This window comes from Podarcis gaigeae (genome assembly GCF_964106915.1).
Source record: "Podarcis gaigeae genome assembly, chromosome: 3".
NCBI classification, from domain to species: domain Eukaryota; kingdom Metazoa; phylum Chordata; class Lepidosauria; order Squamata; family Lacertidae; genus Podarcis; species Podarcis gaigeae.
Window position 1 is genome coordinate 90,547,611 of NC_139680.1, and position 109,571 is coordinate 90,657,181.

At 44.3% G+C, this 109,571-nt stretch overlaps 1 protein-coding gene across 1 annotated transcript; it reads left to right on the top strand.

Annotated features, from left to right (window-relative positions):
• Positions 1-9,940: 9,940 nt before the first annotated feature.
• On the top strand, positions 9,941-96,541 carry ITPKB (inositol-trisphosphate 3-kinase B). The gene is made up of 8 exons (XM_083732268.1): positions 9,941-10,889; positions 17,676-19,573; positions 80,711-80,810; positions 81,696-81,909; positions 85,499-85,703; positions 87,569-87,670; positions 93,010-93,081; positions 94,196-96,541. Exons 2-8 carry the CDS (start codon positions 17,873-17,875, stop codon positions 94,409-94,411), a joined length of 2,610 nt encoding a protein of 869 aa, XP_083588394.1. The 5' UTR covers positions 9,941-10,889; positions 17,676-17,872; the 3' UTR covers positions 94,412-96,541.
• The last annotated feature ends 13,030 nt before the right edge of the window (positions 96,542-109,571 follow it).

Genomic DNA, 109,571 nt, shown 5'->3' on the forward strand with positions numbered 1-109,571 from the left:
AGGGGAATCAGGTGGAATATCTGGTAGAATGGGAGGGGGAAGTAGAGTCGGAAAACACTTGGGTACCAGCAGAGGTAGTCAATGACGAGGTCTTAATAGAAACATTTCATCAGCGTTTCCCAAGAAAACCGCAACCCGTAGCACGATTTAGAAGGGAACACTTTGGGACCACCGATGAGGAAGGAGAGTTTGAAGGGTTCCCAGAGTCAGGGGTGGGTGAGGAAGCCGACTCCGACGAAGAAGAGGAAGACGGGGAGAGAGACGGTACGCCGTGGCTAGAAGTGTTTGAATCCTCGGATGACGAGGAGAGTTCCTTCAGGGGCTTTCCGCCCTCACCGCCAGTGGGAGAGGAGGCGGGAGGGGGTGAAGGGGGCCCTGGGGGGGAGGTGGATGTCAGGGAACTGCCATCGGAGGGACAGGTGGTGGACAGGCTCCAGGAGAATAGGAGAGAATCTGCAGCAGAGGAAGGAACCAGCAGGGGGAGTGCAGGAGTCACAGCGGAGGGGAGGCTCTGGGATACTTCTAGTGAGAATAGCGAAGAGGTAACAAAACCCCCATTAGGAACTCCCACCCTTCGCCGGAAACTGTCACGCAGAGAGTCACGAAGGCGCATGTCCGTCAAACAGCTTTTATGTTGGCGTAAATTCCGTAGACGCCCACTGTCAGATTCTACCAGCGACTGACGGAGTCATGCTTTGGGGGCTCCGTTAGTGCCTCGGTTTGGATGACCAGCCAAACCCCAGAGGGATCAAGCTTTTACGCACAAGCAGCTCACTATCCCATCATAGGTACACAAAACATTCTTCTCATCAAAATGCCAGCCGATACTTTTTCAACATTTAATCTGAATTTCTCCTTCCTGTGGAAAATCTGATTAGTTAAAACAACCTATCTAAACCATTACTGGTGTGGAAGCTTGTTAATGCATTTTCGTGGTACCTTGGTTGTTGAATTTAATCCATTCTGAGAGTTGGTTCGACTGCCGGAACTGTTCGAAAACCAAGGCGCCGCTTCCGATGGCTGCAGGAGCTTCCTGCACTCAATTGGAAGCTGTGGAGGTCACGTCGGACGTTTGGCTTCCAAAGAATGTTTTAAAACCACAGCACTTACTTCTGGGTTTTCAAAGTTTGGAAGCCAAAACGTACGAGTACCAAGGCATTTGAGAACCAAGGTAAGACTATACACCATTTGTCATGTGGAACTCTCCCCACAGAGTCCGGCATCTTCATTATACAGCTTCTGGTGAATGCTGAAGGTGCACCTCTTTACAATGGTACCTCAGGTTACAGATGCTTCAGGTTACATACGCTTCAGGTTACAGACTCCGCTAACCCAGAAATAGTACCTCGGGTTAAGAACTTTGCTTCAGGATGAGAACAGAAATCGTGCTCCAGCGCGCGGCAGCAGCAAGAGCTAAAGTGGTGCTTCAGGTTAAGAACAGTTTCAGGTTAAGAATGGAATTCCGGAACGAATTAAGTACTTAATCTGAGGTACCCACTGTACTTGGCTTTTGAGATGAGCCGTATATTTTTAGGACCCACTTTATTTCTGTGATTTAAACTGTTTTTAATACTGTGTTTTAATGTTGTAACCCACCCTGGGTTGGCATCCATCTGTCTTGTGAGAGTGTGCCTTTGGGGGCGAGGTCAAGCTGTTGGACAGTTGCAGCACCTGCTGTGGCTGTAGAGACTGATGCAGGAGAGACATGTTTTGTTGCAGCTGGGGCAGATGAAGGCGTCCAGTTGTGCGGCTACAGATACACCCTGGCGTTTCTTCTCTTTGCTCTCCTTGGAGCAGTCATTCCTCCTCTGGTCACTGCTGTGGATACACAACCTGACTGCGTGCTTCAGGCATTGTGATCATCTGCAAGGGATTCCCACGCGGCAGGGTTGAGGTTGCCAGGCTTCATGTCATGGTTGCAGACATCTTTGTGACACAGACTTGATCTGCCAATTGGCCTGGTGCCAGCAGGCAACCCACTGTAGAGCACTTCCTTGGGGATCCTGCCAGTTTCCATTATGTGTGCATGACCAAGCCAGCGTTGATGTCACTGAGACAGGAGTGAGAACATGCTGGAACTTAGAATAAAGGATAGGTACTGTAAATATTGGGATGCGGGTGGCGCTGTGGGTTAAACCACAGAGCCTAGGACTTGCTGATCAGAAGGTCGGTGGTTCAAATCCCCACGACAGGGTAAGCTCCCGTTGCTCGGTCCCTGCTCCTGCCAACCTAGCAGTTCGAAAGCATGTCAAAGTGCAAGTAGATAAATAGCTACCGCTCTGGCGGGAAGGTAAACGGTGTTTCTGTGTGCTGCTCTGGTTCTCCAGAAGCGGCTTAGTCATGCTGGCCACATGACCCGGAAGCTGTACGCCGGCTCCCTCAGCCAATAAAGCGAGATGAGCGTCGCATCCCCAGAGTCAGTCACGACTGGACCTAATGGTCAGGGGTTGTTACTGTAAATATTATGTTTAAGATTATGATTATTGCATGTGGAGATGTTTTGGTGGGTGATTTCTATTGCCACGCCCCTACTTCTGTTTGCTCCCCACCTGAGCAGAAACTTGCCCATTTGGTTCCAGTAGCCCCACATTAAATTAAAGACTATTCCCACCAATTGTCACATGCTGAAGGCACATCAGAATTTCAGTAACCAAGTATGAGGCAGCTATTCTCTCAAAATCTCCACACACTAAATGTGGGGGATAATATCAAGAGATTGTAATCACAATACATAGATCAAACTTTTAAATAATAATAATGCAGAGGTATTGCTCAATACCTCTATCATAATTTTGGAATTTTGTTGCTGCTGCATTTCGGGTGGAGGTTGTGGTCAGGTTGTTAATGGCTATGGGGACCTATTGGACATTAGTAATTTGCTGGAATATTGCCACCCACTACCACCAAATAAAAGAGCCGATTGATATGGCTAAATATGATGCTTGTGCAAAAGCTCGTAATTCATTTCTTTAAAAACCCAATAGAAACTGATATTGTTCCCTCCCACATCAAATGTACACACCTTCATTTTGCCCATTGTGAAGCACAGGAACTAAGATTGGGTTACATTTGCTCTGGTGACATTTTTCTTAAACGATGCATGCACACACAGGTACAGAAATATCTGTACACACTGCATGTTGGTGCGGACCGTAAATGATGGAATAGCAACAAATATTCATCCCAGGGGACAGGCCAAGAATGTGTGAAGGCTAACTTGCCAATCATGTGCACAGAATTACTCCTTTGTGATATGAAGATCCCATATGGAAGCTGCTTTACTGTTATTTCATTCTCTCTGTTCCTTGTAAGGAAGGGAAGCCAGGGCATAGCTTTGCACTAGTCATATTCATAAATGCACAATCCAGTCAAAGTCAAGCACTTTTTAAGTCCTGCTGATTTCAATGCAACTTAACAGTCCTGTTTAAACCACAACTTAAAAAGCAGGTACAGTGGTACCTTGGGTTACAGATGCTTCAGGTTACAGACGCTTCAGGTTACAGACTCCGCTAACCCAGAAATAGTACCTCGGGTTAAGAACTTTGCTTCAGGATGAGAACAGAAATTGTGCTTTGGCGGCGCAGCGGCAGCAGGAGACCCCATTAGCTAAAGTGGTGCTTCAGGTTAAGAACAGTTTCAGGTTAAGAATGGACCTCCAGAACGAATTAAGTTCTTTTTTTTTTAATATGATATTTATTAAGAATTTCAAGATTACAAAAAAGAGAAGGAAAAAAGAAAGAAAAAGATACATAAAAACCAATACAACACAACAACAAAAAAGAAAAAAAGGAAAATACAAATCCCATATTACATATCTTATCTTTCATTTGCTTGTTTCCTTGACCTCCTCACACCTCCCTTTTTGTATTCTAGCTTAATTAATTATTTCAGCAAATTCTTTCCATCTATTTCAATTATTATTGAATAATTTATCTTGACAGTCTAACCTATTAATTAACTCAGCAAATCCTTTCCATCTTTCACATATTCTGTTATTCAATTTGCCTTACTTTATTTAACCTTATCTTACCGTAAAATACCTTAAAACTTAATGCTTATTTATACATAACTCCTTATATCATTTCTACTAAAGCCAGACAGTTTCATTCCAACATTTTCCCTAATATTCATTAATTTTACACTAATTCCCAAAATAAAAGTTTTTCTTTATAGACTTTCTAGAACGAATTAAGTTCTTAACCTGAGGTACCACTGAACCATTGAGAGCAACTGGACATATTAATGAGTGTGTCATTAGTAATGAAAATGAATGAAAAATACTGATTCATTACATGCAATCCACATTCTGAAATAGGCTTCAATACCTAGGTCTTCTGGATCAGGTGTGCAAAAGTCTCTTGCGTGAGGGTGGAGGGTTACATCCAGGAACTGACCTGTGCTGTGCCGTCATGGGGATTCTTACATGGCAGCCTCTGCACTTGTTTGCAAACCAGGCAAGTCTGAACTGTGGGCGTGGCAACATGTGCACAGTTTTTCACTTTGTTTGCTACTACTCCCTTCTTTTATTGATTGGCACAGATAGGCTTTCTCACCATCTGATTAAACTGTTGCCAAACGACAGAAAGTTCAAGCTAAGGGACAGATTAGATGCCCTGGCAGCAAACCTGCATGTTCAAACGTGGAACAATTCCAGTCATGTAGAAAGAAGCGCTGGAGTGTCAGTTTGAGCAGCAGAGGGATGTGCAAGCAGTGACAGGTTCTCTTAGACACATGTAGAAAACCACACATGAAATAGCAACATGATAAATTAAGGTGTATTGTTATTCAGCCCTGGATTCTGTCATAACATCTTTTGCTTCAATCCTATGTATACTTTTGTGGGAGCAGGCCCCACAGAAAACAGTGAGGCATCTGAGTGATTGTGCTTAGAACTGTCCTGTTAAACCAGTGAATGTGTGCTTTTATGTACGTAATATTAGGACTATTTGAAGTTGAAAGTTAGTCCTGGGACACATAAGAATAACACCCTGCTGAAAATATGTATGTCTGGATTTGAGAAGTCAGTGCTTGGATTGCATGTGAGCCAGATGTACTCTGCCTTCAGTTCCCTGATGAAAGAAAGGTGGGATTTAAATGCAGGAAAACAATTTGTTTTATTTACAGTCATTGGTAGCTCACCCTCCCTATATAGTTCAGGCAGGGTAGGTGTTATGTACTGAGTTGAATAGGATCCAAAATGCAGCAGTCTGATTGGTCCTAGAACAATAAGATTCAGAATGCAGCAGTCTAATTGGTCCGCAGGAGCCACCCAATCCAACTCCAGGTGGAAGTTAATCCACAACCTGATTGGCCTACAGGAGAATCCCGGAATTAGCCAATCACGTGGGGCCCATTGTGTAAATAATGTATATAATCAGACATTTCGGGGGAACTTGCATTCCTCACTATTATGAGCTGAATAAAGAGCATGAAATCCACACTCGACTCTGAGTATATTTCAGTAGGTAACAGCTATAATACAAGAATGTGATGGGTAGCTCAAAGCGCGCCAAGGAAAGTCTGCTTGGCAGTTGTCTGTGCTCCTGCTTAGTTGCTCTGACACACTGCAATAGAGGTGCACAACATCTTTACAAAGGAATGGCAGGTTGGGATGGAGGATAAATCTCTTTTTGTCTGCATTTTAACGAGAAACACCCTAATTTGCACTTCTGAACCAGGACACAAAGTGGAACACAACTATCTTTTGAAATTTACTCTTTTCTGAATTTTGCAAAGCAGCTCTTCAGCTAGACAATATGCATAGCTAAGGCATTTATTAGTGTGAAATTTGCACAAAACACACACATCGTGGTGAAAACAACACAAAAAAAGCTTCCTTGGATTTATTATTTTTAAATGCTGATTGCTGCAGAAATTGGAGAACTGAATGTAAGATTGGAAGAATGAGACTCTAAGAGAAACCGAAATTGGCACATTCTTCCATCCCTAATGGCAGTGACCATTTCTTTCGCTGTGGCCTCATATCACTAGGAAAATGTCAGCCATGTCAAGGAGCAATACATTACTGTGGGTTTGAACTTGGCAATGCAGAGATCAGATGTGCTGCGTTAATGTGACTGGTCCCTTAAGTGCTGACATTTAGGTAAAACATACCACATTCTCCAAGACCTTAGTAATTTAGGCAAGTACCCTTGCCAGCCAGCCAATAACCTTTAAAATAGACAAAGCAGTAATTAAAGCAGAAAAATGCTACGTACTTGACCCCAGCCAAGCCTAAGCAAGAAGCTCTCACAGTTATTCTTCAAAATGCTTGAGCGCAGACTTTGTTCCATGGGTGTGGGACGACAGCTTTGGATGTTACAAAAAAGCAGTGACAGAGCAAGTGTGAGTGATTTGCACTTCCTGTTTTCATGTTTCCAGTATAATGCGCTGCCTTTAGGTTATGTATTGTTAAGGGCTCTGCCGATCAAAGGGCACACGAAAAAGGAGAGGAACCAAAAATGGGAACAAAGCAACAGGATGCAATTAAGAAACCTATATGTTTATTTTTATATTTTTTAACACAGCCTTCCTCCAATGAGTTTAAAGCACACAAGGTTCTCCCCTGCCACTGCTATCTTCACAGCTGTTTTGTGAGGTAAATTATAGATTAAGGGATGGGGACTGGAAAGAGGACAACTCTATGGCTGAATTGAGGACCTGAACCAGGTTCTACCATGTCTTAACTGGACACTGTAACTAATCACACTAGTTCTTCTAGTATAAAAATAAAATGAGTAAGAAATCTCACCCCCACTTTATTCATTCCTTGTCCTAATGCTTATTCTCCTTGTACCCTCCTTCTTACCCAGTCTCCTACATTACTTTCCCCCCTCTATGCAGTACCTACATCTGCTCAACGGAAGCAAAAGAAACCTAATTTGCTATAATTTCAGCCATCCATCATGGAGTCTGCACTGAGGACAAGATTAAGAGGAATTGGGAGGATGTTGATTACTTTGAGCTTTGTGTTTCTGTACAACATATTTATTTTTTCATGCTGTCATTTCTAAATTCTGTTTTTTTTTAAAGAGTGTTGTGATTGTGACTGCTGTGATTCTTGAGCGCTGTCTTTTACTGCTGCAAGCTGTTTTACAGCATTTTATGGCCTATTGTAAATGTAAATTACGTTGGAAACTTTGAGTTGAAGGGCATTATTTAAGTGTTTCCGTTAAATTATATTATAAACCACCCTGTGATCCTCAGATAAAGGGTGGTATAGAAATTCAATAAATAAAAATAAAACCACAATGTGCTAAGGGCTCAGAGCAATTCTGAAATTACTGGTCCCCAAACAGTATCTTGGTATCAGTAGTGCATCATATTTCAGAAGAAAAGTCATGTTAGATAGACATAGCAACAACAATGAGTGATGTGGCAATTCATATTTTGGGGCATTAGCTTTCATAGGCTGCAACCCTCTTTATCAAATGCATGACCCTGAGACCTCAGACTGCTTATAGTCTTCCAGATTGGGGACAACAAATGAGTTGTTCCTGAATGGAGACAAAATTTCAGCAGAAATTTTACCAAACAACAGCAGAATCTTATGCATATCCAGTGGGACTTGCTTCTGGGTAAGGGAGTTTAGGATTGCAGACTAAGTAGAGTAATCTCAATATATTTTGGAATCCAGTGCAGACAATAGAAATGGAGTCCCCATAATAAATTGTATACATCTAGTTGCCAATCATGGGTGTAGCCAGAATTATTATTTTTTGGTGGGGGGAGGACTTTTTTTGGGAGCAGACTTTTGTTAGGGGGGGCAGAACTGATGTAATTGGTTGGTTAGTTAAGTATTTCTATTGTTTTATTGGACTGCGCGGGGGGGGGGGGAGCTGCCCCCATGCCCCCCTTGGCTACGCCCATGTTGTCAATAGCATATTTTGATATGCTTCCTATTTGCATCCTTTTAAAAAAGGATAACATTAAAAAGAATAGACAGGAATAATGCAGAAGAGTCAAATGTCTGTAGGGCTGCGAGATACAACCGAATAAGTTTGTATTAATAACTAAAGCATGTTATTTGGCATCCTTCAGCGGTGCTCAAAAGCTGTTGCAAGACAACTTCCATACTCTTATTTATTTATGAAGAGACGGTCATTTTTGTACAAAAATTTAAAAATTACACTGACCTAAGACTTACAATCTAAAAGACACAATACAAAAGGGAAAAGGTATGAGGAGGGAAGAGGAAAACAAGCAAACACAGGTACCAGAACTTACGACAACACGGTTCCAGGAAAAGAGGAGCCAAAAGGTAGCTGGTCTGATTCATATTTCTCCTGTAGTAGCAAAGTACTCTAGAGGCGTTACTCAAAAGCAGTTGTAGCACCAGAAAAAGCAATGTAGGGAGACCAGGGCAACATATCTTACATGTTAGATTTCTGAATGAGAACATACATTGATGTTCCCATCCTAAAAATATTTCCTTAGAAGTACTGTACATCCTATTGGTTGTGACCAGTGCTATTATTTCTAGAAAAAGAGATGCTGGAACTCACCATGAACGCCTCCCTCATTCTCTTAGAATGGCAATGGCGCCTACCTAAGAGGTGCCAAAACCCACCTGAGTGGTGCTGGAACTGAGTTCCGGCAAGTTCCGGCTGAAAAAAGAGTCATGGTTGTGAAAGAGTTGATTTTTAGGTGGGCTTATGATTGCAGCCTTATTTCAATCTCCTGTTATTAATTCAATGATCATGTGTAGGTGAAAACCTTATTTTCTTCATGTCACTGTGGGAGTCCAGCAATGGGCGGCTGGGGTGGGGTGGGGTGGGGGTTTAAGAAGCAACTACTTGATGGGACATTTGCATCCCTGGCTCTCCCTTTGGCAACACCTGTGCACATGGCTGCTTCTCACAGTGCATAGTTAAACTACGGAGTTTGATGCCGCAAGAAGTCAAGATGGCCACTAACTCGAATGACTCTAAAGGACAAATTAATGGAGGATAAGACTATCGGTGGCAACTACTCAATGTGACTATGCTGTACCTACACTTTCGGAGGCAGTATGCTTTTGAATACCAGTGTCTCTGGGAATCGCAGGTGCGGGGAGTGCTGTTGTGCTCAGTTTTGGGCTGACCATAGGCATCTGGCTGACCATGGTGAGAATAATAATAATAATAATAATAATAATAATAATAATGATAATAATAATAATAATAATAATAATAATAATAATAATAATAATAATAATTTATTTATACCCTGCCCATCTGGCTGGGTTTCCCCAGCCACTCTGGGCAGCTCCCAACAGAATATTAAAAACACGATAAAACATCAAACATTAAAAAATTCCCTAAACAGGGCAGGTTTCAGATGTCTTCTAAAAGTCAGATACAGTGGTACCTCAGGTTACATATGCTTCAGGTTACATACGCTTCAGGTTACAGACTCCGCTAACCCAGAAATAGTGCTTCAGGTTAAGAACTTTGCTTCAGGATGAGAACAGAAATCATGCTCCGGCGGCGCAGCAGCAGCAGCAGGCCCCATTAGCTAAAGTGGTGCTTCAGGTTAAGAACAGTTTCAGGTTAAGAACGGACCTTCGGAACGAATTAAGTACTTAACCCGAGGTACCACTGTAGTTGTTTATTTCCTTGACATCTGATGGGAGGGTGTTCCACAGGGCGGGTGCCACTACCAAGAAGGCCCTCTGCCTGGTTCCCTGTAACCTCACTTTTCGAAGTGAGGGAACTGGTAGAAGGCCCTCGGCGCTGGACCTCAGCGTCCGGGGAGAACGATGGGGGTGGAGACGCTCCTTTAGGTATACTGGGCCAAGGCCATTTAGGGCTTTAAAGGTCAGCACCAACACTTTGAAATGTGCTTGGAGACCTACTGGGAGCCAATGTAGGTCTTTCAGGACTGGTTTTATATGGTCTCGGCAGCCACTCCCAGTCAGGATGCTGGACTAGATGGGCCCTTGGCCAGATGCAGCAGGACTCTTCTTATGCTTGGTCTGGTCCTGTGTATAAAAATACACTTCAGGCCTCAAGACTTGGGTTAATCTTGCCAGAGCACATTCCCAAAGGACCGTTTCCCCTTTTCAGTGAGCAAAGTCAAGGCCGCACCTCCCTGCACGAAATTAAGACTGAAAAAGGAAACGGGCTCCAGGGAGGGTTTGGTGGGGGGAAGCAACTGCTGTTCCTGCATGCATGCACGCTCCTACGTGGGCACATTGCATTATTATTGCCTGGCGGGTGGCTTTGAATGGAGACCCGGGCTGCAACGCTGCAGCAGCCCCAGCTTGGGATCTCGTTCTGCCAAAAGGAGCTGAAAAGGTTTTTAAATAGCTGCAGCAAGTTATACATAGTAAGAGCGAGCGAGGGGTGGAAAAACGGATGCTGTATCTTTAACCCACAACGGCTGGAGCAGATTTTGTTCTGAGCTAGTTAACAATGGAAACTTTTTTTTTTAAGTGTTTCCCTCCATCGGTCCTGCCAAGCACCAGAGAGAGAGAAAAAAAAATGAAAAGAAACTTGTTCCGCTGAGTTCAACCCCAGACAGGCTCACAACTTCCTTCCTGCTTTCCGACCCCCTCCCCTCCCTACTCTCTCTCTCTCTCTCTCTCTCTCTCTCTCTCTCTCTCTCTCTCTCCGCACATTCAACAAACGTTGAAGAAGCAGCCAATGACAAGGGCGGTGTTGCAAAAGTCGAGCGCTGAGCACGGCGGCAGATCGTCCAACAAAACAAAAGTTCTCGATTCTGCCGACCGAACCATTCACTCGCTCTTTTGCAGCTCGGCTGCGGGGAGAGAGAGGAGGGGCAGTGAACGGACGCCGAAAAAAGCTGCGATCTGACTGTTGGAAATAATTTCTGGGGGGTTTGGAAGCCTGCGCGCCTTGATGCTAGGAGATGTGAACTAAAGGTGCAACAGTCTCTCTGCGGAACAGGTAAGGCCAACCTCTCCTATTTCGCTCTGTGCATACCGACACCTCCCCCCCCCCCAGCTCGGCCGAGGGGATCGCTCCTTTCGCAGACCCTGTAGGAGCAGAAGAGATTTTTAGGCTCAGTGCGCGGGCGGGCAACGGCGCACACATTTCACAATGGCTATTTCTCAAGAGGTTGCCGAACTGCGCTCTGCTCAACTGGCAATGGGGCTCCGAGTCCTTGCAGGTTCCTTTGCCAGGGGGAGCCTCCGACAAGCTGCCTTTTTCGGACAAGATCCGCTTGGAGTACAAAACCCCCAAAAGTTATGCGGAGACTTCCAGAGAAGCGAATTGTATCCGTTACGATGAGAGGCGGTTCAGCCAACGGAGTTAAATCTGCGATGGGGGTGGAGGGCGTTGAGATGCTGATCTGCAATTACTCACCTTTGTTTGTTTGTTTGTTTGGATAGACATCGCCAACATTTGTTTGCCCTGTGTAGCGTGACGGTAAGGCATCCATCACGGGGTTTAGACTGCGCATAAACACACATGGCCACGTCCAGCATGTTTACCCATTATCTAATGCACATCGCCTCCTTTCCTCCCCTTCGGCATTTGGACGCACTCAGAGTTTCCATAAAGGGAGCTGTAATTTTAATGAGCCGTTCAGGTAGCACAGAGAGCCAGCTAGTACGCCACGGTTGACTCCTGCCCCCCCCCCCCATGCAACACTGGAGAAAAGTGTGCCTTGTACTTAACCGAGTCACCAGAGGTATTTGCAGTACTGCTTGTACAAAAACAGTGTATGCAAGAATTCTGCAAAGCAAGGTATATGTAAACACAGAGATGCACAGGGAGTCCCCACAGGGGTGCATTCAGGTCCACAGCTGTGGGTTTTGTTTTGCTATACAAGCGTCGTTTTACATGGAGCAGCTCGGAAATGTGGAATTGCAAGAAAAGTGCTTAAAAGCAGAATTGCAAATATGCATACATTATGTATAAAAGCAGAGCCACAAGGCATGTCATTTGCGGTGTTCTGAGAAGCCATAGGCAACAAGGGGAGGGGGAGAGGTAGCATATGTGCATAGCAATGTCAAGGAAAAAACAGGGAACATAAGCATAGCCTTGGTCCAGAGGGTTACACAATCCTAAGAACAAACTCATGCTAATATGTGTAGCTATGCACAGTGGGTTTAGTAAAGCAATTAATTGTGCTCACAAAAGCAGTACTGCTAATACTAAACATGGCGCTCAGCTTTAGGAGTCCATATCTAGTTTAGTTGTGATATTTGGGGGACTTGAACAAGCCACTTTTAACCTTAGAAATCTTGTAGCAACAACATGGGCTTTGCCTTCCTTGCGAGGGTGGAGTTAGAATGCAAGGAATCACAAGTGGGGGGGAGTGCTCTGGCAGAAAGGTCCAGCTTGTGAGATTTCCTTTGGCATCTGGCTGGCCATGATGAGAACAGAATGCTGGACTAAGTGGGCATTTGACTGACCCTTCAGGGCCCTTCTTACGTCATTATGATTTGCAGCTACGGAGTGTTAAAAAATAGTGTGAAAAATTAAAATTCAGCAGCCAGGTTGCTCACTGGGACAAGATGGTTTAAGCTAGCGGTTTTCAACCAGGGTGCTGTGGAATCCAGCAGTGCCTTGAATGACGTTCAGGGATGCCGCAGGCAACACTGGCCTCTGTCCCTCTTTCCTTCCTTCCTTCCTTCCTTCCTTGATGCCTTCTTGCATCTCTGCCTCCCCAAAGACTTGTACAGCTGTTGGTTGCAGCAGTCCTGGCTACAAGCTCCACAGGCAAATTGGTGCCTCTGGGGCTCGTCAGGGAGTGCTGGTTGCTGGGAGCTGAGACGGCCTTTGAGTAAGCAAGCAAGCAGCCCAGCCAGCCAGTCCGCCAGCCCTTGCTGTTGGGAATGGACAGACAAGTCCTAGGCCCCTGTGTGGCAGTGTGAGGAGGCATCTGTCTTTGGGGTGGGGCAGCTCAGAGACCAGGGGCAGCAGCAGCGACTGCCCGGAGGACTCTCAAGGAAAGGAGGCTAAGTGAGCACTCCACAAGGGAGGGTATTCAATAAGGGGTGAGAGGCCGCCAGCTCTACAAACAAGGGGTGACATAATCTGGCTCCTGAGCTCCACAAGGGTGCCGCAGAAAGAACGTAGTTGGTCAAGGGAGCCGTGGACTCAGAAAAGTTGAAAATCTCTGGTTTAAGCATATAACACCAAAAGTGGTCCAGTTGCACTGGCTATTAGTTTCCAGGTCCAATTCAAAGTGCTGGCTTTGACCTACAAATCCTTAAATAGCTCAGGACTTCGATATGTTTAGAGCCACCTCTTCACATATGAACTGATCGGGACCCTGCTATCATCATATGAGGCCCTTCTTTGTGTGCTTCCTCTGTGACAGGTCTGGAGGGTGGCCACACAAGAATAGGCCTTTTCGGTGGTGGCTTACCACTTGTGGTATTCTCTCCTCAATAGGCCTTCCTGGTGCCTGCGTTACATATATTTAAGTGCCAGGCAAAAACATTCATCTTCTCCTAGGCCTTTGGTTAATTGAACGATCTATGGCCTTTTAAACTGGGGAGGGAGGTATTGTTTTTGTTTGTTATTATGGTGTGTATTTCTGTGTTTTATATTTTAATCCGCCCTGTGATCCTTGAATGAAGGGCAGTGTAGAAATTCAATTAATTAATTGAATAAAATACAATTAAAATACAATTAATTGAATAAAATTCAATTAATTAATTGAATAAAAAGGTATTGGTGAAGAACTAGGAAAACAATGCAAAGGGATAGGAGGATAAAATACTCTTCTATCACCATAATTCAGATTAATTTGCCCATGGCTGCTTTTTAAAACCATGGCCAGTCTAGTTCATAGTTCTCTCTAGTTTGTGCCTTCAGAGGGTGGAAATGTACAGTTAATTAATTAATTAATTAATAACAATCATAATATTGTTGCAATTTCCAGAGTTTTGTGGCACTTGAAATGAACAAATTTATTGTGGGTTTTGGGGAAGAGTCCACTTAATCAGTTACGTAAAGTGTTGCTCTTGGGACTAAACTAGACAAGGCAAAGGAGATCTATGAATAGGAACTCCTACATTTTTTTAAAAATGCTATTAATAGCTGTGGGGTGGGGGAAAGGAATTCCGATCTGGACCTCAGTGATGAGGGAGAGGATGTGAGCCCTTTCGCCTGTGCAATTTTCCTGATTAAAATTGCTTCTCCAGCTGTTATTAGCACCATGTGGCAAAGCATACAGGTATTGGTGAAGAACTAGGAAAACAATGCAAAGGGATAGGAGGATAAAATACTCTTCTATCACCATAATTCAGATTATATTTGCCCATGGCTGCTTTTTAAAACCATGGCCAGTCTAGTTCATAGTTCTCTCTAGTTTGTGCCTTCAGAGGGTGGAAATGTACAGTGCCCACCAAGGCTAACACTTTCGTGCATTTGATGCAGGGTACTTGAACCACTAAAGGTTGTGCCAAAATAAATGTGTTGATCTTTAAGGTGATACAAGGCTCATTGTTGATAACATTAACTCTTGACTATTTACAGGGACGCAGGTGGCGCTGTGGGTTAAAGCCTCAGCGCCTAGGACTTGCCGATCGAAAGGTCGGCGGTTCGAATCCCTGCGGCGTGGTGCGCTCCCGCTGCTCGGTCCCAGCGCCTGCCAACCTAGCAGTTCGAAAGCACCTCCGGGTGCAAGCAGATAAATAGGGACCGCTTACCAGCGGGAAGGTAAACGGCGTTTCCGTGTGTGGCTCTGGCTCGCCAGATGCAGCTTTGTCACGCTGGCCACGTGACCCGGAAGTGTCTCCGGACAGCGCTGGCCCCCGGCCTCTTGAGTGAGATGGGCGCACAACCCCAGAGTCTGGCAAGACTGGCCTGTACGGGCAGGGGTACCTTTACCTTTACCTTATTTACAGGGTGGGACATATATGTTCAGGGACCAGAAGCCTATAGTGTAACACCACACAGGGATAAGATGTTCTTTTTACTGATAACCACTAGCATCATAATAATCTTCAAAGGTTTGCACTGAAAGATGAGAGAAATTCCACCATCTTAATGATTCTTTAGCCACTTTGTTTTTAAATACAAAAGGAAGTGCATCAAGGAATAACTATTCTGTTTTAGATTATCTTGAAAGGGCATCACAAAAATTGGTGCACACAGCAACACTGCCCTAGAATACTTCAATTGCATGTGCTTATTGAAATATATAGGCATCAATAATAATAGTCACATCTTTTCCTCTAATGTAGGGATAGAAGCATTTGCCAAGTGGCACTGGTATGGGATTCTGGTAACTGCATTTGCAGCCAAACCCTATGCATATTTACTAAGGAGTGATTCCCATGAAATTCAGTGGGGTTTATTCTCAGAAAAGTGTGTAAGACTAGATTCCCTCCATGAAGTAACTTCACTCAGGTTTCAGCATGCTGTCCAGCATCTCACAAATTCAGAATAGTAAACTACTGAGCAAAGCTATGTAGCAACTACAAATGTGCTTAGGTGCAGTGGTACATAGTAGCATGGTTTGGTAACTGCTCATCTAAAATTTGTGTCTTATGAGATCTTGTAAGTAAAGTTAAAGGTAAAGGGACCCCTGACCTTTAGGTCCAGTCGTGACCGACTCTGGGGTTGCGGCGCTCATCTTGCTTTATTGGCCAAGGGAGCTGGACTACAGCTTCTGGGTCATGTGGCCAACATGACTAAGCCGCTTCTGGCGAACCAGAGCAGCGCACGGAAACGCCGTTTACCTTCCCTATTTATCTACTTGCACTTTGACGTGCTTTCGAACTGCTAGGTTGGCAGGAGCAGGGACCGAGCAACGGGAGCTCACCCCGTCGCCGGGATTCAAACCGCTGACCTTCTGATCAGCAAGTCCTAGGCTCTGTGGTTTAACCCACAGCGCCACCCGCGTCCCATCTTGTAAGTAGACTGATGCAAAAACCAAATGCTTATTCATGCAGCCAGGCACATAAAATTGCCTCTTAGAAGTTTTATTTACAGTTAAGCAGCATACAAATTTTGTAAAATAAATAAATGGGCAGCTGAATTCACAGAGGTAGTCACAATGTAAAAGACATTAAATGCACACAATAAAGGTCTGCATCACATAATTTATCATTGCTGAATTGGGACTAGAGCAAACCACACAGATGCGTATAAGACTTAAAAGCTGTAAGTGTTTCTACGTCCAAAGATTTAGTGGCATTATAAGTTACAAACACAACAGTACACCCATACATAATAATATATGCACCCGTACCAACTCTGGTATAGGAGGAAGTAACTGTGTATTGTGTGACCCTATGCATATTTAGTCATAAATAAATCCCAGTAAATTCAGTTGGTGCTTATTCTCACAAAAGTTCATAGGACTGCAATCTTGGGTAGGTCATTTATACATGAAGTAACTCTGCCTAGGTTTCAGCAAGATGCCCACAAATTCAAAGAATATGCCAAGGTATATAGCAACTGACAGTGTGCACAGGTACAGTATAAGGTAGTACGGTATAAAATAAAGGAATCGTGTGAAGTAGGATAGCTCACATCCAAAGAGACATGTCAGTAGCTCTATTTCCCTCAGTCTTGTCATGCATTTTGTCTTTACAGCTCAATTTTCCACTTCAAGTAGGCCTTCACACGATTAGCCCCATGGCCATGGGCGGCTGCCCCCAATCAAGTAAATAATAAAAAATGCTTAACTAACTGACCAATTGTGTCACCAGTAGCTTGGTTCGCCCCCCCCCCTTATAAATCCTGCCCTCCTAACATAAATCCTGATTACGCCCATGATTAGGCCCATTAGATTTGTGAGTCTCTTGGCATCCCCACCACAGTCTCTCAGTCCTACATCTAGGGCTGCCCATTACACATTCCCCCACAACTTTTGCCTCCAAGTCTAAGACTTTTATTTGCCCAAACTTTAATGTCAGAGTTAAGATCTGGGGGCTAATAAGGAGATTTGCCCATGGCCCCCCACTGTGCCCCAATCTTCTTGATCTCTTCCAATAGCATCCTCCCTGGACTGCGCTGCTCTGGGGGGGCTATTGGGTTGTTTTTTAAATTTTTTATTATTTATTTTGTGATTTTATATCTTGATTTTATTCTGTGTACTGCCTGGTCCAGAGGCACTCGTGTCTGCAGATCTCACTTCTCTCAATATGCCCGTGACTGCTTACTTTAGGGAAAGTTACTCATCCAGCCGATATAAGTGCTTCCTTTCCTTTCCATTCTATTCCATTCCATTATTTATATATCCCCGAGGCTGTGCCATGGCATTGAAATCCGAGTGGCTATGATTTTGGACTAGTATGGTCTCCGTAGGTACGGTTTAATATTGGGTTTAATGGATGAAATGCTGGATTTGACCACAATACGGTATGTTCATAGGTTTCCCCTCTCCGCCTTACATTAAATACAGTGCATTAAACACTGAGGCGGTGGTGGGAAATAATGGGTCGGTTGTTCGCCGTTGAGGGTTTTTGGTCCCCCCCCCAGTCGTATTTGAAATAAGGTTCCGTTTGATATCTCCGCTGTCTGTGGAAAGGCACATTAAATTTAGTCCTGGTTTGCCGTGCGGGCATTTAAACGCTCTCCATAGTTTTAAGAGGAGAGCCTGAACCGCCGCTACCCCCTCACGGCCGCCAGCCCGGCCCATGATCCGCGAGCTTCGCCGCCATTGGCCGAGGCGCGCACGTCGCGGCCAATCAGGGCGCGCGGCTAAAGACGCCTGGGTTTTCCCGCGCTCACTGTCCCTCTTCTCTCTCCCTCTCTCCTCAGTTGTTTATGGAGCGGCGGGCCGGGACCAGCACACCGCCTCTGCGCTTCTTCGGCTGCTCCCTGGGCGATGCTGCAGCCGCCACTACTACTGCCGCCGCCACCGCCGGCCCTGAGAGGACGTGGTCTGTTCGGCAGAGGCTGACCTGGGAGGAGGAGAAGGTGGCGGAGGAGGAGGAGGAAGAAGCGGACCCTTTACTATGGCCGTGTCCTACTATACGCTCAACAGCCTAGTGGTCATGAAGAGCGGCGAGGAAGACGAGGAGAAGGGCGGCTGCGGAGGCGGCAGGAGCAAGACGCCCCCCGTCACGCGCAGGCAGGTGCTGCCTGCTCTGGTCCCGGGAACCGAGAGGCACAGCAGCTACTGCCCGCTGCCCGGGCGCTCCAGCGCTCCAGTCGCCACCCCAGCTTTTCTGTTCCCGCCGGCGGAGCCGCTGCTGCTGCAGCAGGCAGGGGGCGAGGAGGAGGCTGCGCCCCGCGGGCCCCGCCGCCGGCTTAGCAGCCCCAGCTGGGCGAGCCCCCCTGGCCGCTCGCCTTCGCCCGGCTTGGAAGAGGCGCGCAGGACGGCGCGGCTCCTGCAGCGGCAGAACGTGCAAGTGACTCAGAAAGTGGGGCTCTTCGAGGCGCACATCCAGGCGCAGAGCTCCGCGGGCGCCTTCCTCCTCAAGAGTCCCAGCACGGGCAGGAGGAGGAGGTCGCCTTCGCCCAGCCCGGCTCGGGGCGCGCAAGTGCTTGGGCGCGCACCGGAGGCCGGGTCCAAGCAGCAGCGGCGGCGGCGGCAGGAGGAGGAGGCGACCGTCGAGGGGCCGGAGAGCCCCCTGGCCCGGCTAGAGAACACGGCGGGGACGCCGGAGCAGGAGGCGGAGAAGAGAGACACGGGCTCTCCGGTTGCGCAAGGCGCGATGGAGACGGAGAACGGGCCCCTTCTCAGAGCCCAGCGCCCGGAGGAGGAGATGGGCGGCGGGAGAACTGGAGCGCAGGAGTCCAAAGAGTTGGAGAGCAAGTCGCCTCCGGCGCGCGTCTCCGAGGAGAAGGAGAAAGGGGACCCCTCGCCAAAGGCGCACCCTTGGGGCGCGATGGACAGGGCGAATGGGGCTTCCAGGACGCAGGAGGAGAGGAGGCCGGGGTCCGGTGGGGGGCAGGACTTGGAGAAGAGAAGCGGCTCCTCTGAATGCCAGGACTCCAGAGGCGTGGTGAGCGCGAGGAGATGTCAAGGGGCGTCAGGGGTGACGGGGAACGGGAGGCAGCTCCTGGAAGACGATGCGCGGCGTGCCCGGGGGCCGCCCAAGGTGAGCGGGTCCTCCAAGGCTCCAGATTTCTTAGAAGGCGCGCAGGGGAGGAGCGGCTTTCGTGGAGGGCAGGGCTCCGACGCGACGGAGAAGCCCCTTGGAGAGCCGCTCCCGGCAGGAGACCCGCCTTGTGTTGCCAAGACTGACGGCGAGGAGGGTAGCAGCAGCAGCAGCAGCTGCTTGCTAGTTGTCGAGTGCTCGGCGAAGAAGCTGCCGCCGGCACCCGAGCCTTCCCCAGACATTATGGCTGAAGCTAACGGAGCTGGGCTGCAAGAGCAGCAGCATCCTGGGGGGCAGCAGCCTCTGCCTGGGACCTCGGCAGCCCTAGAGCAGCAGGAGCAGGGAAAGCCCCTGATGGAAGCTGAGAGTTGCTGCGGAGGAGGAAGCAGCATCCCTGCTGTCATAGTGACTGACCTGGGTGCTCAGGAGGAGGAAGAGGCAGGAGGAAGCCCCCGAAAGAACATGCCTGTCAGGAAGTTGTCTTCCTCCTCAGCCTCTTCCACTGGCTTTTCCTCATCCTGGGAAGAGTCTGAGGAAGACATCTCCAGCGATCCCGAGAGATCCTTGGACCAGAGCCCAGCCTTCCTGCAAACCCTGGATAAACCAAGAGTGGTAAGTTCTGAGCAAAGCAAGTGTCAGACAATAAGAGAGATTACCAGCAGGTTTCTCAATAGCTTGCCTCTGCAGGTGATGGGCGTCTCCTCTGCCCGTTTCGGAAGGGAATCCTCTTAAAGAGGAATAAGTTGTTCACTCACTTTTCGATCTGTTTCTGTTCTGGTGCTTATGATCACTTTACTTTTACTTTTGCCTTCCCTTAATATTTCGTGTGTTTGGCTCATTTCATCAAGTTTCATTCTTCTAAGAGTGAAATGAGATAAGCCGCAGCTTCACGCTAAGGAGTCACACAACTGATGTTTCCATTAGGTGTGTTCATCATTATGTTGTGCGGGAAATCTGGAAAATGGAAACAGAGTTCGGTGGGGGAAAGGAACCAGAACAGGGTGGTAACACCTCACCTTGAGGGTAAATCCAGGGGTGCCAGAGGGCAATGGGCACCAGGGCTTCTTGCGGTATGACAGAGACCACCATACACTCAGAGTGGTTTGATTTAAACAAAGGTGATTTAAATTGTTTGAATTGTTAAGGAAAACGAACAAATTAAAATGATTGATTTAAATGCAGTTTCTTATTTTGAAATTCCTGTAAATTTGCACAGGCATGCTTACTAACTGGTTACTATAATAATTTAAATGTATTAGCTTTTAATTAAATAGAGCCTTTATGCATAGCTGAGTCAAGACACACATTTCTCTTTGGCACTCTCTTTACACATTCAAGAATATTAAACAATATCTCTTACTTGATGGCTAAGTAAGAGTATATTTATTTGGAAGGAAGCCCCACTGAAGAAAGCGGAACTTCTGAAAAAATATTGCACAGAATTTCACTTTGAAGTATTGAGACCATAAGGGCTATTATCTATTGAGCAAAATAGTGTTTATTAATGTGATTGAGAGAAATGTCCATGGCATTTGGTTAGTAGGCTCATAAATATTCATAACATGAGAACTGAACATATTGCAGAACTCAGGAAGTTGAAGGGTTTAATTAGGAGTACATGATCACCCATATGGGCTCTGTGGATGATCCTGGCAGTATACAAGATGGCATCTTTTGGATCCTAGTACCAGTGACGGCTTGCTAGACTCTGGGTCCAGGAGGAAATCAGCAATAATAAATTCAATACATGCTTCCCTTGTGTCATTTATAATGCTTAGCATTATAACTGAAATAGTTTCACCCAGTGCTATTTTTTACACAAACCTTTCATTAACTCTGTTTGATAGATGGCCATAATTAGGTTTTAAGATATTTTAAGATACTTTAACATGTTTGTTTATATAGGAGAGACAACTATAATTAATTACTTCTGAAATAAAAAAACCCCTATTGTTTGAATTTTCAAAAATAGGAGTTTCATTTAAAAAGACATACATATCTTCCATTTAAATCTCCCAGCACACACAGGACACTTACTTCAGTATGATCAAATTAGTTTCATATCAATCCCACAACAGTGACTGTAGTTGTTGACTGGAAACGGGGTGTTGGTGGGGATGCATTTTTTTGCACCCGTCCTGATGGTTTTCAGATTCTTGTGGGCCTCTGAGTCCAAGTGTCCAGCTGCCCATAATTGAATTCCATATGGATTTTCAACCTAAGATGAGGGCAGAAAGTCATCTCATAGTGGGAAAAATAGTTCAGGGCATTTGTTAGAGCTGAGAGAGCTTCAGCTGTTAACACTTGTCCCAGATGATTAGGAAAAAAATCATTATTTGTCATCTTCTTAAAAAGCCAAACTTGCTAGCTTGCCAGGCTCTTCTGTTTCATTGCTAAGACCCCTTCAGCTGTTATTAATCAGGAATGCTTCATGCTTTTATTCTCAAGTAAAAGACAAAGCAAGTACCATGCTCCCTCTGTTTGACTTAGCTGTTTGCACAGAAGTCATAGCCACTAATAACCTGAAAATTGTTTGACTATAAGAGAAGTTCCATACAGACTTCAAGAAGTATCTGAAAGGGAGAAAATAATGTTTTTGACACATTTACCTAACTGAACTAATGTCTTCATCTTCAAATGTGTTCAAGGGCAATATCCACAAGCTTAGCAAATGTATGGTAGTCTGTTGATTATAATGATTCTATTAGAATATTTTAGCAAACCTATCATTTAACTATATTAAATCATACTTGTGTCCATTTTTATAGACATGCATAAGATGAGCAGGTTGTTCATAAATCATTATTATTATTGTTGTTATTATTTAAACTTAGTACTTGCTTGTCACCCAAACAGTCCCCAAGTGAATTACATTTTTAAAAAATACATAAATACATTATATCATAGAAAAGGTGGGGGAATCATATAACACATTCATATTCCATACAACATTTTGGAAAAAAGGAAAAAACTAAAACCACCCACTTCCCATAACAGTGATGGAAAACATTGGTAACACCTTAGCAATAAACAAACAAACAAACAAAAATCCCACCCACCAGCATAAAAAAATTAAAGCTCAACATGGACCAAAAACCTAGTCCAAAAATCATTCATGTCAACATTGTGATTTTTAAATCTACCCACTGTACCCAGAATTCTAGGGTCAAGGCCAGCTGCTGTATGTCAGTGCAGGGTGGGTCCTCCAGGAATGGTCTTCATCAAGTTTCTTGATCATTGTCAATTGAGGCTCAGGTGGCCCCTGTGTCTAGGAGTGCCTTTTATCAGCACTGACAGGTACGTTACCTATGGCCATTCCTGAACAGGGATAACCTGACTACTATAGTTCATGCATTGGTAACCTCAAGACTGGACTATTGCAGTGTGCTCCATATGGTGCTGCCTTTGGTAGCCTCTGTTGGTCCAGAAGCTTCAAGTAGTGCAGAATGCTGTGGCTAGACTAGTGACAGGCATACATGATACCAATGTTAAAAGGCCCATACTACTTTCCCATCCACTACTGAGCCAGGTTCAAGATTCTTCTACTAGTGTAGAATAACTTAGACGCAGGATACCTTAAGGATTACATCACACCCCAAGTCAATCGCTGAGATCGTTGGGGAGAGCAGTGTTAGTGGTTTCCCATGGATCAGAAGCCCGAATCGTATAAATGAGCAATTGGGCCTTCAATGTTGTGGAACTCCCTCCTACAAGAAGTTAGACAGGGACCGTCTCTGCTGAGTTTCAGATACCTAGCCAAGATTTTTATTTCAAGAGGCCATTGCACCCTGAATGCTTCTTAGATGTTTTTCTTTGTTTTAAAAAATATTTTAGATTTTTAACTTCTCGTGGTTTAAGTTATGCTTTAAATTTTGTATGTTGTATATTTTATTGTTGTAAGCCCCTTTGGGACCTAGATGGTGAAAAAGCGGGATATAGTTTCTTAATTAAAATAGATATAAACAAAATATCAATGGAAAATGGACAGTTTAGTGTTGGTGTGATGCAAAGGAGCAAATGGCAATAATTGTTAGGCTTATGACCTCCTAGGTTAAAGACTAACAACTGTATTGTGGTGCAAGATTTCATGGGCTAAAGCCCACTTCGTTAGAGCAGACTTCAGTATGTGACAGCTCATAACAAAATATGTTTGTTAATTATTAAGGGGCCACAATACTTGGTTTTTGTTGCAACTAATTTTACTGTAATTTACCTCTTAGCTTAGCTGCAGTTGTTGGGTAGTAAATTGCCTAATATGTGCTTATTGTAAAATATGAATACATGCTGTGTGAGATTTCTCCAAATATTGAGGAAAGATTCCCCTGGACCCCCTTGATCTTGTCAAGTGTTGGGATAATTTCAGAAATGCATTGTGGCACAATAACTTTTGTGTGTGGGAATTTGTGATTATAGCAGCATTAAGGTATTCAATTCTCTTCCTTTCTTCGTGCTTTAATTATTGGTCCAGCCACATTGTGCAAGATTGGCTGATTATCTGATATTTTTCTGATAAACAACAAGGACTAACTGCCAGTACTTGAACAACAGCAAGAAGAAGGCTATCTTTTTATCAAGTGTCAGAAGGTAGGATTTCTCACCCTTATATTCTGGGCAAGGCAAGGACATAAGGAAGATTAGTCTAGTAAAATGGTAAAGGTAAAGGACCCCTGACAGTTAAGTCCAGTCGCAGACGACTCTGGGGTTGTGGCGCTCATCTCGTTTTACAGGCTGAGGGAGCTGGCGTTTGTCCGCAGACAGTTTTTCCGCGTCATGTGGCCAGCACGACTAAGCCACTTCTGGTGCAACAGAACACCCAAACCAGAACACCCAAACCATTTACCTTCCTGCCGGAGCGGTAGCTGTTTATCTACTTGCACTTTTTGGCGTGCTTTCAAACTGCTAGGTTGGCAGGAACTGGGACAGAGCAACGGGGCTCACACTGTCACAGGGATTCGAACCACCAACCTTCTGATCGGCAAGCCCAAGAGGCTCAGTGGTTTAGACCGCAGCGCCACCCGTGTCCCTATTAGTGTAGTACCTTGACTATTTTGTCCTTAGAGAGTGGGATCCCCCCCCCCCCATGGTGCATGGGATGGGCAGAGAGATTGTTGGTAAGGAGACACTGGGAAGGGGCACGTTAACACTAGGGAGTAAGCTGGTTTGCAGGGTTCCTTCGTTCAAGAACAAGGTTTCACTAGATTAACCCACCTCATCTAGCATCTTCTTCAGCTTCCTGATTAGTCAAAAGAGCAGCAGGACTCATTCATGAAATAAAGAATTCATGGACATCTTGACCTTGCTCCTGCCCATTGAAAATGTATAAGGGAGTGAGTATCTGAATACAGGTAACTTGCAACTTAAGCACGTTTAACATGTGTTATTTCAGTTGTACATGGTTCACAGCTAGCCAGTTGAAATCACAGAAATCGAATGTATGGAAAGTGAAGAGTTTAAAAGTTATCTTTGTTCAGGGTTTTCCCAGCCTGGAAAGAGCTTTTAATAAGCTCTCTTGCCTTGCTTGGGCTGCTGCTGGTAAGACCCATTCAACGTGCCAGCTCCGAAAGGTAGGACTGCTCATGTGGAGACAGTTTTGTGTCCTCCAGGGAGTGGTTTGAGTATACACAATTTTGCATATATGCAGCACCCTGAGAGCATAACCCCCACATATGGGGCAAGTTACCTGTATGTGCAAATGCAATCCTGCAGGCCTCTCCTGTGACAGTCTGAATGCAAGTGTGGGCACATATTTATTGGCATATGCATGTACACACACACACACACACACTTTATGAGCTCTCTTAATGTTAGATTTGGTTGAAGTGAGTACAACAGGAGAGAAATCATAAAATCTGACTGCAAGCCAAACTGACAATATATGACAAAATGCATCTTGAGGATACAGCTCTGTATACAATTGACAGCAAACAATGTTTCAGTAGTTCAAACCTGGCAGCCCAAATAAAAGGTAAAGGTAAAGGTACCCCTACCCGTACGGGCCAGTCTTGACAGACTCTGGGGTTGTGCGCCCATCTCACTTAAGAGGCCAGGGGCCAGCGCTGTCCGGAGACACTTCCGGGTCACGTGGCCAGCGTGACATCGCTGCTCTGGCCAGAGCCAGAGCCAGAGCCGCACACGGAAACGCCGTTTACCTTCCCGCTGGTAAGCGGTCCCTATTTATCTACTTGCACCCGGGGGTGCTTTCGAACTTCTAGGTTGGCAGGCGCTGGGACCGAACGACAGGAGCGCACCCCGCCGCAGGGATTCGAACCGCCGACCTTTTGATCGGCAAGTCCTAGGCGCTGAGGCTTTAACCCACAGCGCCACCTGCGTCCCGACAGCCCAAATGCAGCCTACTAATTCCATGTAATCCTGCTACCTTGAATGACCAAACTGACCCCATCCTTACAATATGTTCTGCCCCCTCCAGGGACCTTGTGCATTCCCAATAGTTCTGAAGTTGCAAACATGTCTTATTTGCGTTTGTGTTATTTCCAAAGGGAACATACATATATTTAATACAGCACTTCTGTCCTGAAAGGGCCTTTATGTAACTTGAAACCTTACCATCACGGTCTGCTTGTAATCTAGTTAAGTATCTGCTTCAGCTAACTTCGTGCATCTTGATCCTGAAAGGTTGAAGACATGGCAGCATGGACAACATTTGCAAAGCAGCAACCTATTTTTTATCAGTTTCCGGCTTGTGGCTCGGAAGTTTGTTGCCAGCCTTTTAACAACTCTTTTGTCAAAATGTGTTTATATTTTATTTTATTCTGTGAGATCTTTTAGTCTACTAAAACCTTGGAAATCACACTGCTCTCCATTCTAACCCTGGAGGAAAATTTGTTTGTTATTCTACTTTGGGTTAGGCTACTACCTACACAGAAGAGGTGGTGATATGCATTAGGAAAATACCTTTCTGGGATGTACACTTAAGTGCTCAGTCAACAGAAGACTCGCTCTGACCTTTTTCTGAGGCCGTACACTGCCTGATTAAGGAACCTTTCAGGAACATCCGGTTGTCTATACTAACTCCTGAATGTTCTCTGTGGGGAAGACCTTGTGTTGACATTTCAACACAGTATCACCTAAAGCTATTTTGTTTTCCACAGCACCAAGTGTCTTAGCTAGGCAAGTATCTCGGATAAAAGGCGATGTATGGTTGATCTCCCTGCCCCCAACTTTAGCTTGATATCCTCCAGCCCTGAAGAAGATGCCATTTTTGCTGCTGTACTGTGAGAGACAATACATGATTAAATCAGTCTAGTATTTCGTAGCCACCTCTGAAGTTGTTCAGCCCAACCCTACTCGTATACAAACTGGTATGCAGCTCCTACGTTACTCCTGCATAACAATCCTGTAGCGTCAACTGTAGTTATTCTCATTTTGTTGAAATGGAGAAGGAACACAGGAAGCTGTCTTATGCTGAATCAGTCCATTGGCCCTTCAAGTTTAGCATTGTCTACACTGGCTGGCAGTGGCTTTCCACAAGGTTTCAGACAGGGGATATTCCTTGCCCCTCCTTGGAGATGCCAGGGATTTAACCTGGAGCTATTTGCATGGAAGGGAAACCTGTTGAGCTCAGATGTTTGTGTTGCACACCGCTTTGTTTCAATAGGGAAGCAGTCTAGAGATCTAAAAGTGGGTGGAAGGATACACAAATGGCAATCCAGCATTGTGGAAAGTCACAGCGTCATCTTGTTGTGGAAACTTGAAATATGCTCCAAAGCACATAAGCATAGGAAAGGGCATGTTGTAACAGTTATTCCAAAGGAAGAGGAGGCGAATCAGAGTGATGAGCTTGACATGTTTGACAGGCTTGGCTGCTTATACCGTCTGGCCAGAGTGTGGGGCTTTACTAAATCTGTGTTTTGCAAGTTGGAGAGGAATATATTCAGCTCCAAAAGGATGGAGGACAGAGTGATCCATGAATGTAATATATCAGTGGTGTTGCTTAGTGCAATTGTCTGGAGGAAGCCCTTGAGGCTGACTACATGGTGTACCTGTCATGCATGAGTCATCATAAATGTGTTCTAATATTATAATGTTGTATGCCCAGGCATGGAGAACCCTTTTAGAGCCAAAGGCCCCATTACTCCTCTGGAACACTGTCAGGGTTACATTCCAGAACCACAAAGAATCAACAGAGAGAGACAGAATCACACATGTTAACCCTTTACTCCACCCAGCCTTTCCACCCTGCTCAGCTGTCTCTGGATCAGGCACTTCCAAATTCCTCGAACTATCAATTGTACCACATTCGTTGCCAACACTGGAAGTTAATTCCTATTATATGGTGCTTTATGAATATCTGTCCCATCTTTTCTAGGTATTGTAGGAAAGCTCACTTCTATTTCATTGCTATAAGACCTGATCGGATTGTTATTGTTTCTTTAGCTTTTTGCATTTCTGCTGCTTTTTGCCTTGTAGCATTGAATCCAGTTCTCATCCCCTTACTGATTAGATGTTTTATGTTTTGTGGAGGCTGCCATGTTATAGGCAGTGACACAGCAAGCATTATATGGAGTAGGGCTCGGACAACAATGCAGATTTATAGTGATGAAGGTAATAGGTTTTTTATTTAGTTAGCATGTATTTTTTTTACCTTGCTCGTCAGCTGAAAAGCTTGCAGATCAATAAAAAGAAAACAAGATCATCCCTGGCCTTGGAGTTACGATTTAAAAGGCAAGACACTAAAAGAACAAGGGGTTCAGAGGGAGGAAAAAGCAAACTGAGTCACTAGTTTTGAAGTTCTAAGGATGACTAATTTAGATGGAAACAGTTCAGGTAGTCTGATGGAAGAACAACTATTGCTAGGTGATAGATGAGGGAGAAAAAGAACCAAAGGCAGCTGGTGACTCCTCAGCAGAGCCGATGAAATAGCTCTGCTTCTTACCCCTCCCTCTTCTGCAGCCTGATGGAATGGCTCTTAGGGCACAGGCATTAGATCCACAAGGTACTAAGTTCTGTTTGGTGTATTGTAAGCATTCCTGTGCACTAGAAGTTGGGGTTCACCCTATAAAGTCGATTGCCTGTAGGTTCAGGACAGAGAAGTACTTTTTCTACATAGCACATGGTTAGACAAATGATGGAACTCCCTGGCACAAGATATGTTGATGTAGTGTAGCTTAGAGCAAGCAGTAGGCAAGGAGAATAGGCCTATCTATCTATCTATCCATCCATAGCTGTTGCCTATTACAGCTAAGGGTGAAGTCTCTCATGTTCAGAGGCCGTGCATATCTGAGCACAGGGTGTCCAGGACAAGCAGAAAATGACCATCCCTTTAATGCCCTGCTTACAACCCTGCAGAAGTATTTTCCTAGGCTATGTTGGAGACAGAATTCTGGACTATATGAGCCCTTGGTCTTACCCAGCAAGGCAGCTCTTGTGTTCCCATCCCACGCAAAATGGAATTTGCAGAATGTAGTGTCCCTCTGAGAATATCAGCTTTCATTTTTTGGGGGGGGAAAGAGAGCAGATTTTTCACTTCACACAGCTGCAGCATTTGATAAGGTATGGACACTGTCTGCTGAAGGCTTATGGCATGTCTAAAGCTATTAATATAGCTGAAAACAGTGCACAAGGAATTCTTACAAAACAGTGAAAGAGGTAGTGTGCTTCAGGGAAAGTTTTCTGTTGAATGAGAACAATTATAGATATCATGGCCCTTCTATGAAAAACTTTCCCTGAGGCACACTGCCTCTTTCACTGTTTTTGCAAGTATTCCTTGTGCACTGTTTTCAGCTACATTAGTGGCTTTAGACATGCCATAAGCCTTCAGCAGACAGTGTCCATACCTTATTAAATGTTACAGCAGTGTGAAGTGAAAAATTTGCTCTCTCTTTTTTTCCCCTTCCAAAAATGAAAACTTATTTATTTTGAAGACCAGGGCTTTTTTTTCAGCCGGCACTGGCTGGAACATAGTTCCAGAACCTCTCAGGTGGGCACAATTGCCATTCTTAAGAGAGCGAGGCAGGCGTTCATGGTGAGTTCCTGCACCTATTTTTTCCTGAAAAATAGCACTGATGATGACGATAATTTATATCCTACCTTTCCCTTCCCCCTAACAATATAACATTCTAATGGTAACTTTGTAAAATCAATTTGAAAAATGCAACGAAACAGCAATGACAAGATTATCAAAACAAAAATGGACAGTGCATCATATTATAAATTAAGACACTGGAGTTGGCATAATACCATGAAGCTAATTGAATGGGGCCATCTTAAGATTTGGTTATTTTTACAGATCAACTGTCGAATAATGAGGAACATTTCAGTTTGGATTAAAATTCTCACACCTGGGACTTTTACTCCCAAGTCTTCTGCTTATAGTTGTTCTCTGGAGTTTATCCATGTCAACCAGACATATCCTCAAGTCATTAATAAGCTGCATTCTAAATAGCATGTGATACAAAATGCCCTTTATTTTTTCCTTGTGGTGCTACTTGGTTTCATTGGTGTTGGCATGGCGATATTATCACTTCACCCATATACAGGTCCTATCCTTCTTAGAGAATTGGAACTCATTTGGCACATAGAAATAGTTTAAAGCAGACATTGGAATAAAAATCTATGCTCCAGGATTTGGTATCGTGAACTTCCTTCAGCTTTCATGCGAGAGCAATAAATACAAATTCGGTATTTGGCAAAGAGTTTTGAATGCTTAGGTTGCTTGCTTTTTTTTGAAGAGCAGGTTACCACTGGCCTGGCCTTTGCTAATTTTTGCAATTTGTTTGCCTGACACTTTCCAGCCAGAGGAAAGTGCCACCAAAATCATTTGGAGTTGCTCCTGCCCTGAAACAGGTCAGTCCTTGATGGTTGAGCAATACTTTATTGTGGCCCAAAAGGTAAGATAATTGCTACAGCACTTTAATCCTCCATTCTCACTCATTGCTAGCAGATTCCTGCTATGAAAGCTTTATTGGGGCTCTGTATCTGTGGCTTCCAGAGCATCCCAGCAGCTGGGGAATGTGGAACTATGTGCTAGGCATTCAAAACATTTCATAAAAGTGAAGGCCTTCTAGCTGGAAATGCCATGTGATATGCAAGCTGCTGTTAAGATTTACTGTTCCAGCATCTCCTTTGCTAAGTGCAGATAACTGTGAAAGGCTTTTAGCACTCATGTGCAACAATCAATAATGGCAACCTGCACGCACCACCTGCAGTGTCTCTGGGAGAGCTGGCTATTCACCACTTCACTCCTGATCTTCCTGGGCTGAGTAGCAAAGGCTTAAGGGGGATTCAAAGTGTATTCAGCTAAACACATTTAAAAGGCTCCTCATGATCAGGACCCCTGATAACTCAGTGAGGGATCTTGCATGGAGCACACAGGAATATTGGGGTGGGGCTTGGATGCTCAGCCCCCAAACTCTTCTTCAAGTTGCCATTTGGTTTCAGACATCTGCGTCTCCACATACAATGCAAGGATCCTAAGATCGCTGCCTGCTTTTAAGTGCAAGCCTCTATTAACATTAGCAAAGCAGCATGACTGTTTGGGAAGCCAGTGTATAAGAGTGTGTAATGTTTGCTAGCTATTGAAAGCGAAAGCTTATTCATTCCTTTGACTGGCAGTGACTGTGAAATAAAGTTGAAGTGAGCTTTGTTTATATATGACATGTTGTAGCCAAGTGCAAGTCAGACCCTTTGCTTCTGTTTTTCCTGTTCTACGCAGTCAAAAAACCAACACACCCACCCACCATTAATTTGCCATATTTAAAAAAAAAAACATTTTTTCTCTGGGTGCAATTGTATTTGAGTAATGAGAAGTGAGAGAAACTCCGTTTGTGGGAGATATGTTTTGTGAAAGAGTAATGCTAGAACTGAGATTATTCCAGACACTCTTGGGTGACTGGGACTGTGTGTTCTTGGTCCAGTTCAGCAGGAGCTTTCAGGATCAGGAAACAGAGTTAGTAACTGTGGCACAGATGGGGTAGTTTCACATTATTAACCATAAGTTGGGTGCAGACCAGGTTTCTTGAAATTAATGAATCCTAAATGTTTTATTTAGGTAAAGTAAAGGGACCCCTGACCGTTAAGTCTAGTCGTGGCCGACTCTGGGGTTGCTGCGCTCATCTCACTTTATTGGCCGAGGGAGCCGGCATACAGCCAGCATGGCTAAGCCTCTTTTGGCAAACCAGAGCAGCGCACGGAAACTCCGTTTACCTTCCCACCGCAGCGGTACCTATTTATCTACTTGCACTGGCATGCTTTCGAACTGCTAGGTTGGCAGGAGCAGGGAACGAGCAACGGAAGCTCACCCCGTTGTGGGGATTCGAACTGCCGACCTTTTGATCGGCAAGTCCTAGGCTCTGTGGTTTAACCCACAGCGCCACCCGCGTCCCTTCACAGATGGGGTAGTTTCATATTATTTACCACAGGTTGGGTGCAGACCAGGTTTCTTGAAATTAATGAATCCTAAATGTTTCATTTAGGGTATATGAAGCTTAGTATATGTTGCCTTCTGAGCCTAGGGAAGCTGAGCTTGGCTTCAAGATAAGGGTTTGCAAGCCTTTTTCATGCAAGTTTGGGAGAATGGTGGGGCAGGCTGTCATAGCAATCTAGATCATATGGGGGGAGATACCAGAATAAAAATAGGAGAAAAAATGCATATGCCCCCAGAATTGGGTTAGAGGACATATCCAGAATATTTCCTTGAAGGCTTTGGAGGGAAGGTTCAGAAAAGGGATCGGCAGGAGGCTGGGTAGAAGCAAGAGTGAAACATGTGTGTATGCTTGTGTGTTTACTGATGCAGTTTTCCAGCCTGAGCATTCAAATCAATGCACACAGAAATATTTTAAAATAACATAAAATTCCATTATAATAGCAGACTGCTAGAACCACTTAACAGCAAATTAAAAAGACGGTTGTCAGCAAAAAAAAAAAAAAAAAAAAAAGTTTCAGAAATTCCCAAAGAGTAAATCAACACTTACCATTAAAGGTTTTAGAAAATAAAAGTGCACTGAGCTGCTGATGAAAGCTGTGCGAAAGAAATTCTAGTTGCAAAAGGTTCCAGAGGGAGGGAACCACAGCCAAAAAAGCTGTTCATGAGTCAGGTGCTGCCCGTTTAACTCTGAAATCATAAGAAAATGCTGAGGATAAGCAATGAACAGCATCTATTTCTCTTGGCTGTTTGGTTTGAAGACAGCCAGTGCTAGACAGGAGGTTGCCAACCTTTTTAAGCCTGTGTAGTGCATTTAGAAGGGACGCGGGTGGTGCTGTGGGTTAAACCACAGAGCCTAGGACTTGCCGATCAGAAGGTCAGCGGTTCGAATCCCCACGACAGGGTGAGCTCCCATTGCTCGGTCCCTGCTCCTGCCAACCTAGCAGTTCGAAAGCACGTCAAAGTGCAAGTAGCTAAATAGGTACCGCTCCAGCGGGAAGGTAAACGGTGTTTCCGTGCGCTGCTCTGGTTTGCCAGAAGCGGCTTAGTCATGCTGGCCACATGACCCGGAAGCTGTATGCCGGCTCCCTCGGCCAATAAAGCGAGATGAGTGCCGCAACCCCAGAGTTGGTTACGACTGGACCTAATGGTCAGGGGTCCCTTTACCTTTACCTAGTGCATTTGGATTGCTGTGTGAGCATCTCCTCTGGCCACTTATTTTTAACATATCTTTATATAGTGCCATAAGTGTACATTGCTCTGTACACAATTCAGATAAGGAATTCTACCCCAAAGAGCATACAGTCTAAAACAATGGAAATGGTTTAACTTCCCTGGATCAAACGCCCTATCCCTGAATGACACACACACAGAGAGTGGATGCAAACAGTTTGCTTTTCCAAGAGATCTGCTTCCAGTAGAAAGAGAGAGTTATTCAGTATACCCCCCCCCCTTCTCAACAAAATAAGGGCTGCAACTGTCTCTCCTCAAAAGCTCTGCTGTGTCAAGGCAAGACTTTTGTGGTCTGCGAAAAAGTGACAGCAGATTGATTGGGGCAGGCAGACTGCTGTCCAGCTCAGTAAAAGTAGCCAAAGGAAGAGAGTCCACATTGTCCTCCCATCGAAAAGTCTTGAACCCGCTCACCTTAATGGCCTGGCAGAATTTTAGGACCTGATAGATGACAGCCAAGGCAGCTAACAAAAAAAGGACAGAAAGGAGATTGAAAACCCAATAGTGAGTTACAAATGTACCTACAGTCACAGAGGCATATGAGAGAAGATGTCAGAAGGATGTCAGCCAGTGGGGGCCATTTTTCAATTTCCACTATTGCTAGGCTAACTTTAAAGTATATGCAGCGTTCCTTAATCCGGCACTCTCCAGATGTTTTGGATTCCCAGCTCCCATCAGCTCCAGCAGCAGGGCCAGTGAGCAAGGATAGTGAAAAGTGCAGCTCAAAACCTCTGGAGGGCACCAGATTGGGGAGGTTTGGGCCACTGCCTGCCTCTGCTTCCTGCCTCTCTACTCCAGATAAAAATAACAATGTTTTGAAATAAGGTTGTGGTGATATATCCCAGAAAGAACCCAGTGCAACTTTGAGGATGGTCATCAATGTGTATCTCGGGGAAAATGGAGTTGGAGGAAGCTCTGACTGACTGAGAGAAGACTTCCTAAGTTTGCATTTTGAAAACACATCTAGGGTGGTGGCTCAGTATAAAGGGTGGAACTCATTTGGGTCAGGATGTTGATCTTTGGCAGCCAGTGTTTCCATTCATAATGCGCATTGTTGTTATGCCCCTGAAAAAGAGTTATCTCTTTCTAAATTACCGTTTTAATCCCCCCCCAACATTTTAAAGTAAGTAACACAAGTTGCTAGGAATTCATTAAAGGAATCACCATAAAGAAAACATTTCTTTAAAATAGAGACCAGCTGTTATTAGTTGGCAACTTAGAAACTTCAGAGAATTAAAATACACAGTAGCTGAAATTACAGTCTCAATCTTTCTTTTGTATACTAGAATAAGTGAAGACATAAAACACCACTGAGCACTGGTGCCATAATTTCCATGCCTGCCAGTTTGCTATCTTGTTTTAGAACAGGTTTATGTTCTAAATGTTTAGTGAAAACATTAGCTCAGTACTAATGTTTAGTCATTGTGTGGCAGTGAAGTCACACTCTTGATTATTTTGGCACCTGGATGTGCTATAAAATGCCACAGTGGCCTAACTCAGCCTTGCATAATTCTCAAAGTTCATGTTTATGTTCTGGTGGCTGAATACATCTAGTTATTCTCACTAGTTTTAGATGGATGGAGCCCAAACAAGATTCCACACACACGTGTTAGAATTCAGCAGTCGCTGTCGGGAAGTTAACTGTTTTCTGGAAATTACTTTGTAAGCCTTTGCCTTCCTGTAGGAGAGCCAACATGTTGAGGGTGAGATGTTAAAAGGAAGGCCCAAACATTACCAAAACCACATCATGAAAAATATAGTTAACTATGACATTGCAACAGGCCCAAGATATTTTTGCTGCCTGAGGTAACTGTGAAGATGCCCCCTCCCATTCAATGTAGAACAGAGACTGGCAACTGAGTCTTACTTCAACACTAGTGAGGGAATGGTGGCTTCCGCTCCACCTGAGGGTAGTAGGTTGGCTTAGGGAGTGGTGGACAGACCACATGGCTGGAAATCTGTTGACCAGCGTCTTGCTTTTGCTCCCTGCCACTTCAGCATCTGCCGCCTGAGTCGGCCACCTCACTCTGCCTAACAGTAGGGCCAGCTCTGCTTGATTGCCATGAACACAAGTGCAATAGCACCCTGCCTGCCACCCGCCATCTCATTAAAGCCAATTACTACAGCATATATCAGGTGCAGTAATGAATGTGTAGGCCACTGGCTGTGATTGCTTCATGTTGGCAGAAATGGCCATAAACGTCAGCTATAAAGCTGAGCCTTCAGAGTGGATGCAAGCTAACAGGGCCTTGTGGGAGCAGTGCATAAAACGGTTCACGGCTAATGTGAAAATCTGGCTGTGTAGAGGTTTCTGCATTTCTTCAAAGAATACTAGGAAAAATCCAAAACAATTACAGATGTGTGCGTTTTAGTGGGATTGGCACAGGGTCTTTTGGGACAGTGCCCATAACAAGTGGTGTATTTATGCTTCCTTGCCACCGCAATAGTTTTTGTAATTTAAAAAAGCACATAACATGTAGATGAATACATATGTCCACATATGTAGCCAGCTGTGTTAAGAACAACCCATCCTCCCAGCATGTGCGATGAGACCGCTCCATCTCAGCAAGATCCTACCCAGGAAGAAATTTTTATCAGTGCAGCTGAATTGCCTCGGACACCCTTCCTTTTTTAAAGCTCTTTGCATTTGTTGCACTCTAGAAACAGGAATCAGCCTTATACCGATCATGAGATTGGTCTCCCTTCTCAGTGTTGTGGCTCTCCCTCCAGCGTTTCATACAGGCGTCTTCCCTGATTCTACCTGGAGATGCAGAGAATTTAATAGGAAGTGCATGCTCCACCACTCAGAATGTGCACAAGTCCTCTAACTTAAAGAAGAAGAGGCTACCTCCATCATGCCTGCAGAGAAGCTGCTTTCCCATTTATTATGGCCTATAATGCTTCTGATGATAACCAGGAGAATAAAACACTGTTTGTTAGTTGGAAAGGCAACAACAAATAGCGCTCTGATCAACATTTGCCAAATAGGAACTAAAGTAAAGTTTGGTCATATTTACTAAGTGTTGTGCTTGGAGTCAAATCCTTACATTTTAAATGGGTTAATTTCAGTGGCAGCTGGTTCCTATAAAAGCTAATGGGGTAAAGAAAGAGACCCTGTTCTGTGCTCAGTAACTCCTTGCCTAGACAAAGGATGTGTGCAAATGAGTTCATAACTGCTCATTCTGGAATCAGTGCAGTTCACTCAGGCAGGGTTTGTTTGTTGTTGGGTTTCTTTGCAGTGCCCATCAATATGCCGCCATCCCCATTTGGCTTGGATTTACCTTTTCCATTTAACATTTGATAAGTTAAAAAGACCCCTGTCCAGAACCACCAAACCTGTTCTTTGCAAAGCTATGCACAATTGCCATGCCACCACACTAAACAAAATGGTTGGTTTTGGTTGCCAAAAACGTCTTGAAAATCTTGTGTGCCCCAATATAACTATTGCTTGAACACGGCCAATGTAGCAGCCATCCCCACAATCACCAAGGGAAGACTCTTCCTATAGCAACACATTACTCTGCTGACACGGTGCTGAGTCTTCCAGTCAGTTTGATAAGTGCCAGCAGCCTTGAGGAAAGGGACACATTCCTTCTGCAGTTCTCTGTTTACCCTTTTGCAAGCGCTCTGTGATGCTGTCGGGCAGTTTCTTTCTCCTTCAGTTCTCCTTGTCCCCCCATTCACAGCTGGTGACTTTTGCCATATTAAGAAATTGCCCTGTGAATTGGGTGTCTTGTTTTCTGGAAACGGAACACCACTGAGATAGCGTAAGAAGCAATTTTACTGCATGGTTGTATTGCTCCAAAATGGTTATGTACCGTATTTTTCGCTCTATAAGACGCACCAGACCACAAGACGCACCTAGTTTTTGGAGGAGGAAAACAAGAAAAAAAAAAATTCTGAATCCCAGAAGCCAGAATAGCAAGAGGGATCGCTGCACAGTGAAAGCAACAATCCCTTTTGCTGTTCTGGCTTCTGGGATAGCTGCACAGCCTGCATTCGCTCCATAAGACGCACACACATTTCCCCTTACTTTTTAGGAGGGAAAAAGTGAGTCTTATAGAGCAAAAAATACGGCACATCATAAGAAAATGTCTTCCTGTTCTAGCAAGTGCAGCTTGTTTGACAAGTTGCAAATGGAAATCCATGATCTATCATTGTGATTCAGACATGCTCCTACCACCTATGCAAATATATAACTACCACTTACTAATGGTAACAGCTGGTTAAGTTTCAGTTGTACTTTCTATAGTTTATCATTGCCAGAAGCTTTTTTTGTGGTAAGGGGGGCAATGAATAAACTTATTATGCTGCTTTCTTCTTCCATGAAGCCGTAATAGCACAATTTATACAATAGTTTCTATAGGGCACATTGGCAGAAGTGCTTGACCCTATGGAACTGGGAAGGCAAATCTCAGAGGAGGAAAGAAAGAAGGGAAGCTATGCTTTCCTGGAGATCCAGAAACTAAAAAGCTAAGTCTGCAATCCTTTTGGTATGCTTTGTGCTGCGGGATTTTCTTAAGTTACAGTGTGGTGTTATTGTACCCGTAGGCTACTCATATTAAATGTTTTTCCAATTTTAGCAGCATTCTTTCCAGGCTCAACTACATTTGTTTTTATCTTCTCTATGGCAATTGATGACCTCAGTCTGAAAATGCCTAATTCCGTAGGATTTCTTGTTATGTATTTCTTCCACATCTGGAGCTGAATCAGGGCTGCTTAATCCAATGACATGTTGTAGCATTTTATGCTTTCTGTAATAAATCTCAGATTCAAAGAGTCAGCAGCGTTTACAGATTGCAAGCAATAATTTTAAACAGTCTTTAATGATAATACAGAAAGGAGCTTGAATAACGATTCTCCTTCCCGTCCCATCAGAGCCTACCAGTAGGAAACCAAACAGGGAGAGATAAATGATAAGATAAACAATCTGATCCTTTAATAATTTCACATGGAAAATCAAACAGCAATTTGGCATGGAAATGGAACAAGAAACAATAACCATGACTTTAGAAGGGATTACAAGAGAAGTCTGCAAATAATAAGTAAGATATATAAATGAAGAGGAGTCTCGTGTTGCTTCAACACCAGCACCTGTTATTGCTGGAGCATTGCTTTTCCTCAGTTGGAAGCAGAATATCTATATATATCTATATGAGAGAAAATTAGTAAAACTAATTTTAGTAATTAATTAGTAAAGCTAACATCAAGCTCTTGGGAGTGAGCCAAATTGAATTTGGTAGGACTTACCTCTGAGAGGAAACACTTAGGGTTGCTTTGTAAGAGGAACTGTTCAAGGGGCAATTAGCAGGCTATTCCACAGTAATCCTACTCCTGACCTTAACAGGAAGCAATAAAAGGACTGAAATTGCAAGAAGGAAGCTTTTACTTAAAGATACAGGAGCCCTTTGCCTTGTTACGCTGTGTAGGTTTGTGCTCCCATTTTTAAAATGTCAAAAGAAGGTCTGGAAAATACATGAGGAAAACTCACAAAACTCTGGCTTGCAGTGGGCAATAATAAAACCATATTAAATAACCTGAAGTTAGTCCTGTTGGATTCTATGAGTTTTATTCCCAGCTAAGTGGTGTTATGATTGCAGTCCAAGCTGCTTCTGAAAGCAACTTTTTTTTTTTTTACAGAAATGTATGCAGAACCATATGAAATGTTGCCTCAGTCTGTAACTGTATGTACAGGTGTCTATGAGAAAGCCCCAGTTTAGACTGTGGGACTTACTCTGGAGTGAATATCCATGGGTTTGGGCTTCTTTTGATTTATTTCAGCCCAGGTGGTCCTTTTCTGCCATTCCAAAGGCCTGTGCAGTCAACATCAACTGCGGATAATGATTTCAAAGCAAGTTTAAAAGATTCTAAAATGAAACAACTTTTTAAAAAGCCAAATGAAAAAGTACAGTAGTTTAAACAATTCCAATGCTTTTACACTTTGTCCAGAATGTTGCAGCTAGTATTAGATTTGGCGATCTGTTGCCACACCATTACGTGTCAGATTTTGTAAGCATGTCACACGTTTGCCTGTGTGCTTGCTGAAATCTTATCATGTGTATGCCAGTGCAAAAGGGGAAAAGTTTGGCATTCTTCTTAAGCTTTCATGTCAACACCCCAATATAGGAACCAAAGTGAATCCTTTCGTCAACATCTGAAAAGGATGTTCGTGGTTAAAAACAACAACAGACCTGTCAGTGCTTGCTCTAAATATTTGACATAGCAGCCTTTCTGTGCAGTATGCTGGAACCAGGCATAGTACAGCTTCCCCTTTGCATATATATGATCCTGTTGTGTAATTGGAGAAATAGTCATAGGCACAGAGACAAGTTGTACTTCACCAGATGATTGACATATTGTATATACGTTGATTTTTCAAGCAGAAACGGTACCCTTTTCTTACAAATTGCTGGACAGAAGCAGTGGAAAGGACTCCCTCCGGAGGTTGTGGACTCTCCTTCATTGGAGGCTTTGAAGCAGAGGTTGGATGGCCATCTGCAATAGATGCTTCAATTGAGATTCCAGCATTGCAGCGGGTTGGGCTAGATGACCCTCAGAATCCTTTCCGACTCTATGATTCTATAATTCTGTGATTCTATTGGAGGCAGACAGTGGTAGGTTGGCAGTTCAGGTTCAGTACTTTTGGGTTGGAATGGATTTACCCTGTGCCTGTTATAGCCCTGAGCTTATTTTTATAGTCTAAAAGCTCCTGCTGTTTGAGATGGTATATGTGCACACATAAAGTCCTTTTAGCATCTCTCTCTCTCTGTATGTAGATAGATAGATATAGATAGATAGATAGATAGGCATAAGAAAGTGTTAAGTTGTGGGTGAACATATCAGACGACACAGTGATTCTTCAAACAGCTCTTGTTTATTCACAGGCCAGAACAGAACTGAACTGAAGGGTTCAGCCAGCCTGCTTATATAGAGCTCCACTAGAACGCAACAGTAACCATTTCCTGTAACTATCCAATCACTGAACGTCACTTTCAATCCCTTATTTGCATATGTGGACCTGAGTGAAAACTATCTACAGTATCCCCCTGCTGGCCCAGGGTGAGAACTTCAGTACATAACATAAAGGCCACTGCAAAAGGCAGTAAATTTCTGGCCTACTGGCAGGGTTTGTTTGGTACCTGTTCTCTCTTCCTTCCCTGCTGAAATTGGTCTTGAAAGAAAAGTGTGTGTGTATGTATGTTGTGTCCCGAGCAGTTTTTCCAGTTTGCAAAGGTACCCACAGGACCAATAAGGTTGTCAACCTTTAGGATGCAACATAAAAGGCTGTTCAGTGCATACTTCTGATCTAATGCCATCCTGTTATTATTTAGAAGACATCTGAAGGCAGCCCTGTTTAGGGAAGTTTTTAATGTTTGATGTTTTATTGTGTTTTTAATATTCTGTTGGAAGCTGCCCAGAGAGGCTGGGGAGGCCTGGCCAGATGGGTGTGGTATAAGCAATAAATTATTATTAAATTATTATTACTGAAGGGCTGCAGCTTAAACTGAGGACAACAAAGCTTGACTACCATTGAAACTGAATCACGTTGTGGCATGAAGTAATAAATAGTTGTGGATGCAGGGTGTTGGATGACTTTAACAGCTCCTTAAGAAGTGGAACTACACATGTACATTTAGAGAAAATAATTGCCCTAACTGACAGCAGCCAGACATCAGTTTTGGAAATCTGCAGGAAGGTCTGAATTTTGCATGTGGCCAGGAGGCAAGCCATTCATTCCTTCAGACACTAACAGTAGGGCTATTCAACTGATTTGCTAGATGGACATTCAATACCAGGCAGTGAGCTAGTGCTTTGTCATAACTTGAGCAAACAACATACTTTCCAGTTAGAGAGAGGGAGGAAGAGAGGGAGAGGAAATTGAAAGTATTTGCTGTTCTGTTCAGCTTTGCTGAGGACCTGTTCCAACATACAGATTTGTATCCATGGGTGGCTTTTTGGATTGACTCCTATGGAAAGACTTGTGGAAAATGTTACAGAATGTAGCTTGTCCAAAAAGTGTTCCCCTGAGATGCATCTAACTAAACTTAAGAATCAGACTCAACAGGCTTATCCTTGAACTAATTAGAATTGGCCTGAAAGTGTTTCTTGACACCTATTTGTCCTCCTTATGCTTTGGAATGGAATTAAAATATAATTAAAATTATATGCTAAGTGGCCTTTTATGGAAATTATGAATTTTGTTGATTGAGAAGGAGAGACAGGACATACACATATTAAGCAGATTTTGCTTTGCTCTTTCAGGGCCCAGGGAGGAAACAGGTGACAAAAAAAGTAGAGCTCAACGATGAACAAAACAAACTTTGCCTTCCTGTTTGCTCACTTGAAGGGGAGGGTTGGCCATATCATCTAGGCTCTGGTGATAACTATATGGGGGGAGGGGGGAAATTTACAGAGCATTTTCTCAATGAAACATGGTGAGAGGTTCATAACTAAGGAAAATATAGGAGGGCTGGGACAGACTGGCTATGCTTATGTGTTTGTTTCCCCTCACCAAAAGAATCCTGCTGTGAGGGAAAAGAATTCCAAAATTACTACAGTGATACCTCGGGTTACAGACGCTTCAGGTTACAGATGCTTTAGGTTACAGACTCTGCTAACCCAGAAATAGTACCTCAGGTTAGGAACTTTGCTTCAGGATGAGAACAGAAATTGTGCGACGGCGGCAGCGGGAGGCCCCATTAGCTAAAGTGGTGTCTCAGGTTAAGAACAGTTTCAGGTTAAGAATGGACCTCCAGAACGAATTAAGTTCTTAACCTGAGATACCACTGTATTTTAAAATAAAGAGTGAGTGGCAGACCAGCTCTGTTTATATTACCTCTGATTAAGGTTAAACAGGAAAACACTGTCCTTGGGGCTACTACCCAGTGCCTCTTTCTGGGGGGTAGGTGATAAGATATTTGCAGAAGTCCTGATCTTGAGACTAAACAGCTAGCATGATGACCTATGAAGACCAAGTGGCAATTCATTTTTAAAGGCAATATTAGACTTGGAAAGCTCTGGAAAACCACTATAGGGTAGGATTATGAATAGTTGGTAGAGCATGAGTCTCTTAATCTCTGGGTCATGGGTTTGAGCCCCACATTGGGCAAAAGATTCCTGCATTGCAGGTGGTAGGACTAGATGACCCTTGTGGTCCCTTCCAACTGTGCCATTCTATGGATTTCAGGCAGGGGTCTTCCCTAGGCCTATCCAAGACCTCCCGCATAAAAACCATGTACTCTGCCTACGAAGCTACAGCCCTTCTAGTCATCTGACTCTTTCATCCCAAGGTAACCGCTCTTCTGCATCCTTCACTTCTGCTTTCAGTAGCACTGCCACAGGCTAAACTTGCCATGTGAACCTAATGAACTCAGCACCAATTGACCTTTGGAAATTGCTTGGTCTGTGCTGAGTTCAGCACACGTTGTCTGCAGTTGCCCAACAAAACAAAACACCGGTCACACCAAGACATTAAGAGGTCCTAGAGTTCATTAGTTTTGAAGATATTGGGCATAGAGCAAGGTATATAGATCTTCTTTTCAACCAGCCTACGACAAAGAGTGGAAGCCCTGTGCAGGTGTCTCCGTTACAGCCTACTGTGTCACTCTGCAGCCTGGTAGCATTCAGTGCAGGCAGTAGGAGCCTATAATACTCCTTCCAATGTGATCCTGAATATGTTTCCCCAGAAATAAATCCTGTTTTGCCCAATGATGTTACTCCCAAGTTGGCATGTGTAGAATGGAATTTAAGGTTGCCACCCACTGGATACCCTTTTACTGAAATGCAAAACGCTATGCTAGCAGCTTCATAAAATGAGAAACACTTGATTAAATAGCTCAGATATTATTCTGAATTATAACGACTGATGATGCTGATCCGGAATAGATAGTGTTTTCCTAAGAGCCAGAGAGAGATGTGCACACATATAGCACTGCCTACAACAAATTGTAGTTCAAAAGCACACCAAAAAAAGTAGATAAATAGGTACCGCTCCAGCGGAAAGGTAAACGGCTATTTCTGTGTGCTGCTCTGGTTTGCAAGAAGTGGCTTAGTCTTGCAGGCCACATGACCTGGAAGCTGTCTGTGGACAAACGCCGGCTCCCTCGGCCAGTAAAGCGAGATGAGCGCTGCAACCCCAGAGTCGTCCGTGACTGGACTTAACCGTCAGGGGTCCTTTACCTTTACAACAAATCTAATTAGCACATTTAGAACATTTGCTTCCTAAACATTAGGAAGAACTTCCTGACAGTAAGAGCTGTTCGACAGTGGAATTTGCTGCCAAGGAGTGTGGTGGAGTCTCCTTCTTTGGAGGTCTTTAAGCAGAGGCTTGACAACCATATGTCAGGAGTGCTCTGATGGTGTTTCCTGCTTGGCAGGGGGTTGGACTCGATGGCCCTTGTGGTCTCTTCCAACTCTATGATTCTATGATTCTATGATTCTATAATTAACTGGATAAATAATATTACGCAATAATATCAATAATATTTTCCATGCTAGATTTTCCACGCTAGATTTCCATGCTAGTAGTAGTCACATATTTTAATCTGGAAAGTGTCTGGATTGGGGCCAGGGTCCCCACCACTAGACTTCCTGCTGTGGTCTTAGACCAAGAAGAAGAAGAAGAAGAAGAGTTTGGATTTGATATCCCGCCTTTCACTCCCTTTAAGGAGTCTCAAAGCGGCTAACATTCTCCTTTCCCTTCCTCCCGCGCAACAAACACTCTGTGAGGTGAGTGGGGCTGAGAGACTTCAAGGAAGTGTGACTGGCCCAAGGTCACCCAGCAGCTGCATGTGGAGGAGCGGAGACGCGAACCCGGTTACCCAGGATTACGAGACTACCGCTCTTAACCACTACACCACACTGTGGTCTTAGACCAAAGGGGAAAGGCCACCACCCATCCTTTTGCTCCTCGTGAATTGCTTTCCAATAGTCCTTGGAGCTACAGGGGAAACCTCTTTGGCCTCTTGCCCTTGCACTCATGCAGTTGTTTGTCATGAGCATGCCACACATGCTCATGACAGACAACTGCATGAAGAGAAAGGGCAGGCTGTGCAAACATGTGTAATGATGGGATCTACATGTTTGCACAGTGGAAATGAACCACAACAATGCACGTATTGTACTCTAGTCTGGATCTGGCAATCCCTTTGCCTCGCTGCAGTTCAGGTTGTGGGTATGTTCTGGTATGCCTCCCAAATTCATGTGCAGGCATAATTTTAAGGACATAAATAAAAACAGTCTCTCTAAGATATTTCTGTCTTTCTAAAAAAAGCTTTGAATTCATTCGTAATTGCTCCTCTTGTTTCTGGAACAGGAAGTAGTTTAAGAAACCATCTAGCATGACACTTAGTGGGAAAAAATGGTTTCAGGGCATTTCAAAACAACATAGCCGTAGTATGATATTTCAAAATTACTGCACTTTCAAGTATACAGCCCAAAGATTGACTTTTTGGGGGGAGAGAGGGCTGTCTTATACTGTCTAGTGTAGAGCACCTTTTGTAGTGATGAACTCCAGACGTCAGCCCCTGCTTTTACACTTCTGGTGCTCAGAAACAGTAAAGCTACAGGATGGAGAAAAGACAAAAAAATTCCTTCCAGTAGCACCTTAAAGACCAACTAAGTCAGTTCTTGGTATGAGCTTTCGTGTGCATGCACACTTCTTCAGATACCAAGAAGAAAAGACTTATTGTTAATGGGAGACAAGGGATCCCAGTGGGGTGATTGGAGCGGGGAGAGGTGAGGATGGGTGAACAGCAGCCCTTCTGCGTGTCAAATTGAGGGCAGAGTGTAACTTAAAGTATTGAAGAGGCTGAGCCTGGGACTTGAGCATCCTAATTCTTTCTGGGACTAAGTTCTGGTGAAGAGTTCTGAATAAAGGAAAGCACTTGGAACTTGGCTAGCTATTGTATCCCAGAAGCAAAGATCCATGATCCTGTGGTGCCAGAACAGTGGGATGCTCTCTCTTTTTGCAATGAGAAAGGAACAAAATTTCTGTTGCTGGGATCTTCCTTAAGCGTACAGGAAAATGGTTTGAGGCACTTACCTCTCTCCACGATTTACAGGCTTGTTTTTAGTTCCATTCCAGAGAGGTTACTTTGCTCCAGAGGAAAGGACCACACCTTATTGTCAAAACAGCACACAATACAAATAGAAAGCAGCCAGGTGAAATTTCAGATAATAATCAGCCTCCAGACTTTTAACAAGCCGCAGTGAATAAAGCTGCTTTTCCAAGGCTCTGAAGCGTTGGCCATGACAGTTACTTCCACAAGCTCAGGACCTTACATACCCAGTAGCTTACTGTGTTGCGTGCCAGAGTTCTTCTTTGAAGTTAGCTAAAACAATCAGAGGCACACTCCACGCCAACGCAGAGCAGGGCTTTCAGTGTGACTGTCCCTGTTCTGTGGCACAGCATCCCTGCTGTGGACAGGCACCTAATATTTGTCCTTTACAGAAACAATTGAAGACATTTCAGTCCGGTGAGCTTTTTCCGCGGGATGAAAAGGTCTCTCTATAGGAAATTTTTATTTTGCACTGTTAAAAAAAACCTACCTTTAGTTGTTTTGCTGTTTTGTACAGGTGCTGCTGTTGTATGTTTGTAAATTGCCTTGAGACTCGTATGAAAGGTGATTCATAAATGAATAAAATAAATAAGAAGGGTGTTAAGAGAAGAAAGGGGTGGGGAAGAATCTGCTTTTTGGGGCTGCACAACACAACTCAAAAGACAAGAGGCTCATAGCAGGCTTCCTCTGTTGATAACTGTGGAAGTTAACAGAGGCCAAGGCATTCCTTATGGGGAAAAAAACCCTGCAGCCCTTTCTTGCAGCCCTGTCAGTTCCTCAGATATGCTTTCCTCCAATTTTGGGATGCTATGGAATACAGTCACAAAGTTCCCCTGTGGACCAAGAGTCTTATTGAGTTCAGAAACTTTATTTGCGGGAGGGGAGTCTGAAAGGTGTACTTTGCAGCCCCTCCGAACAAGTATAGGAAGGCTTGATGTGAGTATAGCTGGCCTGATATGCCTTGACCATTTCCGTGTCTCTGCCAAATACAGTTTGGTCTGAGCAGAAGCAGCCCGCCGTGCTTGTGCTTCAATTGAGCAACGGCATTTTTCTTACAATCACTTCTTTTTCCTGCTTAGTCATTTGTCCTTACAAGCTCCCTTGCTTCGTTGCAATGTGAGAAAGCATCACACCCAGTCCCGTGCTCCAACTTGGATGTCTCTGTCTACATTTATAATGGTTTGAAAACAGGATTGTGTTCTGAAGTCTTGTGTGACAAAACCCCTGGTTTGGCTTTTTTTAAAAAAAAAAATTTAAAGCTTCTTTAAGGAATGAGTGGTATTGTGAAATGAAGGAGTGCCAACACATTATCGGTGTTTGATCGAAGAGGGATTTCTGGCATTTTCTGATTCCGCATTAGCACTTCTTGTGGTTGGGAATAGTCTAAAAGAACACCATGTTAGTAAACTACCAGCCTTTAAATTTCCATTCATCACATGGTACATGTGCATACCGGGTGGGGGGCGGGGGGGGGGCGAGAGAGGAAGATGGAGCGTGCGGCATGTGGGTAGGTGCACAAGATTATAGCTGAAGGAAGGGAAGTGTGTGGGTGCGTTTGGTTTGGAGCTAGTGTGCATGCTCGGTTGGCCCCTTTGGATGTGTGGGTGTACATTTAAGTCAGTGTGCTAGTAAAAGGTTTGGATAGCAAAGAATGAGAAGAAAACAGAGAGGGAGGTGAGGACTGTCCAGGAATTTAGCATTTATTACAATGATTTGTATTGTGTTCATCTGCAAAGTCACTTCTGGTGCTCAGAAAGTAGAAAGTCAAAAGTTTAGAACTTCTGATTAAACCTCTTTGGCAAATGAACAGCTGCTGTAAACAAAAGCAGTTCTTGCACTGGTGGGGGTAGTCCAGGTGGATCATGGCTGAAGAAAAAGTGAGATTGTGATTGGGCCAGGGGGAGAGAGAGAGAGAGAGCACTCACTGAAAAGACAAAGGAAGAAAGACAAATTCAAGGAATGACAAGTACAAATAACGTATAGGGAAGATAGAATATAGTATGAAAAACTGAAATATGGTTCTCCATGGAACAAGAACAGAAGAAACATCAGTAGACAAAAGGTGAAGCAAGATTATAAAACTTTTAAAAAGCTTTGTAAAACTAGTGTTCTAGTACATCTCTTTGCTGGGCATCATCTACTATGCATTCATTGGATCTTATTTTTAGAAAGTTGACATACACAAATATTTTCATAATATTTCCCTGATTTCCATATGAAAATATCTGAGAAGGGAAGACCAATCTGGTGGGTGTTTGCATATGGCACCTGCCTTGACCCACCTTGACCTCATTGTGTGATTTGGATTTATAAAAGGTTAAGTCACTTGCAATGTTGTAAAGTTATCCCTTAGGTCGAGTGGTATTTATTGCATGGCAGCTTGGGCTTCCAGAGAGTACCAAGATTCTTTTTCTGGACTGTTGCACAGGGTCTGCAGAAGAAGTGTTTTCAAGTGGCTGAAAAACAGCTGTTGAGGAAGCTCTTGAGCTGGGATGGCATGTGTGCATTGATCCACCCTCCCAGGTGAGGGTCGCCACATCAGTTTATATCTCAGGATATGTTAAGAGTGTTCCAGGCATAACATTATCAGTTGCCTTCTGTTAATGAAAACACCCCTGAAACAGAAGTTGCAGCTCCTTGTTGAGATCTCTCATTGGCCATGGACCTTTCCTTAAGCATTTGCAATGGAACCTAAGCATGCTTGGAGCTGTGGGAAATGTAGTTCTCGTGGTTCCCAACATTCCTGAATGATATGTGCACATTTGAGGACACCGAGAAGCATGGGAGCTATGATTCTGATTCTACATGGATCTGAGAACCCCATGTTTGAACTCCGCATTGTCAGACTGCACTGGTCATTAATGACCATCAAGCTGTACCAAGTAATTTCCCTCAGTCTGCTTTCCCTGGCCTCACTCCTAGCACTGACCCCTTCTGTTCCATTCATCTTGCATTTACAGTCCAGCTTTAGTAAATGTAACACTACTAATATATACACTATTAAAATCTCTGTTGATTTTCTCTGGGAACAGCCTGCTTTTCATTTAAAGTTCATGGTACGGTAAAGCGGTACCATGGTTCTTTTATAAGGAATTTTAATTAAATGCCATCCATTAAATGGAGAAAATGCATTTGCAAACACTTTCAGTCTAGCATTACTGTGGGCATAGATCATGAAGCTTTTCACTCTTCAGTGCCTCACTTATTATATAAGTGGAAAATGATTCGTTTCAGATGTAGGAGCTATGATCTTGCCAATTCCATATAATGTGCTGGTTCAGCTATGTGCAATATATTATTCTCAAGTTAATTCTTTTTTTCCAACTTACCTCATTCTCTCACTCTTCATTTCCTCTACTTTTAAGAGCTTTCACACTGGGAAGTCAATAGCATTAAATAATTTCTTCTGTGCATTGACTACATTTAGTGACTCCATTTGAGGGAGGATCAAGGATAGAGTTCTTCTATCTTACAGTGTTTGCAAATTCCTCCTCACTAATAAAGATGTTCCAAGCAAATTTTACTATAATGCATTAGCTTACGGTACTTACTGTGTGCATCTGGCTGAGGCACCGATCACACTATCCTATGCATATTTACTTGGGAGTAATCTGCTGTGTACAATGGGGCTAACTTCCAAGTAAGTGTGCATTGAGTTATCTGGTTATTATTGCACCCTGCCCAAAACCTCTGCCAAACGGGGAGGGTCCACCATGAATACTTGTGCAGGAAGAATGTAGAGATGATACAGAGGTCTATCCAGATTGGTGGATGGGAACAGTGCATCTTTGAGGGCAGGATGGTGGTGTGTACACCAGGATCTTTTCCCCTAGGCTGACACCACATTAGATGTATAGTGTGAAACTGCCCCACCTTAGTTAAACCACAGAAAACCTGCCTTGTTTGAAGAGGGGAAATGGAACGCCAGTGCACTCTCAACTAATATGCATGACCCTTAGTGCTATTTTTGTGTCTTTTCAGGAGATGTGGTTTTCATGTGTGAAACTGGCCACTTTTTTGGTGGACACCATTCTATCAGCCTTTTTATTTTTTAAAAAAATTAGCACTAAATATCCGCACTCCGGCAATGTCTTCTTTAAAAATATTAAAATAATAGTGCTTAAACTGAAGAGTGTTATCCTGCTAATTAAATAAAGGATTAGAAAACTGGGAGTTTTCCCCCTATTTAAAAAATAGCTATTTTTTCCAATCTAAAAACTTGTTGATTGATTTCAGTGAGTCTACCCTCAGTATGATTTATTCGGGTCCAAACCAACACTTTGTTTTGCAGCTAATAATAATAATAATTTAAAAAACTCATCATGTCAGTTGTTAGACAACTGTGGCTGCAACAAGTAAGCACTATAGCAAAAAGGAAAAAAAAAACACACACCAAACCAATAGGACCATGGGAAGCTGCCTTTGGTCCATCTACCTCAGTATTGTCTACACGGACTGGCAGCATTTTTCCAGGATTTCACGTAGGAGCCTCTCCCAACCTGACCTGGAGATGCCTGGGATTGAACTTGCAACCTTCTGCTTGCAAGGCACACACTCTGCCACTGAGGTAGGCCCCCCCCCCAAAAAAAAATGATTCCCTGACCGGGCAGTGAGCACAGCAGATCCTAACCATTAGAGCACCAAAGAGAAGAATTGAAATAGATTATTTAAAGAATGGCTGCTCAGGTTACTTATACCTTCTCTGTCTATACAGCTATGTCAATCCCACTAGAGTAGACAGAACGCTGAAAATATAATGCCCTCACTAGTGCAAGAAGCTAATTTCATTTCCTCTTGCAGTTTACAGGCAGAAGAGAGTAGCCATGATCTGGAAGCACCTCTAGTGAGTTTGTGCTGAGGTGACATTTGAACTTTCCTTGGGACTTTCCTTCCTTTACACCTCACATTCTTGGCTGCTGCACACTTGAATCATTAGCATGGAAGGAATTGAGGTTGTGATTACTTTTCTTCCTTTTTTAAAAATTAAAAAATAATAATCCCAAACTGTCAGAATGACTCAAACTTGAAATCTCCAGTCAACTGTTTTAATTGCAGTTTCTATCTCAGGAGCAGCTCAACAGGAAATGTTGACCTGGGACTGGTCACACTCACATGGGCCATTGCTACTACTGAGTGTTAGTTGTTTTTGCCTGCTGATTTTGACTAATCATCAGCCTGACATTCTAACAAAGCTGAACTGAGTGGCAGCAGTAAGAAACGATGGGGCTTTTAAAAACCAGTAGATTGGTTTCACGTATATGACTAACTTGATGTTAAAAACAAAGAAAGAAAGAGATTGGCTGGTGGGAATGGCTGCATAGGATTACTTTTAAAGGTCAGAGAGAAGGAAAGTTGTAGTCAAAGGTCATGTGAGCAAAAGCACGGGTCAGTGGCAACAATTTGTAATTTCAATTCTGTATATAGCTTTTTCATGCCAAGATAACCCGTTTCAAAAGCTTTGCTGCATTATTCCTCCTGAACAGCTTGTTTCTGTTGAAGGTCAAATGTTGTTATCTCTTAAATGCAAAGGAACGTTGAGAGCTGCCTTATACCATGCCCGAGTAACTGTCCATCTAGCCTAGCATTGTCTACTCTGACTCGCAGCAGCTCTCTAGGGTGGGAACTGGGAGCCTTTGGCCCTCCAGATGTTGCTGGACTCCAGCTCCAGCCAGCAGGACCAATGGTCAGGGATGATGAGAGTTGTAGTTCCAACATCTGGAGAACCACTGGTTCTTGAAAAATGCTGCAGGGTCTCAGGTAGAGATGTTATCTGCTACTCTGTTTTAAAACAAACAGACAAACACCTGGAGAAGTCGGGGATTGAACCTCAGAGTTCCTGCATGCAAAGCACTGCACTAAGCTGTGGATCCTGTAATCAAATGTGAACTTTCCATACTTTTTTTTTTTTTTTTGCATTTGTCCTGCCACTTCCTCGAGTGTCATACATGAATCTCCTACTCTCTCCTCACAGTAACTCCTTGAAATAGGTTAGATTGAGACCTAGTGAGCGGCCTACGATCACCCAAAAGCCCTGTGGCTGAGCAAGGATTTGAACTTTGGTCTCCCCAGTCTGTGACCCATGCAATAGCTAGCGCATCACAGGAGCTCTGATAGAAACCAAGCTCCTTAATTCTTGTTGTAATTCACAGTAGAATGTAGATTCTTATCCTATGTAACAAAAGCAAATGTGTGAGGGGGATAGGAAACCAACTGTTCATGAGTCCTTAATTTTATATCAGAACCATCCGGCGTCACAGCTGGCAGATAGGAGAGCATCAGGACAGAAGCAATAGATGGGTTCGACCTGACTTAGAGGCTTTAGAAGGCATGATAAGAAGTGTTTTTATCTGGAGGAAGATAGTTTGCTTTTCTGTTATAAATTTTCCATTGGAGCAGGCCCAGGATTTCAGTTTCTCAATTAGGGGCTGTTCAGCTGCCATTGTGCTGTTCCTTCTTGGCATCCACATTTCTGGTTTCCATTTTCATGGAATGTACCACTGCCATTCATTCATCACTGTGGAGTTTGGGGGCCGTCTTCCATCCTAACGTACTTAACATGTAGCCCAGACTTGTCGGGTTTTGTAAAATGTGTCCTGATAGCTGTAGAAATTAAACTGAGTCGGACGTTTACTGCGGAAGGTGCAGGATTTTTATCCTGTTTAATATGGAAGAAAACTGTTCCTCCCAGCCAGAAATCTGAAGGTATGAAAGCAGTGCTGAACTGGCTTATCCTCTGCACATGAACATGGTGTCGGTATTCCAGCAGGTGTAATCTCTCAAAATCCAGAGGTAGAAAGGAAAAGGAGAGCGAGAAAAGGTTAATTTGCCATATCCATGATCATCAAAACAGCTGTGTTGTGCCACGAATTACTTGATCCTGGCCTTACATCACCCATGTGGTGTCTAGTTTGGTCCCTAAGGGAAGCAAGTGTTGTGCTACCATATAATGCCTGCGAGGGAGCATTTCCACCGCTTTGCATACATGGGAGGTGATTTCCTCTTACGAAAGAAAAGCCAGGGATGCACCGTGTGTTTCCTTTTTCTGGTGGCAGCAAGCCAAGCCAAACACGTCAACACAGATAAAGCCATTTTTATGCAATCCCCCTAGCAATGGCATACGTTACGGGTTTCCTTTTCAGATTTGCATTAGTCTCGAAGCCCTTTGAACTGACCCAAATTGCAAGCAAGGAAGCCTCCTACCCACACGGTTAACTGTAAGCGGCATGAAGAGGAGGCATTAGAAAACCAAAAGTGGATGTTGTTTTTCTGCAGCTGCACATGCTTTTGCTGAGTAGTTTCTCTTTGAATAGAGAACAACATAAGGATCTGTACAGATAGCAGCAGGAGAATTAGAAATCTGCATGTGCACAAATGACACACAGTCTTGCGTGAATGCCTATGGACAGTATATTAAGATGCAACCTCTGTTTTTGTCAGGGAGCATATGTGCATTATCCATTATGTGAAAATGGCATTTATGTGCCCAGTTTTCATTTGACCTTTGCAGAAGTGCGTCAGGTCAGGCTTTGTTGGATTGAAAAAATTATGCTCCCGTTCACTCGTATATAAGTGTAGCAATTGAATGGTGGGATATTCAGGACAGACAGGGAAGTGCTTCTTTAAAAAGCGCATAATTGAAATATGACACTACGACAAGATGTCCTTCATCTTAGATGGCTTTAAAAGGTAGTTAACAGAGTAATGGAGGATAAAATGATAATTGGTCATGTCATGATTGTTATATGTTCCTACCATGATCAGAAGCAGAGGGAGTGCAACAGGGAGAGGGGGCTGTTGTCCCGCACCCCACCCTGGGCCTGCTTCTGGGCTTCCCATAAGCATCTGGTTGGTTACAGTGGGAAATAGGAGTCTGGACCTGATAAGGCTAATCCAGCAGGGCTCTTCTTATCTTCTTAACTGAATGCATGGAGTGTGGACCTGGGCCACACCTGCTAGCCTTTCCTTTGACTTGCCTGTGTTCAAGATTCCTGCTTGCACAGAGTCTCTGTGTGTTCACTCATCCATGATGCACATAGTTTCTGCTCACACAGTTTCCTTGCATTTGTAGGAGCATGACCCCAATTGCCTTTCCATGTGCTCATTTAGACAGTCATTTTGTTCCATAGAACAATGCAAACCCAGGATTCAAATCACCCCACTTGGGTGATTTGATTTCATAATCACTCACAAACATCTGACTCATGGATGCCTTGTGGAATGTACCAACGTCTTGAATATAAATTTTGCAACTGGGTAGTTGTATTTATTCTAAGGATGCACCCCCAGGTGAACTTACATGGAAGTAAGTTGCAAAATCAAGGGGTGCATATATTTATTTAGGATTGTTGAGCTCCTGTGGATCCAAGCTTATAAATTACCATCTTTTTCCGTCTATAAGCCCCCTATTTTGGGGGACTCAGATTTAAGAAAATGGGGGAGATGTATCTATGTATAAGACACCTCCTAATTTTTGACATTATTTTTTAGGGGGGAAAACCTAGTCTTATACACAGATAAATACGGTATTTTATTTTCTGCAACTGCATAATGGATGGAAACATGAAGGAAATGGTTTGTGCTTTACTGAAAAACACTGTTTCATTGTGTTCTTCTCACAATGGCGAAATTCAAAGAAGACAATACTGAAAAAACATGGAATTGTGCTGTGCTAGTTTATCTGTACCAAGGTAGACCAATGCCAAACATCTGTTAGCTGTTTTTAGTCTTTAAAAGTTTTTTCTTACCATTAAAAGCCTATTGTAGTTTTCACAGATTTAAATTGTTTTCCTTTGTTCTTTGAAGTTCCATTATAAGAAGACAAAGCATTAACCATCAGAGAAGTGCTTCTCCATGCCTTTTATCTTTTTCATGTGTGGTAGCCCAAATATTTATAATGGGCAACGCACATCCCTTGGTGCAACTCCACCAATTTGCTACTGCTTTATTAGGAACGTATGAAGATGCCTTATACTAAACTGCTGATGACTGAAGATGAACCCATTGCTCCTTTTTCATGGTTTTATGTTGAACAACTCAGTTGTAATCACTCGTGCCAGTGTGCCTGTCAGGGAACTGCCATCAGTGCCGGAGGGGGAGAGCAAAAGCCAGAGGGATTCCAGAGAGCGTCCAGGGATCGGGAGGAGCAGCCCATCTTCTGGGGAAGAGAATCAGCGTAGCACCAGTGGAGAAGGGGGGCAGATGGGGGAAGCGGCGAGGCGGTCCCATGACTCCTTGCCTGGGACCAGCGGGGAGAGTAGGGGTCCTCCGCTGCCCACGCCCTCCTTGCGCAGAAGGCTTTCGCGCAGTGAGAGTAGGAGGAGACTAGGCGTCAAAGAGCTTCTTTGCTGGAAGAAGTTTAAGAAACTGCCCACTGACGGATTCTGCCAGCGATTGAGTCAGCCATGGGTGAGTGGCTGCCCAGACAGAAAAGGTTCACTTAGGCAACCCAGCCAGGTGTTTGCACCCAGCCAGGGAGATAAGCACCGGCTTACGCACAAGCAACTCCTAGAACCATTACAACGCCTCTGACTGGTATGTAGTTGCTAAAGTTCCAGTATAATGTCATGCTTTGTGAGGTGGCGGTGGCACAGCTACTGATATGCCCTCCAAAGCTGGTTGTAAGGTCAGGCTAAAAGGAGGAAGAGTGGGTGTGTTCTTCTTGAACCAGCCCACTGCTTTTGGCTTCCCGGGAAATTTTCTCTTGTATCAAAAGGCATCCAGTAATCTGAAGACGTCACGTAATCAAAACAAAAGCAGTTTTCTAACAAAATGTCACTTTGCACTGTGATAACACGCTCTTTTGAGTTCCTTTATTGTCCAGAGAATGTTCAGAAACATAATTACACTAGCGCCTGTTGGATAAATGTCTCTATTTAGTTTGGGACTTTCTCCAGATGTTTGCAAGGTTTCATCATCCCCTTGCTGCTGTCAGCAGTCTCCATATCTTCGTCATTTCACCATATCATTTGTACAACTTTAAGCTTGTTGCTTTCGTCCAGAAAGAGAGGGAAGGATTCGATTTGAAATGGAGCAACTAGTTTACAGGAACCAACTTCTAACTGGTACAGCATGTGCTGTGAAGTGAAGTAATAGTTCCAACTTGGCACAGGTTGGAGTGACAGAGGTGACTAAGCAGCAGAACTGATGAGTCGCAGTAACCAATCACCTTCCAGCAGATGTGGGAAACCTTCATGAAAGCCTGGATAGATTGCTACTCAAAAAGCCCAAAATTTGCACTGCATTTTCTGCACTGCTTCTTGAAGTGTTAATAGAAGAGAGGGGGCAACGTGGAGCTGGCAGTGTTTTCCCCAGGGTGTGCATTATATTCTGGGCAAAGAAAAAGACTGTCCACGAAGGCTGCATGGCAGTGCCAGAGGCGCCAAGGTGGGACAGCAACAATGGACAGAAGCAATCCCCAAGAGGCATTTTATCCAAGGTAAGGGAGTTATCCTCAGTTACTGGGCATGGTAAGTCCTGACCAGCACCCGAGACGGATATATGAATGGGGTAAATGGCAACATGTGACAAAAAGGGCTTTGAATAGAAAAGGACAACACTCAAAAAAGAGGATGCTGTCTGGGTTTGAAAAGTGTCTGAGCACCTGACAGCACCCACTTTCATTAAGAAGTTTTTCCACTATGTGGTGTCCATTCCTTGTTTTCTCAGGCAAACCATGTGTGCAATAAAATCTGTAATATGAAAGACTTTCCAACTGGTTATAAGTTTTAGTATTGAGCGCAAAGTTGTTTGTAATAAGGACGTATTGCGGTGTGCGAATGAACCATGTGCTTTCAAGCTGATGGTGAAAGTAAAGTTTTTTTCAGTGGTAAGAGAGGATTCAAGTTCGCTTAGACTCTATTCTGTGCTATAATTAGTGAAGATATTTCCGAAGCTATGACTCTCACAATCACCTTAAAAATATAATTTAACTGTGAGCCTCTGCGGTACTGTGTGAAGAACAGCCCTGCAGCTACTTTTTCTGTGACTGCTAATTTTTTAGCATTTGCACTATTGTCAGATTTAGGTATTGGGCAGACATCATCGGCTGCGGAAAGGTTTGACTTTAAGCTTCTGGCATCAAAGTAGAATATATTTTTTTGATTTTTTTCTTGATTATGTTTGAGATTAGCAATCCAGTCCTATGAACTGCCTTGTCAGTGATTACATGCTATAAATTATTTCATTATTTACTCATTAAATTTGCGTACCACCCTTTGCGTACCACCCTTTGCGTACCACCCTTCACCCGAAGATTTTGGGGCAATTCACAGCATCAGAATACAAAATAAAAACACAAAAAACACAATAAGGTCACAAACAGCACTGTTGTGCTTGTGTTGCGAACATAACCATTGCAGGAAGGTGGGCTGTAGCTGCTACAGAGCCACACTGCCAGAACTGGGCAGCTAGGTATGGTCACATTGGGCTTGGGTTCTGGAGACATCACACGTAACCCTCTGCTCTTCCATTTGACTTTGGTACTGCAAGCTATATTGGCACAGCTGCATGCATTTGAGGACCTGTCTGCAGATTGGGTCATCCTAAAAATGACAACCTTGGAGTCACTTGATCAAAAGTTGAAGAGATGTTGATTCAGTGACCTCTTTAACACCCTCTCTTTCACTCTGGGAGAAATAACCATGTAGACAATAACAGGCTGAGGTGAGTTAGGCCAAGAGACTTGGTTGGCCCAGTGACCTGTGGTGGTGGAGTTCGCAGTTCCGCAGAGAAAAACATCAGGTGAGATTTAATGGGTGCAGGTGTACCTTCTTCCATTCCTCTATTGGTTTACCTGCTCACCCTCCTCCTCCAGCATGTGGTGTAAAAAGCAGAACTCCAGTCCTGCCCCACACCAGATAGGGGAGGAAATCAAGAATATAGGAAGCCCAATTGACAATCATTCTGCAGCCCTAAAGGAGATCAGTTACACCAGGGTAATGGCTAAAAGTTAACTGGCAAAGCTGCAGTTTATGTTATTTGTTGTTGTTGTTTAGTTGTTTAGTCGTGTCCAACTCTTCGTGACCCCATGGACCAGAGCATACCAGGCACTCCTGTCTTCCACTGCCTCCCACAGTTTGGTCAGACTCATGTTTGTAGCTTCGAGAACACTGTCCAACCATCTCATCTTCCGTCGTCCCCTTCTCCTTGTGCCCTCCATCTTTCCCAACAGGGTCTTTTCCAGGGAGTCTTCTCTTCTCATGAGGTGGCCAAAGTATTGGAGCCTCAGCTTCAGGATCTGTCCTTCCAGTGAGCACTCAGGGCTGATTTCCTTAAGAATAGATAGGTTTGATCTTCTTGCAGTCCAGGGGACTCTCACAGTACACATACTGGTGGTAAATAATTTATTCTTTTTAAAATATGTATACTGTGTGTGTGTATATAGTATGTTTGATTATTACTTTTTGTATTGGAGAAAGATAGTCCTAACACTGGCTGGTTGCAATTGTGTGAGAATGATGATAACTCTTTTTTTACTTCATTCACTGTAGCATCAATCTGAAACTCCCGTTAATGTAAAACAGATTGTAGTGTGATAATTGGGGGGTGGGGAGAATGTGAGGAAGATATCCACATTATGTGTACCTCTAATATACATTGTACTGTTGGCTTGTATGGCTACAATCAGATCTGAATTGTTCTTAATGTGAATACGCATCATTTTTCACAGGCTTGGTTCCCATTCTTTTCATGCTATCCCAGAACCACATGAGCAAAGAAGGCACAATACATCTCAGTACAGAGCAGAACATGGTGTACAGTTTATTTCCTATCCAGTTTTGCCTTTTCCCTGTGTGAACTGTTCTACCTCACCTTCTGCATTGGTCCTTTGCTACAGACAGATTTTTGCAGTGCAGTTAGGCTATAAGTGCTTGCTGAGCACTAGACACTGTGTGTGGTAGAAAAAATTCTGTGCATTCGTATTCTAAAGCAGCTTGAGGGCAGGGGTGAGATTACAGCTATAGACAATTGCTTTACTTGGCACCATGAAACTCATCTCAACATTTTTCTTCAAATGGACCTCTGCTGACCACTGTTTATAGATGAAGGAGTTGTTCTGCTCACCACAGTCGTGAATCTACTGCTTCACTAGTCGTGCTTCTGGAACTTTTCAGTGCAGAAGGAGAGGTGCAGAGGGTCCCACCCAATACAGCAGCAAAGCAAATGATTAGGACTGGGCGATAACTGTTTTGCGACATAGTCATATACTTGCATCTAGGCACCACAACATGGCAGTATATCACAATGTCGGAAAGGAGCCCATGTCAAAGCAGTGGCAGACGAGGCAGGCCCATCCACTGCCTTGAAACGAGCGGGGTGGGGTGAGTGGCCTGCTTCTCCCGCTCGCACTTTCCACCACCCGTCCCAAGGCAGTGGCAACAGAGGCAGTATCCACTGTTGCCTTGAGATGGGCAAGGGAGACTGGAGAGTCTCAGCTGATGGGTGGGTAGATGGGCTTCTTTGAGCCTTCTCGCCCCCCGGCTGAGCAAGCCCCACATCCCACTGGTGTGTGTGTGTGTGTGTGTGTGTGCCAGAGGGACAGGGGGCTTGTTGAAGCAGAGGGAGGAATAAGCTGTATCACACCTCACTGATGTAGCTTGTTTCTCCCTCTGCACCAGTATGAAGGCAGATCGCTGGTGAAACTGGCACCACTCCTGAGTCCCTCTGCCTTCAGCGCCAGCTGCAGTTTGTTTCTCTCTCTGCTGGGCGCTGGAGGTAGAGGGACTCAGGAGGCAGTGGTTTCCCCAGCAATATACCGCTCTTTGAAGCCGTCATCGCGATCAGCCCCTAATACCGGCCCTGGGCAATATATGGATATATTGCCCAGGCCTAGTTACGATGTCTATCGAAGTGGAATTGGCAAAATGCAAAGCATAGACACAGGGCAGTTTCCTGCTGGTGATGGAATGATGCTGCATTGGTTTGCATTGAGAGATTTTTGGGCAATGATCAGACATGGTAGATAAAACTCCGCCCCCTCCATACCCCGTTTATGGATACCCAGGAGTTTCTTTCATAGAAAAGACAGTGAATAATAAACAGGCTTCTAAAAACTTGCTGACATGTCCAGAAGGAGGCCATAACACTTCTACTAATGAAGTCCCCAGGAATCACTGCTGTATGAAACTGCCTTCTTAAGCTCCTTTTTACCCAGGAGTCTGGAAAATCTGTTTCCAGTACTGCAGTCTCATGCTGACCTGGTTACAATGTGGAATTCAATTCTCCCTATAAAAGGGTAAACAACTGGGACACTGGCAAGGGTCGTGATAATGTTGAAAGCAAGCCATGCTGTAACAATTGGCTCCCATGCTTCTGGCAGAGCCAGCGAGGGAAGGCTTCTTAGAATACGAGTAAAGGCACCCTGCTTGGATCCAAGCGCAGGAGACCTATGACGATCACTAGGCATGGTTGACAAACATGGCGCAAATTAATCTTGGCTAGGAATGCAGCAGCAGATGGTTTGCTGCTTAAGTGAATTGAACTTGCTTTAGTTTAGGATTCTTGACAGCAGCTTCGCAACGTAACATCACCACTGTTGGAAGTACTTTGTGACATTTGTGTATAGCCAGATGTTCTAGAAATACGGAGTACATGCCTCGTTTACTCGCTGAAGGCCTGAGGGCTAGAAGATGCCTTTTGTGTCTGGAAGATGCAACCTGCAAGAGCTTGAGCTGATACAACATCTGCCTTTCAGTGGGCTAACTTTAATTATTGCTTAACAACACCCCCCCCCCCCTCAGTACATTTTCAACATAAACATTCGCAGTGCAAATTAATATGAAATATAAGAATGATCTAATTCTTTTAGCTTTATTGTGCTTTGTCTGGAAGGACACTGGCTACTGATGGCAATGAGCTGAAACCTAACACTTTGGGCTTTTCCCTCCATTTGTGGGATGTGGCCATCTCTCTTTGAAAGTCAGTGTAAGATGTTCTGAACTACTTTTCTGGTGTTTCTAACAGTTTGGGAAATGTGATAGTTTGTGCCTTGTGGCTCCTGTCTTCCTAATCACAAATTAACACGTTGGATGTACCGTTCTAAAATGAAGATTTTCAGTTAGTACCTTCAGCAAAATGTCTCAGCTTTATTTCCCTGTTCTCCTGATGAGGAATGAATTAACTGGGGTATGCAAGGTGAAAATGGACTGCTTTTGCCTTGCATGTTTCAGACATTGCTGGGAGATAGAGCTGGGCCTAATGATGGTTCACTTTTGTTCACGATACTGCAGATTGGTAAAAGACCAAAGATCAAGGTCAGGAAGGTCAGGACCACTCCAGACCTTGCAAATTTCTACCCTCTGAGTACTTCTGCAACCTTATCCTCATTTCCTCCTCTGTGCACAGTCTTGAATCATAGTCATGCTGAGCAGCACTTTCTTCATACAGTGTTCCAGGGCTTATATTGCCTGAAAGGCTCAAATTCTTATTTAGAAAGTTTATTCCCAGATGCTTGTGGGCTGGTATGGTTACTCAACAGAGAGGAGAAGGCATTCTGCACATAATCAGAGGCATTTTTCATTATGTTGCATTTCTTGGAGCTGAGCTATGTGTTTCCAAAACAGATGAGGCAAAGAGCTGAGCCTGAACTAAAATTAAACATTGCTTTCAGCATGAACTTAATTGTGCTTGCAATCTTTCATCTACCAAATAACCTTAGCTAATTGCATGCAACAGAAGTGGCCCTGAGCTGCTATTGTGAAATAAGCCCCACATAAATTGAGCATGCCCATAACGATGTACAGAACTGCTCATCAAGTGTTCTGCTTGATACTATTTTATAAAACATAAAATTCTAACATTTTCTTTCTAATACTGTAGTTACATCTTGATGTTGCTGTAAAAATATCTATGTTTAATGCCCCCAATGTATCAGGTGCTAGGGGAGGGGTAGAACCTCTCTTGGGAGACATGACTTGCTCCTTCTGGGGTAGTTTGTCCACTTTTGGTCCCCACTCTGCACTCAGCTCTTACCTGTGGCCCCTAGTAGCTGCCAGCATACAACAGCAGCCACACCCTGAGAAATGGGCTTTGATTGACCAGCTAAACCAGGTGAGGCTAGCCAATGGGTCTCAAACCCTTGGTGAGTTAGGGACTTCTTCTGCATGTGAGGATAGGCTCTGATGGATTGAATGGACAAGACCAGTAGTGGGTCAAGAAGGCTGGTACTGCATGTACTGCAGAGGGCAATATGGGGCAGGTGAGGCTTGTCAACCTGGGAAGGTAGCCCATCTAAGAGAAGGAAAGAGAAGGAAGACTCTGATCCTAAATCTCTGCTGCCTATACTCATTCATGAGAAAGGCTTTGGGAGTAAACCAGAAAAATCCACACCTGCTGCCTTGCGGAACATCTTAGCCCTTAAAAGGGCTAAGGAGTAAACCCCAAACAAATGTGGAGTTGAGTCCCTAAGATGGTAGGATGGCTTCTCGAATGCCTCCTTCCGGCAACTCATGCAACCAAGCTGGTGCCAAATTGCTCTGCTTTCCTCTGGACTAGATCAGTGAGGCTGAGAGGAGGGTCTTGTCATCTGGGCAACCCAGGACCTCCATGCACACAGCCCAGACTTGTGCCCCGAGGAGGTCACTTCAGTACTGCCAACGCAGCAAAAACAGCTCAGGAGGCAGCAGTTGCAAGTTACCAGTCTCTGCAGACACTGTGATTCTCCAGCGGTTTGACTTCATCCCCAGAGGCACACTCCATTGACTCTTGAGACAGACAAATGCCAACAAACACCACAGCTGATTAATGTAACAACCCAGGAAACTCTTGAGCCTCCTCACTACTTCTCACTCGGGTCCATGTTACCTAAGGGATCACCTTGCCCCATATATCCCTGTTTGGCAACTGTGCTCCTCAGATGAGGAACTGCTGAGAGTACCGCATGTCCCAGAGGGTACTTAAGCTGTACAGTGGTACCTCTAGTTACGAACTTAATTTGTTCCAGAGGTCTGTTCTTAACCTGAAACTGTTCTTAACTAGAGGTGTGCTTTCGCTAATGGGGCCTCTTGCTGCCGCTGTGCCGCTGGCACACGATTTCCGTTCTTATCCTGGGGCAAGTTTTCAACTTGAGGTAACTCTTTGAGGTTAGCGGAGTTTGTAACCTGAAGCGTTTGTAACCTGAGGCGTTTGTAACTCGAGGTACCACTGTACTAGAAACAAGGCTTTGCGAATTGCAGATCCATCCAGACTTCTGAGGTTTTCTCTGAGGTGTGGCCCAGTCATTTAAGGAATATTAACTGTGCACCTGTAGAAATTGTTTTATTGTTTTTACAGTTTGTAGGAATGGTTTTAATTGTCATTTTAACTTGTACACTACTTTGATGACTTTAGGTTGTGAAGCCATTTATAAATTTGTAAAATAATAATAATAAAAAATCAAGTACAGTGGTACCTCGGATTACATACGCGTCAGGTTACACACTCCCCTAACCCAGAAATATTACCTCGGGTTAAGAACTTTGCGTCAGGATGAGAACAGAAATTGTGCCGTGGCGGTGCAGCGGCAGCAGGAGGCCCCATTAGCTAAAGTGGTGCTTCAGGTTAAGAACAGTTTCAGGTGAAGAACAGACCTCCGGAACGAATTAAGTACTTAACGAGAGGTACCACTGTATTTAATGACTATTGTATTTCTGAAAGTCATACTGAAGTGTAGCTTTCCATTGTAGTCTCTGAAGTGACAAAATGGGTGATTTGCTTCCAGGTGTCTGATTGTTGGAGTTAACTTGCAAATAAACTTACACCAGTTTCAGTTGCAAATGTATGCCGTCAGTTCATTTGTGTATATTGATTTATTCATCTGTAGAAGGCAAATGCTTTAGTGGATTAGCAGTGGTCCCTGTGGGCCTTTACTAAGGCTGCTTCAACTGCCTAAAAATGATACTGTTCCATGACAAGCTGACTCTTTTTCTACTGGAAATACATTGGTGGATGTGTTGATATTGTAGCATGAAAAATCTAGGAAGTCTAAAGCAAATGAAAAGTACATTTTGTTGAAACAGGTAGCTGTGAAAATACAGGTAACTCACAACTTAAAAGGACCCCTGATCATTAGGTCCAATCGTGGCCGACTCTGGGGTTGTGGCGTTCATCTAGCTTTATTGGCCGAGGGAGCTGGTGTACAGCTTCCGGGTCATGTGGCCAGCATGAGTAAGCCGCTTCTGAGCAGAGCACGGAAACACCATTTACCTTCCCACTGGAGTGGTACCTATTTATCTACTTGCACTTTGACATGCTTTCGAACTGCTAGGTTGGCAGGAGCAGGGACCGAGCAACGGGAGCTCACCCCGTCGCTGGGATTCGAACCACCGACCTTTTGATCAGCAAGTCCTATGCTCTGTGGTTCAACCCACAGTGCCACCCGCATCCCTAACTCACAACTTACATGCGTTTAACTTGTGCACATTCAGTTTTACGTACTTGGCAATTAAAACATAATAAATGAAAAGGGAGTGCGAGGTTCCAGAAAAATTGACTTTGGCAATCCCACCTGCTATTGAATCCAATGTGTTTTGACTGTATGAACCTTTATCACAAGGACAAATTACAAAGTGAGGGATATGCAGCAAGCAAGAGAGAGTGTCATGTTTGAAGTGCTGACTTCCAAAGAAGTGACCTGGCTGAATAAATGCAGTATTCAATTCAACCATTTCTATTCCATCCCTTTACTTAAACAGCCCCCAGTCCCTGCCCCCCTTTCTGACATTGGCATGTACTTCTGATTACTGGGGGCAGGGCATATCTACAGTGTGCCATGCTTGGGAGCTTCCCACTGATAGTGGGGTGGAGGCCAGTGAGGGAAGAACCGACCCTTTGTCTGAGTCAGCAAGACAATCCTCATAACATTGTGGTTGTAGCTAAAGGATTTTATTTGGAGAGAGAGGCACTGTTGCCTGCTTTACAATTCCTAAGCAATATTGCCTACTCTTTAATAGGAATATTTGTAATTCATATTGCTGCAGTAGTATTTATAATTCAAATACCTCTTGCTATAATCTCTCTCCATTCAGAAGATATACATCCTATCTTACAGGTATATGAGCAGCCGGACAGGGGAAGGCTTTCTGGCCTTGGTGTTTACACAGCTGGACAAACAGCATATTCAAATCTGTGTTTTGGGGGAAAGCTATGCAAATGTAGCTTTTAATTTCCAGCTTTTAAAAATGTACTGCTTTACATATGAGAGGCAGAACAGCTTTTCCTCTGCAGATCTTCACTCAAATTTCCAAGTATGTCTGGGCATTCAGAACCACGTATTTATTTTAATACATGAGTTGTGTGGATGCCGTGCATTTCGATGTAGACACCATTTGCCCTCATCCCAGATGTGAACAGCTGTTGAGGGAAGTGTATTGTGCATGACTTCAAAGGGACTTGCTGCTTTACTTCCTCCTCTCCCACCTGTCAGAAGGGCACTTCTTAAGTTTTACTGAGCTCTGGCGAGCTATACTGGACCAGTCCATATAAAATGGAAGAACTTGAGTTCTTTCGTCCAAACCAGATTGTAACATCCCTTTGTTTTGTCTGTACACAATGTATGCCAAAGATGCTTTAGAATCTAAGTATGTCCTCAAAAGCTTCCCCTCCCCCCTAAAAAAACCACTGATCACATTTTTCTAGGGACGGGTGGCAACCCTACCCTCATCCCTTGTTGTGAGCTCCATACTAGGAGAACTTGTACTTCTGAAATCCCAACAATATGTTTTCCTTCCGCTTCTGTTAACACTGGAGCCACAGTATGACCCCCATCGTTCCACTTACTACACGTTTGGAAACAGAAGTTGGGTACAACGCAACAAGTGCATTGTCTGTCACGCTGTGCCCACAAGTCATACTCCTAAGCTTAAATTCATGTGATCAGGCAGCTAATGCCCTGCAGGGCTTTTGTAATCTCTTGCTGATCTCTGTAGAGAGCTAACTTGTTTGAGGGACTCCTCCTGTTCAGGCTAGCTAGCTTGACTGAGGACAATGTAATGGAAAAATGTAGAAACGGGGCCTGCCTGGACGTCATGCGGTAGCTTAGCAACCAGTCACTGCACAGAACTTCTTAATAGGCAAGTTTGCCTGTCAGTTTTTGCACAGGCCTGATGGTGCGATTTCGTGTCCCCCTCGAAAGATGCCAGAGAACAGGGAAATACCAGGGCTTCCTGATGTCGCTGTGGCCAGCTCTGTGCCAGCAGAGGATCACTTTACAAGCTATGCCAAGAATTTAACTGGCTTTTCAAACAAAGCAGAAAATGTTCAACAGCCGATTGTTGGTGCAGGGGTTAAGCCTCTTTTAAAAAAACAACAACCGGCAGTAGCATTTCCTGTTGCTAGCTTAACAATGCAGATGAAGAGTTGTTTAAATTGTTTTGTAGTAAATCTCCAGTAACAGGAAGCTGGAAACAATTGGGGAGTTCAGTAGTTTGTGACTTTCTATTTTTGTAAAAACAGACATCTCCACATACAATGCTTTGACCGTAACTGCAGAGTTGCTTGCATTTGACATCCATCTCTAGCTCCCTTTTGAAAGAAAGAGTGTAGAATGCAGATTCCTTTCATTCTGATTTTTTAGTGGATAAAGTGCTTTGGTTACCCTTAGCCTCACAAAAATGAGAGACTACGATGAGACAGTGACTGGTGAGCAGAACATCTTTTTTTTAACATCCAAACTTGATGCTGTGTCCATTACACCATGCAACCCATCCCATTCTTATCCTGCTACCATAATCCATACACAATATAGTGTCCAGTGAAGTATAGTGTCCATATCAAGGGACATAATAGTCCTGTTCTATTCTGCCTTGGTCAGACCACACCTGGTGTACTGTGGCCAGTTGTGGACACCACAATTTAAGAAGGATATTGAGAAGCTAGAACATGTGCAAAGAAGGGTGACCAAGATGACCAAAGGTCTAGAAACCAAGCCTTATGAGCAACAGTTGAGGGAGTTATGTTAAACCTGGATAAGAGGAGACTGAGAGGAGATATGATAGCCATCTTCAAATATCGAAAGGTCTGCCACATGGAAGGTGGAGCAAGCTTGTTTTCTCCTGCTCCAGTGGGTGGGACTCGAGTCAGTGGATTCATGTTACAAGAAAAGAGATTTCAACTCAACATCAGGAAGAACTTTCTGTTGGTAAGAGCTGTTTGATGGTGGAACAGTCCCCCTCAGATAATGGTGGACTCTCCTTCCTTGGTCGTTTTTAAGCTGAGGTTGGATGACCACCTGTTTTAGTTGAGATTGCAGAAGTTGGGCTAGATTGCCCTTGGGGTCCCTTCCAACAGTTTTATGATTCACTAATAACTGAGCAGTCATATGCTGGAGTTTCCAAAATACTGCCCCAATAAAGCTATGAGGGCATAATGCAGACAGGATGTTTTCTGTAAGTAGCTAAGACCTAAGGCTGTATCCTTTTGATAATCATCTTCCTCCATATGTCTTCACAAATGTACAGCCTTAGTATGATAGAAAGGAATTGCTCCACTACTTTGAAAGTGCCATGTCACTATATGCAGACACATTGCTCTCTTTCCATTTGCCCAAGTTACGCTGCATCAGGTTGGCAGATTACATATGGAAGCATTAAAAAGTTTTAAGAATTCTCCACAAGTAGAAAATAATACACCAGGAAAGAGGCTCAGATGGGCCTTTCCTCCTGGTGAGCTGTCTTTCAGCTTTTAATGAGGTGAATTTATTCTCATTATTAATAGTGATTAGATGGGGGAACATTAAGAAATTTAACTGGCTACCTGCTGCATGTTTAAATTGACCAAATATGGAAGTGAGGCTCAGATGTTCTGTTGTGCTTTTGATGTATTAGTCTATTGGGAGAACTGTGTTCACATTTTTGTTCAGCCATAAAGCTCTCTTGGTAGGTTTGGGCAAGTCATTGTTTCTCAGCAATAACCTACCTCACAGGGTTGCTGAGATGATAAAATGGGAAAATTCCATGTTACTTTCCTTAAACTCTGTAGCGGAAGGCCCAGATATTAATGGATAAATAAATAACAATGGGCACACCCTACGCAGAATAATAGATTGTGCAAGAATGGTTCCTGGACTGTTATCTCAGCATTGTTTTGCGACTCTGCAGGCATCTGCACGTCTTTTGAATGCTTTTCTATTATTAATGCTAAAACATTCCACTTTCCTGTTTCCAGTGACTGTTTCCTCTCTAGGTTAGAGAATAATTTCTTTACCACATCTAATGGGTCGGCATAAGATCTACTAAAGCTGAAAAATGTACTCTTGTCCCCCTTGTAAATGCCTTGGGGGAGATCCTGAATATACAAAAGTGTAAATGATTTCCTTGTTTCAGGTTTACAACATGAACAGCTTCATATTTTTAAAACTACAATTTCCAGTTGTATGCAAAAACATTTAGTTTTTTCCCAATATTTTGGGTAGATATTTGGCATATGATGACTTCCCAGAAGTCTTGATTAAGACTCCAGAAATCAAATCAAATTGCTTTCTGCTGAGGATTTCTGAACATGATTTGTTTACTTTCAAGAGATGGATGACTCAAAGGGGCAAAGTAAAGGCAGCTTTCCTTGTTATGGATTTACCATACAACCATACTGCGTGCCTGCAGGTGTTTCATAATTAGCTGTGGTTTCTCAGCTTACCATCCATGTTGATATACTACTGATATGACTTGAGCATAATTTGTTGGTGGTGGTGGTGATGATATGCTCCTAGACCTAGCATTACATCTGGATGCTCAAGTGGCATCTGTTGCCAGGACTGTCTTTAGCTAGCTTTGTTTTTCCAGCTCTGTCTTCTCCTACAGTACAGGTGGAAAACATAGGGCCTTTCATGTTGTACTACGGCTCCCATCGTCCCTGACCAATGGCCATGTTGGCTGGGGCTGATGGGGGTTGTAGTCTGACAACATCTGGAGAGCACCATGTTGACTACCCTTGTCCTAAGATGGTCTGACCACAATTATACATCAACTGGACAACTGGCTATAAATGTGGCACCCTGGCTGTTGGCCAGGACTAACTTCTACATTCACTTCATTCCAGTTCCAAAGGAATTTTATTGGGTGTCACTTAGCTTTTCAGCCACAATATAAGGTACTGGTTCTGATACATTAAGCCCTAAAAATATAGGATGAAGTTAACCCAAGGAGTGCGCAGAAATGAGAGCACCACACCTGAGTCCCACACCTGAGTCCCAAGCTTGTGGTTTTGAACCAGGCCAAAAGATGGGATATACACTGATGAATAATAGCTTCTTTTGTTTTTACTCGAGTTCTTCTGTATGTAAAGTTAACTAGAAATATTCCATGCAAGTCATAGTTCTGTCAGTTCTCCTAAGACAACTTGCACCACTTCTGAAACAGAAATGTTTTAACTTCTCCTGTGCTATTTGTGATCAACTGAGCAGGAACTTTCTATTACAATACTGGTTCTATTTGCACCACATTATGGGTAGGGTTGCAAGATTTTTGTTCCTCTTTTCTGTACACTAGTGTAAAGCTTGCTAGAACAACTTTGTTTCATACTTGATGGACTGTTCCTAAACCAGGGAGTCTGGGAAAGCTTGTTAGTGCCCAGCCAATGATAGTTCAGTGCCAAAAGGGACTGATGTAATAGGGTGGAATTCAGCATTGTGTTTTTCCAGTAGTTCTGTGTGCAAGCATTGCAGCTTGCCAGATGGAATGAGCCCTTCTCTCCTCCCCTGCTGTTCTGGGGTTTCTCCTGGCACCCCTTTGAGCCAATTTGGGGGCACACAGGGAGAGGAGAGCGAGGAAAACTTTTTAAAAAAACACTCATTAGAGTTTGACACTTTGCAACATGGCATAGAATCGTAGAACTGTAGAGTTGGAATGAACCCTGAGTGTCATATAATTCAACTCCTTGCAATGCAGGAATCTCAGCTAGATTATACATATGGGGGGGGGGGAGATTGTGCTGTCTTCCATTCAACAGCCCTTTAGATATTTGAAGATGCCTATCATGTCTAGATGCAGCCTAGATAAGAAGCAGCCTAGAATAGCATTAGTTATTTTTGCTGCTGCACCACAGAACCCTGCAGTACCCCTCTTGTCACTTTTTTGCAGGATGACAAGGAACCATTAATGAGGTTGGTCATTCTCTGGGGTTGGTCAGTCAACCAGCTACAAATCCACCTAACAGTTATCTTGTCCAGTCCACATTTTACCAACTTCACAAGTATATCATAGAGGACTTTGTCAAAAGCCTTACTGAAATAAAGATACACTATGCCCACAGCAGGGACGCAGGTGGCGCTGTGGGTTAAAGCCTCAGCGCCTAGGACTTGCCGATCGAAAGGTCGGCGGTTCGAATCCCTGCGGCGGGGTGCGCTCCTGCTGCTCGGTCCCAGCGCCTGCCAACCTAGCAGTTCGAAAGCACCTCCGGGTGCAAGTAGATAAATAGGGACCGCTTACCAGCGGGAAGGTAAACGGCGTTTCCGTGTGCGGCTCTGGCTCGCCAGAGCAGCGATGTCACGCTGGCCACGTGACCCGGAAGTGTCTCCGGACAGCGCTGGCCCCTGGCCTCTTAAGTGAGATGGGCGCACAACCCCAGAGTCTGGCAAGACTGGCCCGTACGGGCAGGGGTACCTTTACCTTTACCTTTATGCCCACAGCATTCCCCTGATGGTCCACCAAGCTTTTAAATCTATCAAAAAAGGAAATATTGTAGCATGTTGAACATATGATAGGATCAGGGTTTGGCACTGGACTGATTTTGTGTTGCTTTTTTTTTTTAAAGCAAGCACATAAGGTCATCAGCAGAGAGACTTGCTCTGTCTCATGGCCGATGTAACAGGTGGGACAGAATCAAATTGTGTCACCTATGCTTTAATGTCTATAAGAAGCTGCAATAAGAGATTGTCCGTACATTTGAGATTTGATGTAATTAATATAATAAAATCCACCTTTCTGTTTCTTTTAGCAAAGCAGCTGGCAGCAGCTGTATCTTTTGTGAATTAGTAACTGGAGCTTGTGGTTGGATAGATGTGCCTTAACAAGTTTAACTTCAATCCAGGCAAGATGGAAATGATAATAGTTGTGGCTAGAGATTCTGGAACCATGCAATCTGCTTGCAGTAGAAGGTGTGTGTTTGCATTACTCTTATCGTAGCAGGTATGCAGCTTAAGTGCCCTCTTGAATCCACTGCAGTATTTGGAAAAGTGTGTGACAGCAATGGCCAGAAATTATTTTTCATTATATGTTATATCTAATGCATCAGCTGTGTCCCTTTGTGGAGAACCCAGACCTCCACAGCACCTTTGTGACCTCATGGACTATATGAGGACTTCCTTTGAATGTTGGCTTGTAGCTGTGGCCAGTAAAGAATGCTGGCTGGTTTGTTCTGATAGTATTTGAAAGCAAGAATATATTAGTTTTGTGCTGATACAGTGGTTCCTCAGGTTAAGAACTTAATTCGTTCCGGAGGTCCATTCTTAACCTGAAACTGTTCTTAACTAGAGGTGTTCTTTCGCTAATGGGGCCTCTTGCTACTGCTCTGCCGCTGGCACACGATTTCTGTTCTCATCCTGGGGCAAAGTTCTCAACTTGAGGTACTATTTCTCGGTTAGCGGAGTCTGCTGGCTGGAGCTGATGGGATCTGGGAATCGAAAACATCTGGAGAGTACCGGATTAAGGAACACTGCATATACAGTGGTACCTCGGGTTAAGTACTTAATTCGTTCCGGAGGTCCATTCTTAACCTGAAACTGTTCTTAACCTGAAGCACCACTTTAGCTAATGGGGCCTCCTGCTGCTGCTGCGCCACCGGAACACGATTTCTGTTCTCATCCTGAAGCAAAGTTCTTAACCCAAGGTACTATTTCTGGGTTAGCGGAGTCTGTAACCCGAAGCGTCTGTGATCCAAGGTACCACTGTACCAGGGTCCTCTTGAGGTGCTTCTCCTTACCTTTTCAAAGGCTGTTAGATTAGTACTAGGTCACCATCTTTAAAGACCATTTCTTCCTCTTATGAGTCTAGTTGGCTGTAAAACCTTGAGAGCCTTCTTCAGAGTATTCTTCTTTAGGAGGATGAACTGCCAATGATAAGGAGAAGTAGTGCAACCGCTGGTTTTCTGTGCGTCCTCCAGCCAGCCCGAGAGTTCAACTCTAGTTGTAGGTACTTTTGGATATAGTGTTTTTTTATATGGATTGGAGAAAGAGTGGCAGAGAGGTTGCTTAATGGGGGTTTAGAGCGTGCTCTGCACTTAACGTGATATTTGCTTATGCACGTAGGGGCCCAGAACACAACTGCTGCATAAATGGGGAGTCGCTTGTATTTACACATGGTACCTGCAGCAAAACTCTGAGATGGATGTTAAGAGAAACATGTTTGTGCACCCCTCCACTGTGTTTATATAAAAAAATGTTGTATAAGTCTTTCAACTCATGATCTGGATGGAAATGAAGAAAATAAATGGGGTTCTCTTCCCTTGCCCATATACAGCAGGGATGGGCAACCTGTGGTCCTCCAGAGGCTGATGGGAAACCCAAGAGGGATGGCAGGAGCTGTAGACCAGCAATATCTGGAGCTAGATCCCTGTTAGAAGCTCAGCAGACAATCTGTTTGACTTAACAGAAGCTCCAGTGGCCATGACGAGCTCTTTAGCACACTTACCAGCATTTGCAGTTTCCATTCCTGAAGTTTGCAAAACAATAAAACTTCAAATAGCACTTTAAATCATTAAAGTGCTGTCCAAACACTAACGTAGCTAATGTCAAATATAAACCACAGGGAATTAAAAGGCCTTGAAAGGAATTAAAAGGTCAAGGTTGCTCAGCAGTACTTGGTTTTAAGAGTCTCTTTTATTTGTAAAAAAATTAATACAGACATATTTCTAAAACCGGTTGTTATAATCTGTATGGGTACGTACTGAGAAGTGTTTTGGAACTGTTCTTTCTGGGGGAATGTGAGAGAGCAAACACTGATACTCCTTGAATTATTTAAAATATAAACTCTTAAAATACTAATTGACTTTTACAGCGGAGATAGTATCAGTTTCACAAGTCTGTAGCTTAGTTCAAGATATAAGTCAGTAAAGTGGAATGCCTCAGTTTTAAGACCGGATAGGCTATTAGCTGCACAAAAGTTATTGCTCGCACTAAAATGTAGAATCTCCTTTGTTACTAATGTAGTACCTAGTGCAAATCTGAAAACTTAACCATTTGAAATAAAGACCCACATAATTAGAAAGGTAATGCATATGAATTATGGTGCTGGAGGAGACCCTTGAGAGTCCCATGGACTGCAAGAAGATCAAACCTATCCATTCTTAAGGAAATCAGCCCTGAGTGCGCACTGGAAGGACAGATCGTGAAGCTGAGGCTCCAATACTTTGGCCACCTCATGAGAAGAGAAGACTCCCTGGAAAAGACCCTGATGTTGAGAAAGATTGAGGGCACAAGGAGAAGGGGAAAACAGAGGACTAGATGGTTGGACAGTGTTCTCAAAGCTACTAACATGAGTTTGACCAGACTGCGGGAGGCAGTGGAAGACAGGAGTGCCTGACGTGCTCTGGTCCATGGGGTCACAAAGAGTCGGACACGACTAAACGACTAAACAGCAACAATACCCCAATTGCTACGCATCATCTCAAATTAACCCAAGAATGTGACTCAGTACTTTGGAGGTGGTAGAATGTGCAAACTTCTGACTTTTTAAATAGGCTAGAATTAGGTGTTGCTAGATTACAAATCCCATTATCCTAACTATGGGCAGGCTGGCTGGGGCTGATGGGGTTTGGGAGTCCCAACAACACCTGAAAGGCACTGGACAAATTCAAGAGCCTTGTTAGATTATGACATTAGCCCCTTTTCACTGGGTAAGGGGGGGTGGCGCATACATGACAGAAGTGGTACAACCCCACACACTTCTTCTGTACAGTGGTACCTTGGGTTAAGTACTTAATTTGTTCCGGAGGTCCGTTCTTAACATGAAACTGTTCTTAACCTGAAGCACCACTTTAGCTAATGGGACCTCCTGCTGCTGCCGCGCTGCCAGAGCACGATTTCTGTTCTCATCTTGAAGCAAAGTTTTCAACCCGAGGTACTATTTCTGGGTTAGCGGAGTCTGTAACCTGAAGCATATGTAACCTGAAGCGTATGTAACCCAAGGTACCATTGTACTTGTAGATCAGCTTTTATTTTATGGAAGCCTGCTAGGAAGAGTTGAGTGGATCCCATATATTAAATAAGATGTACAAGAGCTCCCTGTTTACACACACACACACACACACACAGAGAGAGAGAGAGAGAGAGAGAGAGAGAGAGAGAGAGAGAGAGAGAGAGAGAAGCATGCTGTCTGTGTTTAAATATTTGGCAGAAAGTGTAGTGGTACACTTGCACTCTTTCCCTGCATCCCTTGTACACATAAATCTTGCGTGAAGGATAGCTCACTTGGTAGAGTATGAGGCTCTCAATCTCAGGGTTGTGGGTTTGAGCCCCGTGTTGGGTGAAAGATTCCTGCACTGCAGAGGGTTGGACCAGATGATCCTCATGGTCCCTTCCAATTCTATGAAATTTTTGGGTGCATTATTTGTCACTTTCTGCTACTCCCCTTTACACACCCACTACTTCCTCGGTGCTTTCGTTTATTTTCTGTCGGTCCTTTTAACTATTTCTGGTGCCTTCCTGAATGGGGGAGCATGGTTATAAATATCGACACACACACACGCGCGCGCACACACACACACACACACACACACGTATATAACTTTCTTTTGATCATCCCAGAAAACTCCACAAGCAAACCACATTAAAAATTTCTATAGCACTTGTTGCAACAATCCAAAAAAGTGTTTGCTGAGAATTTACAATTCCTTTCTTTTCTCTTCTGGCCAGACTCTTAACCAGAAAACTACACAAGCAAATTTATAATTGCCTGTGTGTTTTTGAGCATTTCCTGGGTTGGATTTTTATTTTTTTGAAAATTATACAAAGCGTGCATACAACTGCCTCCGCACATGCGCTGTTGGTACTTAATTGGCATAGCAGAGTCAGCAGGTAGAGATTTTTGCACATGGAGACAGTCCTTATTACCTACTAATGCCTTCAGATCAAGGAGCTCTTAGGTGGCTTTAAAAGAGAATTGGACAAATTCATGGAGGAGAAGATTGTCAGAGGTTGCAGCTGGAGGCAGTAATGGTTCCATATACCAGTTGCCGGAGACCGCAGGTGGGGAGAATGTTCTTGTGTTCAGATCCTGCCTGTGGGTTTCCCACAAGCTTCTGGTTGGCTACTATGAGAACAGGATGCTGAACTAAATGGTCCAGGCTCTTCTTATGTTCTTCAGTCATCTTCTCTTGCAGGAGCAAGGCCAGGTGAAAGAACCAGCAAGTTAAGTTGGACACATCACATCTTATGAGCTTGTAAAGCATCCTTATCTGTGTGGATTTAACTTCAGTCCAGGCTTTATGGCTTGCAGCTGCATGTTTTCACCAGCTGGAAGTAGCTTTGGAGGGTGGTGGAGGAATGGCAACATAGGGCATAGTTATGCTTGCTTTTCCTGTCCCTCAAAGGCATATGTGAGATGCAAGTGAGGTGCTAAAATTCCACCTCCCTTCCCTCCCCCCCCTTTTTTACAAGGAAATGTGTGCCAGGAGGTGAACTTTTGAAGCCTTGGCATCTTGTTCAGTCCTGGCAGTTCAGACAGCTGTGAGGCCTTTCTGCTGTGTTGAAGGAAAGATTGTGGGTTGCTCCACAGCACGGTCAAATTCATCCTGACGCTTGAAGTCCATATGGTGGTGGTTCTTCCTCTCTTTGGTATGGGGACTCCCAGACATCGGGTAACTGTGTGTGCATTCTGGCACACATGGACTGATTGTTAGGGCTGCCCCCAAGACATTTTGCTGCTTGGGGCAAGGCAGCAAATCCGTCTCATGTCCCGCAATCAGCCGCTTGAAGTGCTCACTCAGATGAAAAATAGGACTGGACTTGCTGGTTGTGTTATCATTTACCAAAATCTTCTAAGTTTCATTTTGGAAAGCTAGAGCAGAGCTTTCTTTCCTGATTTATGGAGGAATGATGGCTAGTCTGGGGCCCAAAATTGGGACAATGGGAAAACAAAACTTTGCTGTAAGAGAGCAATTGTCAACTGGAGCTCACACCCTTGGGGTCATGTACCACTATTCTGTATGTGCCAGAACGAGAGCATTCCTAAGGACTGGAGCCAGGCTTGAAGCTGTGCTTCCAGCAATGAGCTGTTCAGCCAGATGTTTCTACCTGCCAAGGCTTGTTAATGGGCAGAGTAGCCTGCTGTTCCATGTCCTTAGCCAATAAACAAAACTTATTGCTTAGTGGGGAAGAGAAGATGTTTTGCTTTTTTAATTTTTTTTTGGGGGGGGGGAGAAAGAGGATGCTATCATTGCAGAAACCTCAACTCATTCCTAAAAAGCCCCCACCTTCATTAATAAGCATGGAATGGTCTTGCTCCTCACTCCCCCATTCGCCATGACTGCTGGCACCATGTCGTCTCACAAAAATAGGTCAACTCATTTCTAGGCAAACATTCTGTCTCCTCCTTTAGGACTCTCTTGGATGCTCTTAGATCTCTTCGCTTTACACAATAGGGCAAAGTGTTTGCACAGCAAACTGCTGCTTCCAACCTTAGAGGTTCATATATCATGGCCGACAGATAGAACTTTTTGATAGCTTACAAAGTTACGGGCTCTCTGTAAATTCTTCTGGAAAGACAAGGAGAAATGAGGTGTTACCTCTATCAGGCAGGCACAATATTTCTTTCATGGGGCTTTTGAATGAAAGGTTCTTCTTGTATAAATTGTGAAATGAAACGGGGGGGGGGGAACCATTCAAAATTTGGCTACATTTTGCCCTCTCAAAAGACACCAGTTGAGCGAGTGATGAGTCCTTGTTTTAATCTAACAAATGAAGCTGTTGAGGACAATGGGCTGATGTAGGGCTTTTTCCCCCTGAGAACTAATGGCCCCCTAAAGCTTCCATAGCCAGTAAATGTCCATGGTGAATTCCCAAGCACACTGCTCCCTTATGTATGAACTTAACCTCTCTGTAATAGAGAATTGCTTCCTTGTGGCTTTCCAGCATAGCTGAAGATGACATGAGAAGCTCAGCCGCAACATAAGGAGATTATAGCATTACAAGAGAAGCAAGTCATAAACTCCTTGGAGCTGTTCCAGGAACAAAACTAGCTAATTTGGAATCCCCAAATCCAAGCAAAAATTCAGAAGGGAGAAAGTTCATAAGCTTCCTTGTTTATGAATGAGGAACACACAGGGATAGCAAACGTGTGTTTTAGTTCACAATCTTGTTGTATTGATTTGGTTGAAATGCACAGTTCCCTTTTATAGGGATGCGATAGATGAATTCTGCATGAAGCCGCAGTAGCCCAACAGCTTCGTGATGGAGGGCTGTATGAAAGGCTGACCTAGAGGCTCCCTCCAGGTACCTTTTTTAATGTGCATTCATGATCATTTGCAATTATGATGGTATTGGGGTAGCTGCACATGGCCCTGTATTCGACAGTGTTTTGCACCTGTGGTGGACATGCAACCATTTCCAGTCAGAGTGTGTGCCCCATGCTGTCCTGCTGAAATCCTGCATGCTTTTTTTATGCCACAGACGTTCCATGGGGGGAGGGGTCATCTGCCCTGCTTTTGTTGAATTACGATACAAGAGCACCCCTCCAGACAGCAATAATTGGCGAAGTGTTGCAGAACAACTAATAAAGCAGAATTGTGTGTGGATAGTCCAGTATAAATACACTACTAATGCACTATTATTGCATCAATGACATGTTGCAGAATGCACCTGCAAAAAATGCCCAGGGCAGGATTCAACTAATGAGTCACATCGGTGCAAGCCTGTACAAAATGCTTTATCTCCTTCCCCCTCCCTCCCTCCCCATGCCCCCGAAATTGGTTCGGGGTGTCAGGAAAATTCCCAGAACCCCCCAGAAGAGTGCACAGGTAGAGGAGAAGGGGGATTGTTCTGTCTGACAAGCTGAAATGCCTTACACGGATGCAACAATCAGAAAAGCATGGCACTGAATTCTTCCCCTGGAGGCAGCCCGTAAGAACTCAGACTTAAGAAAACCCAGCACAATTCGTTGGTTGGTGAAGCAAAACACCCTATTCTTGCTAGAGAACTGTGTCAACTGCCATGTAAGCCTGAGCCTTGAAGAAGCAAAAGTTTCATCCTATTGTTGTTCATAATATCCCCCGATGGAAAGCCCCTAAGTTCAAAATCCATTAAGATCTGGTCTTTTCTTTTGAGGAAACTTGATAGCCACTCATTGAATCTGGCCCTGTTTGATAATATGGGTGTACCCTTTTGGCTCATCACAACCATTATATAAAAGTCGACCTTTCTTGTGTGCAGGCCACTGCCTTAAAAATCCTTCAGTGTGGCAGCAGCATATGCTGAAATGTTAACATTTAAGGACTCCTTATCTGTGCATTGCCCAATTGTGTGCGCACAATGCTGCTGTTCCCAGGGAATGAGCTCTGGTGTGCATATGTCACACACAATCGGGCGACGCACAGATAAGAAATTCTTAAATGTTACTCTTCCACACGTAGTTCTGCCGTGGGAAAGAGTTTTTCAGTGTCCTGCACACAAAGATCCCATTCATCCCCCACCCCCATCTTTTAACACATGGTTTGTAGAGTTTCCCAACATAGGTATCACTAGGACTCTTAACTCATCATTGGGGCATTACTAACTTCGATGGGGAAGGGCTGGTTTTGCTAGGAGTCTGCTTACAATATTGTTTAGGAAACGTACCGTGATGGTTTGTGTATTTTAATGTTCCATTATTTTAATGTTGTATTTTATTTTTGTTTTTAAGTCGTAATCATTCATCTTGTTTTTATTATTGCTTGTAAGCCGCTCTGAGGCGCTCCCTTGGCTGGGGAGGGCGGGGTATAAATAAATAATAATAATTATTATTATTATTATTATTATTATTATTACTATCCTTGACGTAGCTTTGCTTCATTTCAGTCTGGCTTTGAAGTGCTTCAAGGTTTTCTCTTGCTATATGATTGCTAACCACCGAGGAAACAAAACCTTGGCTCCAGAACAGTTACTGCTCTGGCAGTCACTTTTATCCTGGGACTGAGTGACTTATGTTTGTGTTTTCGTAGGAGGATTCCTCTGCTGGGCAAGTTGAGTCTTATTGATGTGAAGCCCAAATTCCCTTGGAGACTCTCCTTTGAGATTTTTTTTTTTTTTTTTACATCAGTCAAAGCAAAGGGTTGCCTAAATAACAAAACAAAAAAAAAAAAAGCAAAAGGGGAATCCAACTGTGCTCTCTGCCAGCATAGAACAAAAGAGCCAAAGTACAGTTCTCCTGGCAGTCTTCTTGGAAACAGACATGTTGGTCTAGGCAGATGCCTTCAGAAACATTTGACAGCAATTTGGCAAGGCTGCAACCTTTGACTAAACCTGGACTTGGTAGAGGGAAAGGAGAGGCTGCTGACAAGTTGCCAGTTTGGTTCTGTAAAAGAACCCCATTGCTAGGCTGATCTCCCCTGGTCCTGCCATCGCTACTCCTAAATGTTTACGTGCACATTTCAGGTGGTCCCATGTGCGCAAGGACCAGGAGACTGCAAGGGCCTGTGGAAGGTTGTGGCACATGCATAGCTAATGCCCTTTGATTCAAGATTGTTTGCTCCTTGAGTCTAAATGGCTTGGGTTCACTTAAGAAAGCTTAATAAGTTCACTTAAGAAAGCTCACAGAAGGAAAAAATAGCCTGGCCTCTTCTCCCTCCTTTGCTCCAAACAGCCCCTCCTGAATAATGTGGGCTGATGGAGAAGGATACAGTTGCCCAAAACTGGGCAAATTTGGGGTGATTCTCCTCTTCTTTGCCAAGAGCACTCCAAATTGTTGTGCGTAGTCTCGTGACTCCAGGGAGAAGCTTTTCCAGGGGCACAGGTGGTTGTGGCAGGAGGAGAGGGGATGGAAAACTTTCCTTCTGTAAACTTTGCTAACTTGGTACCTGACCCTACGTAGTTGGTTGGTTTTTTAAAAAAAACTTTGAATAACTGTGGGACCGACTTCCAAGTAAGTATTAATAGGATTGAACTATGCAAGTCGCTCCAGAGATTAAATTAAAACCAGGGAAACCTGTGGAGAGTTCTTCTTCTCTGTCCTCTGCAATGTGGCAAAAAAAAGGAGATAAAATTGAGTTTCTTCCCCTGTCTTTCTCACTCACACTGCAACAAGCTAGGAAGCAAATGAACTATGCAGATGGCAAAAGAGCAACATCCACAGGAAGAATGCATGGTTTTGATTGGCTTAGGCTGGGCTGTCATAGGCCTGAAAATGTATAAATATGGTTGTGAGTGACTGGAGAAACTGTCATGAACTGTGGCTCTGGAGGGTTTGTGGGGGACAGAATCATGGCAGGGCTACATTCCACTTTGCCCATAAGAGGAGACTCCCCTGAAGCAAGCTTTACACCAGATAAGTCTGTACAGTATAGGATTGCAATCTTAATTTCCAGTTATTACCATCCCATGATTTCATACTTGTAACCTTTAACTCAACATCTCTGTTTAAAAGAGGTGGGTTTTTTTGGGGGGGGGGAGAAATCTGCCCTTTTACTCTTCATCTTGCTAAAATTAGGACAGAAAAAGCTAATCAGTTAAAAATATCTTGGGTATGCACCTTTTATGGTTGCAAGAACCGTTACACACCACCTAAAATTAATTGCAACTTTTGTTAATATGAAGACTGTCTAGTTTCTTTTTAAATATATGTTTTGTTGCAAATATAACAGAAAGAAAAAAGAAAGAAACGACGTCAGCTCACACTAACAGTAAGAATAATCCATCAATCCTAATTCAAACATGCAGAGTCCATATGTCCAAATAGATATCTAGAAGAGATTGATTGATGATTACAAGATATATGTTCAAATGTAGCAAGGGCAGTAAGATGTTCAGCCTCTTGAGAAATGAATGGTGGGTATATTTTATCCTTCCAAGTTTGAACTATATGTCTCTTTCATTGTCTATCTGATAGTCGTCACCCCCAATCACAGGAGTATAATTTAAAACTTTATTTTATTTTATTCCTGTTTTCTGTTACCAAGGAAATGCTTTTTCTCCCTGTCCAATAGCATTCGAACTTGTGGACATCCAATGAAGGTGATATTGAAAGATTTGAGGCAGATAAAAGAAAGTACTTCTTCATGCAGCGCATAGCCCTATTCTGCCCCCACCCTGCCGTACCCCAAATTGGGCTCATGTGCACACATGAGAGACACAATCAAAGGTGAAATTGTTATCATTGTGGGTAGTACTTCCTCTGGTCAAAGTGACATTCGTGTACTCAGAACTAATGGCGAAAGCAGATGTCTTTCTCAGGAGAGCAAAAATAGGTTCCTGGATTCAGGGACATGGCAAAAACAAATGTCAAATACAAAAGGGCAGAGAATTTCTCAAGGGCGTGTGCATAGTAATTCAGTTCTTGCCTGAAGAGGAAGAGGTGAACACTCTTCAGTGTTCCTCCCCCCCCTTATTGTATTAATAGGACAGTGTCCTTTTCTTTTTGAAGCAAGCTGTTCTCTCTCTCATCTCTGTACATTCACACAGGAACAGGAAGTTGAATGAGTGTGTATGTACCGTATTTCTCGCTCTATAAGACGCACCAGACCACAAGACTCACCTAGTTTTTGGAGGAGGAAAACAAGAAAAAAAAATCTGAATCTCAGAAGCCAGAACGACGAGAGATCGCTGCGCAGCGAAAGCAGTGATCCCTCTTGCAGTTCTGGCTTCTGGGATAGCTGCGCAGCCTACATTCACTCCATAAGACGCACACACATTTCCCCTTACTTTTTAGGAGAGAAAAAGTGAGTCTTATAGAGCAAAAAATACGGTATATAACACATTTCTGAAAGGCTGACCGTCTGTACATATCTTCAACGGTGGGGCACACAACAGATGATTGGTCAATCCTTGGATTATTTAGCTGCTTATAGCTGCTTATTGTAACATAGACCTAGTGTCCTGCCTCAGCTTGTTCCTCAGCAGTATTTCCCCTTTCACATTTAACCACTGTCTCTAGGTCAGATATTACTGGGATTACAGTTTGCGTGAACTGAATTGTTTTTCACCCTTTCTAGAGCAAGTCATGGCGGAAGATCAAGAACATGGTGCACTGGTCTCCTTTCGTCATGTCCTTCAAGAAGAAATATCCCTGGATCCAGCTAGCAGGGCACGCAGGTACAGAAGATTTAGGTTGTGCTGTGTAATCTCAAAGGGAAACTCCCGCCTGATAAAGAGAAAGTGTTTCGGAAGTCTCTTGGTGGATTAAGATAATTAGCTACCTTAATGCAAATTGTTTCTGGAAATTGAAACATAAGTGCTTGCGCTAGGTCGTTTCATGGGGGTGGCTTGAGCCAAATGCTAAGGTGTGTAAAAACCTCGGGAAATCTATGGCAGCTGTAATAGATGGCCCAAGGATGAATGCTAAAGTCAGAGCCACACAAAAAGGGCACATAACTTCTGCCATCAAAATGCTCTGATGTCCTCACCAGAGCAAGTCTTTGCTCCGAAACAAACAGTGTTTGAAATCTGTTGGGATCCAGTCCAGGCCAACACTCTTCTCTTATTCAGAATAGCCTGACTATATATCCCTGGCAGATGGTTGTCAACCTTGCCTTGAAAACCCTCAAGGAGGCTTATTCCATTGTTGAGTTGGCCTTAGAATGGAGAAATTCACCTAGAGTTTTAACCTAGGAACCAGACTTCCCTGCTGTTTTCCAGGCTTTCCAGTTGCCTAGCCTTTCAGCCTGATGTTTAAGGGTACACTAAAGATAACCTGAAAGTTTTCCATTATGTATTAGCACTCCCTTGCGTATCTGGTCATCTTCTAGCACCTCACCCTTTTGAACATGTGCACATGCATGTGCCCCTGAATGATCTGGAGTTGCTAACTAGGATCTTTTTTGAAGTAAACATGACTGCGTTGTGCCTGGAAATACTATTTGACGCCACTGCACTTAACCATTTTGTTAGAGGCAGGGAACAAGTGAAACCTGTGTGAAACCTTTTCTGTACCCAGTGGAAAACTCAATGTTATCCTTTGCTTTTTGTTCTGTCTCTCAGGTAGCTTCAAAGCTGCAGCTAATGGGAGGATACTGAAGAAGCACTGCGAGTCTGAACAGCGCTGCTTGGACCGCTTGATGAATGATGTCCTTAAGCCGTATGTTCCTGCCTACCATGGGGACATAGTGAAAGATGGGGAGCGTTACAATCAGATGGAAGATCTCCTGGCTGACTTTGACTCTCCCTGTGTCATGGATTGCAAGATGGGAGTCAGGTCAGTTTTTCTCGGTAGCTGCCTCTTCCCCAGCTTTATCCAGTAACAACAGAAGCATGATATCATCTTGCAGTGCCTAATGCCTTTCTGCTCCCCCACGGGAGGCAGGAAAATGCTGAGCATGAGGTCATCATGCCACACATTTCTGTTACTGCATTTACTTGGAAGATGGCAGCCACACAGCCTTAGAGCTAGGCTCTGAGGGTGAAGCCTTTTCCCAGCCATTTGGGTGGATGGATTTCAGGTATCAAGAAAGGCTGGTTTTTTATTGCTGTATCACTTTGAAACCAACCCCACGTACTTCATGTTTTCCCTAAAAAATGGTGCAGATCTGACTACTAAGCCAAGCTTAGCACAGATATAGGCAGGGCTGTTCCATTGCATTTTGCCGCCTGAGGGCAGATCAGCTTAGGGCACCCTGTCTCCGCACCAAGTCAAAATGCACGATACCGCAATATTGTTTTGGCATTTGAGGCAGAAAATCCCACAAGTACCTCTCCTGCTAGTTGTCAGTAAAAATACAAAAGTAATAAATGAAATAACTTTCCCTAATGGCAGGGCTTGCTCTGTCTTATAGGCCTTTTGGCTCAGAAGTAAGTATAGTAATAAAGATGTCCTTAGAAGACCGTACTTTTCAGTTGAATAGTGTTATGTGGGTAAGCTGTAAATTGCAGCAGAGGGTGTATACTGTGCAGTCCTCACCCGAGGTTATTTAAACCAGGTTGGCTGTGGGAATTCCTGATAAGCTGGGCTATATCATGTCTGTCAGGTTATTTTCATAAGCTTAAATGTATAATTCTGCCATTCAGTCTCAAATTCCTCCTGAACATTACCATGACAAAATGCAAAAGGGGTCTCATCATTATTATTATTATTATTATTATTATTATTATTATTATTATTATAAATTAATTTAAGTGTGGGAGATTAAAATGAAAGTCTTGATGTTTACCTGTGAAGAAAATGTCTTCAGTGAGCCGCATATCTGGATAAACTTTAGCTGAAGTGGCAATTTAGATACTGAGCCACCCTCTTCGCAGCCCCCTTTCCAAGATAAAGAAATTCACTGTCCGGTGTCATCGTGAGTTTACTCGTTGTGAGGGAAAATGCTGTTTGCTCTGTTTGGCTTGGAATCTGTTTGCGCTGAGGGAAAGCAAAGTTCAAATTAACTGCATGAACAAATGGAAAAACATTCTAAGCTGGGTTAACGAGTACTTTTTCCCCAAAAAAGTACATCCTTGTTCAAGGAGATAGCGGAAGATTTTTGCCTCGGAGTTTGTTTGACCTAGAAGCAACTTGTAGGTCTGCTATACAAGAGTACTTCAAAAACTGGTGGCAACTGTACAGAAACTTGAATTCTTTTTGAGAACCCTTGGCCAACTAATTCAAACTGGAGCCAAAATGCTTCATTAATGGTACAAAGGATACCTTTTCAATATACAAACAGCAGCAAAGAATCGGACAAGATTATTATGGCAGGAAATGCGTGATGCCAGAGGCAATAATAATAATAATACGCCACCCATCTGTCTGGGTTGCCCCAGCCACTTTGGACGGCTTCGAACAAATATAAAAACATAATAAAACATCAAACATTAAAAACTTCCCTATACAGGGCTGCCTTCACATGCACACAATTCTCCATTCAGACAAATATGAGGCAGTATTACTGGTCAAGGACAGAGTCTAGCAGTTGAGAGCATAGTGTCAATGAGGGATGTGACCTGGGGACAGGGAGGGCCTAGGAGAGTCCCCAGGATTAGATTGAGAGACTCCCTATCCAATCCATGACATAAGATTTCACGGACTAAGGTCTACTTCAGTTTATGCCAAATTTCAGTGACGTGGTATATTGTGGAGGGAAGAGGGGATGATCTGGAACTGGAGATTACACCTGTTGGTGATAACTCTGGCTAGTATTCAGAGGAATATAGCCTCTCGTTATATATACTGGATAAGCTCTGTCGTGTGGCATGTGGAATGCTGAGAAGAACCGAGTCAGCTTTGGAATTTTATTTCAAATATTGGTTGCCGGGTTTTTAACATTAATGCTCACAAATTGCTCAGCTGAGTGTTCATTTTCTCAGTTTTCTCAGATATTAAAAAGCCCATCAGAACAACTATGCAACAAGGCAGGTTTGGATGCCTTATCTCTACTAAGTATAGAAGCAGATGTGTTATGTAAGATTAGTTTTGAGGAACTGATCAAAGACTTTGCAATTAGAAAAAGGGGAGTTTTTTTCAAATATAAGGTGGAAGTATACAAAAAACCCCACCACATTATTTTCTATCTTATTGCAGGTTTTGTTTCATTTCAAAAAATGCAATTTTATTTTATGGTTTATTGTTGTTTAAATTTTAAATTAGATATATACATGGAGGCACCCATGTATACATCTAATTTTAGGGTCTTATCCAGCCTTGCCCACTACACTCGCCTCTGGCTTGTATGAAACATTTGGAATATGGTTTTATATCTGACACTCCTCTTGTTCGGAAGGCCTACAGGCAACCGTTCGGCCTTCCCCTTCTTCCGAGACACAAAACCTGCTGCAAAGTGCTTAGTAACTTTCATGGCTGGGAGCAGATTTGCATTAAAGTCTGGATATGCGTTTGGCTCCCAAATTTACTGACTACAAATCTGTAGTCAGCCTTATCTCTACCAAGTCAGCAGACGTTATTGGAGTCAGGAACTTAACATTTAGGCTTGTTTGGGGCAGCAAAAAAGTAACTTGAGGAAGCTCTGCAAGGTGACTGGCATAAATTTTGCTGACCCAAGTGTGCCCCGACTAGTGCCATTTCAAGCAGCTGTTACTAATAGAAAGCAGAGACCTCTAGTGGGCAGATGGGGAAGACATGCTTAGGAAAAGTGTCTTTTCTGAATCCTTTCCCCCCTATCACAAATGGAATTAAAAATCGGTAGGATCCCGGCATTTGACGAAGGCAATGGATGCACAGAGTGACTCACTCATTACTTTTAGCATCATAATGGGGGATGGTGATCAATATTCATACTGCCAAATTAATGCCCTCTGAGTGATTCACAATTCCAGGTGTCCCTTATATCTGGAAAGGATGCTGAATTTCAAACTGCTCATGAGAACTACCCACCTGTATAATTTATGGCCTTCTCATGCAGTTATTTTATCCTTTCATGGTTGCCTTACCACATGTTGTTTGAAAGAGAAGGCTGTGATCTTTATTCATGGGCACCTTCCATAAATGTTGTTAAATACATGTGTTTGGTTTCCAGAATATAAAGTGTTTGAGCAGTGCACTAGATCAGCCTTTGGCCTGATCCAGGGCAGAGACTGCTCTTAAGTTCTTAGCTCAAATCGACACATGTATTTCCATTCCAGATATTGCTCTTTTTAGGGTGTTTTGCCCTGGTTAGTTGCAAGTTTCTACCACTGTGTCTTGGTAGGAGATTAACTAGCAGTACGTGGAAGGTTTCTGACCTCGTTTTCAGGTTTCTGGAAATCCTAGAGGATCAAAATATGAGGGAGGCCGAAAACTTGCCCCCCACAGTTGGCTGTGATAGATAAGTTTCCGAAGATTGTGAGAGTCACACTTAGTGTCCTCTCTGCAGAACCTACTTGGAGGAAGAACTAACAAAGGCCAGGAAGAAGCCAAGCCTACGGAAGGACATGTATCAAAAGATGATTGAAGTCGATCCGGAGGCTCCGACTGAGGAGGAGAACGCCCAGCGTGCCGTAACCAAGCCCCGATACATGCAGTGGAGGGAAACAATAAGTTCTACAGCGACTCTTGGATTCAGGATTGAAGGAATCAAGGTGAGGGTTTCGAATCTATCCGGTGAATAACAGAGATAATAGGTGGAATATTTCCTGAGAAAGGTGCTTGTCAGGAGTTCTCCCATTGTCAATAGAGTTCCCGATATACTGCAACTGAACCCGCAGCTAAACTAGATGTTTAAGCACTTTTGCAGAGTGCATTGTAATGAAGTTCTAGTTCCACCAAGGTCAAACGAGATCTTTCACCGTCAAGTTGAAATGGCAGTCTTTGAATGTGCGTTGTAGAGAGTGCATGGGAGGTCTCTTGTAGAAGAAAGAGCTGTGAGTCAGGTTTTTGTACACTGAATAGAGATATACTTTAAATATATAAAGTGGTATATAAATTAAATTTAAAATGAAAATCCTGTAATCCCTTTATTGAGACATAACCCTTTTTCCTCCCTCTGTATAAACAACATAAGTAGATACAGATAGGTGAACAAAGATAGAAGGCGCTTGCCATAGTTCCTGCTGCCTGCCATCCCTGGGATTTTAATTGCTATCAGCCAATATATAAACATTATGCATGCATGGAGCTTTGCCACGTTGGTTTATGTAAGGTTGCAAAGTTATTCTTTAGGCAGGTTGCTTTGCCAATGGAAGTGAGCAAACTTGTGAACAGAAGAAGCAGAAGGTTGTGTGCCAGCTGAAAAAAAGAAAAAAGAAAAGAAAAAGCCTTAAGAAGTTCTGTTTGGATGCAAGTGGCTAGTTCTGTTTTGAGGCTCGGTTTTCTTGTAGCCTCTAGCCCTACAGCATTCTCCGGATATCCGAGCAGTTATGGGAGCTTGGTGGTGCATGGCTCACCCCATGGCTGGAGGCCGCAGGCCTTACCACACTCTCACAGCTGCTTGGATATCTGGGGAAGCAGGAGAAATTAATTGGAATGAAAACATAGCACCCTTTTGCGACTTTCAGCTGAGTCCGTGGCTGGAGGCTTCAGATACCAGCTCTCAACACAGCCAGGCTGCCAGACAGGAAGTCTTAAAGCAGCCACAAAGCAGCAAATAGCTGTCTGATTCCACACTGCACAAGTTGTTGTTGTTGGTTTTTTATAAAAGATATTGTTAAATTGTCCCCTGGCACTACAGTGTGCATTCATGGAAGTCAGGTTTTGAACATGTGCTGAAATGAGAACCATGGGTGCAAAAGGGTGCTGTGTCTTCATTCCATCTGGATCTAAACAAACCACACGGATTTGCTCAAATTAGTACTTGAATTGTGCTGGCTTATAGAATCGTAGGGTTGGGAAAGGTCCCCAAGGGACATTAGTCCAAACCTCTGCAATGCAGAAATCACAGCTAAAGATTCCAACCTCTGCTTAGAAACCTTTGAAGGTAGTCCATTTTGCTTTGAATTACCGTAGTCTCCTCATTGCAGAATACTTAAAGATGTGGGCTAATTTATATGTTTAGAGGTGTTTGCAAACCCTGTGGATTTCAAGGAGTTTGGTTAGTAGTGCTGGGAAAGGTTCATGCCTGAGATGAATTGATCATCAGCCTCTGTATAGCACAGAGGTTTATACTTGCAAACCATTTCACATGTTGGCATGTGGGACAAAGGGCTGGACTTGGCAATGCAGATCCCTTCCTGTAATTTCCACGGCTGAAGAAAGAATATTGTATTGTGTTCAAAAGCTGCAAATACCCCTAACCCCCCCCCAAATAAAACCATTCTCAAGTCTTCTCTGGACAGTCTGCAAGTCATTCAACCCCCACCCCATGGCTGTTATTTAAACGATGGCCATCTTGTACCTTTGCCCTGTTGTAGGTTATTCCGCATCCTGTTTAATGAACGGCAAAGCTGTCTGTTGACACAAATGCGTTCTTCTGAGTAATAGCCTTGGATTTCGTCATTGCTTTTTGCAGAAGGAAGATGGCACCGTGAACAGGGATTTCAAGAAGACCAAGACAAAGGAACAAGTCATGGAGGCCTTCAGAGAATTTACGAAAGGAAATCGTAACGTTCTGGTGAGTCACTGCAGCTGGTTTCCTTATTAGTTTAATACCCCAGGTTTCTTTAATATCCACAGCTACATGCTAATGTGAAACCTGCTCTCTTTCCTCGGCAGTTTATGTTATGCATCCAGAAGATGCGCAATATCTTAACTAGTTCAGATTCTTGGTTAAGCTCGTCCAAATCCTGTCTGTAATGGAACACTGAAAATGGGATTCCTTGAATGTTAGGGAAGTAGAAAGGTTTTTTTTAATGAGGCCCACCTATCAGGCCTACACCCTTGACAGTGTCATCTTCTTTACTAAGCACCTTGATGAAGGAAAGAGTCCTGGACTGGCTGTGGGTCATGTCAGGGGAAACAAGCAAGAACTGTTGTCCTTCTCTCTGTCTGTCTGTCTGTCTGTCTGTCTGTCTCTCGCACTCTCACATACACACAAAGTTTAAACAGAAAGTTGGAAGTTTATGGTGCCTGGTTGGCAGCACAAGTGGGTCTATGAGTGTGGTAGTGACCATTGCCAGATTTATGTATCAGCTAAGCAAACTAGGGACCCACTCTCTTGGGGGCCCCCAAAAAATTAAAGGGGAAAAAACCTGGATGTATATTTCCAAAATATAAGATAAAAAACAAATCAAATAAAATCTACATACAGCAACAGTGTTTTGTTTTGTGTTGTGCTGTGCAATTATTTCACTATTAATATACTTCTTCTTAATTGTATTTCACTATTAATATACTTTTTATTAATTCTATTTGAGTTAACAATTATTTTGATAAAATACATATTTTGTTATGTGCAAATGGCTTTGGATACCTATTAGGTCCATAAATTATCATATATTCAACACAAAAAACAGCAAGAATTTGTTGTTGACAAAGGACAGCTGGACATATAAAGGGCCCCGTTACCTTCAGTAGCTTAGGGCCTCATCAAACCTAAATCCAGCCCTGGTAGTGACCCATTCTTAGTGGCTTTCCTGACAGCTGAAGGCATATTTCCTTCAAGGCATAATGGAGAGAGCTCCAATGTTCAAACATGGTTACAAAACCTCTTCTATTTCACTACGAGAGACAAGGAAACTACAATCCTGCTGCTCTCCCTCGATCTACCTACTGCTTTTTGGTCCAGAGGTGTGCACCTGCTGTAACATTTGACAAATCTTCCTCCTTGGTGGTGGCTGGAGCTTGAAGGTGCAAGCGAACTGTTTAGAGAAGCCTGTCAGGGGACGAGGAAAGATTGATAGGTGTATCCATCTCACATAATTTTAGGCCACATGGGATTGCTCATAAATTTCTAGTTACAAATGAAATGCAAGTACCCTCTGCAAACTGAAAAGATCACAAATACATGCAGGATGAGGCCTTTTAGCTTGCAGTGAGCAACCCTGCACCATTACTGAATCCTGGAGCAATGCCGTTGCTGAGGGAGGGGGAAAGGTGGGTTCATCTTGCGATTTGAGGAAAATGGCAACCCTTCCAAGTAAACTGCAGGGTTTTGTATACCTGGAAACTGCGCTGAAGCTCCCCACCTCTTTACAGTGGTGCCTCGCAAGACGAAATTAATTCGTTCCGCAAGTCTTTTCGTCTTGCGAGTTTTTCGTCTTGCGAAGCACGGTTTCCCATAGGAATGCACTGAAAATCAATCAATGCGTTCCTATGGAAACCGCCTTCAGACCAGGTTTGGGGACAGTCTGTCCCCCGACCTCTTCTGAAGGCCGACGGGGGGGGGCGAAAGTCTTTGCTTCCCCCCCCCTTCCCGGGACAGCGGAGACTTCTCCGCTGTCCTGGGGCGATTTTAAAATGCTGGCGGGCGGCAGCGAAGCCTTCGCTGCCGCCCGCCAGCATTTTAAAAACCCTGGGACAGCGGAGGACTTCTCCGCTGTCCGGGGCGATCTTAAAATGCTGGCGGGCGGCAGCGCTGCCGCCCGCCAGCATTTTAAAATCCCCCGGGAAGGCAGGCAGGGGGGACAAAGACTTTTGCCCCCCACCCGCCTTCAGAAGAGGTCCAGAGGGCTCTCCAAGCTGCGGATAGCAGCCTGCTGCCCCGCGCGAGGGGCAGACATTCGCAGCTTGGGGAGCCCTGCAAGACTTCCCCTGCAGGGCTCCCCAAGCGGCGAATGTCTGCCCCGCGCGAGGGGCGCTCTGCTTAAGAGCGCCCCTCGCGCGGGGCAGCAGGCTGCTATCCGCAGCCTAGGCGGGAACTCTTCTGAAGGCTGGGGGGAGGAGGGCTTTCCTCCCCACCGCCAACATTCAGAATGCTGTTCTGAATTGCTCCAGGATTCAGAATGCTGTTCTGAATGTTGGCGGTGGGGAGGAAAAACCTTCCTCCCACCGCAAGCCCCGGGAACAGAGGAGAAGCGCTGCGCACCTTCCCCTCTGTTCCCGGACCTGTCCTGAAGGCTTGCGGTGGGAGGAGGGCTTTCCTCCCCACCGCCAACATTCAGAATGCTGTTCTGAATGTTGGCGGTGGGGAGGAAAAACCTTCCTCCCACCGCAAGCCCCGGGAACAGAGGAGAAGCGCTGCGCACCTTCCCCTCTGTTCCCGGACCTGTCCTGAAGGCTTGCGGTGGGAGGAGGGCTTTCCTCCCCACCGCCAACATTCAGAATGCTGTTCTGAATGTTGGCGGTGGGGAGGAAAAACCCTCCTCCCACCGCAAGCCCCGGGAACAGAGGAGAAGCCCTTCGCGCCTTGTCCTCTGTTCCCGGACCTCCCACCGCAAGCCTTAGGACAGGTCCAGGAACAGAGGAGAAGGCGCGCTGCGCTTCCCCGCTGTCCCCGGAGATTTCCCTATGGGCTTTCGTCTTGCGAAGCAAGCCCATAGGGAAATTCGTCTTGCGAAGCCGCTAAAAAATCGGAAAACCCTTTCGTCTTGCGGGTTTTTCGTTTAGCGAGGCATTCGTCTTGTGGGGCACCACTGTATTTCCTGGAAGCCAACGGCTGGGAAGTGGCAGGAACCCTGTTGGCTTCCTTTGATCTCGTCAGTAGATTTCAGTATTGTTGAGTATCGTGTCCGTCTGGGTTGTCATGCCAGGAACGGACCAGGAAAGTCCAGGATAATGGTGGTGCCAGTCCTTTCTGAAGGGAGAGACCCAGAAAGTGGAGCCAGAGGACTTTTGATTAGCCTTTGGAGTGTCTCATCTTGTTCTGATTTTAACAGCTACATGAAACCAGTGGGAAAAGTTGTATGAAGGTTTGAACTAAGTGCCTTCAGTATGCAGGTGATGTACAGCTCCACCTCTCTCTCTCAACCTCCTATTAGATGAGAATGAATGCATCTTTGCATTTCCTCTGCAAACCACCCAATTGGGCAAGTGAGCTCAATTTTAGATCCCACCACGTACAGTCTCAGACGAGCATCTCTGAACCTGGCTCTTTACCCATAGCAGGTTTGCAGAGATAGTTTACAATGGATGGTAGTTAATGGGGGCTTCTTCTGGAGCCAATGAAGAAAGCTGCTACGTTGCTCACTGCCGAGCCGTTCTGCTATGTGAATCATTTTGCTTGCAGTCCAGAAAGGTCTGAAAAAAAATTAAAAGTGAAATGGTTCTTGTGACCGTGACTCCTTACGTCGTGCTTGGGGGAACCTGTGGCACACCAGCTAGTTGCTCCCATCAGCCCCAGCCGGCGTGGCCAGTGGTCAGAGAAAAGGAACATCTGGAGAGCCCCCTGGTCTTCAGTCTTGGGTGACCAACCTGTAACGCAGGCAGGAGAGATTGCCACATTTGTGGGAAGGTGCAGGGTAGTGTCTGGGTCTGCCTGCCCTCCTGCTTGCCTCTTTAATCCTGCCCTGTAGCCTCAGCCACTTCCAAAAGAGGGTGCACGTGTATATGCTGAAGCACAGTAGTATTCCACTGTTTGCAGACCCAGGACCCACCTTCAATGCAAAACAAGCATTTGGAGACTCTCTTAATATTTAAGCATGTGTTGGTAAGGTGGCAGTGCTGCTGTTGTGGCCCATCTCAGATCAGGCCGGGACCCAGTAGCTGAACACCAGTGCTGTATTTCATGATAGCATGTCATTTTGCTGGTTCTGGACCCTGCTTGTGTTTTACTTTACTTTTTTCTTTTTTTACTGCTACAGCCTTGAAATCTTTTCACCTCCCCACCCAGCTGCTCATATAGATATATAGATATAATTTTAACATCATTTTCAACAATTTAACACAATTTCATATCTTATACAATTTGACTTCCATCAATCACATCTGAAAATTTTCCAGTCTTTTCCACTTAATTTACATTTCTTAATTTCACTATTACTTTTCATTATCTTAACTAATAACTCTCTTCATAATCTTCCTTGCAATATTTCATATATTCCTCCTTACAAAATGTCTTGTAATCCTACTAGTGTAATCTGTTGATTACAATTGCTTTTCAAATAATTCATATATTTATTCAGGTCCTCTGAGAATCTCTGGTTCCGCAGGTTTCGAATCCTTCCTGTCATCTTATCTAATTCTGCATAGTCCATTAATTTCATCTGCCATTCTCCTTTCGTCGGTAATTCTTCTTGTTTCCATTTCTGGGCCCCAGCTGCTCTTATTCAGCCAGTTACTGAGAAGGGCAAAGGAACAGGGGCAAAACTGGCAGCGGTGTAAATGTTGGAATTCTAGCCCGGTCAGAGGTATGTGCCTATCTATACAGGCACCGGCTGAATTCCTTTGACCTCCCTCCGGCGACTCCCGGCAGGAAAAAACACACGAGGTCCGTTCCGGCGATTTTCCTCAGGCTGTGAGAAAAACACACCAACTGCTTCTCCTGCTTCTCCTCCTCCCTGCATATCCCCAGGGAGGGGAATCAGACACAGACAGAAATGTAACTACATTCTTTTATTCCTGTCTTTAGCAGCCCTACAGTAAAAGATGTCTGCTCTCTTCAACAAACAGAGAGAAACTCCAAACTCCACCCATGTACATCCTGTACAGGTCATATGACACACACTGAGCTCACATCCTGTGCTCAATAAGGAGAATGGACTGCCCCTTTGTTTCCATGGCAACAGTCACAAACTTCCTGTTTGGCTTTCCAGCCACAAGCAGCTGACTGAGCTGCTAGAGCCTTTGCTTGCTGCAGCATTGCTGCTTTAGAATAACAGTAAAGTGCTGGGAAGTCTGTGCTGGCTGCTTGGAAGTGCAGCTCACCCAGCTTGCAGTCCTGATACAGGAGCGGTTATTTGGCTTACAGGCAGAGGGTGTGTGTGTGTCTGTGTGTGCAAAACAAATTGCAACTCCTTCCGTTCAAACTATGTGAGGAATTTGCAGCCTCTTGCTAAGCAAGGTCAACGCTCAGAGACTGGGTGCTTCAGAAGTATTTTCAAAGCTCTTAAAAATGTTCTGTTCTTGCCACTACAGAACGGCTACCTTAACCGGTTGAAGGGAATCCGTGATACCTTGGAATTGTCACCATTCTTCAGGGGCCACGAGGTAAAAACTAAACCGCCTTTCTATGATCTCTTTTTTTAAAAAAGGTTAGAACTCTGGTCAAAGCAAAGTTTGGTTTACCTAAACAAGTTAGCAGGCTAGAATCTTTCCACAAGCTTTGGAATTGCATCACTATTTGATATTCAATAATTTGATGTTCATGGGGGGTGGGGTGGCAAACTACATGGGGACCATAGTGCAGGGGGAACATACTGCAGCCCTGATCAGAACCACTCCTACCCAACCCCCTGGTATTCACACTAAGTAGAATGCTCCCAGTGTGAATAGCAAGTGCAGGGCCCCTGATTTTGATCAGGGCTGGCACTGAAGGGAGGAAACCCCCTCCCACCCCACCCCCCATTATATTCCCAATCTGACTTGTCCCCCCACCCCGGCTGCCATTTATGTGATGAAAAGTCCCGTGTCTCATTTGGTCCTGAAAGTCTGAATAAATGTGTGAAGTGACAGGGTTGCCTCTTTGACTAAGGAAAGAAAGAGAGGAGATTCGGGGAGCTTCTTATCCCTGGAAATTCAGGCCTTTCAGTTTTAGGCTGGCACTGGGTGGCAGAACTTATTTAACTCTCCTAAAACTGCTGCTTGGAATTGAATTTTTAACTGGGTTTGTGACTTGGGAGAGCGGATATTCAACAACTGCTTTTTTTTTTTTTTTAATTGGCAAAGAGAGTTTCTACTCCTCTCAAATTGCATGTTTTAACTTCCCCGTGACCTTGAGAGCTAGCAGCCTTGTTTTCATATAACCTCAAGAGTGCTATAGACACAGCAGGCCCAACACCGTAGAATGCCTAGTTCTGCCTTTAGACCAAAGCCGGCCCAGCCATGAAGCAGGGCGAGGCAGCTGCCTCAGGTGGCAGAAACAGAAGAGGTGGCGCTGCATCAAGCGCCCCATTGCCGCCTCGGAAGCAAACCACATAAGGACCGGAGAGGGACCAGCGCAAGTTGACAAAGATGGGAGGTCTTTCACCAGCCAGTTTTGCTGCGAGACAGGCAGGGAGTTCAGAAAGTGGTTAAGGAAGGGAGCAATTAGTATTGGGCGAATGCTGACCACGTGCCTTCGAATCCTGTGTGATAATCCCCTTTTTATTTTTTCCTGTCGCAGGTAATTGGGAGTTCCCTCCTCTTCATCCACGACAAGAAAGAACAGGCCAAAGTCTGGATGATTGACTTTGGGAAAACCACCCCACTGCCAGAGGGAGAGGTCCTGCAGCACAACGTGCCCTGGATAGAAGGGAATCGGGAGGACGGCTACCTTTGGGGGCTGGAGAACCTCATCGAGATCCTAATGGAGTTGTCTCAGAGTGAAGACCTGCATTAAAGTCCAGCTCTGCCACTACTCAGAAGCCAGCCCCTCAAACTGACTTTCTGAACTGCACTACAAGACACTTTCTGCCCACCCTCTCCTTCCCAGTTCTAAAAGTTAGAAGCTCCTTTTATTTAAGGTGTAAATATGCAGTTATATATATGCCAGAACAAATGCTGGACGTGAAGCCAAGCTTGGGACGATGGAAGTGCATACCAATATTGACTTTTTAGTCTTTAGCAGTTAAGGATAGCATAAATTCCCCCTTCGGTAGTTCTTATGCAATCTGTGTTTAACCAGTAAGGGTTTGTACAGTTCTCATACATCTCCGTTGAATTAAGACAGTGCCCTAGTCTTGCTTAAATTCTATCTACCGGTAGCTCAAAGCTGCAGAGCGAAGGAGAGACTGAGTTGTAATTATCTGCTGCCCTCTTGTGTCCAAAGTTAGTACATTACTTGGGCTGCTGATTTTAAAGGCGGTTTGCTGGGATTATCGGTGCTCTTTCCTCCTGAGAAGTTTCAGAGTCTTTGGAATCAAGAACTTAACAAGAACGTCCTTGGAGAAATATAACTGGTATTCTTGAACAGTGGCCTTTTAACATGTACTAACCTCAGAGTAGTTAATCAGCATACAGGAGCTTGTTGGAATAATTTAATATCAAGTCTACTTTTCAATATTTTCGAGCAATTTCTTGCTGGCATACGGCAGCTGCGCAATCGCCGAGTAGTTAGTTGAATGAATAGCAAAGCTCTGTCTGCTCCTGACATTTGATAGTGCATCCTTTTGTCTACTGTGGTTGGGTTTGGACTGCTGGCGAGAAAAGTTCTGATCCCTTGCTCTAAGCCAGGGGCTCTAACCCCCGCCAGGGGTTCCTGAACTGCGACCCCCATCATCCCCAAACATTGGCTGTGCTGGCTGGGGGCTGATGGGAGTCCACAGTTTTCCTGCTCCAAGACTTTAGTTGTCTTGGAGTGACCTAGTAGCCTGTCAGATGAAGGGCTGGCTTGCAAAGGGCTATACCTGCCGTTCAGGTTTCTCTTTGTTAACACTGCAGGCCCTTTTAAAGTGGCAAGCAACGTCTCAGGTGTGCTCTTGCAAAACATTCCAGTACTCACATCTCAAAGGGCGGCATTTACTGATGTCAGGAGGTGAGGACAGTACATTTGCTTTTTCCCTCTCTAGGAATTCACGAGTGCTGCAGAAACCTTGAGAAGGGGGACTGTTCAGTAGAGGTCACAGACTTCCCAGAGTTGTTTTTTTCTGGATGGTGTCAATACCGACAAATCCTTAAACCTTTCCATGTTCACGATGCATCCCAGATGCTTCCAGAACCCGTTGCTTCCACTCTTCCCAGTAGTCATGTGGCAACCCTGTTTGCCCTTGCAATGCGCTGGCTGCAGTTTCTTATCTCGAGTTGGTTCTAATGCTGCAACAAGTGTGTGTGTTTTGCAGGATGGGATGATGCCCCTTGGCTCCCTTTTCAAGGATGCAAACTCCTCGAGGGATTCCTTCATTTGTATCTCATTAGGCCCCTATCTGTCAACCTTCAGTGCTGTTGTAAATAGTTGCTTTGTTTGGCTGCTTTCCCCCTTCAGGTTTCCTTTGCTGTTTAATAATAGCCTGTGTGGAAGTGCCTTATGGACTACTTTCTGTTCCATTAGTGTCATGGAAAAGTGGTTTGTTTTTTTAAAAAGTTCTATTTATTGCTATTCCTTTTTTTAGTTGCCTAGAACACTAAGTCTTAATGCATGGAATCTTTTAAATAATAATGCTAAGTTTTCAAAACATATTTTTTTCCATGTCTGTGGAGGGCAGGGAGCGAGTCCTTGAAGCAGTGTAAGTTTATACCATTTTTAAACTTGTATTTAGCTTTTAAATTGCTTCTATTATATATACATTTTTATTTTTTTAAGCCTGTTTGTAAAACAAGATTCCTTGCTTTGTGGCTTTCAAAGAAGTGAATTGTTTCTCCAGATGTCTCTTAAGGACCCCCTGGAGACTGGAACTCTTGCTGTGAGGTAGTTCTCCCAACACATATTTCTCCCGGATTAGCGATGACACGAAGAACTTGCCGAGTTATAAAACTCCACCTATGCACAGTGCCTGTAAGTCAAATAACTCAAAATAAAGGCATACAAAATGGCTGCTGTTGTGATTCTCTGTCATTGTCCTGAGGTTATCCAAGAGCCAGAGAGACTGAGTTAAATGGAACCAGTTGGCATGAGGAGATCTGATCCTGAAAAATGTGGCAGGTGGAAGCTTCACAAAGAAACCAGGACTAGTGTTTTGGCTGTGCAAGACGAGTTAAAGCCATAACCTCTCGAGACAGGGGGGGGGAGAACCTTTGTTTTGGGCAACTTTCCACAATGTAGGGGACACATTCCAGATTCAAAAGTGGGCATAGCAATGGATGTAGCTCTTAGCAAGGCACATTATTGTCACTTGAGGGCACAGGCAAGGAGGCGGAGGAGCAGCTCCAGTGAATGGCATGACCTGGGGAGGTCCTTGGCCTGTGGGGAGTTCCAAGGGCCAATGACAGAGCCTCGGAGGGCCACACTGGACCCCCAGGCCTGAGGTTCCCCACCCCTGCTCTCATTTTCAGGGATGTTTAAATAATACATTTTCTGTATTTGGAGCAGTTTCAGATGCAGCCCTACATTGGGGAGGGAGAGGCTGTTAAAGAGCAATTGAGCTCCCCTTTGTATTCCCTGTATTTTCCTGTTGCAGCTCACCAAGTAGAGAAACATGTGGACTGCTCCATCCTCAGAAGCTAATGCATTCCCCTTAGAGGGAACATGACATGTTGTTTCTGTTGAACGTAATTGAGTCAATTTCATGCTCTTTCTCTGCCTTACCCTGTCTAGGATATATCTGAAATTACTTTTACCAGTGCAATCCTTTCTTCAGAAGTAATTCAAACTGTGTTGCATGCTGCACACAACATTTCATCAAGGTTTCTCAACTGAAATACAGTCGTACTTTGGTTTTTGAACAGCTTAGTTCTTGAACATTTTGGCTCCCGAATGCTGCAAACCTGGAAGTGAGTGTTCCGGTTTGCAAACTATTTTTGGAAGCTGAATGTCTGATGGGGCTTCCGATTGGCTGCAGGAGCTTCCTACAGGCAACCAGAAGCTGCGCGTTGCTTTCCAAACATTTTGGAAGTCGAACAGAATTCCGGAACGGATTCTGTTCAACTTTGAAGGTACAACTGTATGTGCCTTGCTTATTCTTATTTATTAAATTTATATACTGTCCTTCGTCCGCAGGTTCTCAGGGTGGTTCACAAACTAAAAATACAATATAAAAACACTAAATACATGATTAAAAACAAGAATAAACAAATCATTAATCCCCCCCCAAAAAAAAAGTTTAAAGGGGGTATGAGATGCTAATCAGCCAAAGGCTGAAAAGGAACGTTTTTTCCTGGTGCCAAAAGGTGTACAATGAAGGCACCAGGCAAACCTTCCTGGGGAGAGCATTGCACAAATGGGGAGCCACTGCAGAAAAGGCCCGTTCTTGTGTTGCCACCCTCCAGAAGCTCACGCTGAGGAAGCACACAAAGAAGGGCCTCAGGATGATCTCAGGGTCTGGGTTCTCCCACCTTTCTAAGCTGATAGCCCAGAAATTGCTGACTGCCTAAGAACCTGTTAACAAGACAGGTGAGCAGCCTTGTCTACACATGCAGCAGCAGCAGCCACAGGAGGTAATAATAGTGTTGCCACTGCTCAGAAGATTGGAAAGGGAAGTTTAACGGAGCAACAATGAGGAGAAAGAGGATAAGGACCAGTGGGACCTGGGGTCAACAGTAGGCCCCTTGCTGGGTGGTGGGCCTTGACAAGTGCCTGAGGGTACCAACTCCTGACTCTGGTCCCGGCTGCACCCATTAGACCCCCCACCCCACCCAAGATTTGAGAGCTATCTCAGTGTTTTAATTATGACAGGGAGGGACCAGGCAGTAAATAGCACACATTTTGAAGTCTCTCTCTCTAGCTCTGTGGTGCTAGCTGATGCCCTGTGGTACTCACAGCAGCCAAGAGGTGGCAGCACTTGGCTAGCCCCTTGCTTGCTGCTGTTCTTAATTCCATCTCTTGTGTGAAATTTGCTTGGGATGGCAGATGTAACTCCTATATTGAATCAATTGCACTCTTCTGACAGGACTGAGGCAGTGCCACAAACAAGAGCCTGAAGATTTGGAACACAGTAGCCATTTTTGCCATTCTTGGGAAATGATTTCTGACTATTTCTTGTCATACTCACTGTTTCCTCTTTCATTGCCAAATGCAGATTTCTTTTGTATTCCGTCCTTGCAGGCTGAGAAAGGGGTGCTTTGTGCAGAATTTGGTTCAAAAATTAGAATCATAGAATCATAGAGTTGGAAGAGACCACAAGGGCCATCGAGTCCAACCCCCTGCCAAGCAGGAAACACCATCAGAGCACTCCTGACATATGGTTGTCAAGCCTCTGCTTAAAGACCTCCAAAGAAGGAGACTCCACCACACTCCTTGGCAGCAAATTCCACTGTCGAACAGCTCTTACTGTCAGGAAGTTCTTCCTAATGTTTAGGTGGAATCTTCTTTCTTGTAGTTTGGATCCATTGCTCTGTGTCCGCTTCTCTGGAGCAGCAGAAAACAACCTTTCTCCCTCCTCTATGTGACATCCTTTTATATATTTGAACATGGCTATCATATCACCCCTTAACCTCCTCTTCTCCAGGCAAAACATGCCCAGCTCCCTTAGCCGTTCCTCATAAGGCATCGTTTCCAGGTCTTTGACCATTTTGGTTGTCCTCCTCTGGACACATTCCAGTTTGTCAGTGTCCTTCTTGAACTGTAGTGCCCAGAACTGGACACAGTACTCCAGGTGAGGTCTGACCAGAGCAGAATACAGTGGCACTATTACTTCCCTTGATCTAGATGCTATACTCCTATTGATGCAGCCCAGAATTGCATTGGCTTTTTTAGCTGCCGCGTCACACTGTTGGCTCATGTCAAGTTTGTGGTCAACCAAGACTCCTAGATCCTTTTCACATGTACTGCTCTCAAGCCATGTGTCACCCACCTTGTATTTGTGCCTCTCATTTTTTTTGCCCAAGTGCAATACTTTACATTTCTCCCTGTTAAAATTCATCTTGTTTGTTTTGGCCCAGTTCTCTAATCTGTCAAGGTCGTTTTGAAGTGTGATCCTGTCCTCTGGGGTGTTAGCCACCCCTCCCAGTTTGGTGTCATCTGCAAATTTGATCAGGATGCCCTTGAGTCCATCATCCAAGTCGTTATAAAGATGTTGAATAAGCCCGGGCCCAAGACAAAACCCTGTGGCACCCCACTAGTCACTCTTCTCCAGGATGAAGAGGAACCATTGATGAGCACCCTTTGGGTTCGGTCAGTCAGCCAGTTACAAATCCACTGAGTGGTAGCATAGTCAAGACCGCATTTTACCAGCTTCTTTACAAGAATATCATGGGGCACCTTGTCAAATGCCTTGCTGAAATCAAGGTAGGCTACATCCACTGCGTTCCCTTCATCTACCAGGCTTGTAATTCTGTCAAAAAACGAGATCAGGTTAGTCTGACATGACTTATTTTTCAGAAATCCATGCTGACTATTGGTGATCACAGCATTCCTTTGTAGGTGCTCACAGACTGTTTGCTTAATGATCTGCTCCAGAATCTTCCCTGGTATTGATGTCAGACTGACTGGGCGGTAATTATTTGGGTCCTCTCTTTTCCCCTTTTTGAAAATAGGGACAACATTTGCCCTCCTCCAGTCTGCCGGGACTTCGCCTGTTCTCCAGGAATTCTCAAAGATGACTGCCAGTGGTTCTGAGATCACATCTGCCAGTTGTTTTAATACTCTTGGATGCAGTTCATCTGGCCCTGGAGACTTGAATGCATCTAAACTAGCCAAGTATTCTTGTACTATCTCCTTAGTTATTCTGGGCTGTGTTTCCTCTGCTGAATCATTTGCTCCAAATTCTTCAGGTCGGGCAGTGTTTTCTTTATCGGAGAAGACTGAGGTAAAGAAAGCATTGAGGAGTTCAGCCCTTTCTGTGTCCCCTGTTTGCATTTCACCATCTTCTCCTCTGAGTGACCCCACTGTTTCTTTGTTCTTCTTTTTGCTACAAACATACCCATAAAAGCCTTTTTTGTTGCTTTTAACCTCTCTAGCAAGCCTGAGTTCATTCTGTGCTTTAGCTTTTCTGACTTTGTGTCTACACGTGCTGGCTATTTGTTTGAATTCCTCTTTGGTGGTTTCCCCCCTTTTCCATTTTTTGTACACATCCTTTTTTAATCTTAACTCAGTTAAAAGTTCTTTAGATAGCCACCCTGGCTTCTTTAGGCACCTTCCATGTTTCCATCTCATTGGTATTGCCTGAAGTTGTGCTTTTACTATCTCCCTCTTAACAATCTCCCAGCCATCATGAACTCCCTTTCCTTTTAGTATTACTGTCCATGGGATCTCACCCAGCACTTCCCTACGTTTTATGAAGTCGGCTTTCTTAAAGTCAAGAAATTGAGTCCTAGTATGCTTGGCTGCTCCTTTCCGCTGTATAGTAAACTTCAGAAGAGCATGATCACTCGCGCCTAATGAAAATTATCTCGGGAGGGGAAGGCTAAGAAGGCAGGACCTCCAAAATAGCCCAGTGAGGATGCTCTGGGGTCACAGAATGCTGGCTGATGAGTGAGCCTTGTCAGTGGGCCTGTGGCTCTGTCCCACTTTTCCCCCCGAGGTGGAAACCCAGATTTCCCCCGCCCTACTCCAACACAACCGCCAAGCCACTGATGCATTACACTGTTTAGTTTTTGGAAAGGTTCTTCCAAGCCTCCTTTGAGCCAGCCCACTTCTGCAATCAAACATCTGTCTCCTTGCAGGACTTGGTCTGGGAACCCATAAGGCTTTGGGCTGTTTGTTGCTATAATGTTTCTGTTTTAAGAGTTTCCTTGGTGTGACGTACACAGGGGTTAAGTCAACTTGACTTGAAATGCTAGAAGCACAGCAGCACTAAAAGCAGACCCTAGAAAGCTGAAGTGGAGAAAATAGAACAGAGTTAAGCTTTATGTTGGGTGACAGCCTGGACAAGTTTTTGACCTAGGCTATTGCAGCTTTCTGGATTACAGGTGGAAGCACCTTTGACTCTGTCCTCTTGCAGACCTGGGCCACACCATGCATTGAAAACATACTTGCACCACTTTTAACCGTCATGGCTTCCGGCCTAAGAATTCTGGGAACTGTAGTTTTGTACATTTGCTGAACGTTTTACTGGAAACCTGACCCATATTTTGATTATATTGTGTACTGATAAATCTCCCTGGATCAGAGAGCTTTTTGTTGTTGTTCCACAGCTGTGCCTTGCAAGAATTCAATTTTACCTGCTGAATTGGATCTTATCAGTTGCACAGAAAAATCTGGAGAGAAGTTTTGCTTAACCAAGCTTCAATTTGGCGAGTAAGATCAGATTTTCTCAAGGCACAACAGCGGTATAGCGAGAAACAGAACAACCACCTCACTCATCTGTCAAACTTGACCGGCCAGTGCTGAATGCCTCTGGATTCTGTTCACCATCCCTTAGCTAGAGAGCCTAACATCATGAACAAGGGAGATGGTTATGGTAGCCAGGCTACCTTGTGAATACCTCTTATAATTCATTTGCTTTAATTTATATTCAGTATATATAGACACAAAGGAAGATAATAGATCCAAAGTCTAATGTAAGTCTCTGGCAATGTTTTAAGCCCAACAACATGTTTGTTTGTTTGCTCAGTTGAAGCTCTGGTGCCATTTGGTCTATTTTTAAACTTCAGTTCTGACGAGACCTTTTGGGGGGAAAACAAAGGAGCTTCGCAGAAGAGAGAGGAGAGAACAAAAGTGGTGGCTCAAATGTAGTCATTAGGTTATGAAACTGTTTTACCTACATCTAAGCACCGAGGAAGGTGGTAGCACAATACATGCCAAGATGGCTCTGTCAGGTTGGTAAAACACAAAATTGTGGTAAATAAGGCTTTTCTCTTAGTAATTTAAGGTTGTAAGGAGTGATACCTAGACTCAGTGAATTGCCACCCTTTCCCTTTAATCTGACTGTAGCCCACGTTCAATTTAGGCAACACACTTTCAGATCTTGAAGCCTGCACCATGCCCTCCCTCTGCTCCATTCTATGCTTTGCTGATTTTACAGGCTGTATAAATGGTTCAAACCCAGAAATTTCATATTCACACATCATTTGAGGAATTCCCTGCCAATTACACCTCTGCTCAACATCATTTAACAGCCCAATTGTTTAAATTTGTTCCTTGGTCTCTACAGCCACAGCAGCAGGTGCTATAACTCTCCTTCACCCCCAAAGGCACACTCCTCCATTGTCTGCCGAGACAGACGGATGCCAGTCAGAGTGTCCTGAACCCCTGGCCTACCTGGCAGCAAGTCAGCATGTCAAGCCCCCAGTCCAGGGTCAATCCACTCATCCTAAGTCCAGTCCAAAGTACAGTCCCACAGAGATGCTGCAGCATTCAAGCTGAGGTCCCTCAACACGGGCAGTTGAGCAGACGCAGCCCCTCACCTCTGCTGCCCTTTTATACTCTGCATGCTGATTGCAGCATCTGGGCTTGATGAGACAGGTGACCCTCACCTGTTCAAAGCCTACTCCGGCTGAGGAATCACAAACCTCCTCCCAGAGCTAGTGAGCCCCACCTGGCCAGCTAGAGACCCCTTGTCCCTCTAGCTACTCTTGATGCCTCAGAGCCCACTGTGTTCATGGAGACGGGCGCCGCTCTGGCTCTGGTGATGGGTCCAGATCTCCTGTTCCTCTGCACTGACTCTCATCCCCTCGCCGTCCTCTGTCACCCTGTGAGTGACTTTCTACGCCCCCAACGTCTCCTCCATCCCCAGCTTGCCCCAGTGTGTACCAGCTACATCTACAATCCTCTTCTTCCTCTCTTTTGTCCTGCTAGTTCATGCCATTGGGCATGCAGCTTTTAAGTGTAGGCCACGCCTGGAAAATGCAGAGGAAAGGTAAATGTGGATAAGCCTTTGTGGTGGTAAATATCTACTCTGCTGAAGCAGTAAATGGAAACGAGATAGAATCTCATTTGCTTGTCACGTTCTCTCTATGGTAAAATGTGAGCTTGATGAAGAGAGAGAAGCATAGATTGCTGCTAAGTGTCAAGCAATGCTTGTAGCCTCCTGCATGTTCCACTTCAGGGAATTCTGGTGTTAAGACTTTCAGGGAGGTTGGGGAACTGGCCAGGCAAGTTGTTTTGAAGACGGAGACCAGATGGCCACTCGAGTGCCCCTGGTGAGCATTTCAAAGGGATGAACTGGGTTGCAATAGCTGCATCTGAGTGAGAAACAACAAAAAGGGCATGAAGCAGGCTGGAGAGTTGCTTTTGATGAGTGCTCTAGAATCTGGGTGCTGCTGCTGCTGCTGCAAGAGCTGAGGACAGAGCCATGACTTGCTCTGTGCTAGATCCAAACCTGTGACAAATGAAGAAGCACAACCTTCTTGTGAGCTTCTCCAGCCTATGCCCAGGTTGCATATAAAGGTAAAGGGACCTCTGACCCTTAGGTCCAGTCATGGCCGACTCTGGGGTTGCGGCGCTCATCTCGCTTTATTGGCCGAGGGAGCCGGTGTACAGCTTCCGGGTCATGTGGCCAGCATGACTAAGCTGCTTCTGGCGAACCAGAGCAGCGCACGGAAACGCCGTTTACCTTCCCACTGGAGCAGTACCTATTTATCTACTTGCACTTTGACGTGATTTCGAACTGCTAGGTTGGCAGGAGCAGGGATCGAGCAACGGGAGCTCACCCCGTCGCAGGGATTCGAACCGCCGACCTTCTAATCGGCAAGCCCTAGGCTCTGTGGTTTAACCCACAGCGCCACCCGCGTCCCAGGTTGCATATACGTACATGTAAATAAACCCAGTGTATCCTAAAAACACCACAGTCTCTGCTGACCGTCCGTCCAAGCCTTGGGGAAGCATGTCAAACCCCAGGAGACTTTCATTGCTCGTAGATTGGAGTAGCATGTAACAAAAGACTTCATTGCTTGCATTGGTTCTTTTAAATTTGCCTAATTCCAACTCTTTGTGAATATGGCACAAGGACAGATGAGAAAGCGCGGTGATGGGGCAGCATTATGAAGCCTGTGACTGAGGAAGCAGAGGAGGCTTTTCTCTCTTTCTGTGCGTGTGTGTGTGTTGCTCAAAGGGTGCAGTTACTAAGTGGCTAATTCTGCTTCCACTCAGTAAGCCCCTGCCATGCAATATGCTCTCACTCCCCAGAGATGAATCACGGCTGTACAATGTGCCACAGACAAAGAACACTTCCTGAATAGGGAATGGCGTTGTGCGCTGCTAATAAATTGAATTAGGCCCAAAAAGTGACACAAGGAGAGCAATAATCCCTCCCTCTCTGCCCCCCCCCCCAGCCTCCTGCCTTTCCACAGGCAGCCCTCATCTCGCTCACAGAGGGAATGTGGCTGCAATTTCATTCAGGCTCAGCACGTCTTCACCAGCTTGTCTTAGCTCTGTCAGGTCAGATTACACCAGAAGCGAACGATGCCTCCATTTGCTTCTTGGTGTGGACGCTTCACATGCGTGGCAGTGATTGATGGGAGAGGGTGCCAGTCGGAAGGAAGGGGTCCACAAAGGGCACACAAGGGGGCGGGAGCGTTCGGTGCGCCGAAATGTGGAGTGGCAGCTTCGAGGCTGCTTTGCGTCACTTTTCCCTACATGGTGATCAATCTCCATTCAGAAACAAAACCTGAGATTGGGGCTTAATGAGAGTCTCTTTCCTGACAAGCCTCCTGTCACAGCTTCGTGGCAGGAAGAAAGGCAACAGGCATTGCTTTGTGGCAGTTCTGAAACCACAGGGGCTTTCGCCAGAATAATGGGCCGCTCCAGATTGGTGTGGGTTATTTTTGCAGGTGTATTCTGGATCATGTCATTGACACAACAACAGTGCCCTGGTGGACTTGTTCTGCTTTATTAGTTGTTCTGCCAAGGCTCCCTGATGTTGCTGTATTATTGCTATCAGGACGGGAGGAAGCGCTCCCGCACTAGAGCAAAACGAACGTGGGCAAAAAATAAACAATAAACTGGAAGATTTGTGGTACAAAATGTTACATTTGTGAATGCTGCCAAGGAGTAGCCAATGTGGTGCTTGTTTATAAGTGAACATTTTCTGTTGAAATGGGCCCGAGAAATGGTTAAAAAGCCATTTTTAAATTTGATGGCTGGCAGGTCAAGAGTCTCTCGGCTTCAGTTAGCCAACAAATGAAAATGTTAGATGGGCTACTTTTCCCACAAAAGTTTTAAAAGGAGGGTTGGTAACAAACTGTGCACCAGGCTAAGAAAACAAGGAATGCTGTTGTTGGCAACTCGGCATGCATCATTAGTAAATGCAAAAGAAAAGAAAAGGAAAAGGAAAAGAAAGAAAGCCTCCGGTACACTGTAGGAGAAACAAAATAAACTGAGTTAAATTCCAGCTTATTAATTTTAGAGCTGATAAAAAGCATGCTCCTTTGTAAAATGGCAGCCAGATCTAATTTGCTAAGCTTCCAATGTTCTTTTGCAAAAACATTCCCCCATGACGTTCTTTTTAATAAACCCTCCGTGTTTGGTTTCAAAGAGGGGAAGAGGCAGAAAGCCAATATCTTTGTAGATGTTACAGGGCACAACAGTGGGAGACTTTACAAGGAAGCTGGAAGCTGGGAGAATTGTACTTGCTTACTAAAATTAGTGTCTGCTGAGGTTCATAGCACAATTTTTTTTTAAAAAAAAGGGTATAAAAGAAGGCATAAAAGCACCTAGAGAGTATCAACCATGAATGCAAAACTTTTAATTTCACTTCCTTGTATTAAGTTTGAGCAATCAAAGTCCTCTCAGTTCTGCCTTTTTCTAGGGTCAGGCCCTCCTGCTAATGCCTTTCTTTTCCTGCTGATCCTTTTCTTTTTGAGTGCCACAAATTTCTTAATTAATACTTGAGCTTTTCTAAATGATGTCAATAACTGCTAAAGACACACACACACAAAACCATACACCAGGGTGGTGGTGGGGAATGAAATCAACATTATTATTCTACTTCTTGATTCAGTAGAGCCCTAAAATATGGGTTAATTGCATTCTGATTTAACCTGATTACCAAGAAGATCTGTAAATAGAGCATACTCCAAAATGGGGTGATGCAAAAGCCCTGCACTCACCTTTGTGTACCATGAATGCTAGCACTGGAGAAGCAGAACTGTATCTGCTGGGCATACCCCTCTTCACATGTTCAGCAGAACATCGCCAGAAAGCATATACAGTGGTACCTTGGTTTACAAACTTAATCTGTTCTGGAAGTCAGTTCTTAAACTAAAACAGTTCTTAAACCAAGGCACACTTTCCCTAATGAGGCCTCCCACCGCCGGTGCCCTTCCACCGTTCGGATTCAGTTCTTAGATTGAGGTAAAGTTCTCAAACCAGGACACTATTTCCGCTTTTGCGGAGTTTGTAAACCAAATCGTTCTTAAACTGGACTGTTCTTAAACCAAGGTACCACTGTACTATATATGTGCATTAAAAGATATTGCTTTGAACAGCTATAGGCTCTGTGCTGAAATTTTGCTGAATGCATATGGGCAGCTCCAGTAGGTGTGATCCCACCCTTCCAGGGTGTGTGTGTGTGTTTAATGTTCACATCCAAGACCAAGACCCACAAGTGATTAAGGTATTTCTAGCCCAAATAGAACACTGAATCTGGGGCACAAAATCCAAGACACAATTATTAGTAGTATAGTCTGAGCATGGAACATTTGCCACTGGTGGACTTGGGTATTATGGTGTGAGCCTTCTGTGAGCCAAAATTTGGCGTCCTCACACCTTCTCAAAAGTGGGTAGGAGGGCTGGCCGGCTATGGGAAGGAGGCACGAGGGCTCTGGCGCACGCACACAAACATATACATGCACACTCTTTTTATCCTTTTTGCAAATTAGTGCATTCATTAACCTTTGCCCATGCAGCAAAAGATGTCTCATGTCACATCTGATTTTACAAATCAAAACAGTTCTACGCAGTCATAAAAATGGTACATTAGCTGCCAAGCACATAAAAAAGAAGACGATATAATGCCATATGGCAGTTAAAAGAGGCAGGCTGTGGCATTTGTGTGTGAGTGCAGGACTGCAGCAGGGAGACATTAACAACATAATATAACTAGGCAGAGCTCAATAAATGTCATTCCTGCTGCTAATAACTGTTCCATTTTAACAAACATGGCACATAGCTGGAGATAGAACCCCTCCATTGCGATGCCTGGCATAGTTCAATTGCCACCAGCACCAGGTCTATATATTCAGCTCATCACAGCCTGAAATGCAGAGTTCCATTCTAATGCTGATCCATACTCTGTTCACCAATCTCAGTGAATTTTCCATGAGAGGTGAGTTTTCAGCAGAAGCATCTATATTTCTAGTCAGCTTTGCACAAATTAATGCTATAAACACCCAAATGGCTTTGTGGTACTAGATATTCAAGCAAAAGGAACAAATTCCTTTGCTTAAAGAAGGAAAGAGTGATGTGACAGTTTGACTTGCACTGGGGAAATTAAGTATAAACAGGTAAAATAATGATCTTAAAACATACAGCTCCATTCCAGCTAGGAGGCATGTTTGCATGCAAAAGGATTCAGCATGTGCATCTCTGGCAGAAGCTGTGTTCACACTCCAGTTTATTCTGCATTCAGTTTCCCCCCCACTGGTATGGGGGTTGGTGTATGTATGTTAGTCCCAATCCACGTCTATCCTGTATCTATCCTGTTCTTTCTTATGAAATACAGTCATACCTCGGGTTACAGACACTTTTTTCTGGTTACGGACCCGAGTTTCAGCGGTTGTTTATGTGCAGAATTGCTAAATTGCGCTTTGCACATGCACAGAAGCACTGAATCGCAACCCGTGCATGTGCAGATGCGGCGCTGTGGGTTGCGAATGTGCCTTCCGCACGGATCACATTTGCAACCCGAACGTCCACTGTACTGTCCATTTATACCTTTCCCTTCAAACCAGTTTGGATCTGAACCGAAGAAAAGAATGACCTAGCTGCATTTTAAACCACTAAGGGGTGCACAACCTAAGTGAGGGTGGGTGGTGCCAATGGCCTGTGAGGAGGCACACTAACGCAGTAGTAGAGCACAAGCGTTGCATGATGAAGGCACCAGGTTCAATCCCTGACATCTCCAATTAGGGTACCACGTGCTGAGAAAGAGACCCTGCAGACCCACTGCAAGTCAGAGAGGGAATATTGAGCCGGGTTAATCATCGGAGCTGGTCTAAGGTATGTTCTAAATCCAGGATCTCCAGCTGCTGTTTAACAGCAATCGTTCCTGATCATTGGCTATGATGGCTGGGTCTAATGGAAACTGGAGTACAACAGCATCTGGTGGTTCCTCATCCTTGTTCTAGACAGATGCTGCATGTGCAGGCCTCCCCCGTCTCTAGCTGCTGGGGCACTGTGGTCTAAACCACTGAGCCTCTTGGGCTCGCCGATCGGAAGGTCGGCAGTTCAAATCCCCATGACTGGGTGAGCTCCCATTGCTCTGTCCTAGTTCAAAAGCATGCCAGTGCAAGTAGATAAAAAGGTACTGCTGTGGTGGGAAAGTAAACAGCGTTTCCTGCGCTCTGGCTTCTGGCACGGTGTTCCGTTGTGCCAGAAGCAGTTTAGTCATGCTGGCCACATGACCTGGAAAGCTGTCTGTGGACAAACGCTAGCTCCCTCGGCCTGAAAGAGAGATGAGCGCTGCAACCCCATAGTTGCTTTTGACTGGACTTAACCATCCAGGGGTCCTTTAACTTTAACTTTACCTATGTGTATGCATTGCTGTCAGAAAATTAGTGATAGGGGCTGACCAGCAGTGGCGGAATTTGGACTCTATGCAATGCTAAAATTTGGTGTCCCCCGCCTCTCGCACTCTGTTCTGCAGAATTGTTTTGGCACCACCTGCAAGGCAGTGCCCAGTGCAACTGCATGGTTGGCACCACTCTAAAGCCACCTCTGCTGACCAGTTATTTGGTAGGGATTAGATCTGGTTCCTGCCCCTTCTGCCACTCCTTCCTGATCAGTATTACTGCTGCTTTTTCTAACAGATAATTCCAAGGGTTCCCTAGTCCCATTATGCTGTATTTGCCACTAGGAAAGAGACAACCTC

Excerpts from the sequence above, each read along its gene's own strand:
- ITPKB (XM_083732268.1), top strand. The coding sequence starts at position 17,873 with ATGGCCGTGTCCTACTATACGCTCAACAGCCTAGTGGTCATGAAGAGC. Across the intron at positions 19,574-80,710 it reads CCCTGGATAAACCAAGAGTG|AGCAAGTCATGGCGGAAGAT; the intron begins GTAAGTTCTGAG and ends CACCCTTTCTAG. Across the intron at positions 80,811-81,695 it reads CCAGCTAGCAGGGCACGCAG|GTAGCTTCAAAGCTGCAGCT; the intron begins GTACAGAAGATT and ends TCTGTCTCTCAG.